Below are 139616 nucleotides of genomic sequence, written 5' to 3'. Positions count from 1 at the left end.
AGATAGAACTGATGAGACTCAAATAAAAGACTTTTGTTGGAACTGTTACGAACAAGAACCTCATTCCTCCCCGCTGGGATGTCCAAGTCTGAGAAAGTGACTTCCAACAGCTGTCTGTCTTACTACCACGAGGGAAAAGGCTACTGAGAAATAACCCAAGACTGAGTTAAAACAGAACTAAAAAATGGAGACAGATGAATTCCTCATGACTTATGCGAGCCCCTAGATATACCCACACCTGAAGCCATCATAAGACTCTTCAGTTACAGAATCAATACATTGCTTTTTCTGCTATGTCTGGTTGAATTAATCTTTCCTGATTATAGTGCCCTTGAGGCAGGAAGTTCCTCATCCCTACACCACCCTACCCAGATGCTAAGGAAGGGGCACAGACAGAGTTAAGGTAAGAGAGAGAAGAGTTTGAACCTGGTTTGGCCAACTCCCTGTTAAGCCTCCTGGAGTTCCCACTTCTCCCCGTAGCATGCTATTGGACATCTGCATTCATAATTTGGAGAGAATAGTATTACTTACTTCATAGGATTCTTGTGAGGATAAAACCAGATCACTGAACTACTGTTCCTGGCATGGGGCCTGGAACACAGCATGGACCCCGCCCACCAGTTGTCTGAGCTCCCAGGGCATTGAATCCGTAGCTTGCCCAGCAACATGCCACTATCCCGTCATCATCCTGGGTGGCCTTCTCCTCATGGGCAGGACTCACACTTGACTTACACTCAATAGATATATGTATCAGGCAGTTATGATATGACAGACACTTTAACAGAATGTTTGTTTCCCAAATCCCCAATTTTAAAACAAATTATCAAAATACATATGCTGTGTGCACACCCATGTTCATAGCAGCACTAGTCACAATAACTAAAACACGGAAACAATCCAAGTGTCCATGGACAGATGGGTTTGTTGTTGTTGTTGCTCAGTCGTGTCCAATCCTTTGTGACTCCATAGACTGCAGCACACCAGGCTTCCCTGTCCTTCACCATCTCCTGGAGGTTGTTCAAACCCAGGTCCATTGAGTCAAGGACGCCATCCAACCATCTCATCCTCTGTTGTTCCCTTTTCCTCCCGCCTTCAATCTTTCCCTGTATCAGGGTCTCTTCCAATGGGTCACCTCTTTGCATCAGGTGGCCAAAGTATAGGATGAGTAAGCAAAATGTGGTCTATACATACAATGGACTATTAGCCTTAAAAAGAGAGAGAATTTCAACACATTGTGATATAAATGTACCTTGTTATGCTAAGTGAAACGAGCCAGTCTCATAAAGACACAAATTGATTCTACTTATTGGAGCTATTTAGAATAGTCAAAATCGCAGACAGAAAGGAGAATGCTACTTACCAGGGGCCAGAGAGGGAGGAATGGGAAGTAATTGTTCAGTGGGTATAGAGTTTCAGTTTTGTAAGGTGGAATGAGTTCTGGAGATGAATAGCAGTGACATACAACAATATGAGTGTCCTTAATACAACTGTATATTTGAAAATGGTTAAGATAGTAAACTTAATATTATTTATTTTACCATAATATTTTAAAATTGGAAAAATATGTGCTACAATAAACTTAAAAAGTGAAGAAACCTGGATGAAGGAAAAAACAATTAAAAAAACGAGAAGTTAGCCCCTATAGAGTCCATAAAACATTTAAATATTTGCCTTGACATTCCAGATAATTGTCAGAGGTGGGCCATGAATTGGGTTCTGAGCCTCCAAGCAGGCAAGGCAAAGAGGGAAACACGATCTGGGATCCATTAAGCCCAACATCCATTCAACACACATACATAGTATATATGTATGTGAGAGAGAGAAAGCTCACTAGGATCTGGGAGTTGTGGTGCAATTCCAAATACCTAATAGGTTTTACCTCTTGTGTGTCTCCAAGAAAAGGATGCTACAGGATGTTGGATGGCACTTGACATGACTATTAAAATGTAGTTGCTAAGAAACCAGGTTCAGGATCAGGGGCTGAGTTCAATTGTAATGAGGCAAATTACAGAATCTCCCGAATCCTGTTTCCTCATCTGTAAATTATGGGTAATATATGAAACCTACCTCAGAAGGTGGTGGTAAGGATGAAAATGAAGTCATGCGCTTAGAGTGACAACGACCAACACAGAGAGAAGGCTCACAGAATGTTAGTTTTGTAATGGTGTGGTGCGATCACTAGGGGCCTAGTTGGTAGGAGGAGAGATGGGCACCTCTGCCCAAGGCTCCAGGCCCATCCCGGACCAAGGGAGCTAGCCTGGTCTCTCTGCCTAGGACCAGGTAGGAAAAACCCCAGCCCCGGCCCCTGCCCTTGCTCCCTGCTCTGACCCCGGGGGCCAACAGCTCTGAGTCACTGCTCTGGCCCTTACAGGGTGTGTCCTGGCCTTCCCAGACCTTTGGCCAGTGTGTGGATGAGCCAGGTGTGGCCAGATGGTGCCTTTTCCATCTCAAGTGCACCTGTCTGCTGGCCATCAGGTGATCTGAGAAGCTCACCGGGCTCTGGGTTGTAATTGACCCAGGTCTGTGTCAGTTTTGGGGAGTGAGTGGCAAGTGGCCAGGCACAAAATAGGCCTAAGAGGTCAGAATATGAACTCAGATGACCTAGGTCCTAATCGTCTCCCCACAGCTTACCAGCTGGGGGCCTTGGACAAGAGAGTTCATCTCCCAAACTCCAATGTCCTCATCTGTAAAATGGGCACAACTGCAGAAGCCAAGCCTTAGGTTTGTTATAAAAAATAAGCAGGAAATGCGCTAAAGCACTGGGGCTTCCCAGGTGGTACTAGTGGTAAAGAAACTGTGTAAGCTGTGCAGGAGACACAAGAGACATGGGTCTGATCCCTGGGTTGGGAAGATCGCCTGGAGGAGGGCATGGCAACCCACTCCAGTATTCTTGACTGGAGAATCCCATGGACTGAGGATCCTGGCCGACTACAGTCCATGGGGTCACAAAGAGTCAGAAGCAACTCAGCACACACACATGCACTGAAGCACTAGCACAGGGCAAGTGACAGAGAGGAGGTAGCAATTTGGACCCACACCAGGGTTTCTTCATAGCCACTGTCTCAGGTGCGTGGTTTTTAAAAGCTTTTTTTCCTTTAAATTATTATTTATTTTTGGCTGCCCTGGGTCTTGGCTGTGGCGCACAAGCTTTCTTTTGTTCGGGCAAGCAGAGGCTACTGTTGGTTGTGGTGCACAGGCTCTAGGGCACAGAGGCTCAGTAGTTGCGGTGCACGGCCTCAGTTGCTCTACAGCATGTGGAATCTTCCCAGACCAGGGATCAAACCCGTGTCCCCTGCATTGCCAGGTGGAGTCTTAACCACTGGACCACCAGGGAAGTCTCTCTAAAAGTTTTGATGAGAAAAATTTCTCGTTGCTTGTCTTTTCTGGCAGTCTACTCTGTGCACTCACTCTGTGCTCAGAAATTGATCAAGTTGAAATCAAGCCCTGACTTGTCCTGTGGTGTCTGGCAAGTCATTCCTCTCTGAGCTACAACTTCATCTGAAACATGAAGTGCCCCGCTCACACCTCAACAGTGTATGGCTTCAGAGGTGACCTGGAGAGCCTGGGCAGGGTGTGTCTCTTTGCTGTGCATGTGTCCAACCCCCTTCTCAACCTTCCAGCTTCACACACTTTTGCAGAATACAAGTTTCCTTCATCACTCTGTCTTACAGCTGAGGAACCAGCCCAAGGTATTAATATATAAACAGCCCCTTGGTGTCAGACTCACGACCTCCCATCCTAGAAATAACTTGAGGACCCATGAGACCAACTCCTCACCCCTCCAAACCTCTGAGCCCCCTTCCCAGAGCACATATTCTCTCCAAAGGACCCCTTCCACAGGGCTGCTCTGCCACAGTTTGCACAGCTCTAGTGATGGGGAGCTCACCTCTTCCCCTGACCTCCACTCCATGGCCCCATCTGTATTTGTTTTTATGGAGTTGAGGGTTGCCTGACCACTTCCACTGGGCTTGAGTTCAGGGAGTAACAGGCCCCACTTCCCCTCTCTGCTCTGCAACAACTTCCCTAGAGCCTTCCCTCAGGTTCTTCTCAACACTCTTCACCACCACCATCCTGGGAAGGTGTCACAGCCAGGAAGACCTGTGCTCCCATTCCAGCTCTTCTCAGCCTCAGTTTCCACATCAGGAAAATAGGGGGAAGTAAAATAACACGTGGCTGTCTCTGAGATGGAACAGGCCTCTGAGCCCCCAGGAATGCAACCTGGTGTCACATGGCCCTCCTGGGGTCCCCTGCCTCTTCTGTGTCCCTTCAATGGACAGGAACTGATTGGTCACCTTGTCCAGGCACTGTGCTTGGTGGAGGACACTGGCCGGGGGGGACAAGCATCCCTGCCCCCACAGAGGGAAACTCTGTGTGACAGCAGAGTGGGTCAGGCTACAAGGAAGGAAAGGGAAGCCCAGGGAGAGGGAACAGTGTGTTCAAAGCCCCACTAAGAAAAGAACCTGGCTCCTGGGAGAACTGAAAGATCAAGATCCCTGGAACTCAGGGATCATTTCTTCAAAGGATTGGGTGTCAAAAACCATTGCACATTCATACAATAAGTTGCTAGCCATCAAGTTAGAAAAGAAAGTAAAACAAAATAAATGAACAACAACAAAAACCTGCCTGTGTTCATTGCAGTATTATTCACAATAGCCAATACTTGAAAACAACCTAGGTGTCCAGGATGGATGAAAGAATAAGCTGTGGTATATACATATATACATAGACACACAATGGAATATTCCTCAGCCATAAAAAATAGAGAAATCTTGCCATCTGCAACTACATGGACAGACCTGAGGGGCACCATGCTAAGTGACACATGCTAAACAGGGACACATGCTAAGTGAAATAAGTCAGTTAGAGAAAGGCAAGTAGTGCATGATCTCATTGATACGTAGAACTTTTTTTAAAGTCAAATACATAGAAACAGATTGTAGAATGGTGGTTGCCAGGAGCTGGGGGGTGGGGGAAACCAGGAAGTGTTGGTCAAAAGATACAAATTTTCAGTTACATAAGATGAGTAAGTTCTGGGGATCTAATGTACAGCAAGGTGACTATAGTCAATAATACTGTATCTACCTTATACTTGAAAGTTACTATTGAGAGTAGCACAAAACAACCACAAAACAAAAAAATGGTAACTATATAGGTGAAGGACCTGTTAACTAACATTATTTAGGGAAACGTTCTGCAGTATATACATGTATTGAATACTGTACACCTTAAACTTACAAAACGTTATATGTCAACATCAATCAGATCTCAATAAAGCTGGGGGCAAAAAAAGAATAGACTATTGATATCACCACAGGTTGGATCTCAAAAAACATGATGAAATGAATGAAAGAAGACAGCATTTACACAGAGAGTTATTCCATTGATACAAAGTTCTAAACACAAGAACAAATCTATAGTGTCAGGAACCAGATTCATAGTTATGATTGCAGGAAACTGACTTGGAGAGGGTAAGAGGGAACTTGCCAGAGTGATGAAAATGTTCTAGATCTTGATCAGATTTTAGTTATACAGAGGTATACATTTATGAAGAATGTACAAGTAAGATTTATTTTACTGTATAGCTACAAAGTATATCCTAAATTAGGCTTTAATGTAGTTCGTATTTAAAAAGAAAAAAACAAAACATATGTTTGCTAAAGGATGAACCAGAGTGAGGTAGAAAGCAGGTTCTGGATGCCAGGCCTGGACAGAAATCCTGAGCCCTGTCACTTCCTAGCAAAAATCCCTCAGCTCGCTATACTTTTGAATTTATAAAACAGGGACACTAATAATATTCCCACACTAGATAGAACTCAACAAAAGTAAGCTTTAAAAAATAAGGTGGCCTCGAGGCTGCGGGCCCTCCCTCGGCAGAGTGTGCCAAGTCCTGGGCTGGGGAAAGAGGGCAGCCTGTGAGAGTAAGGTCTGCAGGGACTACAGCTCCCAGCACGACCCTGATGGAGCGGGGCACGATGGGAGTTGTAGTCCTAGCCGGCTAATTACCCCCTAGGATGCAGTCTGCGGGGATGCCCTCTGCATCCCAGGCCTGAGCAGGTATTCTCACTTTGGTCTAGGCTGGCTGTAGCAATGGACAGAAGCATTCTCTTGTCACTAGTCTCCCTACATCCCGAAGAAGGTTATCATCATTCCCATTTCACAGAAGAGGAAACTGAAGCTCAGAGAATGACCCACAGAGAGGAACCAAGATCTGCTGACCTCAGAGTCTTTGCTCTTTGTATGTAGATCCTTGACACCTTCTTGCCCGCTCTCTCTCTCTCTCTCTAGCGCGCGCGCGCGCGCACACACACACACACACACACACACACACACACACAAATTCCGAAGCTGAGTGAGGGGAACAAACTCTCCGCAAAGCAAAGGGTCTTTGAACGGCCACAGGCTCGTATTATCTTTCCTATTTAGTCACTCATCCAAGGTCACACAGGTAGCAAAGGGGTCGCCTAGGGTGCCAGACCCTGTAAGCCTCGCCCTTGCGCGCCCTTTGCGGCCGGACACTGAGTGGGCGTGGCCGAGACACGCTCCGCCTCCTTCCACCCTCCGCTCCCGCGCGCTTGGTGCAGTCCAGGTAGTTCCATACGTGCGCGGGAGTGAGGGTGAAGCTACGTTGCTGCTGTAGACCCCGCGCGCGCGCGCGCGCGCCCGGGTGAAGAGGTCTGTGGATCGTTCCACTGCGTGGAGCCAAAGGGGGAACCGCGGCAGGCGGCGCTCGGGCCGCAGCGGGACCAGGACCCCGGGCTGCAGCGGGAGCAACGCGCCGGCCGCCCGGTGGGGTTAGAGCCCCGCCGCGGCCCCAGGTAACGCACGGCCTGGACCCTGCTCCGTGCGCCCTAGGCGCAGGGCCAACGAGGATGGAGCGATAGGGGGCGGCAGTGGGCTGGCAGTGTAGCGCAGGGACCTCCAGCGAGGCCAGAGTCCGCTGGGCTGCGTCCGCTGGGCGGGAGCTTGCTGTCCTGGGACTCTGGGCCAGAGCCGCTCCTCCCGCTGTCTAGTGTTCCAGTACGGGGAGCCCCTGGGAACTACAAGTCCCAGAGTGCCCTGCGCTCCACGCATGCTCCAATCGCAACCCCTGGCGAGTCCCGGCTAGAGCTGGAGCCCAGGAGTCCGGGACAGAGCTGCAGTGCTTTGGCCTCCTTAGGGCTGTCCCAAACACTTTACCAGCGCTCCTTGTCCCAGCTGCTGGGGATCCAGGGCGACCCGAACCTTGCCCTGGGGCTGCCTCGGGTCGGAAGAACAGACCACTGTACGCCAGCGGCGTGGGTACTGCTTTGAGGGTAAAGGAAGGCGCGGGGGCACCAGAGGGTCTGTGTCTTGCCCAAGGTCACATATTCTGTTGCCTGAGGGCTATGAAGCCCGAATCGAGATGGGTCCGGGGTGAGAAAGACGATGTGGGTGTAGGAAGCTGGCCTTGTTGGAGGGAAAATGGGGAATTCAGCTGGACTCATCTCCCGTGAGCTGCCAGGCTTCCACATTCTTGCAGCCCCCGATTTTCATCTCTGGATGCTGTGGTGACCCATACTCGCTCCTTCCTTTGCAGACTCTATGGGTTCCACGGTGACAGCTATAGCAGGGAGGGAGTCAGAAAGGGGATCCCCTCCCATTGCCCTACCCACAAAGCTCACACCTTCAAGCGCACGGTATCTTCCAGTACTGTGGAAGATGAGCACACAGTGGAAGCCACTGTTGACTCACAGTCACCCCTATTTTCACTGGACAAACTGTGAGCCTCGTAGAGGTGGCAGCTTTCTCATATCTAGGTGGTTGGCTTCTGAGGCATTGCACTTAACCATCAGTGTCTGCCTGCCCTCTCAGTAGCCTGTAGGAGATGAACAGCAGTGCTGCACACACTAAGTGCTCAGGAAATGTCATTTGTCACTACTGTTATCATCCTGGTTTTACAGAAGTGAGAATGAGGAAGAGAGAGGCCACATCACTGACCAAGACTCAGAGCTGGGGCCAGAGTGCTGCAGCCTTGAACCCAGACCTGGGAACACCTTTGTAGACAGGCCACCCTCCCCCATATGCTTAAATGGCCTCTGCTTTTAAGGGCAACCAAAGTTTGGGGCTCAGGTGTGTTCAAGCCTGCCCTAAGCAGCAAGGACTTGGCAGAGTGGGACCTATCAACCCCTACCCTAGAGTGTGAGGCTCAAGTCTGATGCTCTGGAGTAGCTGGGAGGTCTGTGTCCTGAGCTGGCTTTATCAGGCTGTGCTGTGTGCTCCTGGACCGTCCCTCAATCTCTGTGTTCTGCCAGCTTCACTTGGGAAGGCTGCTGGGCCCTGCATCTGGAGGAGGGCTTGAGGGGTCTTAGAAAAAAGGAGTGGGGTTCTTTCTGACACCTGATGGAGGGAAGGAGGCAGCCAGCTATCCAGGCTTTTAGGTAGGCAGGTGGAATAGGGGAGGCCTCAGCAGAATCCATCTCCTACAGAGTCCTGGGGTGGAAGCTGGAATGTAGGTAGTATCCAGTACTTTGCATTCAAGGGACCAGGCTTCAAATCCCTCTCTGCCATTCTTCTAGTCTGTGATCTGGAGAGGCTTTTTCCCCAAGGACATCTGTGCTTTTGATTATTGGACACTTGGAGACCCTGTGTTGGCATTTGCATTGCGTGAACCAAACTTAATGTTAGCTTAAAATGTGACCCCGTGTTTGCCCCTTGATGGCTATGTGATGGTGGGTGAGTCATGTCCTCTTTTGCCCAAACTTCCTCATCTGTAAAGTGGAGCACACACTGATACCTAGCTCTTAGGTCACCGGGATGACCAGTGAGATGATCAGGGTAGGATTTACCCAGATCATATGCAGGAGACTCCAGAACCCTGATTTCTCCACAGAACTTCATGGGAGGTGCTTGGCCAAGAGTGAGCCACCCCCATCGGTCATTTCTAGAGCTCCTTGGGCCACACTTCTGGGAACTGGGTCAAGGGGAGTCATTTCCTGAGCCATTTTCTTCATCTGTAAGATGAAAGTAACAGAACCTGCCTTCAGAAGGGCGGGGGCAGGGTGGGGTGATGAGGGTGAGGCACACAGTAGGTATATAGGCCACGGTCTCACACTGGGGTTCCAAAGCGAAGACTCATCAATGAGAGGAAAGTCCAGATTCCTATCTTCCCTGGGAAATTGGGTAAAATTGAGCTTCCTTCCCGCTTGCTCCAGAGTAGATTTTGCATGTGCCCAGGAAAGTTTTTCAGGTTAGGGTTAGGGTGGACGTGTTATTGGCCAGAACTCCAGTTTCTCCACAGAACTTCATGGGAGGTGCTTGGCCAAGAGTGAGCCACCCCCATCGGTCATTTCTGGAGCTCCTTGGGCCACACTTCTGGGAACTGGGTCAAGGGGAGTGGGAGACGTGTTATTGGCCTCTGGTCCTGCAGCGGGAAACTTGAGGGCTGTGGGGATTTGCTGAGGGTGTCTCAGGGACATAAACCGGACGGTCACATGTGAGATAAAGCAGGACGAAGATTTCCTGGCCCTGAAGCATCAGGGGCAAAGAAGAGCAACCCTGAGCTCCTTTCTTGGACATCCACCGTCCAGTGTGAGCCAGGCCCTGCTGGGGGTAGAAGGAGCAGCCCCATGAGATGCCTTCTGCTGCCCTGATGCGGTGTGATAATAGGCATGCTGCGTATTGTAGAAACCGGGAGACAGGTCAGGAGAGGCTCCGAGCAGGCAGCCTTTGAGCTGAGCCCCTAAGGTTGAGCAGAGTTTGGCCAGAGGTGAGTAGGGGATGTTGAGGACACTTTAGGCAGAGAGAATGGGACAATCAGAGTGCTGGTTTCTTCAAAGGAGTAAGTGGATTATGGAGTAGTAACTGGAGTCACTTCCTGTGTGGGGTGGTGTCCGACTCTTGCAACCCCATGGACTGGAGCCTGCCAGGCTCCTCTGTCCCTGGGATTCTCCAGGCAAGAATACTGCAGTGGGTTGCCATTTTCTTCTCCAGGGCATCTTCCTGACCCAGGGATCAAACCCAGGTCTCCTGCATTGCAGGCAGATTCTTTACCAACTGAGCTATGAGGGAATCCCAGAGTGTTAGTCACTCAGTTGTGTCCAACTCTTTTCAACCCCATGGACTGTAGTCTGTCTCTGTCCATGGAATTCTACAGACAAGAGTAGTGGAGTGGGTAGCCATTCCCTTCTCCAGGGGATCTTCCCAATCCAGGGATTGAACCTGGTTCTCCATGGCAATCCACTCCAGTATTCTTGCCTGGAAAATCCCATGGACAGAGGAACCTGGTTAGTCTACAGTCCATGGAGTCGCAAAGAGTCGGACATGACTGAGTGACTTCACTCACTCACTCACTCCTGCATTGCAGGCAGATTCTTACCATCTGAGCCTGGTAAGGATTCCCACACTGTGGCCTCATGCAAGTCGCTTCCCTTCCTTGAGCCTCAGATCCTCACCTGTGAAAAGCGATTACCCCTGTGGTGTCTCAGTGAAGGCTGAATGTCAGTGCACTTAAAAATGCTGAATCCTCTCAGGCAAGGAGGAGATTACTGAGTGAGACATGAAGTGATCATGACAGGGCTGTGTGCAAATCAAATGGCGTGAAGTGAAGGGCAGGGTGCATATAGGCCTGAATTCAAAGATAGGGAAGTTCAGCACAAGCTAGAGACTTCACAGCTTCCTGTAAGAGGTGAGATGGGAGCCAAGCTTCAAGCGGCAGAGCAGAGGAATGGATTGGTAGAAAGGAAGAGAGAGGCAGGGAAGGCCAGAGGGAGCACAGTCAGGTAGCTGTGGGAGAGAGGATGGGGAGAAGTGAGCCTGAAAAGTTTGGTGCAGGAAGCTCGTCTTGTTAAGCACAGCCCTCAAAGCTAGGCATTAGGGAGCCATTGCAGGTTCTACCCCTACACAGGCAAGCAGGGGTTGGTCTGTGTACGCACTTCGAGTGTAGGACAGATTTTCTGATTGCTTTTACGGAGTGAGAAAAATAAGAGGTTGGAAGGGATTTAGGGGGAGGGAGAGTGGCAGTAAAGGAGATGGTTAGAGAAAGGCATCCCCATTTATTCTCATGCACGCATAGTTTAATTGTGATGGAGAGAGTTTGGCATTCCAGGTAACATCTGTAGCATGCCTCCTGAATTTGATCTCTGGTCCCTACAGGTCTGCAAATAGCCCCTGGATACCATTTTCAGTTTTTGTGTTATTGGCTGCACATCCACAGTATGGTGTCAGATTGTTGCTGCTCTAAACATTACTTGGATAGGCATGTCTGTTCCCCAAACTTCCTTCAGGGTTGTTTCTATTGGATGCCTCTAAAGGAACACAAGTTTTAATGACTGGAAATCCTTAAGACATACTGTTTTGCAGTAATTTTCTCTAGAATTTTCAGTAGGTTATACGGTATAGGGTTGTTTTTTAACAGCAAATATACAAAAGCATATCGAATTAAAAATTTGTCCTCCTGGCCCAGTGCTGTCCTTCAGTTCTCCATGAGGGCAGTTATTCAGTCTCCTGTATATCCTTCCAAAAATATTCTATTCTGATACTGAATATATCCTATTTTAAAAAACATTGATACTGTTACCCTCAGTTCAGTATCTTTCAGTTTTGAAATTTGGGATTATGAAATATACCAAAGAAGCAGAGAAAATCACACACAGGCACACGCCCAACAGCCCCACTACACAGGCTTAGCAGATGTTTTAACATTCGTGCTGGTATCTCGTGTAGGGCTGATTCGGAGGTAGCCCTGTGTCAGTGCAGCTCCATCTAGAGGAGTCTAGTTATGGATTATTTATATTAGGCCTGTTCTCAGCTCTTGAATATTTTAAATATTATTCTCTTTTTTTTCCCCCATCGATATGGAGGTAATACCCCATTTTGTATAATGTCCCCAGGCAGACATGGAGGCAAAAGGGAAGGAAGCTAGGCTTTGTCTTGGATTCAAGCTTCACCTCAGCAGTGTGACCTGGTGTTAATGACGCCCCTCTTGATGTTCTTTACCTTTGTAAAATGGGTAGGTTGTAGTAATCCGTCTCATAGGAATATTGTAGAAAACTAAAGACTTCATTGGGTTTAGTTAAACTATCCACCTAGGCAAGGAGCTCTCCTACGCCTCGCCTAGAGCAATTAGAGCGCAGGTGGCCTGGAGAATTCCATGGACCGAGGAGACTAATAGGCTACAGTCTAGCGGCTTGCAAAGAATCGGCCAGGACCGAGGGATTAACACTTCCTTTTCACGCCTCCTACTCTAGCTTCAAATTGTTCCCCGCCCCTTTCCCTGGCCACGCTAGGGGCGGGGCGGTTAAATATGTTTGTGACGTCAGCGCGCGCCGGGCCAATCCCCCTTCCCAGTAAGCGTTATTAGCTTATTTGCATGAATTGCCCTTTATTGGTTCGTTGAGCAAGCCAGGCCCGCCCAACTATTTAAAGTCACCGCGCAGTATAAACATGGAGATGCGGAGCGGCTGGGCCATGATGTCATCGCGGCGCAGTAGCTCTCGGGGCTGACGTCATCTCCGGATAGGTTGCCGGCCCAGGGCTGTTAGAGCCTTCCTAACCACTCAGGCTGGCTTAAGGGACGCTCTTGCCCCGTCGAAGGTCTGGTTCATTGCACTTCAGTGTCCCAGGCGCCGCCCGCGCCCGAGGAGGGAACCATGACACAGTAAGTCCGGGCTGCGGCTCTCCCGGCAGGACCCGTTTCTCGGGCAGGGAAACAGAACCTCAGAAGCATGAGTGATTCGCGAGTTTGCATAGCAAGTTAGAGTTGCAGCCAATTTGTCTTACCCACGTAGAGGGTCTTCCATCTTTAGGTCAGGCCATGTGGCCCCGCCCCTTGCTTGTGATGGCTGCGGTCACTTTAAGTGAGGAGGTGGGGACGAGAAGGAGGTTTAAAAAAAAAAAAAATCTGCCCTCAAGATGGCGACCCATAATCACGTGCCGAGCCCCGGCGGGTGATTGGCTCTTGTCACCCCCGAGGGGAGGAGCTCTTGACAAGGGGCGGGGCCCTTGCGGGCAGCTGCCGGCTACTGTTTGCCGGAACCTCCCGGCGCGCCCCCGCGAGTCCCCCTCCCGCCCGGCGCGCGACCCCGCCGCTTCGAATGTTGTGAATCAAATGTGGGGTTTGTTACATTCCGCTGCCGCCGCGGACAGTTCTTAAAGGGCCAGCCGCAGGCAGCTGCGCAAACCCGGCCGCGTCCTGCACTGCCTCCTGCTTCCCAAGGGCCTGAGCTGGCCACGCGTGGGCCTCGCGAGGCAGACGGTCGGCGGACGGACAACAAAGAGAGAGGGCCCCGGAAGGATCTGGACAGCCCCCGGACTAGGGGGTGGGGAAGGGAGCACATTGTTCCGCAGGGCGGGGGCTCTTAAAGGGTCCAGGCAGCATACTCCCACCCCCACCTCCGCCCCCTGCCCAGCTTGGCCGTTCTAGATCGGGAACAAAGGAGTCACGGTGTGGCCGAAGGTGAGTCGGGGTCTGAGCCCCCAACTCCCGATTTCTGCATCCCTAGAACTCCTGCCCTCCTTCCCCTGGGACTGGGTATTGTGATCTAGCTGGCTCTGCAGGAGTTAATCACGGGCAGTCCGGAGTGGGGACGGCGAGGCCTCTAGAATCCGGGACCCCTCCCCACCCCCAGCGCCCACCGAGGCCAGGCCGAGTCTCCTTCAGAGGCTAAGCGCTGCGGTTGGAGAGGAAGGAGCCGCCCCCTCCCCCTGCCGCCGCCACTTCCTTTGTTGTTGCTTTTGTCTCACGCCGAGCACATGGTCCGGGATCCTCGGCTCTTAAAGTCACAGCGCTCTGGCCCCGACGCCGCAATCTGGCCTCTCGTCCCCGATGTTCCTCTGAGCACAGCACAAAGGAGTGAGAAGGGGGTGAGGGAGGCCCCGCTCTGGGCGAGTATCCGTACCATGCCCCCTCCCCCACGCCTGTCCCCTTTCCCGGGGAGGGTTGGTTGAGGAAGCTCCCCGAACCCCTCTACCTCCGCCTAGCCTACATGAGGAGGGGCTTGCCCTTTAGGGACACTGGTTTCCTTCCCCTATAATGTGACCACCTGGTTTCTTGCGTCTTGCTTATTGTGGTTTTATTTGGGAGCTCTGGGAAGGAGAGATTTCCACCCCCATTTTACAGTTGTGGCAACTGAGTCTCAGAAGGGAAGATTTCCTTGACCAAGGTCACCTAGGGAGTCTGGGCTGGCGCACGACTCTTACTTAACTCAGACCCTGGTGGTCCTGCCCTCAGCTGCCACCAGACACCACAGTTGGGTAGCTTTGCTTGTCTTCCAGGCAGTGCTGGGCCCAGCATGCCTCTTTTGGGGGGCTGGTGGGAGGGAGTAGGGAGGGGTGCTTCTCAGCCTACCTCAGTCTGCTCCTGTCCTCAGGGCCTCACTTGGCTTATCATCTGCAAAACAGCCCCTATTCCTGAGCCGCCAGGCCCAAATTATATGTTAGGGTCTCCCTCTACCAGGATGAGGATAGCTGCTTGGGGCACTGAAAGTGCCTGGGGGAGGAGATGGATGCAAGATGCATTCCCTGCTTCTGGGCAAGATTGGATTTAGGGATGGGACCCTCAGGGCTCTTTTTCAGAGACCTTATTAAGAGCCCAGCCCAAAGGATGAGTGGTAAAAGGCAGAGCTAACTAGGTGGTGGTTTTGCTGTTTGACCTTGAGCAAGTTGCTGGCTCCAACTTTGGGCCTCACTTCTTTCCACAATAGGGCTTGTCAGGATGCCTGAAAGAGAAAGCTCTTCTGATCTCCTTTAGGGCCCGCAGTAGAGATTTGGCATTAGGTAATTCTTGAGGGTACTGATGGTAATGCAAGTCAGGGTTGAAGAAGCCTGGGCCTAGGTGACCAGCCAGGACTAAGTCTGACCCGCTTTGGCTTTATAGTCTGGAGTAAGTTACTTCCTTCCTTGGGTCCCAGTTTGCTCAACTGTCAAGTGGGTGAGTTCCCCCTGGGCCATCCCTGTTCCCAGTCAAGAACCAGGGCCCCCTCCTTGATAGCTGGGGTATTCCCTGAGGGAGCCTGTCTGACTCTCTGATAGTGTAAAGCTCAGCTGATACCTGAGCTTTACAAATCACTGCAGTGGAGTTTGGGGAGTCCTTACCAGTCCCCTGGGAGGTGATTATTGGCCTGATCCCATTTTACAGATGAATAAGCTGTGGCTCAGAGAGAGGAAGCAAAGTGCCCAGTCCTCAACCAATACTGGCCCGAGATCAGGGCTGCTGCTGCTGCTAAGTCACTTCAGTCATGTCCAACTCTGTGCGACCCCGTAGATGGCAGCCCATCAGGCTCCCCCGTCCCTGGGATTCTCCAGGCAAGAACACTGGAGTGGGTTGCCATTTCCTTCTCCAATGTGTGAAAGTGAAAAGTGAAAGTGAAGTCGCTCAGTCGTGTCCGACTCTTCGCGACCCCATGGACTGCAGCCCACCAGGCCCCTCCGTCCATGGGATTTCCCAGGCGAGAGCACTGGAGTGGGTGCCGTTGTTAATAAAATGCAAGGGTTGACACTGTCACCTTTGGCACCATTGGCTACAGCTAGAGGGTTGGATTTCCCAGCTCCTTGCCACTTCCCTTTCCTGTGCTGTGGGAGTTTTTGAAGAGGCTGGCCAGAGCAGAATCCCATGGGCCTGGGCCTCTGTGGTTCTTCACCCCTGAGCCTTCACATTGCCCAGCCTTCAACAAGACAGCATAGCATAAGAGGAGCAGTTGAGGCCACTGCTATGTCCCTGGGCACTCAACTCTAGCTGACTGGCCTTGGATCTCATTTCTCTCAGTGAGATCTCCTCCACAGTGTCCCTACTTCTGAGGGTTTCTATGAGGACTTAACTGGGATGGCACATGGAAAGTATTGTAGTTCTTGTTAATAACTCCCCATCAGCAGGACTGAGGTATCTCAGGATCTCCGAGGTCAGTTAGAACAGAGGTTCTTAAGCACTGCCTGTGCTATAGAAACTGCTGGGGAATTTGGTGGAATTCTAGGCACTCTTGTTCCCCAACCTTCTTAAGATTCTGATCCAAAATGTCTAGGGTGGGTCAGGAGTTTGTGTTTCAGTTATTTGGGGGTTTCCTCTGAGTCCCTCTTGGTCTGTGTTTGCTTGGCTGGATCATAAGCAGGAATCGAGGCTGTGTGCGTGTGTGTACACATACGTGTTAGGATGTGCACTTGGCCTACAAGGGGGTTACAACCCCAGTCACCTGTGGTGGGCAGACGGGGAATGGGTCTGGGATGGCCTGGAGAGAAAGCTCATGCTCAGAGTGAGGGAGTCAAGCAGGAATGAGGGACCAGATTTTCTGCTTCACCACACACACACACACAGTCACACTCACTCACTCTGAAAGGCCAGATTTTTATGTAATCTCCCAATTTTTAATCATTGGCACTAACTTCACTGCTGCCAGACTGATTACATAGACCTGTGTTATCAGCTCTCCTGGGTGCATTTACCACATCCGGCCTGCCCTGTGCTGGATCAATCTACTGGGCCTTGTCCACCCCTCTGCCAAGTGCTGGCTGGGAAGAGCGTGAATTCCAGCTCTTCCGTGGCCTTGGGCCCTGTGCTGTCTTAGCAGGTAGAGAAGAGTCCCCCCTTTCAGGCTCATTGTGAAAGTTAGGGCCCACGCACATAAAGCCCAGTGCAGAGGAGAGGAACAAGGAGTCGAGGGGACAGTACACACACTCCTCTGTGAGCACAGAGGCAGCACTTGAGGCTGTGTGTGGAGGAAGCATAGGAGTTGCGTTCTGTGGAGGCGGGGTCCCTGCAGTAGGAACAGCCAAGGGCTGGTCCTGCTAGACGTGCCCTTTAGCTTTGCAGGGCCTGACAGATTCCAGAACTTTCCCTGCCAGGGCCTCATTCCAACCTCTGGAGTTAATGCCCCTCCCGCCCCCGCCCCCCGCAACTTGCCCCACCCGGACCCCAGCTCCTGCACCGCCTCGTTCCCACTCAGCTTCCTCCCTTAGGTTTAGGTTTTTGCTTCCTCTTTTTTCTCAGCAAGCCCTACCTCCCGCTTGCGGGCTGTGTTAGGTCAGGTTTGTACAACCCCCTCCAACCCCTTCCTCCTGCCCCAGAGGCATGCAGCCAGGCCCACCAGTCCATCAGAGGTTGACTTCCTTTATCGCTTCATTGCGTCTTGCCAAAATTCTTGGCCTGGACCCTTTCTTGTTGGCAGCAGGGTACAGCCAGAGGCTTGTAGTCAGCCCACCTCCCCGCTTTGACACTTCCTGTGGCACCTTGAGCAAGTCCTTTCCTGTCTCTGAGCCTCAGTTTTCTGTTCTGCAAAATGGAGCTGACACCTACTCTTAAGAGTAGGTGAAGTCTCACTTGGGTGGGCACTGTGGTAACAGATTATGGAAAGAAACTATACAGTCTACTCTCTTTATCCATGCGTTCACATCCATAGATGTAACCAACATTGGATAGAAAATACTGGGGGGGGGGAATCCATCAAGTTGCAAAAAGCGAAACTTGAATTTGCCCTTTAGGTAGCATTTACATCATATTTACCCAGCATTTACATTGTATTAGGTGTCATAAGTAATCTAGAAATGGTAGGAAGTCTAGGGGAGGATGTGTATAGGTTATATGTGAATATTACAGCATTTTGCATAAGGGATTTAAGCATTCTCAGATTTTGGTATCATGGGAGTCCTAGAACCAGTACCCCATGGATACTGAGGGATGACTCCTGACTTGTCTCGGACTGAGAACCCCCAAGGGCAGGAACCAAGTCAGAACCTCTCACATGTTAGTAGTGGAAGGAGTGTAGTCCTTCTTGAGCCAAGCAGGTGGAAGGGAGGAAGCTGGAGTCCCCTCAGGAACCCCACTACCTGTAGGACATATTTGTAGACCCTTGCACCACGACAGGGTTCCCTGGAGACCCACCCGGAGGGAGCCTTACACCAGAGCCACCTGGCCTGGAAGCATGTTAGCCAGCCCTCTGGACTCCCTGCAGGCCAAGGCTCTCTCTGGTCTGTCGGCCCTGAACCCCAGTGCCAGAGCACGGTGCTGCCAGGAGAGCACAGGGGCATGGTGGGCGGCATCAGTGGGCTTCTGGAACCAGGGTGCAGAAGTTTGATGCTCCTTCCCTGACCGCTTATGGAGCAAGGGACTGAACTTTCTGTGCCTTAGTCCCTTTGTCGGTTTGCCTCCTAGGGTCGTGTGCCCTGGCGCAGCCCCTCCAGCCCTCTGCCACCCCTGATGCAACCATGGGCTCTGGCAGTGACTAGGTGGGCACCCTCTGCTCCTGGGGGTCAGCGGCGATTCCCTGCAGGACCCAGCAGCAGCCTGGGCCAGCTCTGGGGAAGGTAGGACGGAACTTCCCAGTCCCATGGATCCTGGAGCCACTGGCATGGGGGCTGTCAGCCTGGGCTGGCACAGGGGCCGGGGGCGGTGGGCCCAGGGCCCTGAGCTGTCTTCCTTACCCAGTGGGTAGTGGACCTTTGGCTTCTTCCATGCTCTGTGAATGAGCAGCCCCCGTCAGTGCTACTGGGGCCTCCTCTCTGTGGTGCAGCCCCAGCCACGAGGGCCCCCTGGCCAGCCTGCCGGCCCAGGATGAGCGCTTCCCCTCCCAGCAGCTGCCGCCCCGACCAGCACACCTCCCCGTAGAGGAGCGCCGAGCCTCGGCTCCTGCCGGCGGGAGCCCCCGAATGCTGCACCCAGCCTCCCAGCAGAGCCCGTTCATGGTTGATCTCCACGAGCAGGTAGGCAGAACTCCCCACCCCTGCACTCTGCCTTGCCGCCCTGGCCTCTGGCAAGTCGGTCCAAGGAGCAGAGGAGCAATACCCTGACTTCACCTTGCTGAACTCATTGCTCCGTTCAGGGAGGCATCTTTAGCCCTGGTGTACAGGTTGGTGCATTGAAGCCCAGAGAAGGGAAGGACCTTCCCTGGGGCCACACGGTGGATGAGTTGATAGAGCTAGAGAGCCCCTCCTGGGTTCCCAGAGGACTCTCAGGGGCTTGGGGCAGGAGGTAGCAGCCAGGTCTACAGTGGGTAGGCCCCAGCTAGAGAAGGGAAGAGAGCTGGCCTGGCGGGACTTTCTCACCTCAGGGGCTGCCGAGTGGCCTCCCCACAGTTCTGGGTCTCTCTTCTGCAGGTGCACCAGGGACCTGTCCCTCTGTCCTACACAGTCACCACGGTGACCACCCAAGGCTTCCCCTTGCCTGCAGGCCAGCACATCCCTGGCTGCAGCGCTCAGCAGCTCCCAGCATGCTCCGTGATGTTCAGCGGGCAGCACTACCCGCTCTGCTGCCTCCCGCCCCCGGTGAGTGAGCGCCCACCCGGGCTTCCTGGTCTGTCTCTAGCTAAAGGCCTCAGGCTTGGGCCTGTAGCAAAACTGAGCTGCACTTAACGGCCCTTACCCAGGCTGTCAGAGTCCTCTGGGCTCCAGGCCACAGCCTTGTCCAGAAGAGTGTACGTGTATTCATGTCCAGTGGAAGGGCATTGCAGAGCTCAGGGATGGCCCTGCATCGCAGGGCCTGCTGTATGGTTTGGAGTCATCACTGTGGGCCTTCAGAGCAAGATGTCCTGCCTGGGAGGCCTAGGCCAGGGCTAGATGGTCCAGAGGGCTTCTCACTGGGTGGAATGGGCCCTGGCCCTGATCCCACAAACCTAAGACCGGACCCAGAGCCCAGAAGTGTTCTCCAGCCTCTGCCCCCTTTCTCAGCAGCTGATCCAGGCGTGTACCATGCAGCAGCTCCCTGTGCCCTATCAGGCCTACCCTCATCTCATCTCCAGTGACCACTACATCCTACACCCCCCGCCGCCAGCCCCACACCCCCAGCCCGCTCACATGGCGCCTCTTGGGCAGTTTATGTCCCTGCAGACACAGCACCCACGCATGGTGAGTCCCGGCGAGGGGTCTGGTGCTACAGGGGATGGTGGGCGGGGTGGGGGCCAGGGGACTCCCCTCGTCACTGACTGCCAAACCCCACCTCCCCCGCCATCCCCCCGCAGCCCCTGCAGCGCCTCGACAATGATGTGGATCTCCGGGGGGATCAGCACCCCCTGGGGAGCTTCACCTACTCCACCTCGGCCCCAGGCCCGACCCTGTCGGCGTCCGTGCCCATGCACTACCTGCCCCACGACACCCTGCACCACGAGCTGTCCTTCGGTGTGGTGAGTGCCACCCCTGCTCTGGCTCGAGGGTGACCGGGGAGACAGGCCCGTGGCTGACCTGCCCCTGGCCCCCCTCTCGCAGCCATATTCCCACGTGATGCCTCGGAGACTGAGCACCCAGAGATACCGCCTGCAACAGCCGCTGCCCCCGCCGCCCCCGCCGCCTCCCCCACCACCGTATTACCCCAGCTTCCTGCCCTACTTCCTGTAAGTACCTGCACAGCTGCTCCAGAGCTGTGGGGCTGTGTTCTCCTGGGGCCTTTAGTGGTTAGACCCAAACAGGGTCCCACAGAGGTCCCAGGGCTGCTCGAGCCCCCCCACTCCCACCCCCCAGCATCCCCACTAGACCAGACCTGCACACTCACGCTCCCCAGTAGGGTCCCTAGTGTGAACAGTGCAGAGTTCTGGGCTTAGTTTCATGGTGGGAATCAGGGGAGCCCCGCAATGCTCTCTGTGCCTACTGTCCTTGACCCTGGGCCCATGTGCTTGTCTCCCACTAGCTCGATGCTGCCGATGTCACCAACAGCAATGGGGCCCACCATCAGCCTGGATCTTGATGTGGATGACGTGGAGATGGAGAACTATGAGGTCCCATGGAGCCCGGTCCTGGGAAGTGGGGGCCGGGGGGACCTCCAGCCCTGGCCGCCGCTGACTCTCCCCTCCTGCCCGCGTCCAGGCTCTCCTGAATCTGGCCGAGCGGCTGGGAGACGCCAAACCCCGTGGCCTCACCAAAGCGGATATCGAGCAGCTTCCATCGTACCGCTTTCACCCGGACAGTCACCAGTCGGAGCAGACGCTGTGAGTGCCCGGGCCTCCTCTTCAGCCCCCTCCCCCAGCCTCTCTGAGCACAGATAGGTTTCTAATCTCCTGGGTGGGGCTTTGCGCCCTGCCATGAGTCTGCCCTGCCGTCAGTGTGGGGGTGACGCGCTGTGCCTCCTCCCAGGTGTGTTGTCTGCTTCAGTGATTTCGAGGCGCGGCAGCTGCTCCGGGTCCTCCCCTGCAACCACGAGTTCCACACCAAGTGTGTCGACAAGTGGTTGAAGGTAAGGTTCCCATGCTGCTCCCAGGTGTGGGGAGGGAGGAGGGGGACTGGAGGGCTTCCCTCTGCATCCTCTTCGGCATCCAGGAGTTCTGGCTCCATACAGGGAGCCAGGTCCCCACGGCAGCAGAAGAGCCTCAGATGGGATGGGGGTTGGGCGAGAGCGGAGTCTTGACATGTGGCTGCTTCCCCCAGGCCAACCGGACGTGTCCCATTTGCCGGGCCGACGCTTCCGAGGTGCCCAGGGAGGCTGAGTGAGGCCCCACAGCCACCCCGGAGAACCCTGCCCAAAGCTCTGGAAACTCGGGGGGCCCAGGGAGGGCGTGGTCCCGGCCTGCCCTGCCGTTCCTGCCTGCCTCTCCAGAGCTGGTGTCAGGGTCAGCCCGAGAGAAGCCCCTGCAATAAGCCCCTGCATTTGCCAAGCTCCAAAGACTCCTTCCCCGTCTGCCCACCCGTCTGCCCACCAAGGAGCAGCCTGAGCGCCCGTAACTCAGTGTCTCCTGTTTGCCCTCGGGTCTGTCTCCTTTTCCTGCCAGCACTGGGAGCCAGGGTCCATTCCCCTAGTGTGGCCGGTGGAGATCGTTGGCCCCAAGATGGGCAAAGGGGGAGCTGTCCAGGGTCGCCTGGTCTCTTGCACTGAAGTGGCATGCCCTCTGTGCAGGTGGCACTGACAGGCGTGGACAGATGGTGGCAGGAAGCCCAAGTGGGTCCTTCTGCCTTGACCCCAGGCAGACTCAGGCAGCCAGGCCTCTGTGAGGGTGGGGCTGGCTCCCTAGAGGGCCCTCAGCCCAGGCACAACATTCCGGCCCCAAGCCCAGGCTGGGGAGCATCAGAGCCTGCCTCCCAAGCAGGTGGGAGGCAGGCTCTGAGCTGGGGCAGATGGGCCCTCTGAGGGCCTGGGCCAGGCCAGGGAGAGTGACTTCCTGTTTTGCTGGTGGCTGCCCTCCCTGGCGGTGACGGTGCCCAGACCCTTGCCCGATCTCCCCTTTCTGTCGTTTTGCATGAACGTGAGGAGCAGCAGTTTTTGTTGATCATTTGGCCCCACATCGTGTGTAGGATCTGAGGGTGTGGATTTTTAAACAGTCCCTTTTCTTTTGGTGTAATGGGGGTATAGGGACCAACCAGGACCGAGTGCCCCAGGGGCAGGGAATGGTCCGTGCTACACCGCCTGGTCCGCATGCATGTGCACGGCTGGGGCTGGGGTGGCTGGCGGTCGTGGGTGGGGTTGCGGGGCCTGTGCTCAGCTGATAACTGCCATGCACTGTACTGCACACGTCCCCAGAGCCTCCCGGGACCGGATGCTTTTCAGGGCATTTCTCCCTCTAGCCAGGACCTGTCTCCCACCTGCCTGGGTGTGTCTCCTCCAAGGAAGTCCCGGGAGGACTGGGTCCAGGGAGGGTGTGGACCCACTTCCAGGGGCCCCCCTCCCAGCTTGAGCCCTGCCCTCCAAGGTCTGGAGGAGCCCCCATAGGGTCTGGCTGAGTTCCCCACCCTCGCCCTCGTGGTCCCATTCCTTCTCTTCTCACCCCCAGCTGGGGTTGCTGCCCTGAACGAACCGCGTGTGGGGCCGGCACATCCTAGCAGGCAGCCCCTGGCGCCTGCTGCCTCAGGGATGCTCCAACCACCCTCGTTCTCCAGCAGCGGCCCTGGCTTCCCGCCACCCCCCAGCCTGCCATGGGGCCCCATCAGCCTGGCCCCACCCCGTGGAGAACCCAAAGTCTTACTGTATATAACTCCAGGTGACATTTCTATATTTATAGCAGTGTTGAAAACCCCCACGTTTTACACAGAGAACCACGCTCTCCAACCCCCCTCCCTTCCCCACCCCCAAAAAAGGTTTTCAGAACCCTTTCCAGTTCCTGGGGCAGGCGGAAACAGGCTCACGGATTGTGTCGGCTGCAGCAGTGATTCCAGCGAGCAGCTATTGGGGGGGAAACAACATTAAAAAAAAATCACTTAAAAAAAAAAGATTTATAAGACAATTATTTAGGATGTTTGTGATTTGCCGACCTTGCTATAGATGCCATGTTACCAATGATTTCCTGTGGTGGGGGCTTGTCATTGTTTACTGTTTTATTTACCAACTTCTGGCCTAGGCATGACAGTGGGCTCCATCCCCCAGCCCTGGCTGGGCCCAGCACCTGTGTTCTGTGTTAGAAAGGTCTTATATATATATATATATAATTACATATATATATATAAACATGTAATTTGGGGGGGCCCTGTTCCTTGCACATTTTACAGTTACCTCATTTTTCCCATGTATGTATTTGAGAAAATGCTAATATATAGAGAAAAAAAAAATGGTTCTTAAAGCTTAAATGTGTGGTTTTTTCCATTCCATTGGATTCACATTGGTTTGTAGCATTTAACATAACTAGTATGTTGTATTATATATGTGTATACCGATTGAAATTTTTAACAGATTTGTACTTTTTTTAAAATGAAAGTTGCTAGTTCTGCTTGACCAAGTAGTGCAATCATTATTTTTTTTAATATTGTTGCTGATTTCAGAGGGATATTCACTAATAAATGTATGATGTATATCAAGTATTGCCCAAGCTGCTCTTGGCTGCCTGTGTCCTTACTGTTTTAATGGGAAGTAGGGCAGGGGGGCATCAGTCTGAGAGTGGGTAGGGGCCCGAGATAAGAGGGGCAGAAAAGATTGTTGTTTGCTTTGGAACCTTAAGGGAAAAAAAATGATCTCTTGATGGAGAGGGGTCTGCGGGTCCAGTTCAGTGATAACTTACTCTGAGCCAATCTGCTTCACAGGCCAACTAGGTAGGATTCTGTTGGCAACTGACAAGATTCCATCTCACCAGTTTGAGGAAGAGGGCACTTACTAGTCTTGTCATTTACATTCTGGAGGTAGGTTTTGCTTCAGCCTGACTAGATCCGACTCGGTCTTGTTGTAAGGAACCAAGGTCTCACTTTATGTTATAACTGTTCTGCATGGTGCTTCCTGGTAGCTCTAGCTTAGTTTAGTTCAGCCGCTTAGTCGCGTCTGACTCTTTGCGACCCCACAGATTGCAGCACGCTAGACATCCCTGTCCATCACCAACTCCCGGGGCTTGCTCAAACTCAAGTCCTTCGAGTCGGTGATGTCATCCAACCATCTCATCCTCTGTCGTCCCCTTCTCCTCCTGCCTTCAATCTTTCCCAGCATCAATCTTTTCCAAGGAGTCAGTTCTTCACATCAGGTGGCCAAAGTATTGGAGTTTCAGCTTCAGCATCAGTCCTTCCAGTGAATATTGAGGACTGATTTTCTTTAGGATTGACTCAAAAGTTTTCTCCAGACTCTCAAAAGAGTTTGCTCTAGTTCAGTGTCTCCTAATTTAGCATCATCTCCATGCAAAAACTTTTTTTTTTTTTTCTAATTCTCTCTAATTAGAATTATTAGTAATTCTAATAATTTCTGATCTGGAGTCTTGTTCAACCAGCAGGTTGTACACCCACTCCTGAACCCTGTGCTACCATTAGGGAGTTAGAACAGCATGACTGGCCCAGCTGCGTTACATACATCCCCACCCATGGGTCCCACTGAACCTACAAAAATTAAGCTGCTCATCCTCGAGCTCAGTGGGGATGAAGGGCCTGAGAGCCACCAAAGGGACCAGACTGGTGAGGTGGAACGTTCCTCCTCTCCATGATGGTGTGTGGTATTGCAGGGCTGCCTGGTGACTTGTTAGTATTGTCAGAGCAGCATGGTTGGGAGCAGGAGCGTCCAGCTGGGGACAGGAGACCTGCTGTGTCTGTGCCGTCACCATCTGTGACCTTGGTCAGGGCACTTGTCTTTCAGCCTTTGACTAGTTTGCAGATGAGGGGACAGACTCAGTTGAGTGGTTCCCTAAGTGTTTCAGAGAAAGTCATATGAAACATAATAGGGTTTGTATAAAAAATTGCCATAAAATAAGTTCGGGAAATTCCATGTTGAGAATCAGCTTTTATCACAGGGCTACTCTGAGCCTTGGCTATGTATGCTGTTGTAAATCTATAGCAGTGCATATACACTCTGGGCAGCATTTCTTGTGTTGGGCTTCTTTAGCCACATGCAGGTCCAGGTTGCATTCTTGAGCACACTGGGGCATGGTGAACTAGACCAGTGTAGAAGCTGAGTTCCCAGTCTGAGCGAACTGTCAGATGGGGAAGTCTCCAAGCTCCATTTCAGTATTTCAAAAAGCCTGTAGGAGAGAAAAAAACACAGATAATAACAATTCATGCAAAAAAAAATTTTTTTTTGGACAAAATTCAACATTCGTTCTAAATGATAAAATTTTACAAGGTCATCTATACAAAATCTATAGCTAACATCACCCTTTATGATGTGAAAGACTATTTGCTTACCAATCCTGAGATCAGGACAGGCAAGGATATCTGCTTTCATCACTTCTATTCAACATCATACTGGAAGTCTGAGCCAGCACAACAAGGCAAGAAAAAGGAAATAGGAATGCAGAAATGGAAGTAATAAAACTAACACTATTTGCAGATGATATGATGATGATCTATGTATGTAGAAAATTCCAAAGAATCTACAAATACGTAGAACTAAATGAGTTAGTCAGGTTTGGCAGGCTATAACATAAGTAAACAAAAATTAATTGTATTTCCATAGACTAGCAGTGAACATGTGGAACTCAAGAATAAAAATCTGATTATTTACAATCATTTGAGAGAAAAATGAAATGTATAAATCCAACAAAACATAAGACTTGTATCTTGAAAACTACAAAACACTGATGAAACAAGGCAAAGACCTATATAAACAGAGAAACCTGTCGTATTCTTGGATTGGAAGATTCAGCATAGTAAATTGTTACTTCTTCCCAAATTGATCTCTAGGTTTAATGCAATTCCCATTAAAGTCCAGCAAAGCTTTTCTTTTTTTTTTTTTTTTTGACGTACTGACATGCTTATTTTAAAGTACTGACATGCTTATTTTAAAGTACTGACATGCTTATTTTATTGAAAAAGTCAAGAAACCAGAGTAGCTAAGGCAATTTTTAAAAAGAATAAAATGAGAAGAACCACTCTTCCTGATTATAAGACTTCCCTGTAGAGACACATTAATCAAGACATTTTATCAGGAGAGGGATAGCCAAATAGATCCATAGGACAGAATAAAAGAATCCAGAAATAGACCTGCACGCATACAACCGATTTTTGAACATTGAATGAGTAATTTTTTTCAACAAATACTCCTGGAGTAATTTGATACCCATAAGCCAAAATCACTGTAGATGGTACCAACGTCAATTTTCTGGTTTTATACAAGATGTTATTGTTGAGGGAAAGTAAATGTACGTAAGACCTTTTTGTAATGTTTTTGCAACTTCTATAAATGTATATTTATTTCAAAGTTAAAGGGAAATTAGATAAAGATTTGACATTATGAATCAGAGTGAAATTACATTATCCTTGGGCTGCAATTCTGTCACTTGAAGTGGTCATTCTGGTTACCTCCTATTAAAAGCTCTGCCTGCCACCAACTACAACAATGCCTGGCCCATGGTGGCCATTTTGGGGAATGAATTAATTGGCAGTTATTTCACCAACACTTGGTATAATTGGCAGCATCTTTTCAACGGTGACACACTACAAAGTGTCCTTGGAAGGAGGAGGGTGGATCTCCCCAGGACTGGATGTTTTCTCACCATTTTCAGGCTCAAGTGTCCTTTGAGCTCAGCCTGTATGCTGACATGTAGAACCTTCAGGGCTCTTCTCTGGGCACAGAGGGTGTAACAGTCTAGACACTCTTTATAAAGGCAGTTCAGTTGCCCCTGAGTCCTCAAGGCCTGGTAGGGTTCTTGAGTTGTCACTTCAGCAAAACTGGCAGAGTACTTCTGCCTCAAGCCAAACACTGTTCTAGGCCTTGGGAAGACTCCAGTGAATGAAACTAAGTTCCTGTTACCAGGAAACGGGCATTCCAGGAGAAACAAACAATATAAAAAAACCCTGAAAACCACCATTTCAAATATAACAAGGGCCATGAAAAAGAATGGGCACCTCTATACAGGGCTTTCAGAAGAGGCAACCAATATTGACATTAATGAGATCTAAGTGTTGGGAAGGAGCTGCTGCTGCTGCTGCTAAGTCGCTTCAGTCATGTCCGACTCTGTGCGACCCCATAGACGGCAGCCCACCAGGCTTCCCTGTACCTGGGATTCTCCAGGCAAGAACACTGGAGTGGGTTGCCATTTCCTTCTCCAATGCATGAAAGTGAAAAGTGAAAGTGAAGTCGCTCAGTCGTGTCCAACTCTAGCGACCCCATGGACTGCAGCCCACCAGGCTCCTCTGTCCATGGGATTCTCCAGGCAAAAGTACTGGAGTGGGGTGCCATTGCTAGTCAGGAGAAAAGCATTCTGGAGGGAAGGAACAGAATGTACAAAGGCCCAGAGGCAAGAATGAATTTGGGCAGAGAGAAGTTGGAGAGGAGCCAGCTCCCACAGTGTTTGTTTGTTCTTCCACACCCTGAGTTGAGGTTTTTATTATCTTTGGATTTTATTTGGAGGAACTGAAGCTCAGAGAGGACCAGGACTAGGCCCGGGGAGAAAATGGGAGAATCAAGATGGCCTTGTAGTCTCTACTTGTAAATTCTCCGAAGTCAGAGAAAACACTTCTGAAAAGCCCAAATGGTGGCCTCTTTGGTCTCTTCTTCCCCTTCTTCCAGGCTCCAGGCAAGCCCTCTCCCACTGCCACCAGAAACTTCCTGGATGAACCGGGAGTAGAAGATTTTTGTCCCTAGGAGGGGTCCTTTGGGGGCTGGCAGCCACAGGAGTTTTGTTTCTTTCCCAACGTGCCCTGTTTTCACCCCCTCGCTGTGTATGCTGTTCTTTCTGCTTGGAGGACCACTCACATCCAATGAGCACCCACCACACTCGTTTTTCTCTCACGATCCTTCTATGTTCTTGACTGTAAAACTGTTTATACCTTCCTCACTGGGGCAACTGGGGGCTGACTGAGGCTTGGATAGAGGAGCTGCCATGCGCCCCCTGCCCCTTTGGCCCCTGAATCACACTAAGATGCCTCAGGGGCTTTAAATTCTCTCCTGCTGGTACTGCTGGTACGCATGCTCCCTTCCCAAAGCCCAGCTTGAATGTCCCCTCCTCAGACCCCACACCTCAAGCCAGAGCAGGCCACACTCCACTCTGGTTTCCACTGCACACCATGCGAATGTCTCACCTGTTAGAAGTCCTGCTGGTTGCCCGTGACTTTGCTTCACCAGACCAAGGACCGTCATATTCGCCATGTTCCCGGACCCTAACGAAAGGGCAAGGACACAGGAGGCATTGGTGAGGGTTTCTGAGAGGATGACTGAATAAGTGAATAAATGAGTGAGCTGCTGTTAGGAAAAAGACACGGGAGGTTAACCCCAGTCCCAGGGCCCAGATGATTTTCTACAGGCCCTGCCCTCTCCTTTTGTGGTCCCAGCAACAGTGAAATTAACCGTTCTTTCTCACATTAGTTTTTGTATGGTGATGTCCACTCCCTGGCCTCCACTGACGAGCTGGGACACACCATCATCCTCCACCGTTATTCCGAGCACAGATGAAGTTTCTGAGAGAGAAGTGCAGGCTGGAAAAGCCATCTGAACGGCAGAGGCTCACGGCCGGCTGGTCAGACTCATGGCCGCAGCAGGTCGCCGGAGAGGCTGGTGCCAGGGCCCAGATCAGCCAGAAACTAGCCACATCTCTTGAGGATAAAAGGATTTCTTTGCAGTAAATATATAAACATTTTAGGTGATTCTAACCAAAGTATAAACAGGAAAGAAAAAACAAACCTGAAGCAGATATGCCAAAATATCAGTGTTAATTATTTTGAGTGGTAGGAATGTGAACGATGGTTATTTTCTTTACACTTTTCTGCACTATTTTAAAAGAAATGGCTCTGCCTCTGCTGTATGGGGCGCAACTAAAAACAAAAACCCCAATCTGATTGCGTTATGCTCCAGAGGCGGAAGGCCTGACATCTGAATGTGCCTTCTACGTGTGACAACCCCCATCCCACAACTGTGCTCCACCCATTCTGAGACCTGGACCCCACCCTTTCTGAGGTCTGGCTTTCCATTCTGGGACCTACCTTGTAGTCTTTCAACACACCAGTTTTTTCCTTAAATTAGCTACAGTGGGTTTGTTGTTGTTGTTTGCTAACTACAGACCTCTTTAAAGGGCTTCCCTGGTGGCTCAGATGGTAAAGAATCTGCCTGCGATGTGCGAGACCCGGGTTTGATCCCTGGGTTGGGAAGACCCCCTGGAGGAGGGCATGGAAACCCACTCCATTATTCTTGCCTGAAGAATCCCACAGACAGAAGAACCTGGCAGGCTACACCGGTCCATAAGGTTGCAAAGAGTCAGACACAACTGAAGTGACTAAGTTACTTTTCAACTACAGATCTCTTTAGACACCATAAAGTAAGAACTACATGAGCAAACCCAGGTGTGTGCAGTCCTGCGTGTCTAAAAAGGCATACTAGGCCAAATATGACTTTCATCTACTCTCCTGCTAGGACCTGGGTGATAATGAAGCCAGAGTTAAACAAGAGTCCTATGATTCTGGAAGACTAGAATCATGTAGTCTAGGTACTTGCCTTCTTGGCAATCAGAGGAGTTCAAAAAATTGACAGCATGCTGTTGAAAACTTTTCTATCTAATGTGAATTGTCTTGGTCTGACTTTAGGCAGGCAAATGCCTGGTGTGAAAGAGTCAAGAGATCTGTGTGTGTTACTTAAGTGTGATTGTATGTAGGAACAGAGAAAAATGAAATTACGATGTTCCACCAGGGCCCCAGAGTTGAGGCCCCGACTTCCAGGCTGGGGAGCTGAAAGCCTCTGGATGTTCCCACATGACCTCTGTTTTCAGAAACCAATTGGCAGGAGTGAGGGAGGCAGACTAGTACATTTTCATACTACTCCCGCAGTGTGTTCTGGGCTTAATCTCTCCTGGGCCCTCAGTTTGCTGAGACAGGCTTCAAAGTCTACCTACACTCTGTCTTGCTCTCTAAAACAGACATTTCAAATCTCTCAGTCTAATTAGATCTCTGGCCCCATCACTTTCATCACTACCCCCAACCTGACAGAGTGAACAGACATCATAACATGGGGACACCTGTAACTTGTCTTCAAATCTACATTCTAGAAGTCAGAATGCACTGACTTTTGTTCCCATCCTTCCTCTTAAGGCCAATGCCTCCCACCACTCCAGTGGCATCTTTCTCTATTGTCCCTCCTCTGTGCATTTTCAACCTCTTTCTCTAAAATCTCTGCTTTTAGTATTTAAACATAACAAAGTCTCTCCTACTTTAAATAACCCTTCCGCAGTCCTGGTTCCTATTTCCCCCCATACTTTCACTGACAAATTCTGTTAGAGCTGCCTACATTTGATCTTCCCACTTCGCCTCTTACGTATTACTTCTGTCTCTGACACTATCTTTCCCCATTGAAATAGCACCTTTGTTCCTAAATTCAGTTTTTGGAAACCAGTAGCTCAGCTGGTAAAGAATCCGCCTGCAACGCAGGAGATCCTGTTTTTGATTCTTGGGTTGGGAAGATCCCCTGGAGAAGAGAAAGAAAGGCTACCCACTCCAGTATTCATGGGCTTCCCTGGTGGCTCAACTGGTAAAGAATCCGCCTGCAATGTGAGAGACCTGGGTTCAATCCCTGGGTTGGGAAGATCCCCTGGAGGAAGGCATGGCAACCCACTCCAGTATTCTGGACTGGAGAATTCCCATGGACAGAGGAGCCTGTCAGGCTACAGCCCATGGGGTCGCAGAGTTGGACATGACGGAGTGACTAAGCACACATAAGCACATTCTCAATTTCTCACTCTCCTTGATCCTCCACATTTAATCAACCTCCTAGTCTTGGCCACTATTTCTCCTAAATAGTGCTCAGTCCATCATTAGCCTCTCTCTATCCCTTCATTTCAGTTCAGTCGCTCAGTCATGTCTGATTCTTTGCAACCCCATGGGTGCAGCACGCCAGGCCTCCCTGTCCATCACCAACTCCCGGAGCTTGCTCAAACTCATGTCCATCGAGTCAGTGATGCCATCCAACCATCTCATCCTCTGTCGTCCCCTTGTTCTCCTGCCTTCAATCTTTCCCAGCATCAGGGTCTTTTCCAATGAGTCACTTCTTCACATGAGGTGGCCAAAGTATTGGAGTTTCAGCTTCAGCATCAGTCCTTCCAAAGAATATTCAGGACTGATTTCCTGTAGGATTAACTGGTTTATCTCCTTGCAGTCCAAGGGACTCTCAAGAGTCTTCTCCAACACCACAGTTCAAAAGCATCAATTCTTCGGTTCTCACCATCCCTAGGCTGCTCCTGATACACAACTCCATCCTGTCACTTCTTATCTTGCCCTCTCCCATCCAGTCTCCCCACAGTGAGAAAATCAACTTTCTAAAACCCGAATCCAGCGTGCCTCCCTTGTTTAAAGCTCTCAGTGGCTTTCAGGATAAAGTGTGAATTCTTTAACCTCTTCACATATTCTGACACCCAACCTGTGAGAATGGAAAGAAGGCAACAATTACTCTGTGTCAAATATCAACTGGGCGATTTCTACATTCCAAAAGGTCTTGTAACAGGCCAATCAAAGTGGTAATTAAGAGGTCATGGGGGGACTTCCCTGGTGGTCCAGTGGCTCTCAGTGCAGGGGGCCTATGTTTGACTCCTGGTCAGGGACCTAGATCCCACAGGCCACAACTAAGACCTGGCACAGCCAAATTAAATAAAAGAGGTCATGGGTGACCATAAGAGATGGTAAGTGGAGATGAAAGTATAATTAACAGGAGGTTAAGGAAAAAGTGGGGGCTGGTTGTGCAAACTATCTTGGAAGGGAAGGAGACAGGGAGGTGATTTATGGGTAAAGCAAGGTTAAGATTTTGTAAGGGAGGAGATGCCAAATAGTTTGTGGTAGATGATAAAGCAATCCAAGCAACTGAAAAGGGAATAGTTTTTGGTAAAGATCTGGTGATCATAACACAAATGGTGTCTGATAAGAGTATAAAATAACTTTTCTGGACTAAAATTTAGAGATAACACAAACATTTTAAAAAGTAAAAATTTCCATTCCTTTTTGACTCAGTGATTTCACTACTAGAAATTTTTTTCTTGAGAAAATAAACATGGACATGCATATTTAGCTATAGGGATGTTCATCAATTTATTATCTAGAAAAGCAAACAAAAAGTTTAACAATCTAAATGTCGTAAGAGGCTTTTGATCAATATGTGGTACATCTATTCAGGGAAATGCTGCATAGCCATTAAAAAAGATATAGAAGAATGTGTGAAATAAGAGATAATTCAATATTTATAATATTACCCACTTCTGTATTAAAAATGCTTTTATATGCAAAGTCGGGGAAGATACACATCACAATATTAACAATGGACATCTCTGGACAGTGTGGTTATTTTTTTTTGCTTTGAACTTCCTTAAATTCCCATCATGAAAACAACTTATAAAATTATACAATCATACATGCATGCATGCTCAGTCGAGTCCGACTCTTGTGACTCCAAGGACTATAGCTCGCCAGGCTCCTCTGTCCATGGGGTTTTCCCAGAAGGAATACTGGAGTGGATTGCCATTTCCTCTTCCAGGGCATCTTCCCAACCTGGGGATCAAACCCGTGTCTCCTGCATCTCCTGTATTGTCAGGTGGGTTCTTTACCACTGAACCACCTGGGAAGCCCATACACACATACATAAAGTGAATCCATTTATACAAAGTTTAAGAACAGGCAAAACTATGGTGAAAAGTCAGAATAGTTACCTCTGAGAGGCCATTGACTGGGAAGACACACAAGGGAACTTTCTGGGGGCGAGGAGGTATTCTGCACCTTGGTTTTGGTGTACACTTAGGTAAAACTGTATCAAGCTGTGGATTTATGAGCTGGACATTTTACTGTGTTAATTATATCTCTTTTGAGAGAAAATACACCCACAAGACAGAAGAGAAACAGGAAGCAGGTGACAAAACACAGAACATTTTGAGGTGAAAAAGGAAGATGAGGAAGTTCTGTGCAAGACCTCATTTTTCTCAGGAAGTAAGATGTTGCAGTAGGCTTAAGAGTAGGATGCACGTGGGCTTGGATTTGAGAAAGGGGACACAGTGATGCAGTGCCAGTGGGGGTACAAATGTGTGAATTTCCCTGAGCTGGATCAAAGGAGCGGGCACCAACCCCTAGGGCTCCTCAACTCACCGTGATACATGCTAGGATTCTGCAGCTGAAGGAGAAAGAGAAGGGAAATCAAACAGTTGAGTTTACTTTGGGAACTGTGACAGTCAGTACTGGCTTGTAGTGGAGAGAGATGTGAAGCCAACTGTGATGATTCCAGTAGACGCTGAAGTGAGAAGGGACAGAAAGGCTTTGAGGGCAGAGTAAGGACAGTGGAGTTGGAACAGTAACGGCTATGGTGAGGAGGGTTGGTTCTTAAGTCTTGAGGGTGAGGCAGTTCTGAGTGAAGGCCATACTCAAAGCCTAGGACTGCTGGCATAGAAGGGAGAAAGCGACCACTCAACTTTGTGTCCATGTACCCAGTGCCAAGTACTTCACAGATACCAGTTCCTTTAAATGGCATCTGGAGGGACTGTACTGGTAGTACAGTGGTTAGGACTCGGCGTTTTCATTGCCAGGGGCTGGGATGGTTCGGGAACTAAGATCCCGAAAAATGGCACCTGGACTTTGCAAGGATCCTGCTGTGAGGTTTATGTATGAGGAAACTTGCCAGCAGGAAGCAGTTTCAAATCCAGATTTGACTCCAAAGCTGCTTCCCGCAATACTATGCTGCCACAGAAGTTGAATACTATGCTCCACACAAGTGGAGCTGGAATTTTAGGGAATCCACATATGCAGGTGTCCAGTCACCCACGTTGCTGGTGGAAAAAGTATCAGTTGCCGACATCTGGAGAATGGCCAGTAGCAACCAGAACAGGATATAGTCCAAGCACATGGCACGTGCTTTGGGAGCTTGCCTTGGAGGACAGCGCATCAAAGTGGCAGAAGAGGCAAGAGGAAGGAACTCTGGGGGCTTGTGGCTCTGTCAGGGTAAAAGCACACATGGAGTCCCAACAGCAGTGGTGGAGGTGTATCAAGAAAAAGTGTCAGGCACTGTTTGCCCATAAGCAAACTCTCAACCACTCCCTTATTTCTCTCCTTCCTTGATCTGCATGGGGATGAATTGCTAGCAGTGGGCCAGCTACAAACTGGAAAACAGTTAACAGGAGCTTTTACCCAACACTTACTGTGTGCCAGGCACTCTGCAGCAGCAATTTATTGAATCTTCGGGGAAATGCTACATCTGGACCTATCTTACAGATGACACTGAAGCCCAGGAAGTTGTTAGCTGGCCAAAATCACAGCCACAGCCAGGATTTGTGACCAGATGTACCTGGCATCAGAGTTTGCATCTTCCTTGACTACTAATAGATGAAACAAATCTTATATGTCAGCAATCAAGCAAATCTTGTGAACAATCAACTGTAAAGTTTTCATTTTTAGGGGACTCTGACCTAAGGTGAATAAACTATTACTGCAGACTAGACTGAGAAGACATTCTAGTTTGCACTCAAGATGTGGGTTAAAAAATACATACATGTATCTTTGGGTAAGCAACAGGGCACTCTGCAGGTGACAAAAACTTACAGAAATGAGTTCTTTGCCCAGGACAGATAGTAGGAAAAAGGCGAAGAACTGAGGCTTAAATTTCCTCAGAAATAAAAATAAGAGCAAAAATAGACTAGGAGGGTAGTTCTCAAAGTCAAGAATCTGTTAGATCCAAAGTGACTCTTCTCTAGCCACTCATTTGCAAGAACACAGGTCTGTACAGGCAGGAGAAATGACATTCCTTAAGAAACTGATTGTTATTAATGCCAGAAAATATACCTTCAAAATACACTTCCTCAGAGAAAGGGGAACAAACGACGACACCTGTGTCAGGCGCTTCATATATATATATATATATATATATATATATATATATATAGCTTTTCCCCCCTCCATTTATTTGATTTCATCTGCAAGCCCATCCTGAGGCAGATGGTATTAACTTCATTTACATTTGGGTAAAACTAAAGCTCATGGGACCTGAGACACTGAGGTTAACAAGACTGACAAATGACAGACCACAATCTGAACGCAGATCCACCAGCTTTCTATTCACTGCCTGAGCTGCCATTTTCACAGGAACACATCATGGGTCTATTTTAACTCCCTGCTTCTTTTTGACTCTTACTTCTTGGCAAAATTCCCTTCCCTGATGTTTTCCAACCTTGCCTTCAGACAGAACCACATCTCCCCCAGACAGAAAGACCCACAACTTGGTATGAATATTTTGTTATAAAACATTTAATGTTAACCTACAATACAATGTAAACTTTTATGAAAAAAATTTAAAGTACACTAGATTTCCTCAGTAAATTATCACGTAACTTATTCAGGTGCAGTACACGTTGGGGCACTGCATCCTTTGTGGATGGATTTCTTGTTGCTGCGTCTCTCGCAAGTCCTTAAACAAACAAACAAACAAACAAACTGAACCAGTTCTAAAGTGGAGCTCCTTCTTCAAGCACCAGATTAATACTCCCCTGACTCTGCGTTCTGGGGGTTATCACTCCTTCCCATAGTCATTTTCCGTAACTTTTTCCTTGGCCTTGGCACCATTTGCAATTTTCATAATGACTGTTCAGTTGAAGATTCTAGGTTCTTTTTAGCTTGTTTATAGTTTGTTTTTCTTTTTTAAAGAAGTATTCTCCATTGGCCATTTTTTGTCCAAACATTATAGTGAAAGCAAGGAGAAAGAAGTACTTGCTGCAGGAAATTCTGCAGGCGTGGAAGAAAAAACTGAGGCTGCAGAAATTCAACTGACTCCAACTGGGTATCTTTGCTTGGTCACTTCCTATGGAAATTCAGCCGAATCTACAACTTCAGTCTTGGAAGTGCAGAACAAAACTGGAAACAAGTGTTTCTGTTTAGCTGATGACCTGGCATTTGAAAACAGATGAAATAATCAGGCAATTTGGAAACAAGAGCAAATGCTTGTGGATCACCAGCTTCTCTGTTTTCTCGCTTGAAGGTCCCATCAAGTTCCCAGAGGGCCTTGGGAATACATACAGATTGTACTGGCATTGACAAAATGTGCATCTTTCATGGAGGAAAGGAGCGGGATGAGTGGCAGGTCTAGATCAGCAAGAAGACAGGAACTGCTCTGAGTAAAGCAGTGCTAAAAAAAAAAAAAAGACAAAAACAAAACAAAGCAAATTGACAGGCCATCCTGAGAGCTGTACTGACACAAATGGACTTTAATGCTCTGGCACTGGACCTCCTTCACTGGACCGGTGAGCAAAAGGCAAGAGGCATAAAGTGCACACTGTAGAAGAAGATGCAGATTGAATTATTAGGCAAAAAAAGTACAACTTCCCAGAGGTGTGGGCAAGATACTTGGTACATCCAGCCTGGCAAAGGTCCTGCCAGGGAAATGCAAATTCTAGGCAGGCAGGTTGGTTGAGTTAACTGAAAAAATTCCTCTTTGCGTGCTTGTCAGCAGGAAGCAAACTTCTCACATAAGGTGGACTGGAGAACATGGTTTATCCTGGTATTCACTTCAGATAACATTTTATGGCAACAGCCAGCAATTTCCCAATTGTCTGGTCATGGGATGGCAGGAAACCAAGTGGAAGGATGACAGAAGCCAGGAGCGGGATTACATTTTCCTGGAGATGGCGCTGTAGACACTTGTGCCAAGGCCACTGCGAACTTCTCAAGGCCCACAGGTGACACCTGCTGGGCTCCCCACCGGCCCTGGGTGTTTACGCCAACCACTGGGGCAGCAGAAAACAGCAGCCACGTCAGGCAACCTACAAGGGCGGCCCTCAGGTTTTAGCTAAGCAGGAGAAAGCCTCTGGAGACTGCAAATCCAGCAAATTGTGCTTGACCTTGGTATGAGCCCCTGGCCTCACCACATGCTAGCGAACTGTGGTAACTTCAGTAGGCTGCAATGTTGAGTCTACACCAGTCTACCACAGAACACTTTGGACTACTTGTCAGCTCATGCTAAGACACAGTCTGACCCACGCACCCACTACCATAAACTCAACCACAGACAGACATCCAGAGGCTAAAAACCCCTACTACTTCAACAGCAATAGAGAGGATAAAAACTCGTCTCCACAGCAGGTGGCTGCATCAAAACCTGAAATGTGCCTTCCAACAGTTTACAGAGGCTGAGTTCTGTCTTGGCTTCCTTCAGGCCTATGGTTCTTTCTTTTAAACCACCACTACCACACATTCCTAAGGAGACAGGCAGGGTCCTCTCACATGGTTCTGTTGATTGCATCACAGGCCCTGTTAGTCCTTTGGAAAGGCACCAAGCTTGGCAATTCAGGAAGGCTCAGGGCTGGGCAGAAAGGGCATGCACATGTCAGGAATGAAGTGCCATCCTTTGGTTCAGACCCCATAATGACCACCTAACCCAGATTCCAAGGAAAAGCTGCAGTTTTATGTATAGGTAAATCTACATGGAGTTCATACCACATATACGGGTGTATTGGTACATACACAACCTTTGCAGGGCTACAAACCCGGACTTCCTCCCATTGCCCCAAGTGGGGTGCACAGGTGGCAAGAAAGGACAGCAAGAGTTGGACCAAAAAGAATAACCTCTCTGGGAACATGAGAGGGACAATGGCAGAAATAAGCACAAACCAGCCCAGGGCACCTTTATTACACTCTTGTGGGCTGAAGAGCCCAGGGCAAAAATTCATGGGTTTAAAAACTGGCTCTTTATCAAATAATGTTAAGGAAAACAAATATACCTATGTCAGCCTTATTCCTTTGGTCATTACAAAGCAACAGAAAAAAATTTAAAATTATTCATAAATCGTAGGAAGCTGAAGGAACATCTCTCTGCCCTGTGCCTTCTCTTCCCTCTTCTCTAGAGGTGGGAGAAGCGAGTCCTCAGGAGACGCTGCAGTAGCTGTTTGATGAAGGTTTTCACTTTTATTTTCCATAAAAGCAAGAATGCATGAGCTCTAGTGGGAATGTGCCCTTCCCCAGTTGGGACACTGGCTGGGTTGGAGGTGAAGAGTCTCCTTTCACTGGAAGGTGTGTGGTGCAGAGGGAGTAGGGAAGGGTGGGCTTGCCGGCGGGAACGTTCATTGCTAACCTTGCGTGCACACACAGGTGGTGACTCTTGCAGGCAGCATGGTTTCTGATCCTTCCTTAGGATGCAGCAGTCTTTAAAAAAAATATTGTATTATAATAATAATAATATCAATCTCTCTTATTTTTTTGTTTTTGTTTTTTTTCCATTTCTTTTGGGGATTGGGGTGGGAGAGAAGAGGAAGAAAAAGTGTCATTCGTCTGTTAGGTCCTGAACAAAGAGAACTTCTGTGTGGCTGAGTCCGGCCTCCTGCAGCGTTGGGGGATTGGGCCACTCCTCTGAAGGGAGGCAGGGCAGCACCCTTCGGGGAAAATTGGCTTCGATCTGAAACTTTTCAGGGCTTTCTTTCAAGGAGAATAAGAAGTCGTGGATTACCTGCAGAGGTCACAGAGAAAAAGGGCAATGAGAAAACACACACACACAAATACACACACAAAAACTATGAAATCAAATACACCCCAGCTCTCTCCAGGATGACCTGGAGATACAAAATTACTGCATTACACTGAAATTTCATTTCAAAATCCATCCATTTCACAGAGCAATGCAGGGAAGCTCTTTTAAGAGATTTGTTACCCAGTCCTGCTATGAATTCATACATTTCTTTCTTTGAAAACTGGTCTGATATAAACAACAAACCTTGCTGTTGTTGAGTTGGTAAGTCCTAGTCTTTGAGACCCCATGGACTGTCACCCACCAGGCTCCTCTGTGCATGGTATTTCCCAGTCAAGAATACTGGAGTGGGTTGCCATTTCCTTTCTCCAGGGGTCTTTCTGACCCAGGGGTTGAACCCACATCTCTTCAATTGACAGGTGGGTTCTTTATCACTGAGCCACCAGGGAAGCCCTAAACATTTTTTACTTAGGAATAGTCAAGAGTTACAGAAAAGTCAGAAGCATAGGTATAGTATTTTTTCTTTGAATCCAACTGAAAGTGAGCTACCAACTGAATGTCCCATCATCCCAGAATACTTGTGTATATTTTACAAAAAGGGCAATTACCTTCATAATACAAAACCTGCAAAATCAGGAAACTTAACTGACACTATAAAAATGTACATTAAATTTTCATTCAGGCTCCATTCAAGTACTGGCAGTTGCCTTTTAGAGCAAAAGCATCCAGTTTAGAATTGTGTGTTGCATTTAGTAGCTGTCACATCTCCTAAGTCTGTTCCTTTAGCCTGGAACAAATTTTCAGGATTTCCTTAACTTTCATAACCCTGACACTACTAAAGGTTTCCGGTCAGTTTTTTGCCTCTTAATTTGTTTATCTGAAGTTTATTCATGATTAATTCCAGTTATGCATCTTTAGCAGGAGTGTTATAGAAATGATGTGATCTACTCAATGCATACTATTCAGGTGGAGTATAATTTCAATTTGCTCTATTACCTATGATGTCCACTGTGATCACTTGATTAAGGTGGGACCTGCCAGGCCTCTTCACTCTTAGTCTTTTCTCCATTGTAACTAAGGAATATTTCTTGGGCAAGTACTCTGAAACTCCAGGAACATTCTGCTCCTCAAATTTTCTTCAATTTATTAACATAGAGCCATGCTTCCCTATTTTATTCAATAGGTTCTAATGCTCAAACTGTCTCTGATGGAGTCTGAGAAGCCCAATGAAGCTGGCTTCTGTGTATTTCTGACCTGTCTCTGATGTTCTCTGAATAATTTCTTGCTTTGTGGCACAAGGTGTTACAGGCGAATCTTGTATTTTCCATCAAAGCCCTTAACTTTCATAAGCCATTTCTCCAAGGAGCCCTGATTATTCTTTTTAAAAAATTTTTAAATTTTTGGTTGCACTGGTCTTCATTGCTACATGCAGGCTTTCTTTTGTTGTGGCTAATGGAGGCTACTCTCTCACTGCAGTGGCTTCTCTTGTTGTGGAGCACAGGCTCTAGGCCCATGGGCTTCGGTAGCTGCAGCACTCAGGCTCAGTAGTTATGGCACAACACACAGGCTTAGTTGCTCTGCAGCATGTGGGATCTTCCTGGACCAGGGACTGAACCCACGTCCCCTGCATTGGCAGGTGGACTCTTTACCTCTAGACCACCAGGGACATTCCCTGGTTCTTCCTAATGGACAATGGCATTTAAAAACCATGACCTAGGGAATTTCTAGGTGGACCAGTGGTTAGGATTCCATGTTTCCACTGCAAGGAGCACAGGTTCAATCCCTGCTTAGGGAACTAAGACCTTACATGCTGCATGATGTAGCCAAAGAAAGAAAAAAATAAGAAAATAAATAAAAACCATGATCCAGGTACTAAAAGTATGTTCACTGCTACTGGGGTGCTGATGTTCCTAGGCACACTCTGTGGAGAAAGCTAGGCAATGTGTACATACATATACACATCTGTATCTTTATCTCCCTCTATATATGCTGAATGCTCAGAGTTGATTCCTCTTTCCAAATGTATACCCTCCTTACCTGGTTCTGGCTTTAATATCTACTCCATTCCCAGGCCACCTGGGCTCTGACTTCTTTGCACTGGGTGTCCCCACAAGTGGATACCTCCTTAACTTGATGGAGATCAGGACCAGCACCCTCCATGTGGACCTCTCCTCTGAGAAAGCCCTCTTACTCTAGTCTGGCTCTGACAAGATACAGGTAAGTTCTTATTTTCCCCTCTCTCTTAACTCCACCCATTAAGAATACACACCCTGGCTGATCTATGGTCCTATTCATCTCATATGCCATTTCTTTTTAAAAGATATTTATTTGGCTGTGCTGGGTTTTAGTTGTGGCACGTGGAATCCTTAGCTGTGGAACGTGAACTCTTAGTTGAGGCATGCAAACTTTCAGTTGCAGCATCTACTTCCCGGACCAGGGATGGAACCGAGGCCCCCTGTGTTGGGAGCATGAAGTCTTAACCACTGGACCACCAGGTAAGTCCCTTTTGTTTTTTAAACAAGTATTTATTTGGTGGTGTCAAGTCTTAGGTGTGGCATGCAGGATCTTCACTGTAGCACATAGGAACTTTTCATTGCAGTGCGTGTGAGCTCAGCAGTTGTGGTGCGCCGGCTTAGTTGCTCCTTGGCATGTGGGATCTTCTGAGACCAGGGATTGAACATATGTCCCATGCACTGGAAGACCAGGGAAGTCCCACATATTCCATTTCTAACAAGACTCTAAGGGATGTGCTATGAAGGACACTGCGTTCAGGTCCCTCACAAAGATCAGGAACACACTATTCAAGTTACACTTAGTTTTTGGAGGGAATCTATTTCTATTTCCTTTTTATTCCACCTCTCATATAAGTATATTCCCTTTTGGTGAAGCAGTCCTTCCTGCGTTTGTCTTAACTTAAACTTACCTCTTTAGAATTTTTAAGGGGCTATAGCTACAAATCCATTTAAAGAGTAAGTTCATTTTCCTCTTATCTAATCCATTCATGATTTTACAAACTTCTCATATTTTGGTCAACCTTAATAATTTTCAGTTCCCTTCTGTCTTTGCAATTTCCATTAACATTCATTCTCCTTTTCTTTTCTTGAGATGCATCAGTTAGACTTATACCAAGTATTCTTGGTATGAACCCAGTAAGGGTTTTACAAAAGGGCAAAACATCTTGCTCCTTTTTCAATCACTGCTTGATAATACTCAACACTAATACAACACTGGCATTCTTTATCACTGGCAATGCCCTAAAACCATCAAGAAACACATAAAATCACTCTAGAGGTGCCTTTTGGTTCGTAATGGATAGAAAAATGAGTTCTGGGCTGAGTTTAATTTGGATTCTCTCATATGCATTTATTTAGGAGAAAGTCAGGTGCCACTTTTCTGCCCACTCACAGAAGCTGGAGATTTTTGTACATTTTATCCTTTTTTTAATCCTAGCATTTAATCACTGTCAAGAGTTGAGTATCATGTGCAAACACTGCATTTCATGTAACATTCACTCATCCAGAGTATGTATAGAGGGTAGAATTCACAGGAAGATCACAGTCTGTGAGGGCACTAAAAAACTGTAACTCATTCTTCAGCTACTTGCTATTAACACTACGAATGTTAAATGAAAAGCCAACAGGGCCACTATACCTCCTGTCACACTTCTTTCCTATCTTTGAGCCCTGTCCTCATTTCTCCATCTTAGTTTTTATTTTTTAAAATAACTTTTAGTGTGAATCTTTTTAAAGGCTTACAAGGATTAAATATTTATTAACAAAACAAATTGGTTGGTTACCCTTTAACTAAAAGTCTATTCTATTCCACAATTCTAATAGACTTTCCTCTAAAACTCTGAGGAGAGCAAATTTTGGTTAGGCTTTTCATATATGTAATGAGAGTTTGGGGAGTAAAAGCTCCAGAAGAGCTTGGGCATACTACAGGGAAACTGTTAGTCAAGATGGTTGCAAGCTAAAACCCACACACAAAACAGCAGTTAGGAGACACATCAAGGCAAGGGAATGAACATATAGTAACCATCTACAACATGGTAGGTCCTGTTTGAGGCTCATTCATGTTATTCCCAAATAAAATACCCAAAGTTAGGGATGAAGAGTACCTTCCTCCATATAAATCAGTATATAAATGAGAGAGAAATAAAATGGAGAAGCTATTTATTTCACCAGGATGCCTCACAACGTTTTACTGTGAATTAGCTCTTTGAATCATCTTAACATTCTTAGTAGTCAGCAAGCTCTGTGAATTTCAGAACCAAACTTTACTCACCTGCATAACTCACAGGGTACCCAGCACAGGGCCTAAAATACCTTCAGTTTAATGTTATCAGAGGGCAAGTCATATTTCCATTGTACATTTGCAATATATCTGAGGCCCTCTAAGAGATTCTGTAACTTGCTCAATGTTCTCCAATTAAACAGAAATAAGTAATCAATGTGCCACCCAGCCTCACCTACCCACAGAGCAGCCACATTTCTATTATGTGGTTTGTTGTTGTTTAGTCACTAAGTCATGTCTGACTCTTTTTCAACCCCATGGACTTTAGCCCGTCAGGCTCCTCTGTCCATGAGATTCCCCAAGAAGAATACTGAGGTGTTTTGCCATTTCCTGCTCCAAGGGATCTTTCTGACCTAGACATTGAACCCAAGTCTCCTGCATTGGCAGGTGGATTCTTTACCACTGAGCCTCCATGGGAAGTCCAATTACGCAGTTTACTCCTGATTATTTCAAGGGATCAGGGAAATGGCAGAATATAGTATGGTTGTAAATTTGGAAAGGCAACATGCCAACACAATATAAACATAAAGGCAACATACCAACACTAAATATAATATAATTCCTTCTGATAAAAAACATAAAATATAGCATTTGAATGTTTACTATGAACCAGGCACAATGTTAAGTACTTTACATACGAACTTAATTCTAATTATCCTACTACAGAGTGACCATTATACTCATTTTACAGATGAAGAAACTGAGGCGTAGAGATTAAGTAAACTCACCAAGGAGAGACATCTATTAACAACAGAACAATGAGAATTTGCTCCTCATTCTGTAAGACTCTGTCTGTGCTTTTAACTACATCCCTGCTGTCACTTTAGTCGTGTCCAACTCTGTGTGACCTCATAGACGGCAGCCCACCAGGCTCCTCCGTCCCTGGGATTCTCCAGGCAAGAACACTGGAGTGGGTTGCCATTTCCTTCTCCAATGCATGAAAGTGAAAAGTGAAAGGGAAGTCACTCAGTCGTGTCCGACTCTTCGCAACCCCATGGACTACAGCATACCAGGCTCCTCTGTCCATGGGATTTGCCAGGCAAGAGTACTGGAGTGGGGTGCCATCGCCTTCTCCAACTACATCCCTATGGAATGACAAATACTATTTACCTATGGACACCAGCTATACAATGTAGCCCTACTACATGGGGCTTATGGGTTAACCTGAGAAGAAACAAACAGTGACAACTGCATGAAAACTGCACATGCACTTATATCCAGTTGTGTAATTCCAGTCTTTCTAGGGCCATGGGGATAGAGCCTTTTCTACACAGCAAGGGGTGCTGATGGGATTCTGAAGCCAATGAAAGCCGAGCAGCAAAGGAGAGTCTCCCACCTCCAACATCCGAGTCTTCTGTGGAACTTCTTGGTAAGGTATCTTTTCTTCTTGGCAGAGCTCAAACATGACATAATGAATCTTAATAACTGCTCTGTGTTGGCAGCTAGACCTGAAGGAACCTACAATAATTCAGTACCCTCTTCACTCTCTGTTCTACCCCCTTCCTCCTCTGTTCATTAGAGCAGCAGATAAACCAACAACATTCTTGAGAGTCCTTAAAAGCTTTCAGATCTATAGCCCAGACATTAACACTTCACACAATTGAGGCAGTCCTTACTGTTAGAGACTGTGAAAAGTGGAATCGTCTCTCTACTCGAGAATCATTGGGTAATTTGAAAATGATTTTGACACTTTCAGGGTCATCAGGGGAAGGCTCTGGGGGCAGGCACTCCAACTTCCTTTCCTTCTCCTCTTGTAAATTCTGTAGAGACACAAAGCAAAGGTGAGACTATGGTTCCAATTAGGGAACAAGGAAACAAGAAATACAATCATATCATGTAGGTTTACTGGGCAGTATCAGGAAAAAAACTTCTTGGCAAGAGTCAGAAACACCTTACTTCAAATTATATTTATCTGATTGCACACCACTGCATCACATATATTATTTATTGACTATGTTAAGGTATGCAACTGTTAGAAAAAAGGGAAGGACTAAAAGACACTGGCTATAATCAAGCAGCAATATGCAATGATGAAACAAGACCATGAATTAAATGTCAGATGACCTAACACTGGTACTTGAATGTTTAAACACTATTGCTGTGAATTAGCATATTGAACTGTTTACTATCTGTTTATGCTTCCTTTTCATGGAACAGAGCTGTTTTACATAACCTTTATACTTACTCTTATATTTGTTTTAATAAACTTAAAAAAAAAATACTTTTTGTGAAAAATGTAGTAAACACTAAAACGGCATGGAGAATTTAAATCATTCACAATCCTATCAACTAGTGTTTTCCTTTCACACTTAAGAAGAGAGTGAGTCTGGGAGTCACCAGAAGCAGACAGGCTCCTCACCCGCCGCCGCCTCTCCTCTGCCAGCTTCTGCTGCTGCACCTCCTCCTCCTTCCGCCTCTTCCGTTCGCGCTCCTCTCGCTTCTTTCTCTCTTTCTCCTGGTCAGCTCTGAGAGAGGCCAGGTAGGCCTCATCCTGCTGCTGTCTCAGCACCTGGGTCTGGTTTCGTTCTTCCCTGTGGACAGATCAAAAGCACAAAAGGAAAAGATAAATCTCACAAAGCCCTGTGTTTCCTTATACTGAAAATTTTTTAGGGGGTTAAAAAGGTTGACAATCTGGGCAGAAGACTATTTCACACTATCATGAGAGAGTACAAAGAAAGCATGCAGAATCTAAATGCACTGTCTCTTGTCTTAATTTGGCAGAAAAAGAAATGGCGAGTTTTTCCATCTCTTTTCAATTTTTCATGTAAAACTACCCTTTCCCCCCAATCCTAACAGAAGTAACTCAGTATTATTACCATCAAATGATCATCAATATCGTATTTTATAGGTAAATACCTTCTTGGGTAACTGCATTTTTATATATGTTGCTTTTATAAAACCAAAAAACCACACACATATTTTAGCAGATTTGAAAAATACAGAAATTCAGAATTCTATTAATCAAAAAGGAAACACTGACATTTTAGGATATTTCTTTTTCTCTCTGAAAAATTGGGTATGTATGTAGAGTGTTGTGTGTCTGTGTCTGTAAAATTAAAAGAAAATATCCCAGAATGTTAAAGTGGTGGTAGGATTATGAATTATTTAAAATTTTTTCTTTGTGCTTTTCTGTGTTTCCTGAATTTTCTACATTAATTTCTGTATATTATATGATGGCAGGGCGTGGGGAGTTATAACCATTCCTCAGTTTTTATATTTAAGTTCTTTATATCATGCTCAGCTATTTTAAATGACATGATCTGTAATCTTGAGCACAGTCTTATCTTTATTTTGAATGACATCTCCAAGAACAAATGATCTGATGGAGTTATTTAGGTCAAAGTATCAATATATGAATATTTTAACATTAAATGGAGAAGGCTTTTGAAGTTGCCTAACACAGAGAAGAAGTCAGGATTTGTGAAGCCCCAGGTAAGGCACCCACGTCTGCAGCTGGTCTCTCAGTTCCAGAGAGGAACTCCCCTGTACCTCTCTAGGCGTTCAGACACCAGGTAAGTCTGATTTGCATCCATGATAAATGTCAGCTGGTTAATGAGGTCATCAGGCTGAATGAGGCCTTCTAGACGTCCTACCACAGTCATCCTCCGATCCTTCAACATAATCATGGCCAGGAATGGATAGGTGTTTTCTCTTAAAGCCTGAGAGACTGACAGAAAGAAGATCCAAAAAATCAAGGGCAGGACTTAGGGATGAAACAGATTAATTCTTAGAGTTCACACAACAAGCAAGAGATAACTGCTTTAGTCTCAATTGGGAAACAATGGAGGTGTCATTTATTCCCTGCCTACCTTTTTTCCTCTTCTAGTTTCTCAATCTTTTTGTTGTTGTTGTTGTTATATATTCGTGTTCCTATGTCCAATTAGTCTGATTAGAGTAGGACAGGCTTTTCTGGTGGGGTGTGGTTGTCATGATGATGCTAGAGCAGGCTGCAGAGTTCAAGGACGATGTCTATTTGACAGAGCAAAAAGGATATACAAGGACTCTGCTGCTGCTGCTGAGTCTCTTCAGTCGTGTCCAACTCTGTGCGACCCCACAGACGGCAGCTCATCAGGCTCCCCGTCCCTGGGATTCTCCAGGCAAGAACACTGGACTGGGTTGCCATTTCCTTCTCCAATGCATGAAAGTGAAAAGTCAAAGTGAAGTCGCTCAGTCGTGTCCTAGTCTTAGCAACCTCATGGACTGCAGCCTACCAGACTCCTCTGTCCATGGGATTTTCCAGGCAAGAGTATTGGAGTGGGGTGCCACTGCCTTCTCCACAAGGACTCTGGCTACTGCTTATTATAATAATCTTACTTTGTGCTGGTTGGGGTCAAGCCTAAAGAGGCCAAGGCTGCAACTCTCCAGTTTTCTGTTACTGGTGATGATCTAAACCATCATCTTCCCTATCTTTTGTTCCTTTTATCCAATTCCTTCCTTATCCCCTTTTCCTATGTCCCATACATGCTACCCAATAAAAAAAGGGCTAGCTTTTCTATTCTGAACAAGCTTAGAAAGTTGGTCCTCCAAATAACCAAGATTTTACCATAACAGTTTTACCTTATGATTTGAAAAGAAGAGATTTTAAGCTTCTATAAAAAATACCCTTAGTCTCCTTCTATCACTGGTCATCTCCAAAGCCATATTAGAATGTCAAATATGCAAGGACTTATCAGCTGTTTAAAAACCAATTAGGAACAACAATTCGGATTCCAGGATGCAGACAAACCATCTACTGCATCTTTGGTTCTCAGGATTTAGCACAGAACCTGTATGCCAATATATAGTCAAAAGTTGCTGAACAGAAGTTGCTGCAAAGTAAACTATGTTTTCCTTCACTAGATGCCCTTATATCTTATGGTGGTTTAGTTGCTAAGTTGTGTCCAACTCTTGTGACCTCGTGAACTGTAGCCTGCCAAGCTCCTCTGTCCATGGGATTCTCCAGGCAAGAATACTGGAGTGGGTTGCCATTTCCTTATCCAGGGGATCTTCCCGACTCAGGGATCAAATCTGGGTCTCCTGCACTTCAGGCATATTCTTTACGATTGAGCTACCAGGGAAGCTGGTACATCTTACACTGACTTCTAAAGATATTTACCTCCAGTTAAGAGTTTGTTACAGTCAGTAAAGATCTGAGCTTTCTGAATCCCTATGGGCACTCAACATACTAGAACAACTATCTCACTGTTAAGAAGCTCTGGTAAAATTGCTAATGACAAGAATAGACTCTGGTAAAAAGCCCACTAAGATTAAAGACAAGTTGCTGGCCAGGACTGGGTATTTTAAAAAACAAAACAGGTTCTGGCAATGGTTAACTGTAATAAGTGGGCTAGAGTCTGACAGACCTGAGCGTGCTCCAAAACTTGCTAACTGTATGATTGTGGGCCAGCAGCTTCAACACCTAAACTATACAGTGGAGGTAATACAACCCCATCTCTTATGACTGCTGAGAGGTTTGGTTGGCCGCAGAATAGTCATGCGATAAATGGCGTGTCCATCCAGATTATTTGAAAGATATCCTAACAATTTCAATGAGGGAAAAAAAAACCAACTTACCTCTGTATCCCTCAGGTTTGTTTGTGGAGCATGCCCAGAAGAGCATCCTAGTGTTTATTAGTGAAATAACTTCAGGTGCACAGAGTGTGTTGCTGGGGAGAGGGATGAAAATGACGTAAGAGGAACTTGCTTACCACAACTATCAGCAGATAAGATCAGAAAAGAGGGAGAAAAAAAACAATCCACTTACCGACAGAATTCATCAGAGTCCTGGTGATCATCTCCATGAAGATAAACCAAAAGAAAGCGAAGCTCCCGTTTGGCATCATTAAGTGCCTGTGAGAAACAGAAGATCACTAATTATGATGATGACTGTGCCTCAAGCTTTTAATTAGGATAAGGGTCCTAATGGATACAGCTATGTATTTAGGAACAAAAGAAGAAATAAGGAAAGAAGGGAAGCAAGAAAACCAGAAAACTCCTGGGCATTTCTATCTTCACACCCCCGGCATTCCTCTCCCAATAGAAAGTCCATATGCTAATACGCTCCAATGAAAAAGTTTTTAGTGTTGTTAGGATTTAAATTGTATTAGGCAAGTGAGAATAAAGAATAAGCAGGCTGACAGAAAAAAGCCCCATGTAATCACAGAAAAGTCAGCTGTTCCCACAGTCTAAAGGATGATGAAAACAGGAGAATCTGACCTGAAAAAGGAGATGAGAATTTTGCCACTTGATAGCTACAGCATAATAAATACTGTGAAGATAAGCCGGATCCCTGGCCACATGCCAAACAGGGATGAGAAAATGAGGGACCCAAGGGCATTTTAAAGAGCATGAGTTTTAAAAGATCTTCAAAAACAAGGCAAGTATCCCACATTCCTGTGTGTGCTTTTCCATTTGTAGACTCCTAGACACATTACAATTCAGTTAAGGTTTCCTGAATGACCAATAGTGGTCTACCCTCAGGATCACAGCGAAGAGGGTATATGAGAGGACCCATCTCATTCACGACTGTATCTCTAGCATTGAGCACAACGTGTGGCATATAGTAGGTGCTTAAGGCTTACTGAGTGGGGTGGGAGCAGCCAGTGAGAAAAAACAGATGTGGGAGAATCAGACAGGAAGCCAGAGTCAGCATTTTTCTCCTTTTCCAGATAGATTCAGGAATCCTGGAGGCTGCAGAACAGAACCGTCCTTAGGCACATGCCCACTGGTGAAGTGGGGTGTGCCCAATACCCAAAGAACTCCTACTAATCTTCGCCCCTGAGAGATAACAACAGTCAAAGGTGTGTGTTGCTTGGGTTAAATGAGATGTGCTGCCTTGAGTCTATGGTCTATGCCCTTATTCAGTTCTGTGAGGGATGCAAGAAGACTTAGGCTTTGCCTACAAGGAGCTTATGGTCTGTATAGGAGATAAGACATGAACACAAACAACTATAAAATAAGGAAGACTGTGAAATTGCTATAACATTTAAAAAAAAACACTATGAAAATACAAAAGACTATTTTAGTCTATAAGTAGGCAGGGTAGAGTGCAGCAATCAGGAAAGGTACAAGAGGGGCGAGACACGAGCTGGTAAAGGATGGGCAAGATTCCAGTTAACAAAAATGTGAGGAAGGCATTCCAGATAGAGGAAACAGTAAAGTAAAAGCAAAGGCACAGAGGTGGGACGTTACAAAGTGTGTTAAGGGGATTGTTTAGCTGGAACCTAAGGTACAGGAAAACAAGTTATGCAGGAAAGACCTCAAAAGGAGGTTGGGATTAGATCAAAGAGGGCCCAGCTAAAGGGCTTGTGTGTGTGTGTGTGTGTGTGTGTGTGTGTGTGTGTGTATGTATAAGCCATAAAAAGTCATTTAAAGTTTTTGAATAAAAGAATGACATGATCAGTGCTGGCCTATGCTTTGAGGATAGAACCATATCAATAAATTGGCATCTATATGGTTTGTGGCACTGACCTGGCTGTATGTTCCCAGGTAGAAGACAGGGTGTGCCCTCCCATATTTCTCTTCAAAAGAGTGCATAAATGAAACAATGTCCCCAACGGGATCAGTGACCCGGTTGCGAGGGTCAGGCCGTATAAAACGAAGAGCAAACCTGGGGAGGAAGGAATAAATATCACATGAATCGGCTTACTGTAGTGCATACGGAATAGGCCAGTTTGTAAAGATTCCTATACAGAGCCACAGGCATGGCAGCAAGGGGAGGTGAAACACCTCTGAGTGGACCATCAAACCTGAGAAGACAGTCTGGCTCAAAAGCCACAAAGCAGCAAGTTGTGCCACAGCCTGTTTAAGAAGAATGCAAACTACTAGGATTATAAATTTCAACACTGGCGTAAACAAATATTAAATGCTTTTTGCAGAAAAATTTAGGACTAAAAGAACTGGGAAAGGAAGACCCAATATCCACAAAGGTCATGAGTCAGGCTGTGCCCTCAGACTCTTGTAATGGCACTGTCTAAAACAGCCAAGAGCCACCTATGGCTATCAAAATTACCAAGAAAATTAATTCAATACAATAAAAAAATTTAGTTCCATCACTCACAACAGCCATATTTCAAGTGCTCAATAGCCACATGTGGCTAATGGCTTCCACACTAGACAGCGAAGATACACAACATTTCCATCATCACAGAAAGTTCTATTAGACAGTGCTGTTCTAGAACAGAGCTGTCTCTTTCTGATCGTTCTACTTGCCTCTCCCTTTCCTTTCTGTTCTCTTGGAATTTTGAATTATGAATCCACATCCCCAAACTATTCAGATTATGGACAAGAACTTCAAATCCAAACTTGCACTCATGATTTACTTGCTTGTCAATGGGGCAAGTAAATTTTGCTCAGTGATTTATGGTTGACAGCATCCACAGAGAAGTTATAAAATTGATCTAGACAACACTTGGCCAGAGTTGAAAACTTGGCAGTTACTTAAGTTTAAAGATGGTACATCTGTTTCTGAAGAGGCCATCTTATCACATTTGTATAGTACCATTTATTTATCCTTTGGGTTTCCATAAAAGGCAAAGGAGCAGGGGCTTGATAAGTCAAGGTGCTACATAACGTTAAACAAGTTGCTTGGATGATACAGTTGCATTAAAATTAGTAACACATGCCATGCATATTTTTCCCCAAGGAAGTGAACAATATTCATATACTTGAAGAAATTTCAGCATAGAAAAGCTAACTACACTATGATACTCTCCTTACCAAATACTAAGTCAGTTCTTCATCCCCTTAACAAATTCCCCATATATACACAATGTCACTTGGAATTTCTCCTGAATAATCAAATCTAACTCATTGACACAAACATTCCAGAGCAAATTAAAAATGAAAGAAGCTGTGTATGTGGAGGAGTGATTAGAAATCCTTAAGATTAATGTTTTGATAATTTTCTCTGAAATCAAGTATTTTAGGATTATCTTATTACTCTAAGTTTTCAAATTTTATGAATGAATGGATAAAGGTTTTAATTATTTTTTGTTGTTGTTCTTTCTCATCACAATATAGTCCAATGGCCAACACAATTTAGGACAATTAGCTTAAAAAAAACAAAACAACAGAGATATCAACTCCATCTTCATTATGATTTTAAAGATTTTTACATGCCCCTCTGAAGCTGGTCGGTCCATACCTTCAGGCTCTGTTGCCTAGAGTAAGGCAAAGATTAGCCTGTATTCAGAGTCAGGTACAGGTTGCGCTGTACGCATACAAGGCTACATTTGTTGGCCTGGATGCCCATAAACATTCTAGTTCTCCATAAAGATTAGGTGTGGATTCATCTATTACTGAGTTCCAGATCAGACACTCAAGTCTGATGTGCACCTTGGGTCCCCTGACATTTTCCAATCTTTCTGCAGCTTCTTGTGCTGAGCTCTCCAAACGGTGAAAGAAGGAAGTGAGAAGAAAAGTGACGGTGTGAAGCAAGGGTGTACACACGTGTGGAAGGGTTATAGTGCCAGCAACCTATGGATTGCCAAGACAGAGGGAAATGTACAGAAGGGGTGTCTAGAATAGTCAAACTGTTATAGGAGGAATCTGGGGAAAAATGGGTCATTTCAGAGCAAGTCAATCTGTTGGAATTATGAGTTGTAAGATGGTTTAGGGTGAAAGTTAATAAGGAGTATGAAGCTAGTAAAGGTAACAAAGGTTGGAACAGAAAGGGTGTGAAGACTAAGTGAGGAATGTAGGCGGAAAACATGGTGGGATAGGGAGGATACAATAAATATAGGAAGACTCATTTGTGAAAATAACATCTGTTGTTACGTTCGAAAAACTGAAAATATTTTCATGCTATATGAAATACTTTAGGAAAGGTATTCAATAATGATGATAAACTGGCAAGTTGAAATTGATCAGAGCATAAACCTTAGTCTGATCTGTTTCTGCTCCAAAGTCTACCCTGTTGCTACTAAACACATGGATACAAAGGTACGTACCTAAATATATCAAGTATTGTGTAATAGGTAAACCGGAATGGAAGCATTATCAAGTAATAACCCCATCCAAGCAGCCCCTGAAATTCCAAAAACAAAGTTAGATATCATTCTCCCAACCCCTAATACCTTAACTGCTAGATAAGATTTTCATTCTTTTTTGTCCTTTATGTGATTTCTCCTTCTGTCACATATGGTTCTCTTTTCCTGGACCACTTCATCTTTCTTAAAAAACCAACTACTTAGGACCTCATTTCATCTAATACTATCATAATTTTTGTATTAAATCTGCTTGAACACTTTTTGTGCAGCTACCTATATTAGTTGTCAAATTCAATTCCAAGTTTTCCTCCCCAAATCATAAATATTCATTCTTTCATTTTTAGAGTTAACACATTAAAATGTAGTATATAGAAATAACAAGAAAGATAACCAATATTACTACCTTGGACCTCTGTATGTAAGTGATGAATAATTATACTAATCACAATTACAAATCTCCAAATAGCTGCTAATTTCAATAGTAGTGTTAATTATTTTAACAATATTGATTATTGCTGCTCTTATTATTAACTAATGAATACATAGGGCTCTATAGCTTACAAAGCATTTATTATATGTTATATTATGTTAATGTGATATCCTCTTTGTGTCCATGGCCAGGGAACTCTAGAGCTCTGGAACTCCATTAGTCGACATTAGGGTCTCAAACACAGTCAAGCCCAAAACAAACTGCAGTAACACTGGGCACATATAGAAGGACTCTTTTTTTTTTTTTTTTCCCTCTCACTGCACTGCACAGCTTGTGAGATCTTAGTTCCCTGACCAGGGATTGAACCTGGATCCTCAGCAGTCAAGTGCAGAATCCTAAGCACTGGACTGCCAGAAATTCTTTTGAACTACTCCTTAAATCATATAATCCTCTAAGATTCTGTGCTCTTCTACTGTTAAATACTTTAAAACAGCTACTTAGAAACTCTGTTTTTTAAATCTTACCAAGTACTCTGCAAAAGGAATGATGGAATACATTTTAAACTCAAGTGTAAGAAGTGAGTGTTAACTCTTAAGAATAAGAAAGAGAAACTCTAAAAGTTCTCTGGAGTTCACTGTGAGTATACACACCTGACTTCCCTAATCTGACTGCGAATAATCTGAAAAGGGAAGAATGCCTCTTTATTCATCTCTAGATTCCCAACAGCAAAATATCAAGTACCCTGAAACACTCTTAAATGCCAACTGAATATAACTGAATCACCTCCTTGCTACTACTAGCCCTGAGATTAATTTCAAAAATATGGCCAAGGCTCCCACAGAACTTCCAAGTATTTTCCTAGAAGTACCTTAAAATTAAGCAAAATGAAACAGCAAAGAATTCAGTAAACATTAATTTAAAAGTGCAGGATCTACTAAACACAAACATTTTTAGACACGTAAATACATGTAGATAAAGTGTCATAAACACAAAACAAGGCACAGAAAACTCTTCAAGTAACTGGCGTAGAAACAGGGAAAAAAAGGATAGTTACTTTCTTTGGTTCAGTAAGGAATCAAGAAAAAAATGATACACCCAATAAATCTACCAAGGAGCTAGGTCAAGCTAACAGGTTTATATTCTCAATATTCCTTTTGCTCCTATCATACAGAGATCAACATAACCAAGTAAAAGAACTTTTAAAATAAAAAAGGGAGGGATTCCAGCTATGAAATAACTTGCCCTTGGTTGTGGTCTTGAGACAACATAGCTGTAGATCCTGTGGTCAGCTGTATTAACTTGCAAGGGTCGAGATGGTGGTGGGTTGAAAACACTTGGTACACCCTCTTGCTCGTTCAATCTGTCCTGTACAGCAGCCTGAGAAGAAAAAAACAGTAGCTTCAATGATGCTCATATCAACCTACAAGAGACAACTATTACTGGTGTGTCAAAACAGGTCACCAGGGAGTACACACTCATGAACCTTTTTAACTTGCTAAGGTGGGAGGCAATGTGTGGTGATGGCTCCAGAATTCATACACAGAAGAGTCCCAAGGAACTTGTCTGGAAGCTCACTGCTTTTATCCAGGTGGTATATGCTATTTAGGGTGGCTGGGATACAAGGTGTTTCACTGTACAAGCATAAGGAAAACCACCCACAGAGAACACAACTGTAGACGGTGCCCCCAGAACTGTGCAATGGAGCCATCTTGATGGGTTGGTATTGAGGGAAAGCGTGGCTTTGGAGCAGAGAAAGTTAGGTCTGAATCCTAGCTCCAGCAATGAGAGAAGTTGCTTGGCTTATGTGCCTCAGTTTTCTCACATGCAAAATAAATAAACAATACTTTTCAGGGTTTATCTGAAAAGTTAATGAGATGACCATACACAATTCTAATATAATTCCTGGCACAAAGATGATATTCAGTAAAAAAAAAAAAAAAAAAAGTTTCATTCCTTTCCTAACTCTGCCCCTGAAACTGGCTATTTGTCCCAGTGTAGTTAAAAAATTTGGCTTTACCCAAAGGGAAATCTGATCTCTACCTTCAGCTTCTGCAGGTAATCTATGTCACACCTGGTAAGAATATCTTTGCTATGGGATTTTATGGTGGGGCTGAGCACCCTAGAAAGACCAACCATGTAATTTAGGCTGGGGACTTTGAGTAATGCAGTATCAGTCAACCTAGAGACTGAGTTCAATTACATAGGCAACCAGTCAAATCAATCATGCCTATGTAATAAAGCCTCAGTGAAAAACTGTGGACATTGAAGCTGTGGTGAGCCTTCCTGGTGGGTTAACACTTGGTGCCTATTGTTAAACATCTGGGCCAGGAGGGTAACAAGTATTTGGAACTCAAGACTTTGCACAAACAGCTTCTTTCTTTAGCTGATTTACATCTGTATCCTTTCCCTATAATAAACTGCAACCATGAGTTGTAATAGCTTTCAGTAAGCTCTTTTAGTGAATTATTACACCTGCATGTGGTTTTAGGAACCCCTTGAACTTGCAGTTGCTAACAGAAGTAAGGATGGTCTTTTAGAGGACTGTATACTCTCTAACCTTCATAGCTGGCTTTAAACTTTGCCTCTAGGTTTTACATTTTCAAGTGCTGAGACACAATTCAATGGGAAAGAACAGTCTTTCAACAAATAAGGCTGAGACAACTGATACCATATGCAATATAATGAAGCTGACCTACTAAAATCACCCTATATACAAAAACTAACTCAAGACCTAAATGTAAGAGCTGAAACGATTAAACCCTTAGAAGAAAACATAGCTGAAAAAAAAATCTTTGTGATTTTGGATTAGGCAATGGTTTCTCAGATAAGATATTAAAAGGACAGGCAACAAAAGAAAAAAACAGATAAACTGGACTTCATCACAACTTAAAAACTTTCATGCACCAAAGGACACTATCATAGAGTAAAAAGACAACCCCACAGAATGGGAGAAAACATTTACAAATCATGTATCTGATAAGGGTCTAGTATCTACAGTATATAAAGAACTCTTACAACTTATCACTTAAAAGACAAACAACTCAATTTAAAAATGGGCAAAGTACTTGAATAGGTATTTCCCCAAAGGAGATAAACAAATGACCAAAAAGCATATAAAAAAATATACCTCATTAATCATCAGAAATATGCACATGAAAATCACGAGATACTACTTAACATCCATTAGAATGACCATAATAAGAGACAGATTTTTACAAATTGTAGGTGACGGTATGGACTTCCTAGATGACTGAGTGGTAAAGACTCTGCCTGCCAATACAGGAGACATAGCTTGGATCCTTGGGTTCGGAAGATCCCCTGGAGGAGGAAACAGCAACCCACTGCAGTATTCTTGCCAAGAAAATCCCATGGACAGAGGAGCCTAGCGGGCTACAGTCCACGGGGTCACCAAAGAGGACACAACTAAGTGACTGAGCACCCGTGCACGTGAGGATGTAGAAAAACTGGAACCATCAGGCACTATTTTTGGGGGTATAAAATAGTGTAACCTCTCTGGAAGCAGTCTGGCAGTTCTTTGAAAGGTACTCTGAGACCCCACAGACTGTAGCCCAGCAGGCTCCTCTGTTCATGGGATTTTCCAGGCAAGAATACTGGAGTTGGGTGGCCATTTCCTCCTCCAGGGGATCTTCCTGACCCAGGGATTAAACCTGAGTCTGCTCTGTCTCCTGCATTGGCAGGCAGATTTTTTAAATCACTGAGCTACCTGGAAAGTCCTAGAGTTATCACATGATTCAGCAATTCTACTCCTAGATATATACCCAAGAGAAATGAAAACATATGTCCCACACAAAAACTTGTACACTAATATCCACTGCAACATTAATAATAAAAACTGAAAGTGGAAACAATCCAAATATCTATGAACTAATGAATGGATAAAGATACTGTGGCATATTCATACAAAGAATATTATTTGACAATAAAAAACCTGATACATATTGTGACATGGATAACCAAGTGAAATAAGTCAGATACCAAAGGACAAACATTGTTTGACTCCACTTATATGACGTATCTAGAACAGTCTAATTTTATAGTGGCAGAAAGTAGAGTTGTGGTTACCAGAGGCTTGGCGGAGACAGATGGGAAGTAACTGATTTAGTGGGTAGAGAGTTTGTTTGGGAAGATGAAAAAGTTTTAAAGATGGATAGTGGTAATTGTTGTACAACAATGTAAATGTCCTGAAATTAATGTCACTAAATTATACTGCCCCTTAAAAATTACATACCTGGCTGAAGCCAGATGTTCGTCACATACTTCAACTAAAACTATATATCACAAAAGACTAAAACCAGAAGTGAATATGAAAATTCAGCTGTTTTTTACTAAGCCAGACAAAAATATCTGCAAACATTTATGTTAACATACAATGAGTTTATTATTTTAAAAATGAATACTAAACTAAGAAAAAAAATATGACACTGAAAGATGAACTCCCCAGGTCGGTAGGCGCTCAATATGCTACTGGAGAAAAGCAAAGAAATACCTCCAGAAGGAATGCAAAGGCTGACCCAAAGTGGAAACAACGCCAGTTGTGGATGCGTCTGGAGATGAAAGTACAGTCTGATGCTATAAAGAACAATACTGTATATGAACCTGGAATGTTAGGTCTGTGAATCAAGGTAAATTTGAGGTGGCCAAACAGGAGATGGCAAGAGTGAACATGGATATTTTAGGAATCAGTGAACTAAAATGGAGTGGAATGGGCAAATTTAATTCAGATGACCATTATATCTACAGCTGTGGACAAAAATCACTTAGAAGAAATGGAGTAGTCCTCATACGTCAACAGGAGTCCGAAATGCAGTACTTGGGTGCAGTCTCAAAAATGACAGAATGATCTCTGTTTCCAAGGCAAACCATTCAGTATCACAGTAATCCAAGACAATGCCACAACCACTAATGCAGAAGAAGCTGAACGGTTCTATGGAGACCTATAAGACCTTCTAGAACTAACACCAAAAAAGGATGTCCTTTTTATCATAGGGGACTGGAATGCAAAAGCAGGAAGTCAAGAGATACCTGGAGTAACAGGTATATTTGGCCTTAGGGTACAAAATGAAGCAGGGAAAAGGCTAACAGAGTTGGGCCAAAACTTTCTGGTCATAGCAAACAGCCTCTTTCAACAACACAAGAGATGACTCTACACATGGACATCACCAGATGGACATCACCAGATTGATTATATTCTTTGAAGCCCAAGATGGTGAAGCTCATTCCAGTCAGCAAAAAAAAAAAAAACCAAAAAAACAGGAGCTGACTGTGGCTCAGATTGTTAACTGTTAATTTATTGCCAAATTCAGACTTAAATTGTAGAAAGTAGGGAAAACCAGCAGGCCATTCTGATATGACCTAAATCAAATCCCTTATGATTATATGGTGGAAGTGACAGATGGATTCAAGGTATTAGATCTGATAGAGTGCCCCTGAAGAACTATGGATAGAGGTTTGTAACACTGTACAGGAGGCAGTGATCAAAACATTCCCAAGAAAAAGAAATGCAAAAAGGAAAATTGGTTATCTGAGGACACCTTACAAATTATGTGAGAAAGAAGAGAAGTGAAAGGCAAAGGTGAAAATCTGAATGCAGAGTTCCAAAGAATAGCAAGGAGAAATAAGAAAGCCTTTCTAAGTGATCAATACATAGAAGAAAACATAGAGTGGGAAAGACTAGAGAAGTCTTCAAAAAGCTAGAGATATCAAGGGAACATTTCATGCAATCACAAGCACAATAAAGGACAGAAATGGCAAGGACCTAACCGAAGCAGAAGATATTAAGAAGAGCTGGCAAGAATACATGGAAGAACTATACAAAAAAGATCTTCACGACCCAGACAACCACGGTGGTATGATCATTCACCTAGAGCCAGACATTCTGGAGTGTGAAGTCAAGTGGGCCTTATGAAGCATCACTAAGCACAAAGCTAGTGGAGGTGATGGAATTCCAGCTGAGCTATTTCAAATTCTAAAAGATGCTGTTAAGGTGCTACACTTAATATGCCAGCAAATTTAGAAAACTCAGCAGTGGCCACAGGACTGGAAAAGTCAGTTTTCATTTCAATCCCAAAGAAAGGCAATGCCAAAGAATGTTCAAACTACCACACAACTGCACTCATCTCACGCTAGCAAAGTAGTGCTCAAAATTTTCCAAGCCAGGCTTCGACAGTATGTGGACCAAGAATTTCCAGATGCTCAAGATGGAGTTAGAAAAGGCCGAGGAACCAGAGATCAAATTGCCAACATCCTCTGGATCATAGAAAAAGCAATAGTTTCAGAAAAACATCTACTTCTGCTTCACTGACTACACTAAAGCCTTGGACTGTGAATCACAACAAACTGTGGAAAATTTTTAAAGAGATGGGAATACCAGACCAGCTTATCTGCCTCCTGAAAAATCTGTATGCAGATCAAGAAACAACACTTAGAAGCAGACATGGAACAATGGACTGGTTGGAAATTGGGAAAGGGGTATGTCAACGCTGTATATTGTCACCCTGCTTATTTAACTTACATGCAGAATACACCAAGTGAAATGCCAGGCTGGATGAAGCTCAAGCTGAAATTAAGATTGCCAGCAGAAATACCAATAACCTCAGATATGCAGATGACACCACCCTTACGGCAGAAAGCAAAGAGGACCAAAGAGCCTCTTGATGAAGGTGAAAGAGGAGAGGGGAAAAAGTTGGCTTAAAACTCAACATTCAAAAAATGAGGATCATGGCATCTGTTCCCATCACTTCATGGCAAACAGATGGGGAAACAATGGAAACAGAGACAGACTTTACTTTGAGGGGCTCCAAAATCACTCAGATGGTGACTGCAGCCATGAAATTAAAAGACACTTGCTCCTTGGAAGAAAAGCTATGACCAACCTAGACAACTTATTAAAAAGCAGAGACATTCTTTGCTGACAACTATCTGTATAGTCAAAGCTATGGTTTTTTCAGTAGTCATGCATGGATGTGATAGTTTGACCATAAAGAAGGCTGAGTGCCAAAGAATTGATGCTTTTGAACTGTGGTTTTGGAGAAGACTCTTGAGAGTCCCTTGGACTGCAAGGAGATTAAACTAGTCAATCCTAAAGGAAGTGAACTCTGAATATTCATTGGAAGGACTAATGCTGAAGCTCCAAAACTTTGGCCACGTGATGCAAAGAGAAGACTCTTAGAAAAGACCCCAATGCTGGGAAAGATTGAAGGCAGGAGAAGGAACGACAGAGGATAAGAGGATTGGATGGCATTACCAACTCGATGCACATCAGTTTGAGCAAGCTCCAGGAGATCGTCAAGGACAGAGAAGTCTGGCATGCTGCAGTCCATAGGGTCGCAAAGAGTCAGACACAACTGAGTGGCTGAACAGAGCAACAACATGGTAATAAACAAACAGATACAGCCTATATAAATAAAAGCTCTTTGGAGAACAACATATATATTCTGGGGCTTCCCTGATGGCTCAAACAGTAAAGAATCTGCCTGCAATACAGGAGACCCAGGTTTGATCCCTGGGTCAGGAAGATCCCTTGGAGAATGGAATGGCTACCCACTCCAGTATTCTTGCCTGGAGAATTCCACAGACAGAGGAGCCAGGCTGGCTCATCTACGGGGTCACAAAGAGACACAACTGAGCAACAAACACTTTCACTTTTCACTTTTAACACACAAATATTTCTAGAGAGGAACAAAAATATCTGGGAAAAAAGCAAAAGAAATCATTAATACTACTATGTTGGGAATGTAGGACCGTGAGACAGTGGTAGGGAAGTGATCAGACCCAGATTTTTTCATAATCTTAGGCTTTGTTTTAACTTTTTAAGCTAATTTTTTTTTCTTCTATTAATTGATCTTTAAAAATTGAAGTATAATTGATCAATTTCTGCTGTACAACAGTGATTCAGTTATACACATCTATATTATTGTTCTTCAGTACTCAGTCATGACCAACTCTTTGCAACCCCAAGGACGGCAGCACACCACCTTCCCTGTCCTTCACAATCTCCTGGAGTTTGCTCAAACTCATGTCCATTGAGTTGATCATGCCATCTAGCCATCTCATGCTCTGTCATCCCCTTCTCCTCCTGCCCTCAATCTTTCCCAGCATCAGAGTCTTGGTTGACTGGTTTGATCTCCTTGTAGTCCCAGGGACAAGAGTCTTCTCCAACACCACAGTTCAAAAGCATCAATTCTTTGGCGCTCAGCTTTCTTTATAGTCCAACTCTCACATTCATACATGACTACTGGAAAAACCATAGCTTTGACTGGATGGACCTTTGTTGGCAAATTGCTCTACTTTTACTATGTTATCTATGTTGGTCATAGTTTTTCTTCCAAGGAGCAAGTGTCTTTTAATCTCATGGCTGCAATCACCATCTGCAGTGATTTTGGAGCCCCCCAAAATAAAGTCTCTCATTGTTTCTGCTGTTTCTCCATCTTTTTTGCCATGAAGTGATGGGAATAGATGCCATGATCCTTGTTTTCTGAATGTTGAGTTTTAAGCCACTTTTTCACTCTCCTCTTTCACTTTCATCAAGAGACTCTTTTTTAGTTCTTCTTCACTTTCTGCCATAAGGGTGGTGTCATCTGCATATCTGAGGCTATTGATTTTTCTCCCCACAATCTTGATTCCAGCTTGTGCTTCTTCCAGCCTAGCATTTCTCATGATGTACTCTGCATAAAAGTTAAATAAGCAGGGTGGTAATATACAGCCTTGATGTACTCCTTTTCCTATTTGGAATCGGTCCGTTGTTGCATGTCCAGTTCTAACTGTTGCTTCCTGATCTGCATATAGGTTCCTCAAGAGGCAGGTCAGGTGGTCTGGTATTCCCATCTCTTCAAGAATTTTCCACTGTTTGTTGTGATCCACATAGTGAAATGCTTTGATGTAGTCAATAAAGCAGAAGTAGATGTTTTTCTGGAACTCTCTTGCTTTTTCCATGATCCATCGGATGTTGACAATTTGATCTCTCGTTCCTCTGCCTTTTCTAAATCCAGCTTGAACATCCGGAAGTTCATGGTTCACGTACTATTGAAGCCTGGCTTGGAGAATTTTGAACATTACTTTGCTAGCGTGTGAGATGAGCACAATTGTGTGGTAGTTTGAACATTCTTTGGCTCTGGAATGAAAACTAACCTTTTCCAGTCCTGTAGCCACTGCTGAGTTTTCCAAATTTGCTGGCATATTAAGTGCAGCACCTTAACAGCATCATCTTTTAGGATTTGAAACAGCTTAGTTGGAATTCCATCACCTCCAGTAGCTTTGTTCACAGTGATGCTTCCTAAGGCCCACTGACTTCTCATTCCAGGATGTCTGGCTCTAGGTGAGTGATCACACCATTGTGGTTATCTGGGTCATAAAGATCTTTTTTGTATAGTTCTGTGTATTCTTGCCAACTCTTCTTAATATCTTCTGCTTCTGTTAGGTCCATACCATTTCTGTTCTTTACTGTGCCCATCTTTGCATGCAATGTTCCCATGGTAGCTCTGATTTTCTTGAAGAGATCTCTTAAGTCCTTCCCATTCTGTCATTTTCCTCTGTTTCTTTGCATTGATCACTGAGAAGGCTTTCTTATCCTTCCTTGCTATTCTTTGGAACCCTGCATTCAAATGAGTATATCTTTCTTTTTCTCTTTTGCCTTTAGGTTCTCTTCTTTTCTCAACTATTTATAAGGCCTCCTCAGACAACCATTTTGCCTTTTTGCATTTCTTTTTCTTAGGGATGGTATTGATCACTGCCTCCTGTACAATGTCACGAACATCCGTCCATAGTTCTTCAGGCACTCTATCAGATCTAATCCCTTGAATCTATTTGTTATTTCCACTGTGTAATCAGAAGGGATTTGTTTTAGGTCATACCTGAATGGTCTAGTGGTTCTTCTTACTTTCTTCAATTTAAGTCTGAATTTGGCAATAAGGAATTCATGATCCGAGCCACAGTCAGCTCCCATCTTGTTTTTGCTGACTGTATAGAGCTTCTCCATTTTTGACTGCAAAGAATATAATGAATCTGATTTTGGTATTGACCATCTGGTGATGTCCATGTGTAGAGTCTTCTCTTGGGTTGTTTTAAGAGTGTGTTTGCTATGACCAGCATTCTCTTGGCAAAACTCTGCTTGCCTTTGCCATTTCATTTTTTCATTTTATACTCCAAGGCCAAATTTGCCTGTTACTCCAGGTATCTCTTGACTTCCTACTTTTGCATTCCAGTCTCCTATAATGAAAAGAACATCTTTTTTTTGGTGTTAGTTCTAGACGGTCTTTTAGGTCTTCATAGAATTGTTCAACTTCAGCTTCTTCAGCATTAGTGATTGGGGCACAGACTTGGATTACTGTGATATTGAATGGTTTGCCTTGGAAACGAACAGAGATCATTCTGTTGGTTTATTTCACTTAGTATGATATAATCTCTGGCTCTATCCATGTTGCTGCAAATGGCATTATTTCTTTTTTTCTTTTTTTATGGCTGAGCAGCATCCCACTGTATATATACACACATCACATGTTCTTTATGTGTTCCTCTGTTGGTGGACATTAGGCTGGTTCCATGCCTCCTCTGTCGTGAATGGTGCTATACGCCTGGCGGGGGCGCTGTGTCTTTCTGACTCACAGTTCCGCTGGACGACACCCGGGCGGTGGACCTGCTGTGCCGTGTGGCGATTCTGAGCTCAGTGTCCTGAGGAGCCGTCACACTGTTTTCTGCAGTGACTGCACCAACTACTTTCCCACCAACAATGCAGGAGGATTTGTTTTCCCCACACCCTCTCCAGTATCTGTTATTTGTAGAATTTTGAATGATGGCCATTCTGACTTGAATGTGATGGCACCTTACTGTAGCCCTGATTTGCATTTCTGTAATAGTTAAGTGATACTGAGCATCTTTTTGTGTAACTTAGAACGAAAGTTACTTTTATGTATTATTTTTAGGAGTTACTGAAAGTGAAAAAATGTAAATATGGCATAATTCCATTTATGTAACAAGAAAATTATATACAAATCTATACAGCTATATAAACAAACAAAAAAGTGTTTCTCAATAACTCCTGGACCAAAGAAGAAAATAAAACATTTAAAATAATAGTTTCAGAAGAAAATTCACAGGCTTAAATGTAAGAGTACAAATAAATTAACAAAGCTTCAAAAATCATAATGGTTAAAAAAAAAAAAAAAGGAGAACACAAACCTACAAAAGTATGGTAAAATACATTAACATCAGATTTTGTTTTATAAACAGTAAAAAGAACTGATAAATACAAGAGCTTTTTATAAACAAGTAAAATAAGTCTCCAGCAAATCTCATTTTTTTTTTCAAATCTCATTTTTTAAAAAGGAAAGTAAGCATAATAAAAACCATGAGAAGAGGGAATAATAGAACAAACATAGAAGAGAGAAAATGACATAGTGCTTGAGACAGCCTATGCTAATCTCTAAACCTATCCTGAAAATCTCTAAGAAAAAAGGATCCTCAAGAAAGCTTATCAAGAAAAAAGTAGGCAACAAATAGATTATGACCAATGGGAGGGAAATGAAGAAGTTAATACAGAAAAGGCAGAAGCAAGTTTTAAATTGCTTCCTTTTCAATCTATGCTAACTAGGCTTCTCAACCCATTTTATCAAGTCAGTCATTTTAAAAAGCCAGCATATGCTTGACATAAAAGTCTAACAAGGAGACAATACCAAAGTATCATACAGAGCAGCATCATGCTTTCTGCCTAAAATGTATTCCCCTTAAAATTCCACATTCATCATTCCTTTACATCATTCAGGTGTCAGCTCAAATATAACCTCCCTAGAAAGGCCTTACTTGACCACCCTATTAAAATGACTTTCCTTATCCTCTTTATTCTATTTTCTTTACTCATCTTATTCACAGCATTTATTACAAACTGAAGCTCCATGAGAATAGGGACTTAAGTCTTGTTTGCTCTAGTGCCAGAGCCTAGAATTGCTCCAAAATAGCGCTGAATAACTAAATACCACTTGTAATCCAGTACTCTATTCAAATAATATACCATAATTAAATAGTTAAGTTCAACAGACATCAAAAGTGCACTTGATTAAACTCAACATCCACTAATAAAGCAAGAAAAGAAGAACAGTCAACAGATATCTGAGAGCCTATGATATACTAGGATCAATTTTAGATGCTGGAATACAATAGTCAAAAAAACCAAAACCACTCTGCTCTCATGGAGCTTATTACATTCTAGTAGCTCTATCTCAAAATAATAACTAGCATTACACTTGATAATAAAACATTGGAGGCATTATAGTGAGGACAAGGTGTTTACTGCTACTGCTGCTGCTAAGTCGAGTCAGTCGTGTCTGACTCTGTGCGACCCCATAGACGGCAGCCCACCAGGTGTTTGCTATTACCATTATTAATTGAGACTATTCTGAAGTACTAGCCAATTCAACATCAAATAACACAAAAGATCCATATACTGAAAAAAAAAATGACGAGCTGCAGGTAACATAACTAAATAGAAAATTCATAAGAATAAATTTTAAAATATTTAATAAAAAGGTTCACATTATGGTATCTGGCTGTAAATCAAATATAGAAAAACCAGTATTTTCCCCAAAGAGTCATTAAGAAAATATAAAGAGGGAGGGACACTATACTGAGGGATTTGGTCACAATCTTTTCTGTGATTTTATAAACTCTGATTATAATCTTCACCTTTCACACAAATTTAAAGACTGCTGCTGCTGCTGCTGCTAAGTCACTTCAGTCGTGTCCCACTCTGTGCGACCCCATAGACGGCAGCCCACCAGGCTCCTCCGTCCCTGGGATTCTCCAGGCAAGAACACTGGAGTGGGTAATTTAAAGACTAAAGAGCTGTAAATTAAAAAAACAAAAAACAAACTATTGAGAGAAGATTTTTGCTGTGAAAAGGAAAAAAAGAAACGTACACGTCTTTGAGATCTGTTATCAGAGCAGGGAGTAAGAAATAAGTACACTCATAATGAATCCTATAATACCTCTATGTTCCAGTTATGCTGTTCCAAGGTATGGCGACATTGATCCATAGATTCTATGCCAGTCAGATCCTGAAAGATAAAAACAAAAAGTTACTTAGCAAAAACCAACAGTACATGGTGGATATTTTTACCCTCAATAGAATACTTACAAATACTGCAGGGGAAATACTCTACCAAGTGCTGAAGGCAAACAGATATACAAGTATGGTAAAACATCACTATTCAGAATTCATTCAAATGGTTATCATATATGTTAAAACAAACAAAAAATTTCTTGTCTTAACTTCAAGGCTTTTAATTAAAAAGACTACTTGACTATATTCTCTCAAATTCAAGTTTAAAAAATGAAAGACTTCTTCAACTTCTACATTCAGCAAAATAGTCTTATTTAATGTTAAACATCTATTCTGTTTATAATACATACTCATATAACGCAGGTTTTCTGCAAAACATGCCTTTCATTAACTTACATATTTTAGCTATTAGCATAAGACTTAGCTTATAATACAAACTGTGTAAAACTTTTTATTAAAAAGAATCTGTAATTCAGATGTTTCCCTCCTGTAAGTACTCTCCCTACTCCCTTCTCCTTACACGACTTTTAGGTTTCACTTTGTCTATGATCAAATAAATCTGCTCTGACTCTTCTCTCATCCCCCTCTAAATGTAGAAAATTTCCTAAAGATGTGTCTTTGGCTTTTGCCTCTTCCTGGCAATCTCATTTAATCCTCAGCCTTCAATGATCCTTTCTACTCAAATGACTCCTAAATGTATTTCTTCTCTTCTGAAGTTTGGCAGCACATTTCCAATAGCCTATTCAACATTTCCATCTAGATGTGGCACAAGTACCTCAAATATATCATTTAAAACTACTGTATGTGTTAATGACACCACCATCTTCCAAACTATACAGGCAAAGATGACATCTGGAACCTCAGTCGCATCTCTGAGTACTCTATACTTTGAACTACACACTTCATCGGTAACCAAGTTCTGATGGTTTTCTGTATCTATAACCATATTTCCATTCCCACATCTAGCATCTTCAATCAAGCTTTTATGATACCTCAAGTGAATGGTCACAATAATTTCTCTTCCTAACTCTTCCCCACCTCCCCTGGTCTCCCTACTCCTGTGTGTGTGTGTGCTACTTCTCTGCTCAAAACTTTTCAGCTAACTGGATAACAAATTCCAAAATTCTTAGCTTGGCATTCAAGTGTTCCTACAATGAAGCACCAACGTAGATTTCGGCATTATTTTCTATTTTCCTTTAGGTATTCAAAACTCAACAAATCTAACAGCTTCTGTGTATACCAAATGACCAGAACTTCCACAAAGCTAAATCCTAGCCTTCCTTCAAGGTCTAAGAGAGAAGCCAAACCTACCCAACTATCCTTTTCATGCAACATATGTCTACTGTTATTGTCTATTCTGTGTTATTACTATGTCCAGGGATACAGGGATAAATACACAGTCTCTATCCTCAACAAATCCCTCTTAATAACCAGCAAGCAACCGGAAAAAAGAGATTGATCTCAACCTGACAAGAATGTGGTAACATGCACTGGTGAGTCAGGAGGCTGAGATTCTTGCTTTGGTTCTGTAACCTATGATTCAAAGACCAGACATAATTGAATTCCAGATTCCTTTATGTACAACGAGGGATTTAATTTGGACTGAATATCCTTTCCAGAGCTTAAAAGAACAAAACAAAAATTAAAGTTTGCATTCTTTAGGTATGCACTTGTTTATTTTTTTAAACTACACAGAAATTTAAAAAAATTTAAATTACACAGTACAGAAACTTTGTTAATATATTTTTATGCTTAAAATACTGCAAAATTTTCAATACTGAAATTAGAAAGCTCTGTTAAGAACTCTAGAGATCTATTAAGAACTGATGGCTATGACAGCTCTGACCATCTTTAATTCTGGTTCCTGACCATTCTGGGCCTCTTACTACTTTGGCTATTCCCTTCTGGCTTGTACTATGTTGGTGCAACAGTAACTGCAGTTTTTCTTTGTTGACCTTTGCTGTTTGATATCGGAATACATTCTTAAATAAATGTGGTGATGTTATACATCATTTTAATGTGCATTTCATACTTTTTTTTGCTAATGACTTATTACTTGCTGTTTATTTTATATTTATTTTAAACTAGGGATATGATGTTAAACAAAAAGCAAATTCAAGTGATTTTTAAATTTGAGCTCACTGGGTCATAAAGCAGGCAGACAACTTGCAACATTCACAATGCATTTGGCCCAGGAACTGCTAATGAACATAAAATGCAGTGGTGGTTCAAGAAATTTTGCAAAGGAGACAAGCGCCTTGAAGATGAATATAGTGGCCGGCCATCCTAAGTTGACAATGACCAACTGAAAGCAATCATAGAAGCTGATTCTCTTACAACTACACAAAAAGTTGCCAAAGAACTCAAAGTCAACCATGCTGTGATCATTTGGCATTTGAAGAAAGTTGTAAAAGTGAAAAAGCTCGTTAAGTGGGTGCCTTATGAGCTGACGGCAAATCAAAAAAAATCAATTTGAAGTGTTGTCTCCTCTTGTTTTATGAAACAGTGAACAATTTCTCTACTGGATTGTGACATGGGACAAAAAGTGCATTTTATACAGCCAGTAACGACCAGCTCAGTGGTTGGACTGAGAAGAAGCTCCAGAGCACTTCTCAAAGCCAAACTTGCACCAAAAAAGGTCATGGTCACTGTCTGGTGGTCTGCTGCTGGTGTGATCCACTACAGCTTTCTGAATCCTGGCAAAACCATTCCATATGAAGCACGCGCAAATCAAAGAGATGCACAGAAAACTGCAACACCTGCAGCTGGCATTGGTCAACATAAAGGGCCTAATTCTTCTCCATGATAACGCACGGTGCAGGTCACACAACCAACACTTCAAAAGTTGAACGAACGGGGCTATGGAATTGTGCCTCATCCACCACATTCACCTGATCTCTTGCCAACCAACTACCACTTCTTCAAGCATCTCGACACCTTTTTGCAGGGCAAACGCTTCCACAACTGGCAGGATGCAGAAAATGCTTTCCAAGAGTTCGTAGAATCCCAAAGCATGGATTTTTATGCTACAGGAATAAACAAACTTATTTCTTGTTGGCAAAAAAGCGTTGATTGTAATGGTTCCTATTCTGATTAATGAAGATGTGTTTGAACTTACAGTTAGAACTGGACATGGAACAACAGACTGGTTCCAAATAGGAAAAGGAGTATGTCAAGGCTGTATATTGTCACCCTGCTTATTTAACTTATATGCAGAGTACATCATGAAAAACGCCAGGCTGGATGAAGCACAAGCTGGAATCAAGATTGCTGGGAGAAATATCAATAACCTCAGATATGCAGATGACACCACCCTTATGGCAGAAAGTGAAGAGGAACTAAAAAGCCTCTTGATGAAAGTGAAAGAGGAGAGTGAAAAGTTGGCTTAAAGCTCAACATTCAGAAAACGAAGATCATAGCATCCGGTCCCATCACTTCATGGGAAATAGATGGGGAAACAGTGTCGACTTTATTTTTTGGGGCTCCAAAATCACTGCAGATGGTGACTGCAGCCATGAAATTAAAAGACGCTTACTCCTTGGAAGGAAAGTTATGACTAACCTAGATAGCATATTGAAAAGCAGAGACATTACTTTGCCAACAAAGGTCTGCCTAGTCAAGGCTATGGTTTTTCCTGTGGTCATGTATGGATGTGAGAGTTGGACTGTGAAGAAAACTGAGTGCCAAAGAATTGATGCTTTTGAACTGTGGTGTTGGAGAAGACTCTTGAGAGTCCCTTGGACTGCAAGGAGATCCAACCAGTCCATTCTGAAGGAGATCAGCCCTGGGATTTCTTTGGAAGGAATGATGCTAAAGCTGAAACTCCAGTACTTTGGCCACCTCATGCGAAGAGTTGACTCATTGGAAAAGACTCTGATGCTGGGAGGGGGACAACAGAGGATGAGATGGCTGGATGGCATCACTGACTCGATGGACGTGAGTCTGAGTGAACTCCGGGAGTTGGTGATGGACAGGGAGGCCTGGCATGCTTTGATTCGTGGGGTCACAAAGAGTTGGACACGACTGAGCGACTGAACTGAACTGATAATGATTTAAATTTCACAGTCCGGGGACTTCCCTGGTGGTCCAGTAGCTAAGATTCCCTGCTCCCAATGCAGGAGGCCTGGGTTCAATCCCTGGTCAAGGAATTAGATCCCACATGTCACAACTAAAGATCAAAGATCCTGAAAGCCACAACTAAGACCTGGTGCAGCCAGATAAAAAAATTTTTTAAATTCACAGTTTGAAACTACAACTACTTTTGTACCAAGCTAGTAATAGAATCTCCTTTAACTTTTGATTACTTTGCTGTCCACTGCAGAGAACTGGTATGTCAGGGTTCCACTTCTCTATATATTCTCTTTAAGAACTGGACTTTACTTTTACCTTCTTCTCAGGGTATGAATGACCACTGGGTCTTTACCAAAAATATTTTCTACCTCGCTTATTCACCTGTCATTTTCTATCATCTATTATGGCTGTTTACGTAAACTCATTCTACTGCCTTATTACAGGACGCAGGCTCCTTAAGAAAAAGGAATGTGATTCATCTCTATATAATGCTCCCCAGTACCTTGTACACAAGAGATGCAGTTTAGATCTCTCGGTCAGAAAGATCCTCTGGAGAAGGAAATGGCAACCCACTCCAGTATTTTTGCCTGGAAAATTCCATGGACAGATGAGCCTGGTGGGCTACAGTCCATGGTGTCTCAAAGTCAGACACAATGAGCAAGCGCATGTGCACTCACGCACACGCGCACACATGCCCACCCCTGGCACACAGTAAGGGCTTAAAAGGTTACAGAAAAAGGCTGTCCAAGTTAAAAAGACCTTTTAGGATAAGCTTCAATAATCATCACTATTAAGTGAAACCCTCTAGACATTTTCACTGTACATTAATACCCTGAGTTTTTTTTGAAAAATTAAACTCCAAATATTCTAACTAGAGGCTAAGCTAGTAGTTAAAAATACCTATTTGCAGAATATTCCCTTATGAATTAAAGTTCATAATCATTTTAATTGTCACATAATATGTCAATTGGCAAAAACAATTGACATACAGATGCTATAACTGCTTCTGGTTTTTTGCTATTAAAATAGCATTCTCATGAACACTTCTGTTTATAAAGTTTCTCTGTATTGAGGATTTCCCCCCGAGGATCCAGCTAAAAATTACAGGCCAAGGAATGTACATATTTTTATGTTCTTGACACATACTGCTAAAACGCACTAAAATGCACTTTAAAAGGACCATTCCAATTTATATTGATTAGGGTTGGTTTCAATGTGAGTCAAAAGCTAAGTATGTCTCAAGCCAATAATCATTTCATGCCAATTAAGTTTTGCAATGCCAGCTTTCTTCAAAAAGAAAGACTATAACAGGTATAGCTTGAGACACTACATAAGCTTTGCTACCAATTTTCTCCTCACCTCCAACACATTTAGCTCTAAGCACATACAGAAGAGAAGTAAAACAGAGAAGCTGAGGGAACATTATATTTAATAACTTCAGTTATTGGTTTCAAGCTCCTCCCAAACTAATTTCTTTAGAACCCAACAGGCTGTAATTGTTTAAATTTTATTTATTTATTTATTATTTTTGGCCCCGCTGGGTCTCCGTTGCTCTGTGGGTTTCTCTTCAGTTGCCACCAGCCAAGGATACTCCCTAGTTGCAGTTCGTGGGCTTCTCATCACAGTGGCTTCTTTTATTGTGAAGCCCGGTCCCCAGGCACACAGGCTTCGGCAGGTACAGCATGTGGGCTCAGTAGCTGCGGCTCCCAGGTTCTCAAGTGCAGGCTCAATAGCTGTGGCACACTGGCTTAGTTGCTCAGAATCATGTGTCATCTTCCTGGACCAGAGATCAAACCCATTGTCTCCTGCATTGGCAGGCAGATTCTTTACCACTGAGCCACCAGGGAGGCTCCTGTAATTCTCTTAAAAGGAACTGGCACAAAGCATAAGAATCTGTCTGCCAATGCAGGGGACACGGGTTCGATCCCTCGTCCGGGAAGATCTTTCACATTGAAGAACAACTCAGCAGGTGCGCCACAACTATTAAGCCTGTGCTCTAGAGCCCACAAGCCACAACTACTGAAGCCTGCGCACCCGAGAGCCTCTGCTCTGCAATAAAAGAAGCCACCGCAATGAGAAGCTGGCACACCACAAGAGGAATAGCCCTGTTTGCCATAACTAGAGAAAGCCTGAGCAAAGCAATGAAGACCCAGTGCAGTCAAATAAGTAAATAATTTTTAAAAACTTTCGAGAAGAGAACCCACTTCTCTCTATATCCCCTAGATCCAATGCAGTACCTTAGCATACAGTAGAAAATATTTAAATGAACACTCTGTTCTCATGTCAATGATCAACTTTTACTTCATCACTCTGTAGTTTTTAAGTACTGTTCATTATTACTTTGTGTAAGGAATTATATATTTTCCTCAACAATCCTATGGGTATCATCATACCCAGTATCAGTTGAGAATATCAAGACTCTTTAAAAAAGAATTATGTGGAAGACCCTCCACACTAATTCAGGTACACAGTTAAGTGCTCACTGAAGGTCAACTAAATCTGTAATCTCATCTAACTGGCTTGCTCTTTAGAATTTTGCTTTTACACTAAGATCTACTGACATCTGAGGTGACATGAGATGGCATTGGAAAAATAGCTTCAATATGTAGAAAATTTTAACTTCGGCACCCTCTAATCTTTCAGGACCAGTGTCTACCACAAATCCCCTACTCGGGCCGGTTTACCCAAGTCTGTCTTACTGAGAATCATCCCTGGTTCCAAGATGGTCTCTCCCTTCCTTCTCCCCCCAGAGCTAATTCCTCTTCCAGGAACTGCCCATGGCAAGGATGTAGCACAAATGCTACACTTAGTTTCATTAATTTATACAAGTGTAACAGAAGGTGGCTCAGTGGTTAAAAAAAAAAAAAAAAATCAACCTGCAGTGCAGGAGACCAGGGTTGGATATCTGGTTCAAGAAGATCCCCTGGAGAAGGAAATGGCAACCCAGTCCAGTATTCTTGCCTGAAAAACCCAATGGACAGAGGAGCCTGGTATACCGGCTATAGTCCATGGGGTTGCAAAGAGTTGGAGAGGACTTAGCAACTCAACAGTAACAACAGCCTGACAGCATTAGTACCCTGAACTCCAATCAATCTCTAAACAGCGAAATGCATAAGGGAGATTAGAGGGAAGTGTGTGAACTATTTGATATCCTCCTACTCCAGCCTTGGTCTAATTTCCTCCTTTCCCAAGTCAGTTGATAACAGGATGTCAACATTACTTGGTAACCTACTTCTGAAATATTCTGATCCTTGATCTCTTGCTTAAGCGTAACTCAAGGAAGGTATCACAACCAGATATATATCATTCAACTACTTGGAAAGGGACTGCGCAACTAGACTTAATTACTCCAATGTAATCACTAGAGCGCTTTCCTAAGAAGTGTTTCTTTCCACATCTCATCTGTTTATATATAACAAACACTGTAGGAGGTTGGGGCAAAATCTCAGTTGAAATCTAAGCACTCTCTAAATTTCACTGGGCTCGGCTCTAGCTTGTTGAGGATACATTTTTTTTTTAATATTTAATTGGAGGATAATTACAATATTTTAATGGTTTTTGCTATACATCAACTCAAACTGGCCACAGGCATACATGTGTCCCTTCCCTTCTGAATCCCCCTCACTCCCCACCAGACCCCGGTTGTCCAGGGCTCTTGCTTTGGGTTCCCTGCATCATACATCAAACTCCAACTGCCTATCTATTTTACATATGGTAATGTATGTTTCAATGCTATACTCTCAAATCACTCCACCCTCTCCTTCTCCCACTGAGTCTAAAAGCCTGTTCTTTATGTCTGTCTCCTTTGCTGCTCTGCACATAGGATAGTTGGTACCATCTTTCTAGATTCCATATATATGTGTTAATATATGGTATTTGTCTTTTTCTGACTACTTCACTCTGTGTAATAGGCTCTGCTGCTGCTACTGCTGCTAAGTCGCTTCAGTCATGTCCGACTCTGTGCGACCCCAGAGACGGCAGCCCACCAGGCTCCCCGTCCCTGGGATTCTCCAGGCAAGAACAGTGGAGTGGGTTGCCATTTCCTTCTCCAATGCATGAAAGTGAAGTCGCTCAGTCATGTCCGACTGGCAGCGACCCCATGCACTGCAGCCTACCAGGCTCCTCCGTCCATGGGATTTTCCAGGCAAGAGTACTGGAGTGGGGTGCCATTGCCTTCTCCGGTAATAGGCTCTAGCTTCATCCACCTCATTGAAACGGACTCAAATGCATTCCCTTTTTTAATAGCTGAGTAATATTCCACTGTGTATATGTACCACAACTTCCTTATCCATTCATCTGCCAACAAACATCTAGGTTGCTTCCATGTTCTAGATATTGTAAATAGTGCTGCAATGAACACCGAGGTACATGCGTCTTTCTCAATTCTGGTTTCCTCAGGGTATATGCCCAGTAGTGCAATGCCAAAGAATGCTCAAACTACCGCACAACTGCACTCATCTCACATGCTAGTAAAGTAATGCTCAAAATTCTCCAAGCCAGGCTTCAGCAATGCATGAACTGTGAACTTCCAGATGTTCAAGCTGGTTTTAGAAAAGGCAGAGGAACCAGAGATCAAAGTGCCAACATTCGCTGGATCATGGAAACAGGAATAGAGTTCTAGAAAAACATCTATTTCTGCTTTATTAACTATGCCAAAGCCTTTGACTGTGTGGATCACAATAAATTGTGGAAAATTCTGAAAGAGATGGGAATACCAAACCACCTGACCTGCCTCCTGAGAAACCTATATGCAGGTCAGGAAGCAACAGTTAGAACTGGACAGGGAACAACAGACTGGTTCCAAATAGGAAAAGGAGTACGTCAAGGCTGTATATTGTCACCCTGCTTATTTAACTTCTATGCAGAGTACATAATGAGAAACGCTGGGCTGGAGGAAGCACAAGCTGGAACCAAGATTGCTGGGAGAAATACCAATAACCTCAGATATGCAGATGACACCACCCTTATGGCAGAAAGTGAAGAGGAACTAAAAAGCCTCTTGACGAAAGTGAAAGTGGAGAGTCAAAAAGTTGGCTTAAAGCTCAACATTCAGAAAACGAAGATCATGGCATCTGGTCCCATCACTTCATGGGAAATAGATGGGGAAACAGTGGAAACAATGTCAGACTTTATTTCTGGGGCTCCAAAATCACTGCAGATGATGATTACAGCCTTGAAATTAAATGATGCTTACTCCTTGGAAGAAAATCTATGACCAGCCTAGATAGCATACTAAAAAGCAGAGACATTACTTTGCCAACCAAGGTCCGTCTAGTCACGGCTATGGTTTTTCCTGTGGTCATGTATGGATGTGAGAGTTGGACTGTGAAGAAAGCTGAGCGCCCAAGAATTATGCTTTTCAACTGTGGTGTTGGAGAAGACTCTTGAGAGTCCCTTGGACTGCAAGGAGATCCAACCAGTCCATTCTGAAGGAGATCAGTCCTGGGTGTTCATTGGAAGGACTGATGCTAAAGCTGAAACTCCAGTTCTTTGGCCACCTCATGTGAAGAGTTGACTCATTGGAAAAGACTCTGATGCTGGGAGGGATTGGGGACAGGAGAAGGGGACGACAGAGGATGAGATGGCTGGACGGCATCACTGACTCGATGCACATGAGTTTGAGTAAACTCCGGGAGTTGGTGATGGACAAGGGAGGCCTGGCGTGCTGCAAATCATGGGGTCACCAAGAGTCGGACCCGACTGAGCAACTGAACTGAACTGATGGTAGTTTTATTCCTAGTGAGGATGCATATTTTAACATTTGTTTTCAGTTATTCCCAGAGAGAAACTTAGCAAAAAGCAGAGATCTCTGTTCTCTCCTTCCTCCAACACAGAGAGCTTTGCTTTATACAATAAGCAATATGCCCTCTTTGGTAGCAGCAGGAGAAATGGAAAGTGAAGTCCTTTCAGGAAGTGAAAGGCCAGGCTTTCAACCTAGGCTCTAATGTGTAACTAAAGCTTTTATACTCAATCTTTATTATTTACATTTAATTACTGATTTACCAAATTAAATACCTGCAGATTCCACTTACTAAGCACTTATTCCTATGTAATAAGCACTGTAAGTAATAAAGTCCTCATTTTCACCACTGAGAAACCCAAGTATTCAAGAGGGCATGTACTTTGTGTAAGAATATCCTTATTTAAGAATAATAAGTGGTACAGCCAAGATTGAAACCTTGAGTAACAATCTCTGAAGTCCAGGTTGTCTCCTATGCTATTATTTAATTAATTCATTATTAATTATTTAATTAATTCATGTTAGAAAACAAGAAGTTTTCAATAAATTCTCAATTTGGAAATTTTCAACAAAATTTTTGTTCAACTGAGAATAAAACATCTGGAATTTTTTTCTGTTTTCACATTAAAGCAATGATAAAGTGAACACAATATTTCAACCCCCTCGTTTTGCATAAAAGGAAACTAAGGCTTAGCAAAGTGAACAAGCTTTCCCAAGTCACAGAGCAAGAGAATAGCAGAACTATCCCATCTTATTCCCAGTCTCTTCTTTCTTCATTGTATCTGCTGCTAAGTCGCTTCAGTCGTGTCCGACTCTGTGTGACCCCATAGATGGCAGCCCACCAGGCTCCCCTGTCCCTGGGATTCTCCAGGCAAGAACACTGGAGTGGGTTGCCATTTCCTCCTCCAATGCATGAAAGTGAAAAGTGAAAGTGAAGTCGCTCAGTCGTGTCCAACTCTTAGCAACCCCATGGACTGCAGCCTTCCAGGCTCCTCCGCCCATGGGATGTTCCAGGCAAGAGTACTGGCGTGGGTTGCCATTGTCTTCTCTGTCATTGTATCTACAGGCAGCTAAGTAACAGCTCATAAATGTACATAAAATTATTTTCCTATATGCCTAGAGTCAACAAATAATCAGTATAGATATGTTCTTTGAATATAGTTTGGTGTCAAGTAAAACTGGAAAACGCTGCTTATCAAATCTCCTTTCTGGAAATTCCCAATACATTTTTTTTTTAAAAGGCTTTGAAAACTCTTGCCTTCAGTTAAAAGGAAAAAAAAAACCCTTTAACCTCACATAAAGGAGGTTTTTTGTTTTTTTTTTTTAAAGAACTCAAACTAATATCCATTTGAAGAATTTTCCTACAGAACTGTTTGTGAACCACAGGTATAGACCATCAAGAGATGTCAAACTAATGTTCCATGTGAATCAAAAGCTAACCATACCCACACAGTAGGTTCTTAAACAAACCCACAATATTTATCCAAGCAATTAAGAGTAGGTGGAATAAGGGATGGAACTTTGTCGGAAATTTAGAAGACACTCGAGTCTTCAACAATCCTTCTCTACCATTCACTAGCTTGATGCCCTTTAACATCTTTCTGAGTTTCAGTTTCTTTACTGGTAAAATGTAAATAAAAATACTCATTAACTCACTAGGTTGTAAAAAGTTAAGTGTACAATGCTCAATTTAGCTATTATTTTTAAGAAACATGAAGGAAACATTAAAAGTGAGAATGTTATAATGAACCTTAGTTTATGAGGACAAGAAAGACATTTGTACATCAATTAAGATGACCATGTGGATTTTTCCCCTTCATTTTTTAATGTGAAGTATTAAGTGGATTGTTTCATATATTGAACCACTCATGCATTCCAGAGATATATCCCATTGGTCATGGTGTATACTCCCTTTAATATGCTGTTGAATTCAGTTTAGTAGTATTTGCTTGAGGATTTTTGCATTAATGTTCATAAGGGATACTGGTCTGCAGTCTTCTAGTAGTATTTGAGAATCAGGCTAATGCTGGCTTCAAAGAATGACTTAGAATGTGTTCCCTCCTTTTCAGTTCTTCAAATGTTTGGTACAATTCACCAGTGAAGCTACTGGTCCAAGGTTTTTTTTGGGAGAGTTTTAACTATGGATTCAATCTCCTTACTAGTTATAGGTCTATTCAGATTTTCTATTTCTTTGTGACTTAGCCTTGGTAGGTTTTGTATTTCTTGGAATTTGTCTATCTCATCTAGGTTATCTAATTTGTTGGCATTCAATTGTTCACAGTACTCACTTCAGAACTTTTTTTTTAAACAGAATTGGTAACGTCCCCATTTTCATTTCTTTTGGCCGTGGGACATGCCAGACCCTAGTTTCCCAACCAGGGACTGAACGCATGACCCCTTCAGTGGAAGAGCAGAGCCCTAACCTCTGAACCACTGGGGAAGTTCCCCCATTTTCCTTTCTGGTTTTAGTAATTTGAATCTTGTTTTTTCCTCATTCCACCTAGCTAAAAAGTTTGTCAATTTTGTTGATTTCAAAAGACCAATTTTTGATTTCACTGATTTTCAGTCTTATTTTTCTATTCTCTCTACTGTTTACCTAGGCTCTCTCCTTTACATTTCCTTCCTTCCACTAGCTCTGAGTTTAGTCTGTTCTTTCTCTTCTAATTTCTTAAATTATAAAGTTAGGTTGTTGATTTGAAATCTTCTGGTATTGTACTGTACTGTACTACATTGTATTTTGAATTTTGGCAGCATGCAGGATCTTAGTTCCCTGATCAGGGATCAAACCTGTGCCCCATGCACTGGAGCATGGAATCTTAACCACTGAAATGCCAGAAAGACCTTTTATTATTACTTTTTAAAATTGAAGATCTTTTGTGTTTTTTAACTTTCATGTTTAAAAGCTACAAATGCCCCCTACCACTCCCCAAGCATCGTGTGCTGCATCCTGTAAGTTCTGGCACACTGTATTTTCATTCTCATTCATTTCTACATATTTTCTAATTTCCCTTGTGATTATTTCTTTCATCCATTGGTTAAGTGCACTATTTACATAAATTCATGAAATTTTCAATTTTATTTCTGTTCATCCATTGGTTAAGTGTGCTATTTACGTAAATTCATGAAATTTTCAGTTTTATTTCTGTTATCAATTTCTAGAAACTACTTTGTATGATAGCTATCTACTAAAATCAATTGAGACATGTATTCTTGTATCCTTTATTATATCTTTTTTAATAAATCAATCAACAAAAGTGAATCCCTGAGGTCTGTGAACCATTCTAGCAAATTATCAAACCCCAAATGGGGGTCATGTGAACCGCAATTTATACCTGGTTAGTAAAAAGTTCAGGTGGCACTGGAAGTGAGGGCAGTCTTGTGGGGCTGAGCGCTTAACTTGTGGGATCTGATGCTAACTTCAGGTAGACAGAGTCCAAATAGAACTAAATTGAATCTGGGAGAACTGCTTGATGTGTGGAAAACCCCACACATCTGTTTCGAGTAAAAGAGAAACACAGAGGAGTTGCTTTTCCTTCTCATTTACCTAACACCATGTGCTTAGTCATGTCTTACTCTTTGTGACCCCATGGGCTGTAACCCACCAGGCTCCTCTGTCCATGGAGACTCTCCAGGCAAGAATACTGGAGCGGGTTGCCATGCCCTCCTCCAGGGGATCTTCCCCTGGGATCGAATCCAGGTATCCCACACTACAGGCGGATTCTCTGCCATCTGAGCCACCAGGGAAGCCCACCTAATACCATATATAAAAATTAACTCAAAATGGATCCAAGACCCAAAAGTAAAACCTAAAGCTATAAAACACTTAGGAAAAAACATAAGCTAAAAACTTCCTGACACTGGATTTGGGAATGATTTTTCTTTCGTTTCTTTAAATTGGCTGCATGGCATGAAGGATCTTAGTTTCCCTGTGGACCCTGATTTGGAAGTTCAGAGCCTTAACCACTGGACCACCAGGGAAGTCCTAGGAATGATTTCTTCAAAGTGACACCAAAGGCAAAGGCAATAAAAGAAAAGAGACAAACTGGACTTTGTGACAATATTTAAAATTAGTACAACAAAAGACACTATCCAGAGTAAAAAGACAACCCCAGAATGGGAGAATATATTTTTAAATTATGTATTTGATAAGGAATTAACATTCAGAATATAGAGAACTCTTAAAACAACAACAAAAACACAACTTGATTAGGCAAAGGACTTGACCAGACATTTTGGCAAAGAAGATACACAAATAACCAACAAACACATGAAAAGATGTTCAACATCACCAATCATTAGGGAAATGCAAATCAAAACTATAAGGTACCACTTAACACCTGTTAATATGGCTACTATTGAAAAAACAGGAAATGAAAAGTGCTGGCCAGGATGTGGTGAAACTAGAACCCTGTGCACCACTGGTGGGAATGTAAAATGTTACAGCAACTGTGTAAAACAATGTGCAGCTCATCAATAAATCAAAAACAGAACTACTACATGACACAGCAATTCCACTCCCGCGTGTATACCTAAAATAAACGCAGGCTTGAAGAGATACCTGTACACCCATGTTCACAGCAGCACCGTCCACAGAAGCTAAGATGGGAAATAACCCAGTGTCCATTAGCAGATAAGGCAAATAAGCACAATGTATGTATACGTAAAATGGAGTATTATTCAGCCTTTAAAAAGAAGAAACTTTTGCAATATCCTACAAGAATGATGAACTTTCAGAATATTATGCTGAAAAAAACAAGCCAGTCATAAAAAGACAAATACTACATGATTCCACTTCTATGAAGTATTTGGAGTACTCTAAATCATAGAGAAAGACAGTAAACTGGTGGCTGCCCTGGGCTAGAGGGGGAAATGGGAGTTATTGTCTAATGGGTGTAATTTCAATTTCACAAGATAAAAAGAGTTTTGAAGATGAATGATAATGGTCGCACAACATTACAGATGTGTTTGTTATTACTAAATTGTATACTTAAAAATTGCTAAGATGGTAAATTTTCTATGTATTTTACCATGTTTGAAAAACTGGGGGAAAAACACATTTTTAATATATTGTGAGATGAATTTGAACTTGCTTAAAAGGTTCTGAAGTACTACAATCAGTTTGTTTTCTAGGAATCAAATAAATTGATTTTTTTTGTTTTTCCCTTCCTCCTTAAAAAGGGATACTTAAAGCCACAGGAATTGCTTTAACAAAGATAAACATCAGGAACAACTGCACTGGGACTTCCCTGATTAAGTCTTTGGTTAATTCAGTGGTTAAGAATCCACCTTCAAATGCAGAAGACATAGGCTCGATTCCTAGTCAAGGAACTAAGATTCCACACGCCTTGGGAGATAAGACTGAGCACAGCTAGAGAGGCCCATCACTACAACAAAACCCCTCTGGGAAGTGAAATTTCTGGTGAATTATTAAATTCACTCAACAAATAATTGACATCATGTGGCAAGCACCACAAAGAAATCACAGTTCTGATTCCCAATAACTTTGTGGAGTAAAAAGACTTGTAAATAATTAAATTATTATGACAATGACCATATACCAGTAGTAAACAAATCCAAGTGTTTCAGGGGACTCAGGATGATATCAAAGTTCTGAGCTGAAAACTAGTGGAAGGAGGTGTTTCAGGACAATAGAGGAATATGCATGGAGGCACAGAGGAATGAGAAAGAATGTCATGTTAAGGAAACTAAAAAATATCACTGGAATAGAAATATAAAGGGTAGAATGAATATTATAGAGTTAAACAGTGAAATAGGAGTCAGATCATGAAAAGTAAAGAAAGATTTCATGCTGCTTTAATCAATACAAAGCAAATTAAAAATCTTAATGAGTGACATGATCAAATCTTTGCTAGAAAGATTCTGGAAAAACTAAGAATTAGGCTAAATTGAAGAGGAGAGAAACTTGAAACTAGGAGCATTGGTACAGTCACTGAAATAGTTCAAAGTATATTGAAATGTAAGTATAAACTAGGGTAGAGGCAATGCAGATAGAGTGGACGGTTAATTGAGTGTGGTGGATTTTTTGGTTTGATTTAACTCCACTGCAGACAGTAATTATAGCCATGAAATTAAAATACCTTTGCTCCATGGAAGGAAACCTATTACAAACCTAGACAGTGTATTAAAAAGCAGAGACATCACTTTACCAACAAAGGTCCGTCTAGGCAAAAATATGGTTTTTCCAGTAGTCATGTACAGATATGAGAGTTGGACCATAAAGAAAGCTGAGCACTGAAGAATTGATGGTTTCGAACTGTGGTGCTGGAGAAGACCCTTCAGAGTCCCTTGGACAGCAAGGAGATCAAACCAGTCAATCCTAAAGGAAATCAACCCTGAATAGTCACTGGAAGGACTGATGCTGAAGCTGAAGCTCCAATACTGACACCTGATGCAAACTGCTGATTCACTGGAAAAGACTCTGATGCTGGGAAAGAATGAAGGCAAAAGGAGAAAGGGGCAGCAGAGGATGAGATGGATGGATAGCATCAGTGACTCAATGCACATGAGTTTAAGTAAACTCCGGGAGATGGTGAAGGACAGGGGAGCCTGTTGTGCTATAACCTGTGGGGCTGCAAAGAGCTGGACATGACATATGGACTGAACAACAACATTCAACTCCAACAGGAATTTATAAACATTAATACATATACACATGCATACATACTGAAAAAAAAATTCCCCAGATATTTAGCATGAAAACATTTTCTCTGCTAAATTTATTCCAAGAAACTGACACTTTCATGAAATAAGAGTTTAAAGATACACATATACAACTGGAAGCATTAACATCAAACCTTCAGTTTTATTACTTATTTTTTGCTATTCATTTTAAGAAAAAATATAATATAGATAAATGGCCACTAAGATTTCCTAAATATATTAAAAGACTGTTAACTGGCCCAAAAGAAAATTGACAAAATTAATCTTTACCAATATTCACCTCAAAGACAGGCAGGGTTTCCCCAGTGGCACAGCAGTAAGAATTCGCCTACAATGCTGGAGGCAAGTTTGATCCCTTGGTGGGGAAGGTCCCCTGGAGAAGGAAATGGCAATCTACTTCAGTATTCTTGCCTGAAAAATTCCACGGACAGAGGAGCCTGCAGGGCTATAGTCCATGGGATTGCAAAGAGTCGGACACGACCCAGCACGCATGCGCACACACACACTCACAGATTTGCTTCTAAAAGAATATCTGCAGTACAGATAATCCTCCACTCAAGAGTAATCTGAATTTATACTGCTCTGCCAATTACACAAATGTTATTACTGAAAACACTTAGAGGAATGTATAAACAAACACTGCTGGCCAGCTCAATCTGAAGAAACCACCCCAAACCTGAATAAACTTGGATCACAAATGCCTGTGATTGTTACATAAAGATGTAACAAACAAACAAAAGCCCAGCAAGAACTACTGAATCAGTTTGTCCAAAAGCTTACAAGACAGTAACTGTGTTCTTGAATAACAACACTCAACAACACAAAGATGTTAATCACATCCCCTCAAATTCATTTATAAATTTGATAAAATTTCAATTTTATGAAGCTGATTATAAAGTTCTTTTGGAAAAACAGGTAAACAAGAAAATCTGTGAAAATCCTGAAAAAGAGCAACAAAGAGACCACCTCTTCAGATTAAAATATACTATCTCTTGTTGTTCAGTCGCTCAGTCATGTCTAACTGTTTGTGCCCCTATGAACTGTAGCACACCAGGCATCCCTGTCCTTCACTATCTCCCTGAGTTTGCATGATACAATTTTGAGTAGTATGTTTAAGATGAATGGAACAGAAAAGAGAGTTGAGGAACTGACTTAACTGCATACAGAATTTTGTACTGAGAAAGGAATTTCAAAACAAAGAGCAAAAGAAAGTTAAAAAATAAATAAAAACAAAGAAAAACCCTCGTAGACCCTATTTCTTAGCTTTAGGTTTACAGGAAAACTGTATAGAAAGTATGTATGGACAGTTCCTATACTCCCTTCACAACACCCACTTCCCTGTTACTAACATCTTGCAGTGTTGTGCACATGTTATAACTGCATTATTATTAACTAAAGCCCCCAGCTTACATTAGGGTTCACTCTTTGTCATACACTCTATGGGTCTTGTCAAATACATAATGTTATGTATCTATCATCATAGTGCCATAAAGAAGAGTTCCACTGCCCTAAAAGTTCCATGCTCCATTTGTTCTCTCCCCTCTAACCCCATCCTTGGCAACCACTGATCTTTATACTATCTCCTATAGTTTTGCCTTTTTCAGAAAGGCATATAGTTGGAGTCAGGTATAGAAGCTTTTCAGACTGGTTTCTTTCACTTAATATTAATCTAAGGTTCCTCTGTGTCTTTTCTTCTTTTTGTTTCCTCTGTGTCTTTTCATGACTTGAGAACTCATTTCCCCTCAGCCCCCACGGAATAATATTTTATTGTATGGAAGTACCAGTTTGTTTATCCATTTATATACTGAAGGACACCTTTGTTTCTTCCACCTTTTTGGCAATTGTGAATAAGGCTGCTATAAACATCTGCATGCGGGTGTCTGTGTGGACATAAAGTATTTTTATTTTACTTTAGGTAAATACTGCTGGATCATATGGTTAAGACTATGTTTACTTCTTTTTTTTTTTTGGCTGCACAGCTTGTGGGATCCTCATTCCCTGACCAGGCATTGAAGCCAGGCTGTAGGCAGTGAGAGCTCTGAGTCCTAACCACTAGACCACCAGGGAATTCCTTAAGACTATGTTTACTTTTTTAGGAAACTGCATAACTGTTCCAAAGTAGCTGTACTATTTTGTATTCTCACTAGTAACAGATGAGTTTCTGTTGTTCCATATCCTTGCATTTGGTGTTTTAGATTTTAGCCATTCTAACAGTTTACGGTGGTTCTCTCATTGTTATAGTTTGCAATTCCTTAAATGATACTTGATGTTCAGCATCTTTTCATGTTTATCATCTCCTTTATATTTCTTCATTGGTGAGGTATCAGTTCAGATCTTTTTCCCGCTTTTTAACTGAGTTGCTTCTTTACTGCTCAATTTTAAGAGCCCAACCATACAAGTGTTTAGAAGAAAACACAAGTGAATTCTTCTACTGCCTAAGTGTGGGGAAGTCTTTAACCATGACTCAAAATTCATAAGCGATAAAGGAAAAGATTTTGTATTACACAAATAAAATTCTGAGTGTGTAACCAAAAAAACCACCACAACATGAGTGTGGCCAAAACACAGCATCATACAAAAAGAAAAGAGCTGAGAACGACGTCTGCAACTTATTTAATAGACGAAGAGTTAATATCCCTAACGTATATATTAAAAAAAAAAAAAAAAACAGAAGAAAAAGGATGGGACTTCTCTGGTGATCCAGTGATTGGGGCTCTGTGCTTCCACTACAGGGGGTATGGGTTCAATCCCTGGTCAGGCAACTGGGATCCCACATGCTTCAAAGTGAGGCCAAAAAAAAAAAAAAAAACCCCACCAGAAAAGGATAACTTGCTACAAAAGTGGATAAGTGGACTATTCATTGAAAAATAAACTCAAATGGTCCTTAAAAATACAAACGTTGATCAATCTCACTCATAAGGGAAAAGTAGATTAAAAACTACACTAAATTTGACAACATATTCTGTTAGCGAGGTTGCTGGCGCCCTCAAACATTGCTAGTGGGAACATAAAATGGTACAATCTTCAGAAGGAAAATTTGGCAATATCTAGCAACGTTACAGGAGAAGGAAATGGCAACCCACTACAGTGTTCTTGCCTGGAGAATCCCAGGGACAGGGGAGCCTGGTGGGCTGCCGTCTATGGGGTTGCACAGAGTCGGACATGACTGAAGCGACTTAGCAGTAGCAGCAATGTTACATATTTATATGTATATACATGCATTTAACCCTTTGATCCAGAAACACTAGCAAAAAATAAAATGTTAGTGCACAAGGCTACTTACCATTATGTTATTTATTATAGCAAATAATGAGAAATAACCCAAATATCCATCAGGAGGGGGCTAAATTATGGTATGCATACAATAGAGTATTACACAGCTGTAAATATCAAAGAGAGAGAATTTCCTACAATGCCATGCAGTGATCACAAGAAAATAAGTATAAAAGGCAGGTGGAGAAAAGTGTGTAATAAATATCACCATATATCTTTTTTAAAAGGGGGAGTCACAAATTTACTTACTACTTACATTTTTAAATGAAAGGGTTTGTTATTTTTTTAATTCTAAGCTTATATACGAGGAGAAGGCAGGGAAAAGAACAGAGTATAAGGGATAATAAGGAGTTAGATTTCTTTAAATATATTGCTACATGTAGATTTGACTTTGGAATCATATAGCTGTTTTATAAAACAAAATTTAAAAAGCAGCAGCACCAACAATCCCTAAACATCACAAGTAAAAATCAATGTAGAGATAGTAGCATAACAACTCAAAACTATCCCACATGACTTGAAAACACAGTAAAATTGGCTTCCCTGTCGGCACAGTGGTAAACAATCTGCCTACGCATTCTGGAGACTCTGGTTCAATCCCTGGGTCAGGAAGATTCCTTAGAGGAGGAAACTGCAACCTACTTCAGTATTCTTGCCTAGAAAATTCCATGGACAGAGGAGCCTGGTGAGTGGGCTACACTGACAGAGGAGTCACGTGCGTGTGCATGCTCAGTTATGTCTGTCTCACTGCGGACATAATGAGATGGACATAACTGAGCATGCACACGCACCTGATTATACATTCTACAATAAAAAGGCTTAAATTGTTTTAAATAATCATATTGTTGTTACTGCTGCTGCTGCTGCTGCTAAGTCGTTTCAGTCGTGTCCGACTCTGTGCGACCCCATAGACCGGCAGCCCACCAGGCTCCGCCGTCCCTGGGATTCTCCAGGCAAGAACACTGGAGTGGGTTGCCATTTCCTTCTCCAATGCATTAAAGTGAAAAGTGAAAGTGAACCCGCTTAGTCATGTCCAACTCTTAGCAACCTCATGGACTGCAGCCTACCAGGCTCCTCCATCCATGGGATTTTCCAGGCAAGAGTACTGGAGTGGGGTGCCATTGCCTTCTCCGATTGTTGTTACTAGTAAGGGTATTACTTTGAGACACTTAAAGTGATGATTATGTGATAAAGCAAATGAATCATCATGTTAACCTCATTAAGAACCACATTTTTTGGTATAGAGAAAGGAGAGGTGAAACAGTGCAGAATTTTAACTAGCAGTCCTGAATCTGAATTGGAAATATAAAACTGTTTCATCATGAATTAAATAAATACAAATATATGTGTGTGTCTGTGTTATATATGTACTTCCTAGTTCTAGTAACTAAAAAGTTCTAGCCCAACCCAAACGCAATGAGCCAAGGCACAGACACATTTCCTGGAGAAATGGCTAATTCAAGATTTAGGTAGAAAATGCCCAAGATGAGTCAAACATCTTATAACTTCAGAAAGTTAAAAAGCTATCAAAGGCTACTGGGGCCATGTCAATATAATAAAGTCTTTAGGAACAGAAACACAAGGCTCTTACAAACTCAAAAGGGAATTATTTTCTGTGATTCTGGAAAAATAAAATTGTGTATCTATTAGGTTTTCCTTAAATAAATAAAAAAAAGGCCATCAGGAACCAACCTAAACAGATTCACAGCTGTCAAAGATGGCCCAATCTAAGCCTCAATAAGCACAATGGCATGAAATGTACAACATTAAATATGTTTACATCTGTGACTTCATTGCAAATTAAAAAAATTTACAATTAAAATTTTAAAAATCTGGCTGGTTACTTTCTAGGATGCTGGGAATCAACCCATTATTTAAAAACTAATAACTGAAAGGATTAAATGTTTATCTTGCCTTTATTATACATACTGTGTGCTATGTTTAGTCATGTCTGACTCTGCAATCCCATGGACTGTAGTCCACTAGGCTCCTCTGTCTCTTGGATTCTCCAGGCAAGAAGACTGGAGTGCGTTGCCATTTCCTCCTTCAAGGGATCTTCCCAAACTAGGGTTTGAACCCAGGTTTCCCACAATGCAGGGAGATTCTTTACCAGCTGAGCTACCAGGGAAGCCCTATACATACTATAACTTAGTGTAACTAAACAGGTAAGGGAACGTATATCTTTATAGAAGACTCCCTATTAATAAATAAAGAAAGGAAGACAGAATCAAACTGTCATCACATTGCATGTGAAAAGACTCAGTTCAGTTCAGTTCAGTCGCTCAGTCGTGTCCGACTCTTTGCGACCTCATGCATCGCAGCACGCCAGGCCTCCCTGTCCATCACCAACTCCTGGAGTTCACCCAGACTCAACATCCATCGAGTCAGTGATGCCATCCAGCCATCTCATCCTCTGTCGTCCCCTTCTCCTCCTGCCCCCAATCCCTTCCAGCCTCAAAGTCTTTTCCAATGAGTCAGCTCTTCGCATGAGGTGGCCAAAGTACTGGAGTTTCAGCTTCAGCATCATTTTCTCCAAAGAAATCCCAAGGTTGATCTCCTTCAGAATGGACTGGTTGGATCTCCTTGCAGTCCAAGGGACTCTCAAGAGTCTTGTCCAACACCACAGTTCAAAAGCATCAATTCTTCGGCGCTCAGCCTTCTTCACAGTCCAACTCTCACATCCATACATGACCACTGGAAAAACCATAGCCTTGACTAGACGGACCTTTGTTGGCAAAGTAATGTCTCTGCTTTTGAATATGCTATCTAGGTTGGTAATAACTTTCCTTCCAAGGAGTAAGCGTCTTGAAAAGACTATGTAAAAGCTAATGAAATATAATGTATTAATATTAAGCTTATAAAAAATGTATCCAAGGATACCAAAACTAATAAGCTAAATTAGAATTTTCAAGTGAAAAAACTTTACAAAGTTTAATTAACACTTTTAATTCCCAAATCAGAGTTAATTCTGTATATGTGAAAAATACCAGACAAGTCTTCTGTTTAAAATACTTTCTGTATGTATTCTTTTTGAAGAGGACTTGCACTCCTTCAAGTATATGTTGCTGCTGCTGCTAAGTCGCTTCAGTCGTGTCCAACTCTGTGTGACCCCATAGACGGCAGCATACCAGGCTCTGCCGTCCCTGGGATTCTCCAGGCAAGAACACTGGAGTGGGGTGCCATTTCCTTCTCCAATGCATGAAAGTGAAAGTGAAAGTGAAGTAGCTCAGTCGTGTCCGACTCTTCACGACCTCATGGACTGAAGCCTACCAGGCTCCTCCGTCCACGGGATTTTCCAGGCAAGAGTACTGGAGTGGGGTGCCATCGCCTTCTCCGAAAGTATATGTCAGGCTACTTGATAAGTGTTTGTCTTCTAATTCCAATTTTAAAAAAGGACAACATTCTTACAAATTCTCAATTCTACTCTTTTATCAAATATTCCCTGGAAGAATACAGAAATGTAAAAAAAGTGTGCACAACTGAACAATCTCCCAAACAGCCTCTTTTTAGATAGAGCCCTAGTATTTATCAGGTACTTTACATGCACTATCTCATACCCTTTAAGAACCCAAGACACCCTTTCATGATGAAAATTTAACTGGGAATAGAAGGGAACTTTCTCACCCTGATCCAAGAAACATTCATAGCTGACAGAGACACAGAGAACAGACTTATGGACAAGGCAGGTGAGAGGGGAGGAGGAAAGAGAAGGTGGACTGTATGGAGACAGTAACATGTAAACACGTATTACCGTATGTAAAACAGACAGCCAGTGGGAATTTGCTGCACGACTCAAGGAACTCAAACCAGGTCTCTGCAACAACGTAGAAGGGCGGGATGGGGAGGGAGATTCCAAATGGAGGGGACAGAAGTATACCTACGGCTGACTCATGTTGATGCTCAGCAGAAACCAAAATAATACTATAGAGCAACTACCTTCAGTTAAAAATAAATAAATTAAAAAAAATACAGCTAGTATAATAACAGTCAAAGACTAAATGATTTCATCCTAAGATTAGGACAAGACAAAGATGTTTATTCTGGCCATTTTTATTCCACACTATATTAAAACTTTTAAGCACGAAGGAGGGGAAAGGCACCCAGATTGGAAAATAAGAAGCAAAACTATTCACAGATAACATAATCTTATATATAGAAAAAACCTAAAGTTTAAAAAAAATGAATAGAGAACTAAAAATGAGTTCAACCAAGCTGAACAATGCAAAATCAGTACACAAGAATCAGTTATATTTCTGTATTTCTATACACTAGTAATGAACCTGAAAATAAAATTAAGAAAACATTTCCTTTCCCAGTATAATCAAAAAGAATAAAATATGTAGGAATAAATTTAATAAAAACAAGTGCAGAAAACTACAAAACATCGAGAGGAACTAAAGATGACTTAAATAAATGGAAAAATTCTCATATTCCTGGACGGAAAGATTTAGTATTAAGATAGCAAGGCTCCCCATATTGATCTAGAGTAAACAGCAATTCCTATCAAAGTCCCAGCTGGTAATTCCTATCAAAGTCCCAGCTACCTTTTTTGTAGAAATTGACACAGGTGATGCTACAATTTATTTGGAAATGAAAAGGATCCAGAATAGCTAAAACACTTCTGAAAAACAATGTTGGAGGAGGACTACTTTCTGACTTCCACTTATTACACAACTGCAATAGTCAAAGACAGTGTAGTAACAGCATGAGGATAGATACAGACCAATGAAACAGAAACCAGAGTCCAGAAATAAATCCTTAGTTATGGTCAACTGATTTTAAACAAGGGTTTCAAGGTTATTCAATAGAGAAAGAATAATCTTTTCAAGAAATGGTGTTGGGAAAACTGGATATCCACATCCAAAAGAATGAAGTTAGACCCCTATCTAAAATCCATTAACTAAAAATGAATCAGACCTTATACATAACAGCTAAAACAAAAGTCTTAGAAGAAAACAGGTGTAAATTTTTCTGGATTACACCATGGTTGCTTAGATATGACTGCTAAAGGACAAGCAACAAAAGATAAAGCAAGTAAATTGGACTTCATCAAATTAAAAAACTTCCGAGACACCACCAAGTGAAAAGACAACTCAGAGAATGAGAGAAAACATTTTGCCAATGATATATCTGACAAAAGACTTGTGCTCAGGATACATAAAGAATACTTACTACTCAATAACAAGAGAAATAGCCCAATTAAAAAATGGGCAAAGGACAGAAATAAACCTACTCATCTATAGTCAATTAATGACAAAGGAGGCGAGAATATGAAACGGAGAAAAGACACCCTTCAACAGTGGTACTGGAAAAGCTGGACAGCTACAATGAAATGAGAAACACTCCCTCACACCATACACAAAATAAAAATGGTTTAAAGACCTAAATATAACACATCAAGCCATAAAACTCATAGAAGAGAACACAGACAAAAATACTTGGACATATATCAGAGCAATGTTTTCTTAGATCAGTCTTCCAAGGCAAAAGAAATAAAAGCAAAAATAAACAAATGGGACTTAATCAAAGGTGAAGGCTTTTGCACAGCAAAAGAAAGCATCAAAAAAGGAAAAAAAAAGCAACCTAAAGGAATGGCAGAAAATATTTGCAAATGATGCAACCAACAAAGGTTTAATAATCCAAAATATTACAAACATCTCATATAACTCACCATCAAAAAACCCCCAAATAATGGAATCAAAAAATGGGCAGAAGACTGAAATAAACATTTCTCCAAAGACACACAGATGGCCAACAGGCACATGAAAAAATGATCAACATCACTAGCTATTAGAGAAATGCAAAGTCTAAACCACAAGGAGTTATCATGTCACACCTCTCAGAATGGCTATCATAAAAAGAACACAAATAAACGCTGGCAAGGGTGTAAAGAAAAGGGGAACCTTGCACACCACTGGTGGGAATGTAAATTGGTGTAGCCACAAAACTAAAAAACAAAACTAAAAACAAAACTACCGTATGACCCAGCAATTCCACTCCTGGGTATATACCTGAAAAACACAAAACAAAATGGTCAAAATTTGGACTCCCCTGGTGGTCCAGTGGTAAAGAATCCACCTACCAATGCAGAGGACACGGGTTTGATCCTTGATCCTCGAAGATTTCCACATGCTGTGGGGCAACTAAGCTCATTTATCACAACTACTGAGCCCAAACACCCTAAAGTCTGTGCTCTGCAACAAGATAAGCCATGGCAATGAGAAGCCACATGCTGCAACCAGACAGCAGACCCTTAGTTGCTTGGCAACTAGGGGAAGCCCAGTTTAGCAACTAAGACCCAACACAATCAAAATAATTAATTAACTGCTATTAAATGGAGTAAACTTTTAAAACTTGCAAATAACTATATTGTATACCTGTAGCTTATATAATATTGTACACCAACTATACTTCAGTTAAAAGATACAGTGTGTACACATACATACACATATATGTACAATGAAATATTACTCAGCCATAAAAAAAGAATGAACTATTGCTATCTGCAGCAACATGGATGGGCCTGGAGAATATCATACTAAGTAAGACAGAAAATCAGTCTGATTTTGGTGTTGACCATCTGGTGATGTCCATGTGTAGTCTTCTCTTGTGTTGTTGGAAGAGGGTGTTTGTTATGACCAGTGTGTTCTCTTGGCAAAACTCTCCCCTATAATGAAAAGGACATCTTTTTTTGGGTGTTAGTTCTAGAAGGTCTCATAGGTCTTCAGAGAACTGTTCAACTTCAGCTTCTTCAGCATTACTGGTCGGGGCATAGACTTGGATTACCATGATATTGAATGGTTTTCCTTGGAAATGAACGAACATCATTCTGTCATTTTTGAGACTGCATCCAAGTACTGCATTTCACACTATGTTGACTATGAGGGCTACTCCATTTCTTCTAAGGGATTCTTGCCCACAGTAGTAGATATAATGGTTGGTCATCTGAGTTAAATTCACCCATTCCAGTCCATTTGAATTCGCTGATTCCTAAAATGTTGAGTTCTCTCTTGCCATCTCCTGTTTGACCACTTCCAATTTGCCTTGATTCACAGACCTAACATTCCAGGTTCCTATGCAACATTGCTCTTTACAGCATTGGACCTTGCTTCCATCACCAGTCACATCCACAACTGGGTGTTGTTTTTGCTTTGGCTCCGTCTCTTCATTCTTTCTGGAGTTATTTCTCCACTGATCTTCAGTAGCATATTGGGTACTTACCAACCAGGGGAGTTCATCTTTCAGTGTCTTATCTTTTGCCTTTTCATACTGTTCATGGGGTTCTCAAGGCAAGAATTCTCCGGTGGACCACATTTTGTCAGAACTCTCCACCAAGACCTTAGACAAGGCTGTGGTCCATGTGATTAGATTAGTTTTCTGTGATTGTGGTTTCTAGTCTGTCTGCCCTCTGATGGAGAAGGATAAGAGGCTTATGGAAGCTTCATGACGGGAGAGACTGACTGAGGGGGAACTGGGTCTTGTTCTGACAGGTGGTGTCACGCTCAGTAAATCTTTAATCTAATTTTCTGTTGATGGGTGGACCTGTGTTTCCTCCCTGCTATTTACCTGGGGCCAAACTATAGTGGCTACTCCACTGGAGGAGCTACTCCATGTTCAAGGTCAGGAGGGGCGGCAGTGAGGAGATACCCCTCGTCCAAGGTAAGGAGCAGCGGCTGTGCTTTGTTGGAGCAGCCGTGAGAGATACCCCACGTCCAAGGTAAGACAAACCCAAGTAAGACGGTAGATGCCGTGAGAGGGCATCAGAGGGCAGACACACAAACCATAAACACAGAAAACTAGTCAATCTAATTACACGGACCACAGCCTTGTCTAACTCAATGAAACTAAGCCATGCCGTGTGGGGCCACCCAAGACGGACGGGTCATGGTGGAGAGGTCTGACAGAATGTGGTCCACTGGAGAAGGGAATGGCAAACCACTTCAGTATTCTTGCCTTGAGAACCCCATGAACAGTATGAAGAGGCAAAATGATAGGATACTGAAAGAGGAACTTGCCAGGTCAGTAGGTGCCCAATATGCTACTGGAGATCAGTGGAGAAATAACTCCAGAAAGAATGAAGGGATGGAGCCAAAGCAAAAACAACACCCAGTTGTGGATGTGACTGGTGATAGAAGCAAGGTCTGATGCTGTAAAGAGCAATATTGCATAGGAACCTGGAATGTTAAGTCCATGAATCAAGGCAAATTGGAAGTGGTCAAACCGGAGATGGCAAGAGTGAACGTCGACATTCTAGGAATCAGCAAACTAAAATGGACTGGAATGGGTGAATTTAACTCAGATGACCACCATACCTACTATTGTGGGCAGGAATCCCTTAGAAGAAATGGAGTAGCCATCATGGTCAACAAAAGAGTCCGAAATGCAGTATTTTGGATGCAATCTCAAAAATGACAGAATGATCTCTGTTCATTTCCAAGGAAAACCATTCAATATCATGGTAATCCAAGTCTATGCCCCGACCAGTAATGCTGAAGAAGCTGAAGTTGAACAGTTCTATGAAGACCTAGAAGACCTTTTAGAACTAACACCCAAAAAAGATGTCCTTTTCATTATAGGGGACTGGAATGCAAAAGTAGGAAGTCAAGAAACACCTGGAGTAACAGGCAAATTTGGCCTTGGAATACAGAATGAAGCAGGGCAAAGGCTAATAGAGTTTTGCCAAGAGAACGCACTGGTCATAGCAAACACCTGCTTCCAACAACACAAGAGAAGACTCTACACATGGACATCACCAGATGGTCAACACCGAAATCAGACTGATTATATTCTATGCAGCCAAAGATGGAAAAGCTCTATACAGTTAGCAAAAACAAGACCAGGAGCTGACTGTGGCTCACATCATGAACTCCTTATTGCCAAATTTAGACTTAAATTGAAGAGAGTAGGGAAAACCACTAGACCATTCAGATATGACCTAAATCAAACCCCTTATGATTCTACAGTGGAAGTGAGAAATAGATTTAAGGGACTAGATCTGATAGACAAAGTGCCTGATGAACTATGGATGGAGGTTCGTGACATTGTATAGGAGACAGGGAACAAGACCATCCCAATGGAAAAGAAATGCAAAAAAGCAAAATGGCTGTCTGGGGAGGCCTTACAAATAGCTGTGAAAAGAAGAGAAGGGAAAAGCAAAGGAGAAAAGGAAAGATATAAGCATCTGAATGCAGAGTTCCAAAGAATATCAAGGAGAGATAAGAAAGCCTTTTTCAGCTATCAATGCAAAGAAATAGAGGAAAACAACAGAATGGGAAAGACTAGAGATCTCTTCAAGAAAATTAGAGACACCAAGGGAACATTTCATACAAAGATGGGCTTGATAAAGGACAGAAATGGTATGGACCTAACAGAAGCAGAAGATATCAAGAAGAGGTGGCAAGAATACACAGAAGAACTGTACAAAAAAGATCTTCAAGACCAAGATAATCACGATGGTGTGATCACTCACCTAGAGCCAAGCCAGACATCCTGGAATGAGAAGTCAAGTGGGCCTCAGGAAGCATCACTACGAAAAAGCTAGTGGAGGTGATGGAATTGCAGTTGAGCTACTTGAAATTCTGAAAGATGATGCTATGAAAGTGCTGCACTCAATATGCCAGCAAATTTGGAAAACTCAGCAGTGGACACAGGTCTGGAAAAGGTCAGTTTTCATTCCAATTCCAAAGAAATGCAATGTCAAAGAATGCTCAAACTACCGCGCAATTGCCTCATCTCACACGCTAGTAAAGTAATGCTCAAAATTCTCCAAGCCAGGCTTCAGCAATACGTGAACCGTGAACTTCCAGATGTTCAAGCTGGTTTTAGAGAAGGCAGAGGAGCCAAAGGTCAAATTGCCAACATCCGCTGGATCATGGAAAAAGGAAGAGAGTTCCAGAAAAACATCTATTTCTGCTTTATTAACTATGGCAAAGCCTTCGACTGTGTGGATCACAATAAACTGTGGAAAATTCTGAAAGAGATGGGAATACCAGACCACCTGACCTGCCTCTTGAGAAACCTATATGCAGGAAGCAACAGTTAGAACTGGACAGGGAACAACAGACTGGTTCCAAATAGGAAAAGGAGTACGTCAAGGCTGTATATTGTCACCCTGCTTATTTAACTTCTATGCAGAGTACATCATGAGAAACACTGGGCTGGAGGAAGCACAAGCTGGAATCAAGACTGCCCGGAGAAATACCAATAACCTCAGATATGCAGATGACACCACCCTTATGGCAGAAAGTGAAGAGGAACTCAAAAGCCTCTGGATGAAAGTGAAAGTGGGGAGTCAAAAAGTTGGCTTAAAGCTCAACATTCAGAAAACGAAGATCATGGCATCTAGTCCCATCACTTCATGGGAAATAGATGGGGAAACAGTGGAAACAATGTCAGACTTTATTTTTTGGGGCTCCAAAATCACTGCAGATGGTCACTGCAGCCATGAAATTAAAAGACGCTTAGTCCTTGGAAGGAAAGTTATGACCAACCTAGATAGCATATTCAAAAGCAGAGACATTACTTTGCCAACAAAGGTCCGTCTAGTCAAGGCTATGGTTTTTCCTGTGGTCACGTATGGATGTGAGAGTTGGACTGTGAAGAAAGCTGAGCGCCAAAGAATTGATGCTTTTGAACTGTGGTGTTGGAGAAGACTCTTGAGAGTCCCTTAGACTGCAAGGAGATCCAACTAGTCCATTCTGAAGGAGATCAGTCCTGGATGTTCTTTTGAAGGACTGATGCTAAAGCTGAAACTCCAGTACTTTGGCCACCTCATGGAAAGAGTTGACTCATTGGAAAAGACTGACGCTGGGAGGGATTGGGGGCAGGAGGAGAAGGGGACAACAGAGGATGAGATGGTTGGATGACATCCCTGACTCGATGGTTGTGAGTCTGAGTGAACTCCGGGAGTTGCTGATGGACAAGGAGGCCTGGCGTGCTGCAATTCATGGGGTCGCAAAGAGTCGGACACGACTGATCGACTGAATTGAACTGAAGCTATAGTGGAGGTAATGAAGATAATGGGGATCTCCCTCAAAAGATCCCATGCATGTACTGCTACACTCAGTGCCCCCAACCCTGCAGCAGACCACCATCAACGCACGCCTCTGGCGGAGACTCCCAGATACCCACAGGCAAGTCCGAGACAGTCTCCTGTGGGATCACTGCTCCTTTCTCCTGGGTCCTGGTGCACAAGGTTCTGTTGTACCCTCCAACAATCTATTTCCCAGTCCTGTGTACGTTCTGGCAGGTCTATGGTGGGGTTAACGCCAACCTCCTCCAAGAGGACTTATGCCATACCCACACCCAGAGCCCCTGTCCCTGCTGTAGTCCACTGCTGACCCATACCTCCACAGGAGATGCTCAAACACAGTTCTCAGTCTCTGTGGGGTCCTTGGGACCTGGTGTGCACCAAGATTTTTTGAGCCTTCTAGGAGTTTCTGGCGGGAATGGGGTTTGATTCTAAACGCGAATTCGCCCCTCCTACTGCCTTGCTGGGGCTTCTCCTTTGCCCTTGGGTGTGGGGTATCTCCTCACAGCCATTCCAGCGCCTACCGTCTTACTGAGGTTTCTCTGACCTTCGACGTGCGGTATCTCCACGTGGCCGGAAGGACTGATCATTGAAAGGACTGATCACTGATCACTGTTCATGGGAAGGACTGATGTTGAAGCTGAAACTCCAATACTTTGGCCACCTGATGCAAAGAAGTGACTTATTTGAAAAGACCCTGATGCTGGGAAAGATTTAAGGCCGGAGGAGAAGGCGACGACAGAGAATGAGATGGTTGGATGGTATCACCGACTCAATGGACAGGAATGTGAGTAAACTCCAGGAGATGGTGATAGACAGGGAGGCCTGGCGTGCTGCAGTCCATGGGGTCACAAAGTGGCAGACACGACTGAGAGACTGAACTGAAGACAGAACAAGATGCATATCATATCCCATATCTATGGCATCTAAAAATAGTACAAATGAATCTATATACAAAAACAGAAACAGACTCATGATTACTAAAAGGGAAAGGAATAAGAGGAGATGAGAGATAAATTAGTAAGAGAATGGGATTAAAAGCTACAAACTACCATACATAAAATAGACAAGCAACAAGGATTTACTGCGTAACACATGGAACTAAATTCAGTATCTTTTTTGTTTAGTTGCTAAGTCCTGTCCAAATCTTTTGAAGACCGCACGAACTGCAGCCCGCCAGGCTCCTCTGTCCATGGAATTCTCCAGTCAAGAATAATGGAGTGGGTAGATATTTCCTTCTCCAGGGATCTTCCTGACCCAAGGGTCGAACCTGGGTCTCCTGCATTGCAGGCAGATTCCTTACCATCTGAGCCACCAGGGAAGCTCTAAATGGCCAATAAACACAAGAAAAAATGCCCATCATTATTTAGGTCATTAGGGAAATGCAAATCAAAACAACGAGATAATATCTCACACTTTTAGGAAGGTTTCAAAGATGAATGATTAACAAATGTTAGTAAGGATGTGGAAAAACAGGAACCTTCACATACAACTGCTAGGGAAAATGGTATAACTGCTTTGAAAAAAGTTTGGCAATTTCTCAAAAAGTTAAAGTTACCATGTGACCCAGCAATTCTACTCCTAGTTGAAACGAAAACATGTCCCAATAAAAACTGGTATGCAAATTCACAGCAGTATTAATAAGCTGAAAAGTGAAAACAACACAAATGGCCATGGATTGAAGAATGGATAAACAAAATGTGTTTTATCCACACAATGAAATATTACTGGCCATAAAAAAAAATACCGATACAGGCTACAATATGGATGAATTTTGACAACATTATGCTAAATGAAAGAAGTGAGGCACAAAAGGCTGTGTAGTATATGATTCCATTAATACCAAATGCCCAGAACTGGCAAAATCCTTAGAGACAGATTAGTGGTTACCAGGGGTGAGAAGGAAAGAATGGGGAGTGACTGCTAATGGGTTTCTTCCTGAGGTGACAGAAATACTCTAGAAGTACACAGCAGTAATGACCCCCCAACTTTGTAAATATACTACAACCATTGAACTACATACTTTAAAAGGATTAATTTACAATTTTAAAAGGGTTAATTTATATGTGAATTATATCTCAATAAAACTGCTATTAAAAGAGCCCAAGACATAAAACTAGAAAATTAGCAGTTAGAAAATTAGTAATGATCAGAAAACATGATAAGAAACTGGATAGAAAATAAAGTTAAAAAAAAAAAACTAGATAAATATGCAAAATACCACAGTGTTTCTATTGGTAACCACTTAGAAACAAACAGGTATCCCATTCACAGGGTGACGAAAACTACAAAATACCTAGGAATAAGTTCAATAAGGAACGTACAAAAATCTAAAAGAAAGTAACCAAAAATATTTTAAGGGACATGTGACATCTGAATAAAGAAATGTACATGTTCCTGAACTTCAACCAGTCCCAAATTAATATATTATTTTAAGCAATTTCTATAATTCCATGGCTGCACAAAATGATTTTTAAATGTACATGAAAGAACTTGTAAGAATTACCAATAATCTAAAAAAAGAATAGGGAAAGAGTCCTGTCCTCTCAGATATTAAAATTTGATATAAAGCTGGTATTATTAATTCAGTAATGCTACTAGCAAATAGGTTATAGAGAAGTATGATAAAGAGGACTACTCAAATCAGTTGGGGGAGGAACTGACTATTTAGCTAACCTACAGTCTTTACTGGAAAAATGTGAAGTTGGTTTCTCATCTCATATATACAGAAATTAATTCCATATGGATTAAAGACCTGATTTTAAAAATACATCTGTAAAATATTTTTAAAACAATAGAGAACATTTGTATAACCTCATTAAGTGGAAGGCATTCTTACACAAAATACACAATCAAAAGGCCAGAAAGAACAAAAAGGCAATCAGTCGACAATTTTAAACAAGTCTAAGGGAAGAGATAATGATACTAAAGCTGAAACTCCAGTACTTTGGCCACCTCATGCGAAGAGTTGACTCATTGGAAAAGACTCTGATGCTGGGAGGGATTGGGGACAGGAGAAGGGGACGACAGAGGATGAGATGGCTGGATGGCATCACTGACTCAATGGATGTTGAGTCTGAATGAACTCTGGGAGTTGGTGATGGACAGGGAGGCCTGGCGTGCTGCGATGCATGGGGTTGCAAAGAGTCGGACACAACTGAGTGACTGAACTGAACTGAAGGGAAGAGATAACAAGCAAAGATAAATGATGTCATGAAAGAAAATATTTGCTATACACGTCCAGTATAGAGAACTTGTACAAACTGCTAAGAAAATGTCAAATAATCCAAAAGAAAGTGAACAAAGGATAAACAGGGAATTTATATAATAACTAACCATAAATAGCCAAAAGAACTTCAATCTCATCCACAATCAGGAGTTTATAGAACAATGAAATTGAAAATCAGCACATTTTATTTGGCAACCAGAAAACATAACTTCCATTTAATGTGGGACACATGCATTATCTCTATTTTTTTAAAACAGAGACTGATAAGCCAATCTGTCACTCTTATATTCCTACTCTTTTCCATTTGAAATAGCTTAAAACAAGTGTTTGCATTAGCTGTTCAAACTCAAGTGACTGCAAAACAAAAATCAAGAATTATAACTACCACTATCACTAGAAATGCAAATTGAGGTAAGGACTCTGAAAATTTAATCAGATTGACAAAAACTGAAAAGATACCATCCAATGCTGGCAAGGATGTGGAGAAGCAGGTCGTCTCACATCCTCTCAGTGAGACCATGGGCTGCCAAAACTTCCTGGAAAGTAGTCTAGCACATTTTTAGGATTCTGTTTAGAATTAAAAGCCCTGCTATATTAGCTATATCCCCTAGAAAGTGAAAGTGAAGTCGCTCAGTCGTGTCCAACTCCGTGCAACCCATGGACTGCAGCTTACCAGGCTCCTCCATCCATGGGATTTTCCAGGCAAGAATACTGGAGTGGGGTGCCACTGCCTTCTCCAGGGGATCTTCCTGACCCAGGGACTGAACCCAGGTCTCCCACATTGCAGGCAGACGCTTTAACCTCTGACCCACCAGGGAAGCCCATCCATCCTTAAATTCCCTGAACACTTCCTTCACTTTCATGTTCTAACTGAAGCTTGGCTTTTCCCTAAAAATACTCCCTCATGGAAAAAGCAAGAGAGTTCCAGAAAAACATCTATTTCTGCTTTATTGACTATGCCAAAGCCTTTGACTGTGTGAATCACAATAAACTGTGGAAAATTCTGAAAGAGATGGGAATACCAGACCACCTGACCTGCCTCTTGAGAAATCTGTATGCAGGTCAGGAAGCAACAGTTAGAACTGGACAGGGAACAACAGACTGGTTCCAAATAGGAAAAGGAGTATGTCAAGGTTGTATATTGTCACCCTGCTTATTTAACTTATATGCAGAGTACATCATGAGAAACACTGGGCTGGAAGAAACACAAGCTGGAATCAAGATTGCCGGGAGAAATATCAATAATCTCAGATATGCAGATGACACCACCCTTATGGCAGAAAGTGAAGAGGAACTAAAAAAAAAGCCTCTTGATGAAAGTGAAAATGGAAAAGTTGGCTTAAAGCTCAACATTCAGAAAACAAAGATCATGGCATCCGGTCCCATCACTTCATGGGAAATAGATGGGGAAACAGTGTCAGACTTTATTTTTGGGCTCCAAAATCAGTGCAGATGGTGACTGCAGCCATGAAATTAAAAGACGCTTAGTCCTTGGAAGGAAAGTTATGACCAACCTAGATAGCATATTCAAAAGCAGAGACATTACTTTGCCAACAAAGGTCCGTCTAGACAAGGCTATGGTTTTTCCTGTGGTCACGTATGGATGTGAGAGTTGGACTGTGAAGAAGGCTGAGCACCGAAGAATTGATGCTTTTGAACTGTGGTGTTGGAGAAGACGCTTGAGAGTCCCTTGGACTGCAAGGAGATCCAACCAATCCATTCTGAAAGAGATCAGCCCTGGGATTTCTTTGGAGAAAATGATGCTGAAGCTGAAACTCCAGTACTTTGGCCACCTCATGTGAAGAGCTGACTCACTGGAAAAGACTTTGAGGCTGGGTGGGATTGGGGGCAGGAGGAGAAGGGGACGACAGAGGATGAGATGGCTGGATGGCATCACTGACTCGATGGACGTGAGTCTGAGTGAACTCCAGGAGTTGGTGATGGACCAGGAGGCCTGGCGTGCTGCGATTCATGGGGTCACAAAGAGTCAGACACGACTGAGCGACTGAACTGAACTGAACTGAAGCCCTCTCCCGTTTTCTCTCTCCTACCTGTGGGTATGGAAGTGAGAGAATGGTGCTCCTTGTTCATTCCCACTTTGGGGGATTCTTCTTCCCTTCTCCTTAAAAAGTCCATCTTCATGTAGAGGAGATTAAGAGAATTCACGTTAGCGATGATTTCCAGGATTAGAATCACACTCTTGGACTTTCTTTATTGTGTTTTCTGTCTTAAAAGTGTCCCATACTATTTCCACTGGCCCTACTCACTCACCTGTAGGTGAAAACAAAATCAAAACCTAAAGCCAGAGAGGCAGTGTTAGGTGACAGGAAAGAGAACCAGACTTCTGGATTCTAAGCTCATCACTAACCTTAGGTAAACTATATCCTCATCCTAGTTTACTCACCAACACCAGAACCTACACCATGCTTACTGGGAGGACTTAATGATACAATGCATCTAGAGCACTTTGGATAAGTAAATGTTCGATAACTGTGTGTGTGTTAGTCACTCAAGTCTGCCATGTCTGACTCTGACCCTACGGACTACTGCCTGCCAGGCTGCTCTGTCCATGGTATTTTCCAGGGAAGGATAATGGAGTGGGTTGCCATTTCCTTCGCCAGGGGATCTTTCCAACTCAGGGATTGAACCTGGGTCTCCTGCATTGCAGACAGATTCTTTACCATGTGAGCCACCAGGGGAGCCCAATAAGTGTTCAAACAACATAAAAATAAATACACCTTCAAACCTCAAATTTCATACTCCTGTACAAGAAGAAAAGAACTCTTCCTCTACTGGCCACGCATAGCTCCTTCAGTCCCTTCTCTTTGCCCATGTCATTCTTCTCCAGGTGTTCAAACAAAACCTAGAGGCAGTACACCACGCAAGTCTGCTACACTTGGTAACTTGGAAAAATGGACTTCAATACAAATGACCTTCCCCGTATTTGCATTAGCTCCTCTAAAAACCCATTATTTCCCATTTGAAGCACCTAAAACAAATATGGCATCGTTTACTCATATTCAACTAGATCCAAAATAAAGAGGAGAAAATAACTAGAAAAATCTTAAAAGACATAATACGGACTCAGAACCTGCTAAATATACCCTAAGGAGTTCCAATCAAATCACATGTCACAAAAACGGTAAAACAGAAGAAACCTGAGATTTCCAAAATATTTTACTTTTTGCTAATTTCAATATATAAAATGAAGCAACATTATTAAAAACTGACTCCTAGCAGTATCATCTGCTCTGATCCCTGTGGAGAGTCCAAGCACACGCTCCATACTTTTAGTGAAGCAAACTTGAAACCCAGTGTTATTTCACTCGAGAGTTAGAAAAAACCTTTGGTGGCTCCTCATGCCTACAGATTAAACTTTAAACCATTGAACATTGCTCTGAAAGGCCTCCAAAATCTGGCTCTAATTTACCTTTCCAGTCTTATTTTAAACTTCCAATTCTTGAAATCCATCACAACAAACACATTCCACATTATTTCACAGTCATCTCTCAGCTATGAACATATTCCTGCCCACCTCCAGTTATTTCATTCCTCCTTCAAAGTAGCAAAGAACAGTGGAAGGAGTCCAGCCTTTAAGTTCAGATCTAGACCCACTAGATTTCTAATTCTAATTCCATCCCCACTGCTTAATACCTTAATTATCTGGAGAAAATACTTCAACAGACCCATTTCCCTACCTAGGAGGCATACGACCTGTGGCACCTTCACAAGGCTATTTTGAGAATTACGCATAATGGTTATAAACTGTCTAGCACCATGCCTGAGGCACAGTAGAAACTTAATGGTAACTACTAAGCCAACTTCTTTACCCCTCCCACCTTCATCAATACTATTATTCCCTAAATTTCCTTGGTTTATACCCCTATGTTTATTATACTTATGAGCACTAATACACTGAAAAATATCGATTATTTATGTATATGTCTGGCTTCTCCATTAGCTTATAGGCAAGATGGCTATGGGTATGGATTTCTAAATCTCTGTCACTTACTACTTCAGCAAGTTACCTGGCCTCACAGAACCTGTTTCTTCGTTAATACACTGAATTGGGGTTAACACCTTACAGTGTTATGAAAAGGTTTAAAAGAGTTAATGTACATCAAATACCTGGTATAATGCTTGACACCTAGTAAATTTCGGAGTGTTAATGGTAATCTGGATGGTGAACCTGATCCAAGCAATTGCTTAGAGAACACACAAATGTAAAATGTACTTGCCTTATTAAATAAAGCAATCTTAATACAATTCTAACCTGCTACTCACCTCTCTTATTGATAGAAATACCCAGTGAAGACAAAAACAGAGGTTCCCATGCACTTTATCTCAGAAATGCTACCACATATTCATGTTCTTCCAGGACCAGATTTAGTACTTCATGACTCGTTTACGGTTCACATCACCTCATTACACTTTAAAACCATACAGGGGCTTATCTCTCAAGAGTTGTAAGGAATAAAATGATCTGCCAAAGTTAAACAAAACTCTGAAATTAGTGGTCTACCAGGAAGTGGAAGCTAGTTGTTCGCTCTTTATTCATTCTAATTCTAATCTGCTGTATCATCAATTTCTCTACTCAGAACTCCAATCAAATGTCAACTACTCCTATGACAGTATTTTCCAATCTATACGCTTCCAACCCACTGCTTGATTTAAGAGAAAACACTTCAAAATTAACTGCAGCGAAATCAAGGAAACCACAGAAAAGCTAGAACTTACAAAAAGGAAAAAAAAAAGACAGTATTAGAGCACTGGCATTCCACTTTCAGCTGTACACTGCTACTCCCACGTGTTGCACAGCATCACCTCAAGAACTCAGGAAATGCTGAGGAAATGCAAGGGACCTGGCTTTAAATCTGACACCATAACCTACTAGCTGTGTAAACCAGGCATGTTACTTCTTAAGCCTCATATCCCTCATCTTTAAAACAGAGATTGTGACTATATGAATCTCATAGGGCCACTGTATTAAATACAATTGTTGTATTAAACAATTAAACTCTTGTATAAAATGCATTAGTGTGCTAAGTGTTTCAGCAAAGTACTTAGACCACCACACTCAATAAATGGTATTCTAACCATTTGGTGTTATGGCCTGAGCACTACAGTTCTTGGTAAATATCGCGGAATTAATGAACACTTAGCACAGTTTATATTAGGAAACAGGTGCACCACTAATTTTAATTCTACCCTAAGTTAAATAAGGATTAACAGTTGCAATACTGTTTGAGAGAAGTTTACTGTTTATGAAGCCCTTTAAACATCCATAAACTCACTGTGATCTCCACAACGTCCTTAGGGGGTAAACACTCAAGACATGTACCGCAGAAATAAACTGGTACCCATTAGGGTAACACAGAGCCAAGGTAACCTAAGTTTCCTCCAACCGGATTCTCCAGCTCAGGGATAAGGTGTTTAGTGTCAAAAGTGTTTAACCTACACATCCACTAAAACGAGGCAGACTGCAGCAAGTGTACCGTCCATCCTCCTCAGAGTCAAGCGCGTGAGTCCAGGAATCAGCTCCAGGAAATAACCCCCTTCAGAAGGCACAGATGACATTTACAACGCTGCATTGTTTCAATACGAGGTGTCCTCCCACACCTTTAGGGTGGGGGCCATTTCTGCCCCCGCCCTACCAAAGCGCCCAACACAGGACCTGGCACCTAAAAAGCCCTCAATGTTTGTAGAAATGGCATGGGGAAGTTGGTGAAAAGCTCTAACAGAGACCCGAAACGAGGCCAACTCCACGGTGGGGATTAAGCATCTCAGCGGATCCAGAGTCGTGGGCGGAGAGGGTCCAACCGGTAACCTGGTTGGAAAGGATGGCTAAGGACGGGCACTGCTAAAGGGGAACCTGGAGAGCTGACCCTCTGATGAGAGAGAGCGAGAGCAGGTCTGGCCGCAGCCATTCCTGGAAGGCCGGGGACAGACAGAGGTTCGCAGGCCGGGGGCACCTAGCAGGGCAGTTGGCGGCTGGGGGGGAGGGGGCCGTCTGCTGGTCTGAGAAGAATCTCGGGCCCAATCTGAGCAGGGTTCTGGGCTCCTCTAGGGACCCACTCCCTAGCCCGCGGCAACATTCGCTGCACCGAGTGCTCGCTGCTACCTGAAACTGCAGCAGCTTCTCTGTCTGCTCCTGGGTTAGATCCCGCTCCTCAGGCGCCGCCATTTTGCCGCCGCCTCTACGCTTCTGACCCGTCCGCACCGTCACCCGCCGGAAGTGACCTCAGCAGCACCCACATCCGGTCTGAACGGCCGCCGGCGCGCAACTGCGTCTGCGCATGCCGGCCCAACCCAGGTGCTGGGGTGGGATGGAAATAGTGATAAGTTCCGCCGCCAGAGGGCGCCTTCTCTCGTGCTGACCCCGAACACTTCCGAAAATAGTCCAGGAACTGTGTGGACAAGACGCCTTTTGGAGTTAGGCGAAGGCAGGATAGATCTTTGAAAGAAAAGTTATGACCAACCTAGACAGCATATTAAAAAGCAGAGACATTACTTTGCTAAATGTCCGTCTAGTCAAAGCTATGGTTTTTCCAGTAGTCGTGTAGGGATAGGAGAGTCGTGAGAGTAAAGAAAGTTGAGCGCCGAAGAATTGATGCCTTTGAACTGTGGTGTTGGAGAAGACTCTTGAGAGTCCTTTGGACTGCAAGGAGCTCCAACTAGTCCATACTAAAGGAAATCAGTCCTGAATATTCACTGGAAGGACTGATGCTGAAGCTGAAACTCCAATACTTTGGCCATCTGATGCAAAGAACTGACTCATTTGAAAAGACCCGGATGCTGGGAAAGATTGAAGGCAGGAGGAGAAGGGGAAGACAGAGGATGAGATGGTTGGATGGCATCAGCGACTCAATGGACATGAGTTTGAGTAAACTCTTGAGAGTTGGTGATGTATAGGAAGGCCTGGCATGCAGCAGTCAATGGGGTTGCAAAGAGTCAGACATGACTGAGTGACTGAACTGAACTAAAGTCAGGATCTTCCAGACTTATGACCCTTGAATAGACCTCAGAGCCAAGAGGTTCCGAATGCTTCGGTAACTCCCTAATGCCACTCGACAGATTTTGCCTGCTCTTTAACCATTTTCATCTCTAGTGTTTCAGAATGTTTCTTAAGAAATTGTGAGAAAAAAAAAAAAAAGAAATTGTGGCCGTTCAGAAATATCAGTCGTTTGATGTTTGATTGCTCCCATGATGTTTCCAAAAGCCCTTGACCATCTCTCACTCTGAAAGTCCCTGAATACTGGGCCAGGGGTGGGAGGCATTTCCCCTCACCGCCTTCGAACCAGAAGCTGGAAGATTAGGGGCTCATGAAAATTGTTGGGACTCGGCCACCTGGGCTCTGCCAGACTTAGGCAGAGCTCTCTGTCCACTCCTTTTGGGACTCTGCCCTGCCTGCCTCAGGCCTTCTCGGGTTTCTGCCCTCTGGCCCATCTTCTCTGTGATCAACCAAAGGAAGATCCCATGAGTGGGATCAGAGGACTTGGATTCAGGTTCCAGTGTCCACGTGGAAAAGTACTGGACATCCTTGAGCAAACCTCCTCCTCTCTGGTCTAGTTTTGCCACTGAGGGAATGAGGTTCACCGGAAGCCCCAGATATGCTGCCTTATCTCACTCTCCTTGGAAGCAGCCCCTCACCCTTTCTACTACCTTATCTCTACCTCTCAATGTCTGCCTTCTTATGCACTTTCCTTTCCCCTCCAAACCCTCCACCTCTCCTCAGATCTATTTTCATTTCCATTTCTTTTCTCCGGCCACCTGTTTTTCTGTCCAATCTCCAGAAGGCTTTGGGAGGCAGAGGGGTCAGGGTCTGGTGCCTGCTTTTCCATCAAGTGTCTGTCTAACTCCTAGCGAGGCACTCAGCCTTCTGGGCCCCATTGTCCTCCCTATCTGTGCTATCTGACCCCACCAATTTCACAGCATTTAAATTGCTGAGACAGAACCCGAAGGGCTTTTGAAAACTAAAGTTCAGTGAAGAGTACAATAAGAGATGGAAGGACTTAAGTTTGGGCTATTTCTTTCAGGCCTGAATCCAGTCTTATAATAGGTCTTGAGAAATGGAGTATTTCCTGCCATATCAATAAACAAGGATGCCACAGTCATCACAGATTCTAGGCCTCCAGGGCAACCAAGAAGAACAACCTGTGATCCAGCAGCCACTTGCTAAGGTTAGCACTGAGGGAAAGAGGCAGGATACTGGCCCTAGATAGCTGAGATGCATACAAAAGAAATGATTTCCATAAACCCAGACTCTTTCATTTTCTCATGTATAGAAAATCACCAAATTCCTTGACTCAAGATATCTGGTTTTCTTTAATTCACAAAAATACCTTTGATGTTCAGACTTCCTGCCCTTTGTTGCAAACCTCCATATGACCTGACTCCTCCCCACACTCCTCGGAGCAGTTCTCTCAGGGTTACTTGAGATGCTGCCTCCTGGGCTTAAGCCCTGAAAATTTCTGCCGAATAAAGCCTAACTCTCAACATTTAAGTTGTGACTTTTTTTAAAACCGACAGTCTGCACAAACTTTATGACAATGTCCTGGAATTTTTCTTAGACCTTTAAAGAAAAATTGGAAGCAAGTAGCAGCCTGTGTGGATCACAATAAACTGTGGAAAATTCTGAAAGAGATGGGAATACCAGACCACCTGACCTGCCTCTTGAGAAACCTGTATGCAGGTCAGGAAGCAACAGTTAGAACCGGACATGGAACAACAGACTGGTTCCAAATAGGAAAAGGAGTACATCAAGGCTGTATATTATCACCCTGCTTATTTAACTTATATGCAGAGTACATCATAAGAAACACTGAACTGGAAGAAACACAAGCTGGAATCAAGATTGCCAGGAGAAATATCAATAACCTCAGATATGCAGATGACACCACCCTTATGGCAGAAAGTGAAGAGGAACTCAAAAGCCTCTGGATGAAAGTGAAAGTGGAGAGTGAAAAAGTTGGCTTAAAGCTCAACATTCAGAAAACAAAGATCATGGCATCCGGTCCCATCACTTCATGGGAAATAGATGGGGAAACAGTGGAAACAGTGTCAGACTTTATTTTTGGGGGCTCCAAAATCACTACAGATGGTGACTGCAGCCATGAAATTAAAAGATGCTTACTCCTTGAAAGGAAAGTTATGACCAACCTAGATAGCATATTCAGAAGCAGAGACATTACTTTGCCAACAAAGGTCTGTCTAGTCAAGGCTATGGTTTTTCCTGTGGTCATGTATGGATGTGAGATTTGGACTGTGAAGAAGGCTGAGCGCCAAAGAATTGATGCTTCTGAACTGTGGTGTTGGAGAAGACTCTTGAGAGTCCCTTGGACTGCAAGGAGATCCAACCAGTCCATTCTGAAGGAGATCAGCCCTGGGATTTCTTTGGAGGGAATGATGCTGAAGCTGAAACTCCAGTACTTTGGCCACCTCATGCGAAGAGTTGACTCATTGGAAAAGACTCTGATGCTGGGAGGGATTGGGGGCAGGAGGAGAAGGGGACAACAGAGGATGAGATGGCTGGATGGCATCACTGACTCGATGGACGTGAGTCTGAGTGAACTCCCAGAGTTGGTGATGGACCAGGAGGCCTGGCGTGCTGTGATTCATGGGGTCTCGAAGAGTCGAACACGACTGAGCGGCTGAACTGAACTGAACTGAGCAGCCACTTGAGAGACTTTTTTTTTTTTTTTAACATCAATTCAAAGCTTAAAGGAGATGCAGTACTATTCAACATCTCCAATAATGATGGATCCAGAAGAACTAGATGAGGGACTGCAAAGTCAGTTGCCTTCTAGAGTTGTTGCATAATTCTGATTTAAGATGTATTCTTTCCATGCACAAATTTTGCAGTTGTATTAAACACCATTCAATGTTCTGCTTTTCATACACCCTCTTAATCTACATTTCCCTTTTCTTTGAATGAAGATGTGGTTATAAGAATATTTTACTTAAAAAAAAAAAAAACCCTATCGTAGGAATATGATATGACAAATTGGAGAGTTCATTCCATGAGTAAAGGTAGTTTCTGCTTCTTAGCTGTAGTTTTTGGCTTCCATGTAAGGCCAATGGAGGGATAAATTAGGAATTTGGAGTTAACAGGTACATACTAGGACTTCCCTGGTGGTCCAGTGGTTGAAAATCTGCCTTGAAGTTCAGGGTTCAACACAGGTTCAATCCCTGCTCTGGGAAGAGTCCATACGCCTCAACTAGGGGGCAGCAACAAAGACCCAGTGCAGCCAAAACCAACTAAGTTTTAAAAAAAGAAAAGTTTTAAAAACAGGCAAATATGGGGAAATAGATAAGCAACAAGGTCCTACTGTATAGCACAGAGAACTATATTCAATATCTTATGATAATAATGGAAAATAATCTGAAAAAGAATATGTATGTGTATATATACAAATAAGGGACTTCCCTGGTGGCTCAGATGGTAAAGTGTCTGCCTGCAATGTGGGAGACCTGAGTTCGATCCCTGGGTCGGGAAGATCCCCTGGAGAAGGAAATGGCAACCCACTCCAGTACTCTTGCCTCGAAAATTCCATGGACAGAGGAGTCTTGTGGGCTACAGTCCATGGGGTCACAAAGAGTCAGACACGACTCAGCGACTTCACTTGCTCATATATGAATAACTGAATCACTTTACCATGTACCTAATGAATGTATCTACTAAAGAGAAACAGACTCACAGACATAAAGAACAGACTTGTGGTTGCCAAGGGGAAGGTAGGTGAGGGAGGGAAAGATTGGTAACTTGGGATTAAAAGATGCAAAGTGTTATATATAGTGTGGCTAAACAGCAAGGTCCTACTGTATAGCACAGGGAACTATATTCAGTATCCTGTGATAAAGCGTAATGGAAAAGAAGATGAAAAGAAAAAGAATTTGAAAGAATATATATGTATGTGTGTGTGTAACTGAATCTCTTTGTGGTGCAGCAGAAATTGACATAACATCGTAAATCAACTAATATTTCAATAAAATTTGAAAAATTATATGCATCTACAGATTTTGCTAATTTATTCAACAAGTATTTATTGAATGCTTGTTCTGAGCCAGGCTGTGGACCAGATGCTAGAATGGTAAACAAGACACAGCCACAGTTCTTGAAAGAATACATAGTTAAATGAAAATTTAATTGGATTTTCATCAGTCTCTGGACTGGTGTGTGTGTGTGTGAGAGAGAGATTTTTGAGTCCCAGTTTTATGCCTATAACACAATGGGATTTGTCACTGAGAGCTAAGAGAATCTAATGAATAATTGTTCCTCTAATTCTACTAATAAGGATTTGTTAACTCCATACCATTTTATTCCTGATAAGGATGAAATCTGTCCTATTGAGTAATGAAAATCCTAGAACAAGCCCTCAATTTCTGAGTACCTGGAACATAAGGTATTTTCTATCAGTTGGGGACACGGCATTTTGATAGCTGAGTAAAGCAGACCATTGAGATGGCAGCAGCAGTTTTTTGTTTGTTGGCTTTCTGTCCATCAAATTATTCATTATAGGTTAAGTGACACCAGCAGGAATTAAGAGGACTCAACTAGATTCATTCAAAAAGTAGGAGAATTGAGAGAAGTAATACCTTTACCCAATAGTGTATTTTAGATTCTCAGGCTTATGCTAAGGGTGTTTGGAGTGATTAAAATAAACTAAGCTTGGAAACAAAGTTTTGCCTTATGTAAGTCACGAAGTACATCTCCTGTTCTGCAGGGAAACAAGTTGTTACTGTTCAGTAGCTAAAGTGAAAGTGAAAGTGAAGTTGCTCAGTCGTGTCCAACTCTTTGTGACCCCATGCCCACTAGGCTCCTCCGTCCATTGGATTCTCCAGGCAAGAATACTAGAGTGGGTTGCCATTTCCTTCTCCAGGGTATCTTCCTGACCCAGGGATCTAACCCAGGTATCCCGCATTGCAGGCAGACACTTTAACCTCTGAGCCACCAGGGAAGCCCCTGTTCAGTAGCTAAATCATGTCCAGCTTTTTGCGACCCCATGGACTGTAGCATGCCAGACTCCTCTGTCCTGTACTCTCTCCCAGAGTTTCTCAAATTCATGTCCATTGAGTAGATGATGTTATCTAATCATCTCATCCTCTGCCATCCCCTTCTCCTTTTTGCTTTCTATCTTTTCTAGCATCAGAGTCTTTTCCAATGAATTGGCTGTTTGCATCAGGTGGCCAAATGTTTTGGAGCTTTAGCTTCAGCATCAGTCCTTCCAGTGAATGTTCAGGGTTGATTTCCTTTAGGATTGACTGGTTTGATCTCCTTGCTGTCCAGGAGACTCTCAAGAGTCCTCTCTAGCACCATAATTCACAAGCTTCAATTCTTTGGTGCTCAGCTTTCTTTATGGTCCAACTCTCACATCCCATCCATGACTACTGGCAAAATCATAGCTTTGACTACACAGACCTTTGTTGGTAAAGTAATGTCTCTGCTTTTTAACACACTGTCCAGGTTTCCCTTATAGCTCAGCTGGTAAAGAATCCACCTACAATGGGGGAGACCTGGGTTCAATCCCTGGGTTTGGAAGATCCCTTGGATAAGAGAAAGGCTACCCACTCCAGTGTTCTTGCCTGGAGAATGCCAGGGACTGTATAGTCCATGGGGTTGCAAAGAGTCAGACACAACTGAGCAACTTTCACTTTCACTTTCTTTGGTGGCTCAGTAGTAAAGAATCCACTTGAGATGCAGAAGATGTGGGTTCAATCCCTGGGTCTGTAAGATCCCCTGGAGGAGAGCATGGTAACCCATCCAGTATTCTTGACTGGAGAATCCCATGACAGTGGAGCCTGGCCAGCTACAGTCCGTAAGGTCAAAGATTTGGACACAACTGAAGTGACTTAGCATGCACACACTAGGTTTGTCATAGCTTTCCTTCCAAGGAGCAAATGTCTTTTAATTTCATGACTGCAGTCACTATTCACATGGATTTTGTAGCCCAAGAAAGTAAAATTTGCACTGATTCCACTTTTCCCCCTTCTATTTGCCATGAAGTTATAGGACCATATGCCATGATCTTAGTTTTTTAATGTTGCGTTTGAAGCCAGCCTTTTCACTCTTCTCTTTCACCCTTATCAAGAGGCTCTTTAGTTACTCTTCACTTTCTGCCATTAGAGTGGTGTCATCTGCATATCTGAAGTTGTTGATATTTCTCCTGGAAATCTTGATTCCAGTTTATAATTCATCCAGTCCAGTATTTTGCATAATGTACTCTGGATAGAAGTGAAATAAGCAGGGTGACAATATATAGCCTTGACATACTCTTTTCCCAATTTTGAGCTAGTTATTTGTTCTATATCCAGTTCTAACTGTTGCTTCTTGACTCACATAAAGGTTTCTCAAGAGATAGATAAGGTGGTCTGGTACACCTGTGTCTTTTAAAGATTATCCACAGTTAATTGTGATCCACACAATCAAAGGCTTCAGCATAGTCAATGAAGCAGAAGTAGATGTTTTTCTGGAATTACCTTGCTTTCTCCACAATCCAAAGAATGTTGACAATTTGATCTCTGGTTCCTCTGCCTTTTCTTACCTGAGTATTGCACTATTAATTTTGTGGCTTTGGTAAGTGAATATCTCTGTCTCAGTTTGCTCATCTCTTAGCTGTAAATGAATAATTCCTACCTCACAGTTTGTGGCAATGATTAAATCATAGAGAACATATAAAATTTATGGCCTTATTATAGCCACCTTGCAGACTTGGGAGAGGATAGAGTGAAACAGTGTATTTTCTGTCACTATTCAGAATAACCAAGATATGGGAAAAATTAAATGCCCATCTGCAGACAAATGGATAAGGAAGATGTGAATATATACTCAGTGGAATATGACTCAGCTATAGAAAAATATGAAATAAATGCCATTTGCAGCAACATGGATGGACCTAGTGATTCTCAAACTAAGTGAAGTAAGTCAGAAAAAGAAAATATCGCCTGATATCACTTCATGTGAAATGTAAGATACGACAAAATAAACTTATCTATGAGACAGAAACAGACTCACAGACACAGAGAACAGATTTGTGGTTTTCAAGGGGCAGGAGGGTTGGGGAGCAGTGGATTGGAGTTGTTGGGGATTAGCAGCTGTGAAGTATTACATAGAGAATGGATAAACAAGGTCCTACTGTATAGCACAGGGAACTATTCAATGTCCTGTGATAAATCATAATAGAAAAGAATATGAAAAAGACTATATCTATATATATACACACACACACACACATATGGGCTTCCCAGGTGGTGTTAGTGGTAAAGAACCTGCCTGCCAATGCAAGGGATGTAAGAGACATGGATTTGATCCGTGGGTCAGGAAGATCTCCTGGAGGAGAGTATGGCAACCCTCTCCACTATTCTTTAAAAAAAGTTATTTATTTATTTGTTACTTTTTATCTTTTTTGGCCACACCATGCTGCATGTGGGATCTTAGTTCCCAGACCAGGGATTGAACCCAGTGGAAGCATGCAGTCTTAACCACTGGACCACCTGGGAAACCCCACTGGACCACCTGGGAAACCCCAAACTCCAGTATTCTTTCTTGGAGTTCTCCCATGAACAAAGGAGTCTGGCGGGCTACAGTACATAGGGTCGAGACATGACTAAAGTGACTTAGCACGCATGCATGCACACACACACATACATATCTGAATCACTTGCTATATACCAGAAACTAATACAACAACTGTACTTCAACTAATACAACTGTAAATCAACTGTACTTCAATAAAATATGTAAAAAAAAAAAAAAGAGAAAAGGCTTTATTATTGCTAAAGCCATTTTCAGAAGTTAGACTTTGCTATAGATTGACTCAACACATGTTACTGTCTTACATTTACTTAGCTTTGGGGGTGGCCTAGCCTCAGGAATCTCCTAGAATAACAGGAAGTCAATTGCAGTATCAGGTGGGAAACGACAGAGCCCCAAAGATATACAGTCAGTAATAGACTGTATCTTTCATGTGTGTGTGTGTGTGAATCACTAAATCGGGTCTGACTCTTTGTGACTCCATGGACTGTAGCCTGCCAGGCTCCTCTGTCCATGAAGTTCTTCAGACAAGAATACAGGACAGGGCAGCCATTCCCTTCTCCAGGGGATCTTCATGATCCAGTGATCAAACCTGGGTCTTCTGCATTGCAGGTGGATTCCTTACTGTCTGAGTCGCCAGGGAAGCCCCGTCTGTTACAAAGGAACTCTTAGCTTCCAATCTCATCTCTTCCCTGGAACACTGCAGTTTTCTCCTAACTGGTCTCCTGGATTTTACTCTTGCCCCTCTCATCACAGCTGCCAGAGAAGCTTTTCAAAAAGTAAGTCAAATCCTATCACTACCCAACTCCAAACCTATTTGCTTCCCATTGTCTTGGAATAGAATCCAAGCTCCTTTCTGTGACCAACAAGGAAGCCTACCCTACACTTTTCGGGCCTCATTATTGTGAACTCATTACTCTCAAACCTCCACCTCATTATTCTTAGTCATACGTCAAGGACTTTGCATTTTTAGTACCCTCTGCCTGGAACACTTGAGTCCTCACGACAGGTCCCTTTTGATGTTCAGATCTCAGTACATGAGTATAACAACCTCAGATAAAACCTAAAATGTATGTTTTCTTCAAATCACTAGCAACTAGATGCTATTGGGTTGCTTATCCATTTATCTCAAAGCTCTGTGTTCCAGAAGGAAAAGAGAGGCCAAGTTGGCTTGGGCCATTACTGAGTGCCCAGTACTGAGAGCTGCACTAGGCATAGAGTCAAAGGTCTATAAATATTGAGCCCAGGCTAGATCCTTAGAGCAAAGACCTCACGAATGTAGATGGACTTATGGGAATACAGCCTTGGGAACTAAATCAGGAAATAAAGCTACTGCCTGTTGGATGTAGACAGAAAGTCTTTACTCACAGCATCTCAAATAGAGAAGAAAAGGAGAACCACCTAAGTTTTGCCCGATGGAGGAAAGGATGCTAATAACAGTGACTTTTAAGGTAGATATTTTTTTAAGGCAGAAATAGTTTATTGCTCTTTTAAAACCCCATGTTGATAAAAAAAATTACATGATTTGTGAACTGTCAATAAGTTCAAACAACACATCATTTGGCAGAGTGGGAAAGCGAGGGAAAGAAGGAGACCTACTTACAGTTGGTTTCAGTAACTCAGATGCATTGAAATTATCCCTACAGTCTTAGACTCTGGCTTGGGGGAGAAGAGGGGAGGATGTTTCCCAAAAATATAGTGTAGGTTCCACTGAACCAGATGCTCAGATTACCATCTGGATACTTTGGGCTCAATATGCCAATGAACATGGAGATGGAAGCATTACCATACTGCCAGGGCAACCCTCCCCCGTTACAATGAGGGACCAGGGTTGCTGTTACACACAACAGAGTCCGGAAAAGTGGGACTGGAGCCCAGGGGATTCACTGGGACATCTCTGCACACTTCTGTACACAATGGTAACAGAAAAGAAGCAATTGCAACAACTGTAACCTGACACGGTTGAGGCAACGCAGACCCTGCGGAAATCAAAGTCTGGATATCTCCTCAGGAAAGCAATCAGGCCAATGAGTTGGGAAGTATTAGAGAAGGCAATGGTGCCCCACTCCAGTTCTCTTGCCTGGAAAATCCCATGGACGGAGGAGCCTGGTAGGCTGCAATCCATGGGGCTGCTAAGAGTCGGACACAACTGAGCGACATCACTTTCAGTTTTCACTTTCATGCATTGGAGAAGGAAATGGCAACCCACTCCAGTGTTCTTGCCTGGAGAATCCCAGGGACAGCGGAGCCTGATGAGCTGCCATCTATGGGGTCGCACAGAGTCGGACATGACTGAAGTGACTTAGCAGCAGCAGCAGCAGCAGCAAAGTATTAGCCAAGAGTGACAAAATCTAGACTGAATGGTAGGAGGGAGATAATGGAATGTTCACTTAGAGCTTCAGAACCAGCCTCAGCTGCAGAGAACCGTAGCTTGTCTTGCTAACTCATTTTTCCTAAGTCTTAAGAGAGATTGTGGCTTGTTGTTCACTTGCTCAGTTGTGTCTGACACTTTGCGATCCCATGGACTGCAGCATGCCAGACTTCCCTGACCTTTCACCATCTTTCGGAGCTTGCTCAAACATGTCCATTGAGTCAGAGAAGCTATCCAACTATCTCCGGGATTTTTATGAATGGCTGGACTTGTACCCCGCCTTTCAGAAGGAGTGAGGTCCTTTTGCCCACAGTAGAGGAGACCCATATTGTCAGATGAGACCAGGTATGATGAGAGGGAATGAACAACACTGAGGGCCCGAGGGTGTACTGTGTCAGACGACTCTTACGTTCTCACTTCAGACCTTTGCAGTTTCACCTGTCTTCAAGGCCCTTGGTCACTTGTTTCAGCTCAGCCACTTCCGTGGTGACCAGCTCTACGTGGATCCTATCTAGTCACCACCATGGTGACACGTTTACACAGACACGGCCTGACAGTGCTTCACCTCATGGGTGCGCCTCCCACCCCACAGCTTGCCTGTTGCTACTGGAGTACGAGACACTGTGCACCAGCACAATGTCCACACGTGTACTACACAGAAGTGCGGGAGAATTCATGTCTCACGGGGCAAAACCCTGACCTCTGAAAGCTGATATCTGCCAAATGAAAACTTTTCATTTCCTGCTCCGTGTTGAGCTATCTTAAGATGCAAGCATTCAGATGGTCTCTCGGAGGCAGACCCATGGGATGGAGCGATGTAGTTCCTACCAAACAGTAGCCTTCCTCCTGTATTTCTCCCTGTTCCTTGCCTCCCTGCCTTGTTCTGTCATGCCTGATACCTTGGAATTGCACTCCCCAGTAAACTGTAAACATGTAAGCTTTTGATTCAGGCTGTTTTCTATGGGACATAGCCTATGACATTGTGTATCAAATTAGTGGCTCAACCACAGAGAAAATAACAATTTCAAGTGAATTTAAAACACACTATCTGCAGGGCCGTAATCCTACATTTTCCCAATAGGCCATATCCTAAAAACAGAAAAATCTTAAATGATATTTAGTAATCACAGGTCAATAATAATATTGATGTTGTTATTTAAAAACTATACAGATATAGAAAACAAATATATGGTTACCAAAAGAGAAAAGACTCTGATGTTGCAGAAGATTGAGGGCAGGAAGAGAAGGGGGTGACAGAAAACAAGATGGATGGATGGCATCACTGACTCAATGGACATGAATCTGAGCAAACTCCAGGAGATAAGGGACAGGGAAACCTGGCATGGGGTCACACAGAGTCAGACATGACTGAGCGACTGAATAACAATAACAAAAGGGAAAGGAAGAGGAGGGATTAGGGGATTGGGATTAACAGATACACAGTACTATATATAAAACAGATAAAACAACAAGGACCTACTGTATAGCACAGGGAACTATATTCAATATCTTGTAATAATCTGAATCTGAAAAAGAATATATATTTGTGTGCATGCATATGTATAACTGAATTACTTTGTTGTGCATCAGAAACTAATATAGCATTGTAAACCAACTATACTTAAATAAAAAATAAATTTAAAAAACTATATATGGGGGCTTCCTTGGTGGCTCAATGGCAAAGAATCCACCTGCCAATTCAGGAGACCCAGGTTTGATCCCTGGATACCCTAGATCCCTGTCAACCTACTCCAGTATTCTTGCCTGGGAAATCCCATGAACAGAGGCACCTGGTGGGCTACAGTCCATGGGGTCACAAAAGAGTTGTACATGACTTAGCGACTGAACAACAATAGCATATCTTCCTGTAGATAGAGCAAGAAAGAGTGGTCATATTATGCATTAGAACCAAGATTTATGGCTTCCCAGATGGTGCAATAGTAAAGAATCTGTCTGCCACTGCAGGAGAACCAAAATTTTTGGTGAAAGAGATATATATAGATCTAAAATCAAAAGGATTAAGTAAAACATTGTAATCTTAAATTTGAATTAGAAATATTAATAAGAACACAATTTATTTTTCTTTTTCAAACAGAAAATGTGTTGCCCAATTCTGTTGACTAAAGAGGTCTATTAAACGTAATTACTGAGGAGACCCAACAACGGTTTCTAAATATCATTTTCTGCTAAGAGATCACAGAACTCTTTGAAGAAATGACTAATCCCAGTCTGAGGGCAGGTAATGTACAGGATGAGCCAGGAATGTGTGTCAAAGAGCAAACACGCTGTTGAACTGTTACAAGGGGCCAAAGATGGGGAAATTTAAGCATCAGAAATTATAATGATGGGCTTTTCTGGTGGCTCAGTGGTGAAGAATCCACCTGCCAGTGCAGAAGACATGGGTTCGATCCCTGAACCAGGAAGATCGCACGTGCTGCAGAGCACCTAAGCTTCTGCACCACAGCTTTTGAGCCTGTGCTCTAGACCTTGGGAGCCGCAACTACTGAGCCCACGAGCTGCAGCTACTAAAGCCTGTGTGCTCTAGAACCCAAGCTTGGCGACAAGAAAGCCACCACAATGAGAAGCCCATGCACCGCAGCTAGAGAGTAGCCCCTGCTTACCCAACTAGAGAAAAGCCTGAGCAACAATAAAGATCCAGCACAGCCAAAAAAAATTTTACATAAATAAATACAATTATTTTTAAAAATGTAATGACTATCTCTTCTGTACTGAATTGCCTTTGCAACTTTGTCAGAAATCAGTTGTTTATATATGTGTATGTCTTTTTTCTAGACTATTTTCTTTCATTGACCTATTTGTTTATTTGATGCCAAAACCACACTGTTTTAATAACTGTACCTGTATAATAAGTCTTGAAATCTGGTAGTGTTAGTCCTCCAATTTTGTTCTTTGCCAAAGTTTTTTTTTTCTACTTTAGGTACTGCCGGAGTTCTGTGATTGCATTGACTCTATTTTTTTTTCTAATTTATTTATTTTAATTGGAGGCTAATTACTTTACAATATTGTATTGGTTTTGCCATACATTGACATGAATCTGCCATGGGTGTACATGTATTCCCCATCTTGAACCCCCCCCCCACCTCCCTCCCCATATCATTCCTCTGGGTCATCCCAGTTCACCAGCCCCGAGCATACTGTATCATGCATCGAACCTGGACTGGTAATTCATTTCTCATGTGATAATATACATGTTTCAATGCTATTCTACCAAATCATCCCAGCCTTGCCCTCTCCCACAGAATCCTATAGTCCTATAGTCCTACTGTTCTATACATCTGTATCTCTTTTGCTGTCTCTCATACAGGGTTATCGTTACTGTCTTTGTAAATTTCATATATATGCATTAGTATATGTGAACTGTGAACTTCCTGATGTTCAAGCTGGTGTTAGAAAAGGAAGAAGAACCAGAGATCAAATTGCCAACATCCGCTGGATCATGGAAAAAGCAAGAGAATTTCAGAAAAACATCTATTTCTGCTTTATTGACTATGCCAAAGCCTTTGACTGTGTGGATCACAATAAACTGTGGAAAATTCTGAAAGAGATGGGAATACCAGACCACCTGATCTGCCTCTTGAGAAATTTGTATGCAGGTCAGGAAGCAACAGTCAGAACTGGACATGGGACAACAGACTGGTTCCAAACAGGAAAAGGAGTACGTCAAGGCTGTATATTGTCACCCTGTTTATTTAACTTCTATGCAGAGTACATCATGAGAAACGCTGGGGTGGAAGAAACACAAGCTGGAATCAAGATTGCCAGGAGAAATCTCAATAATCTCAGATATGCAGATGACACCACCCTTATGGCAGAAAGTGAAGAGGAACTAAAAAGCCTCTTGATGAAAGTGAAAGAGGAGAGTGAAAAAGTTGGCTTAAAGCTCAACATTCAGAAAACGAAGATTATGGCATCCGGTCCCATCACTTCATGGGAAATAGATGGGGAAACAGTGTCAGACTTTATTTTTTTGGCTCCAAAATCACTGCAGATGGTGACTGCAGCCATGAAATTAAAAGACGCTTAGTCCTTGGAAGGAAAGTTATGACCAACCTAGATAGCATTATTCAAAAGCAGACATTACTTTGCCAACAAAGGTTCGTCTAGTCAAGGCTATGGTTTTTCCTGTGGTCATGTATGGATGTGAGAGTTGGACTGTGAAGAAGGCTGAGCGCCGAAGAATTGATGCTTTTGAACTGTGGTGTTGGAGAAGACTCTTGAGAGTCCCTTGGACTGCAAGGAGATCCAACCAGTCCATTCTGAAGGAGATCAGCCCTGGGATTTCTTTGGAAGGAATGATGCTAAAGCTGAAACTCCAGTACTTTTGCCACTTCGTGTGAAGAGTTGACTCATTGGAAAAGACTCTGATGCTGGGAGGGATTGGGGGCAAGAGGAGAAGGGGATGACAGAGGATGAGATGGCTGGATGGCATCATTGACTCAATGGACGTGAGTCTCAGTGAACTCTGGGAGTTGGTGATGGACCAGGAGGCCTGGCGTGCTGTGATTCATAGGGTCGAAAAGAGTTGGACACAACTGAGCAACTGATCTGATCTGATTATTGTTTTTCTTTCTGGCTTACTTCACTCTGTATAATAGGCTCCAGTTTCATCCACCTCATTAGAACTGATTCAAATGTATTCTTTTTAATGGTGGCGTAATACTCCATTGTGTATATGTACCACAGCTTTCTTTATCCATTCATCTGCTGATGGACATCTAGGTTGCTTCCATGTCCTGGCCATTATAAACAGTGCTGCGATCAACATTGGGATACATGTGTCTCTTTCAATTCTGGTCTTCTCAGTGTGAATGCCCAGCAGTGGGACTGCTGGGTCGTATGGCAGTTCTATTTCCAGTTTTTTAAGGAATCTCCACACTGTTCTCCATAGTGGCTGTACTAGTTTGCATTCCTACCAACAGTGTAAGAGGGTTCCCTTTTCTCCATACCCTCTCCAGCATTTATTGTTTGTAGACTTTTGGATCGCAGCCATTCTGACTGGCATGAGATGGTACCTCATTGTGGTTTTGATTTGCATTTCTCTGATAATGAGTGATATTGAGCATCTTTTCATGTGTTTTTCAGCCATCTGTATGTCTTCTTTGGAGAAATGTCTATTTAGTTCTTTGGCCCATTTTTTGATTGGGTCATTTATTTTTCTGGAATTGAGCTGCAGGAGTTGCTTGTATATTTTTGAGATTAGTTGTTCGTCAGTTGCTTCATTTGCTATTATTTTCTCCCATTCTGAAGGCTGTCTTTTCACTTTGCTTATAGTTTCTTTTGTTGTGCATAAGCTTGTAATTTTAATTAGGTCCCATTTGTTTATTTTTGCTTTTATTTCCAATATTGAGGGAGGTGGCTCATGGAGGATCCTGCTGTGATATATGTCGGAGAGTGTTTTTCCTATGTTCTCCTCTAGGAGTTTTATAGTTTCTAGTCTTATGTTTAGATCTTTAATCCATTTTGAGTTTATTTTTGTGTATGGTGTTAGAAAGTGTTCTAGTTTCATTCTTTTACAAGTGGTTGACCAGTTTTCCCAGCACCACTAGTTAAAGACATTGTCTTTTCTCCATTGTATATTCTTGCCTCCTTTGTCAAAGATAAGGTGTCCATAGGTGCATGGATTTATCTCTGGGCTTTCTATTTTGTTCCATTGATCTATATTTCTGTCTTTGTGCCAGTACCATACTGTCTTGATGACTGTGGCTTTGTAGTACAGCCTGAAGTCTGGCAGGTTGATTCCTCCAGTTCCATTCTTCTTTCTCAAGATTGCTTTGGCTATTCGAGGTTTTTTGTATTTCCATACAAATTGTGAAGTTATTTGTTCGAGCTCTGTGAAGAATACTGTTGGTAGCTTGATAGGGATTGCATTGAATCTATAAATATGGTTTTTATTTTTCAATTTGTTAATGTGGTGATTGATTTGTGGATATTGAAGAATCCTTGCATCTGTGGGATAAAGCCCACTTGGTCATGATGTACGATCTTTTTAATGTGTTGTTGATTGCTAGAATTTTGTTAAGGATTTTTGCATCTATGTTCATCAGTGATATTGGCCTGTAGTGTTCTTTTTTTGTGGCATCTTTGTCAGGTTTTGGTATTAGGATGATGGTGGCCTCATAGAATGAGTTTGGAAATTGCTTCCTCTGCAGTTTTCTGGAAGAGTTTGAGTAGGATAGGTGTTAGCTCATCTCTAAATTTCTGGTAGAATTCAGCTGTGAAGCCCTCTGGACCGGGGCTTTTGTTTGCTAGAAGCTTTCGATTACAGTTTCAATTTCTGTGCTTGTGATGGGTCTGTTAAGATTTTCTATTTCTTCCTGGTTCAGTTTTGGAAAGTTGTACTTTTATAAGAATTTGTCCATTTCTTCCAAGTTGTCCATTTTATTGGTATATAATTGCTGGTAGTAGTCTCTTGTGATTCTTTGTATTTCTGTGTTGTCTGTTGTGATCTCTCCATTTTCCTTCCTAATTTTATTGATTTGATTTTTCTACCTTTGTTCATTGATGAGTCTGGCTAGTGGTTTGTCAATTTCATTTATCCTCTCAAAGAACCAGCTTTTGGCTTTGTTGATTTTTGCTATGGTCTCTTTTGTTTCTTTTGCATTTATTTCTGCCCTAATTTTTAAGATTTCTTTCCTTCTACTAACCCTGAGGTTCTTCATTTCTTCCTTTTCTAGTTGTTTTAGGTGTAGAGTTGGGTTATTTATTTGACTTTTTTCTTGTTTCTTGAGGTATGCCTGTATTGCTATGAACTTTCCCCTTAGCAATGCTTTTACAGTGTCCCACAGGTTTTGGATTGTTGTGTTTTCATTTTCATTTGTTTCTATGCATATTTTGATTTCTTTTTGATTTCTTCTGTGATTTGTTGGTTATTCAGCAGTGTGTTGTTCAGCCTCCATATGTTGGAATTTTAAATAGTTTTTCTCCTGTAATTGAGATCTAATCTTACTGCATTGTGGTCAGAAAAGATGCTTGAAATGATTTCAATTTTTTTGAATTTACCAAGGCTAGATTTATGGCCCAGGATGTGATCTATCCTGGAGAAGGTTCCGTGTGCGCTTGAGGAAAAGGTGAAATTCATTGTTTTGGGGTGAAATGTCCTATAGATATCAATTAGGTCTAACTGGTCTATTGTATCATTTAAACTTTGTGTTTCCTTGTTAATTTTCTGTTTAGTTAATCTATCCATAGGTGTGAGTGGGGTATTAAAGTCTCCCACTATTATTGTGTTATTGTTAATTTCCCCTTTCATACTTGTTAGCATTTGTCTTACATATTGTGGTGCTCCTATCTTGGGTGCATATATATTTATAATTGTTATATCTTCCTCTTGGATTGATCCTTTGATCACTATGTAGTGTCCTTCTTTGTCTCTTTTTACAGCCTTTGTTTTAAAGTCTATTTTATCTGATATGAGTATTGCTACTCCTGCTTTCTTTTGGTCTCTATTTGCATGGTATATCTTTTTCCAGCCCTTCACTTTTGGTCTGTATGTGTCCCTTGTTTCGAGGTGGGTCTCTTGTAGACAGCATATATAGGGGTCTTGTTTTTGTATCCATTCAGCCGGTCTTTGTCTTTTGGTTGGAGTATTCAACCCATTTATGTTTAAAGTAATTGTTGATAAGTATGATCCCATTGCCATTTACTTTATCGTTTTGGGTTCGAATTTATACACCCTTTCTGTGTTTCCTGTCTAGAGAAGATCAAGCTTTGGCTTGTCTGTAAAGCTTTTGACTTCTCCTTCATATTTGAATGAGATCCTTGCTGGGCCCAGTAATCTGTGCTGTATATTACTTTCATCACTTTCAGTATGTCCTGCCCTTCCCTCCTGGCCTGAAGAGTTTCTATTGAAAGATCAGCTGTTATCCTTATGGGAATCCCCTTGTGTGTTATTTATTGTTTTTCCCCTCCTGCTTTTAATATTTGTTCTTTGAGTTTGATCTTTGTTAATTTGATTAATATGTGTCTTGGGGTGTTTCGCCTTGGGTTTATCCTGTTTGGGACTCTTTGGGTTTCTTGGACTTGGGTGGTTATTTCCTTCCCCACTTTAGGGAAGTTTTCAACAATTATCTCCTCAAGTATTTTCTCATGGTCTTTCTTTCTGTCTTCTTCTTCTTCTGGGACTCCTATGATTCGAATGTTGGGGCGTTTAACATTGTCCCAGAGGTCTATGAGATTGTCCTCATTTCTTTTAATTTGTTTTTCTTTTTCCCTCTCTGTTTCACTTATTTCTACCATTCTATCTTCTACCTCACTTATTCTATCTTCTGCCTCCCTTATTCTACTGTTGGTTTCCTCCATTTATTGCATTATTCATTATATATTGACTCTTTTTTATTTCTTTTAGGTCCTTGTTAAACCTTTCTTGCATCTTCTCAATCCTTGTCTCCAGGCTATTTGTCTATAATTCCATTTTGTTTTCAAGATTTTGGATCATTTTCACTATCATTATTTGGAATTCTTTATCAGGTAGATTCCCTATCTCTTCCTCTTTTGTTTGGGTTGGTGAGCATTTATCCCATTCTTTACCTGGGTATTTCTCTGCCTCTTCATCTTGCTTGTATTGCTGTGTTTGGGGTAGCCTTTCTGTATTCTGGCAGTTTGTGGAGTTCTTTTTATTGTGGAGTTTCCTTGCTGTGGGTGGGGTTGTACAGATGGCTTGTCAAGGTTTCCTGATTAGGGAAGCTTGTGTCGGTGTTCTGGTGGGTGGAGCTGGATTTTTTCTCTCTGGGGTGCAATAAAGTGTCCAGTAATGAGTTATGAGATGTCAATGGGTTTGGAGTGACTTTGGGCAGCCTGTATATTGAAGCTCAGGGCTATGTTCCTGTGTTGCTGGAGAATTTGCGTGGTATGTCTTGCTCTGGAACTTGTTGGCCCTTGGGTGGTGCTTGGTTTCAGTGTACGTATGGAGGCGTTTGATGAGCTCCTATTGATTAATGATCCCTGGAGTCAGGAGTTCTCTAGTGTTCTCAGGATTCGGACTTAAGCCTCCTGTCTCTGATTTTCAGTCTTATTCTTACAGTAGCCTCAAGACTTCTCCATCTGTCACTTCCAAGGCGGTTCCCTCTGTTTTAGCTTCTTCTGTTTGCTGGTCTCTTCAGTGTCTAGTTTCTGCCCTGACACAAGGGGGTGGTGGTGGACACTTTTTTAGGCTCACTTGTTCAGTCATGCTGTGGGGAGGGAGAAACACTGCAAACAAATAACTGGCGTGTGTTCACAGTGTCTCGGCCACACTGGGCTTGCCCCCGCTCACAGTGCGTGTGTATTTTCCCTGTCTACACTGCTTAGGCTCTAGGTTGCTCTGTTGGGAACTGTCTGAGGCCAGCCCTGGGTTGTATGTGCTTCCCAAGTCTAAGCCGCTCAGGTTCAGGTACTCGGGTACTCCACAAAGGAGCAGACTTGGTTGTGCCTGCGTTTTGTGCCCTTCCCAGGTCCGAGCAGCTCAGGTGACCAGGTGTTTGGTGAACACGGTTGCTGCGACTTATCGCCTCCCCCGTCCCTGCCACTCGGTTTTCTGGATGTACAACTGGGGCACCTTCTCAGGCGGATGTCGACAGTCCAGAATCCCAAGAAGTCTTGGTTAGCAACGAAGCCTGCTTGCAGTTTGGTAGATGATGCCTCTCTGGAGCCGCGATTGTCCCCTTCTGGCTCTGGCTGCCCTCACCTGCCTGGGTCTGGCGGGGGATGGGCCGGTCCACAGGCGGCTAGCTCTTGTCAGTCCTTTGTTCCTTTGTTCTGTGAGCGTGCCTGGCCTGGCCGTGTCTTAGGTTAGGGCTTTTCGCCTGGTAGCTATCTCACAGTCTGGTTTGCTATCTCAAGTCAGTTCCCTCAGATTGCCCTCGGGGCATTCAGGCCCGGTCCTTACTCTAAGCAATGCAGCCCGCACCTCCCTGCCCAGCCCCCGCTTGCTAGTGGCAGATGCGGGCGTCTGCGCTGCTTCTCCACTGGGAGTTACCGTTGGGCACGTAATCTGTGGGTTTTAATTATTTATTTATTTTTCCTCCCAGTTATGCTGTCCTCTGAGGTTCCAAGGCTCACCATAGACTCGCCAGTGAGAGTGTTTCCTGGTGTTTGGAAACTTCTCTCACTTTTAAGACTCCCTTCCCAGGACGGATCTCCGTCCATGCCTTTTTTGTCTCTCTTTTTATCTTTTATATTTTTTCCTACCTCCTTTCGAAGACAATGGGCTGCTTTTCTGGGTGCCTAATGTCCTCTGCCAGCATTCAGAAGTTGTTTTGTGGAATTTACTCAGCGTTCAAATGTTCTTTTGATGAATTTGTGGGGGAGAAAGTGGTCTCCCCGTCCTATTCCTCTGCCATCTTAGGACCACCTCTACATTGACTCTATAGATTAATATGAGGAGAATTTACATCTTACTATTGAGTCTTCTAATCAATGAACAAAGAATTGTCTCTCCATTTATTTAAATCTTAACTTCTCTCATTCTCTCAGCAATATTTAGTAGTTTTTAGTGTGCAAGTCTTTCATTTTATTTGTTAGAGTTATCTCTAAATATTTAATATTTTTGATGCTATTGTAAATGACATTTTTTTTAAATTTTATTTTATTTTTAAACTTTACAATATTGTATTAGTTTTGCCAAATACCGAAATGAATCCTGTAAATGACATTTTAACATGTCAATTTCCTCTTGGCCATTGCTTGTATGTAAAAATAAAATTCATTTTGTATGTTGATCTTGTATCCTGTATACTAGTTGAACACACATATTAGCTCTAGTAGCTTTTTTTGTAGAATCTATTTTTCTACATAAAATAATCATGCTGTCTATATATGTGTATAAAGATAATTTTACTTCTTGGTTTGAAATATAGAACCTCTGGTACAATGTTGAATGGAAGTGCTGAACGAGGACATCCTTATGTGATCCCTGACCGTAGAAGAAAAGTGATGTCTTTCACCACTGTATTTAATGCTAACTGAAGGTTTTTCATAGCTGTCCTTTATCAGGTTGAGGGAGTTCCCTTCAATTCTTAGTTTGCTAAGAGCTCCATTAGGAAGATGCTGAATTTAATCAAAGGCTTTTTCTGCACTGAGGTGATCATATGGTTTTTCCTCTCTTGATTTTGTTAATGTGATCAATTATCTGAATTGATTCTTTAAAAGTGTGGTAAAAAATGACATAAAATTGACCATTTTAATCATTTTATAGTGTGCAATTCAGTCTTTGTATTGATGAGTAGTATCCCACTGTATGGATATACCACATTTTGTTTATACATTTGTCAGTTAACAAAAGTTCGAGTTGTTCCCACATTTTTGCTATTGTTAATAGTGCTATTATGAATATTTGTAAACAACTTTTGGCTTGAGCACCTATTTTCGATTCTTTTGGATATATACTTAGGAGTAGAATTTCTATGTCATATGGCAATTTTATGTTTAACCTTTTGAAGAACAACCAAACTGTTTTCCACAAAGACTGTCTTATTTTACATTCCACCTGCAATGTGTCAGGGTTCCAATGATGCAACATCCTGGCCAACACATTTTTCTTTTTAAAAAAATTATTGCCATTCTAGTGGCATCTCATGTGGCTTCAGCTTGCATTTCCTTAGTGACTAATGATGTTGAGCATCTTTCCATGTGACTGTTGGTTATGTCTTCTTTGGAGAAATGTCCATTCATGTCCTTTGCATATTTTTTAATTGGGTTGTTTGTCTTTTGGTTGTTGAATTATATGAGTTTATTATACATTCTGGATATTAGATCCTTATCAGATGTGTGATTTGCAGGTATTTCCTCCCTTTCTGTTGGTGGTATGTTCCCTTTCTTGATAGTATCTTTTGATGCACAAAAGATTTTAATTTTAATGAAGTCAAGTTCATCTATTTTTTTCTTTTGCTGTTTGTGTTTTTGGGGGTGATCTCTAAGAATTTATTGCCAAACACATGGTCATGAAGATTTATATTTAGATTTAAGAGTTTCATAGTTTTAGTTCTTACATTTAAGTTTTTGATCCATTTTCAGTTACTTTTTCATATCTTATGAAGCAAATGTCCAACTTCATGCTTTTGCATGTGGATATTGAGTTGTCCCAGCACCATTTGTTGAAGTTAGTCTTCTCTTATTGAATAGTCTTGGCACCCTTTTCAAAAACAATTGATGATAGATATATGGGTTGATTCGTGAACTCTCAATACTCTTCTGTTAATTTATCTTTATGCCAATACCTCATTCTTTTACTGTAGCTTTGTAGTAAGTTATAAAATTGGGAAGTATGAGCCCTTCAACTTTGTTTTTCTTTTTCAAGATTGTTTTGGCTATTCATGGTTCTTTGAGAGTCCATCTGGATTTTAGGATCAACCTTTCCATTTCTGCAAAATAATCACTGGGATTTTGATAGTAGTAACATTGAATCTGTAGACCACTTTGGGCTGTACTGCCATATAACAATATTAGGCCTTTCAATCCATGAACACTGCATGTCTTTCCAGTTATGTAGGACTTCTTTAGTTTAAAAAATATTTTGTAGTCCTCAGGGTACAAGTCTTGTACTTCTTTTGTTAAGTTTATCCTAAGCATTTTATTTTTTTTTATTCTCTTGTAAATGAAATTGTTTTCTCAATTCCATGTTTGGATTGTTCATTGCTATGGCACCCCACTCCATTACTCTTGCCTGGAAAACCCCATGGATGGAGGAGCCTGGTAGGCTGCAGTCCATGGGGTTGCGAAGAGTCAGACATGATTGAGCAACTTCACTTTCACTTTTCACTTTCATGCATTGGAGAAGGAAATGGCAACCCACTCCAGTGTTCTTGCCTGGAGAGTCCCAGGGACGGGGGAGCCTGGTGGGCTGCCATCTATGGGGTCGCACAGAGTGGGACACAACTGAAGCGACTTAGGAGCAGCAGCAGCGGCAGCAGTGTATGGCGATACAACTTTTTTAAAAATTTATTTTAATTGAAGTATAGTTGATATACAACTATTTCTTGCTTGTTGACCTTGAACCCTAAAACTTTGATAAATTCATTTATTAGCTCTAAAAGTTTTGATGTGTAAACTTAAGGATTTTTGATATATAAAATCATTTCAGCTGTGAATAGAGGTCATTTCACATCTTCTGTTCTAATTTGAATGTCTTTTATTTATTTTTCTTGCCCAACTGTTCTGATCAGAACGTTTAGTTCGATGTTGACTAGAAGTGGCAAAAGCGTGCATTCTTATATAGGAAGATTTTTAACTACAAGTTTTATTTCTTTAATAGATATACGGGTATTCAGAAAGTGTGTCATTCAGGGAAATTTGTTTATAGACTTAGATATAAAACATAAAACTAGAGAAGGAAAACATCAGACAAAAATCTTTGTGGAGCTTCCCTAGTGACTCAGTGGATAAGAATCCACCTGCCAATGCAGGGCACATGGGTTCAATTCCTGGTCCAAGAAGATTCCACAAGCTGAGGAGCAGCTAAGCCTGTGCACCACAACTAGTGAGCACAACCTGTGCACCTACACTCTAGAGCCCATGAGCCATAACTACTGCAGTGTGAGCCCACACTGCAGCCCTCACTTCTCATGTACCAGTGAGCACACATGCTGCAACGCACATGCCCCAGAAGCTGTGCTCCACAACAAGAGAAGCCACTGCAACGGAAAGCCCATGAACTGCAACAAAGAGTAGCTCCTGCTTGGTGCAACCAGACAAAGTCCAAGCAAAGCAATGAAGACCCAGCACAGTCATAAATAAATAAGATTCAAAGTGAAGGAAAAAACGTTGTGGTCTTGGGCTAGGCAAATATTTCTATATATATATAAAATACAAAAGTATGATCCATAAATAAACTGATAAATTATAATTCACCTTAATGTAAAATTTCCGCTCTTCAAAGTACTGTTAAGAAAATAAGAAGATATAGGACTTACCTGATGGTCCAGAAGTTAAGACTCCATGCTTCCAAGACCGGGGGTGGGGGACCCAGGTTTGATCCCTGGCTGGGCAACTAAGATCTCACAGCCAGAAAAAAAACCAGACTGGGAGGACATATTTGCATACTACATATCTGATGAGAGGCTTTAGTTAGAAACTATAAAGTATTAGGTTGATACAAAAGTAATTGTGGTTTCGGACCGTGAATTATAAATCATTATAACTAGGCTTGAACACATCTTTATTAGTTAAAATAGGAACCATTACAATCAACACATTTTTGCCAATGAGAAATAAGTTTGTTTATTTCTGTAGTGTAACAAATCCATGCTTCAGGATTTGACAAACTCTTGGAAAGCATTTTCTGCCTCCTGCTGGTTGTGGAAGCATTTTCTCTGCAAAAAGTTGTCAAAATGTTTGAAGAAGCAGTAGTCAGTTGGCAAGAGATCAGGTGAATATGGTGGATGAGGCAAAACTTCGTAGGCCGATTCGTTTAACTTGCGAAGTGTTGGTTGTGTGACATGTGGTTGGGCACATGCGCTGTGCCTTATCATGGAGAAGAAATGGGCCCATTCTGTTGACTGCAGGTGTTGCAGTTTTCAGTGTATTTCTTTCATTTGCAGAGCATAATTCTCTGATGTAATGGTTTTGCCGGGATTCAGAAAGCTGTAGTGGATCAGACCAGTAGCAGACCACCAGACAATGACCATGACCATTTTTTGATGCAAGTTTGGCTTTGGGAAGTGCTTTGGAACTTCTTGGTCCAGCCACTGAGCTGGTCATCGCCGTTTGTCACATACAATCCACTTTTCATTGCACATCTCAATCCGATCAAGAAATTGTTGTTTCATAGAATAAGAGAAGATGACACTTCAAAGCGACATTTTTTTTTTTTTTTTCGGTCAGCTTATGAGACACCCACTTAACGAGCTTTTCACCTTTCCAATTTCCTTCAGATGCTGAATGACTGTAGAATGGTTGACATTGAGTTCTTTGGCAACTTCTCTTGTAGTTATAAGAGGATCAACTTCGATGATGGTGCTCAATTGGTCATTGTAAACTTCTGCTGGCTGGCCACTGCATTCTTCATCTTCAAGGCTCTCATCTCCTTTGCAAAAGTTCTTGAACCACCACTGTATTGTATGTTCATTAGCAGTTCCTGGGAAAATGTATTGCTTTGTTGAGAATCGTCTCTGCTGTTTTACAACCCATTATGAATTCAAATATAAAAATCGCTGGAATCTGCTTTTTGTCTAACATCATTTTTATAGTCTAATATAAACAGCAAGTAATGTCATGAGCAAAAAAACATGAAGTGAGAAATATGCATTAAAATGATGTATAACATCATCACATTTATTTATGAACATATTCCAACATCAGGCTTCCCTGGTGGCTCAGATGTAAAAATCTACCTGCAATGCAGGAGCAGCAGGAGATTCAGGTTCAATACCTGGGTCGAGAAGATCCCCTGGCGAAGGGCATTGCAACCCACTCCAGTATTCTTGCCTGGAGATTCCCATGGACAGCTGAGCCTTGCAGGCCAGTCCATAGGGTCCCAGAGTCGGACATGACTGAAGCGATTTAGCATATGCACACAAAAAAATAAGCAATCCATTTTCAAAAAATATTTATTTATTTACTCACTTGACTGCACCAGGTCTTAGTCGCAGCATGCAGGATCTTTAGTTTCTGCATGTGAACTCTTAGTTGCTGCATGTGGAATCTAGTTCCCTTACCAGGGATTGAATGCCTCCTGCATTGGGAGTTTGGAGTCTTAGCCATTGGGCCACCAGGGAAGTCCCTCAAACAGTCCAACATAAATACTAGGTAAAAGCTTTAAATAAAATATAATAATATTATACTAATTTTATTTAATAGTATATCAATATTATTTTATTAACTGTGACAAATATACAGTATTAATGTAAAACCTTAATGGGGGTAACTGGGTATGGCATATATGGGAACTCTCTGTATTACTTTCACAATTTTTCTGTAATCTAAAACTCTTATAAAAAATAAAAATTTTAAATGATAAAAATAAAAATTGAGCCTCCTCTTATCCTATGATCCAATCATTTCACCTCAGGTATTTACCCAAGAAAAAAGAAAACATGTATTCACACAAAGCCTTGTGCACAAATCTCATAGCAACTTTATTGGTAACATCCAGAAACTAGAAACAACCCAAATATCTATCAACAGGTGAAGGGATGAATACATTTTAGTACTCAACACAATAAAAAGGAAGGAACCATTGATACATGGAACAACATGGATGAATCTTTAAAGAATTATGCTGAGTAAAAAAAGAATGAATATTGCATGATTGCATTTATATAAAACTCAAGACAATACATAAAACACATCAGTGGTTGCCTGGAGATTGGAGGCAGGCTGGGAGTTAAGGCAGAGAGGAATTACAAAGGGCACAAATAAATCTTTCACGTTACTGGAGATGTTCATTATCTTGATTGCAACGAGGATTTCCTAGCTGTACACATATGTTAAAATTTCTCAGACTGTAAACTTTAAATATGTGCAGCTTATTACATGCCAATTATACCTAAATAGAGGTACTTAAAAAGTATAATGCCTACAATGAACTGAAACACATCAAAAATATATAAATCCAAGAGTTTATTATGCTATCAAAAAGAGAATAAATACAAACCCATAGCTCATTAACTGCTTTTGGAGATTGCCAGCACAGCACTTCATTTTTCTGAAAGCTGGTATATTAAGAGAAGCAATCAAACTTTGGTCTTACCTGTCCTCCATGAATTCTACCTATGGGCAACCAAATTGATAACAAGTGAAAGTTCTTTAAGAACTTCCAGCTAATGCAGAAATATTGAGAGGAATAGAATCACCACAACTTCAATTCCAAATAAAATAATTGATTTAGATAAAGATCACAATGGATGCTAAAACCTGAGATGAAAAGCTGATTTGAAACTTTGTTATTAAAGAGTTGAGCTGACCAACACCTAAACCTGCTGATCAACATTAATGTCATTAAGAGGCAACTAGATGTGATGTGATATCTAATGTGATACACTGGGAATTTCCCAACATCATGTATGAAATATTCTTGCAAAAAAGTCATGTGGAATCTACTTAAGTCTCTAGATTGTGGTTTCTCGACTTGGGCTTTACTAAACTTTTTTGGGTGGATGATTCCTTTTGTGAGGGAGTGTTTGGTAACTTTTAAGATATTTAGCAGCATCCTTGGCTAAGTTGCATCAATCATGTCCAACTCTTTGTGACCATATCGACTGTAGACTGCCAGGCTCCTCTGTCCATAGTGTTCTGCAGCAAGAATACTGGAGTGGCTTGCCCTGCCCTTCTCCAGGGGATCTTCTTCAGCCAGGGATTGAACCCGTATCTCCTATATCTCATGCATGGGCAGGTAGGTTCTTTACCCCTAGCACTACCTACCTACTAGTTATTATTAGCACCCTGGCAAGTTGAGACAATACTTTGACCACCTGATGGGAAGAGCTGACTCGCTGGAAAAGATTGAAGGCAAAAGAAGGTAGCAACAGAGGATCAGATGGTTAGATAGCATCACTGACTCAATGGACATGAATTTGAGCAAACTCCAGGATATCATGGAGGACAGAGGAGCCTGGCGTGCTACAGTCCCTGGGGTTGCAAAGAGTGGGACACAACTTTAGCGACTGAAAAACAGCAAGTTATGACAGTTAAAAAAGGTCTCTAAACATTGCCAAATGGTCCCTGAGGAGTAAAATCAAGCCTGGTTGAGAACCACTACTGTAGATCTGACTACTAATCTGAGTAATAAAAGTCCCCAAGAGCAAGTTAAAAACCACAGGAATGCAAATGGGTAAACCTACACCGAGATAAACTCTACAAAACAATACAATTCCTTCAATGACAACAAATTGCAAGGCAACAAATGGAGGGGAATGTGTCAGTTAAAAAAGATTTAAGAAACATCCTTATAGCCAGTGAACTAGTAAGCTCCCCAAAGTTAAACTTCACAACATATGGATGGAGTGAGACCCTAAGACACCCCAAACCAAGAGAACTTCAAGTGTAAGTAAGATATGGACCTCTCATACCATAGAGACCAGCTACTTTCCCAGGATGGGATTAACTGAGGATCCTGTGAAGGAAATACTCTAGTTTGCATTAGAGAAAGGAAAGAAAGGCTCCTCCAAAATGCTAACTTGGAACGGACTCAGGTACAGGACAGACTGGTGGTTGCCAGGGGTGATGAGAGGAGGATAAAATGGGTGAAGACAGGCAAAAAGAAAAACTTGCAACTATAAATTAAGTCAAGGGGACGTAATGAATAGCAAAGTGACTATAGTTAATAATACTGTATTGAGGTTTGAAAGTTGCCAAAAGAGTAGATCTTAAAAGTTCTCATCATAGGAAAAAATTTTGTAACTAAGTGCTGAGCCACTTCCCTGATGGCTCAGCAGTTAAAAGAATTCATATGCAATTCAGGAGATGCAGGAGACACCAGTTCCATCCCTGGGTTGGGAAGATCCCTTTTAGGAGGGCATGGGAACCCACTCCAGTAATCTTGCCTGGAGAATCCTCATGGACAGAGGAGCCTGGTGGGCTCCAGTCCATAGTGTTGCACAGAATCGGACATGACAGAAGTGACTGAGCATGCGTGCACAGTATACAAATGTTAATAGATTTATTGTGGTGATCATTTCATAATACATACAAATAGTGAATCATTATGCTATGCACTTGCAACTAAGATAATGTTATATGTTTTACTTCAATTAAAAAAATAAAAGGAACTAGGACTCAAGATTTGTTTCACTGGTTTTTAACCCAGAGGAAAGGCAAAGGGTAGACCATCTCTTGTACAAGCCCTGTCAGCCCAGGCCCAGGAAAAAGGAGGGCTACGTTATGGGTAGTCAAGATGCTGAAAGTCAGGAGAACAAGAAAGGCATTGGGTGGATCTTAGAGAAGGAAATGCTAATTTCACATTTGAGCATAAGGAAAGGATCATTGGCACAGGTAGCTCCTTTAGCTGGATGATCCTCAGCCTTCAGTGGCCTTTGAGGGGCTGAAATTTTTAAGCAGAGACAAGTAATTCAGAGACAGAAACAGACATCCCAGGAAAATGGTGCATTCCCAAGATCAACAATAGTGAAGGTCTCCTTCCTTCCATGGCCTCCAGGGACCCTGTGTCCCATCCAGCACCAGACAGGATGCACCAAGAATGCCAGGAACTTCAGGATGCCATCTCCATCTTTAGGACTGTCAACCAGAAAGCCCTACTCCAGTCCCTACAGAGTAGACAATTTTGTTCTAAGAAATGTCTCTGTTCAGTTTCAGTGACTCCATTAAATCTCAGAGAAGCACATCCTCTATTGAAGATTAACTGCTTTTCATTGTTGTTGTTCAGTTGCTCAATCATGTCTGACTCTTTGCGACCCCATAGACTGCAGCACGCCATGCCTCCCTGTCCATCACCAACTCTCAGAGTTTACTCAGACTCATGTCCATTGAGTCGCTGATGCCATCCAACCATCTTATCCTCTGTCTTCCCCTTCTCCTCCTGCCTTCAATCTTTCCCAACATCAGGGTCTTTTCTCATGAGTTGGCTCTTCGCATCAAGTGACCAAAGTGTTGGAGCTTTAGTTTCAGCATCAGTCCTGTAAGGTATAGTTCGGGCCGAGGCAGAAAGAGGAAAGACGACCTCAACAGAAGTAGGTTACCTTTATTCAGGCAAGGAGGGGCGACAGTCGGCCTAACGACCAGGCTGAGCGTGGGGAGGGATCAGGGAGGCTCTATATTTATAGGGAGGTTTGTGGAAGTGATAAGGGAAACACTAATCAGGCGGGATGTTTTGGGTATTCTTTAGTTGAGATGGTGTTTGTAGTTGGGCAGGGGGTGATAAGTCTTCTGGGCAGGTGTAGGGGGTGGACGATTTCCAGACAGGGGATGATAAGTCTTCTGGGCAGGTGTAGGGGGTGGAAGGTTTCTGGACAGGGGATGATAAAGTCCCAGATAGATGCAACGAGCCTGGAGCATCAGGGCGGGACCTAAAGTTCTGTTTTGTTTTCTCCGAAGTTAGATGATTCAGCAAGGGCCTTTGAGACTGTTGTTTTCTTTTCTAGGCCCAAAAGACTCCCTCACAGTGGATGTTGGCACTTTGATCTCTGGTTCCTCTGCCTTTTCTAAAACCAGCTTGAACATCTGGGAGTTCATGGTTCATGTATTGCTGAAAGATTGTAGCTTTTGCATTATAGCAAAAACTTGGAAAACAACTCTAATGACCATCGACAGATGAAAAAATACATGTGTGTGCATGCTCAGTCATGTCTGACTCTTTGTGACCTCATGGACTGTAGCTCACCAGGGTCCTCTACCCATGGAATTTTTCAGGCAAGAATACTGTAGTGGGTAGCCATTTCCTCCTCTGGAGGATCTTCCCAACCGGGGATCAAACCTGCATCTCCTGCATTGGCAGGTGCATTCTTTACCACTAAGCCACCTGGGAGAGATCTGGAAAGATACACAATTTATGTTATATATGTATTACAGAGTATATAACAGAAAGCAATCTGTAGTAACAGAAAGCAGTGCTTGCTTAGGGCTGAGGGTTGTAGGCAGTCACAGGAGTTGACTGAGAAGCAGCATAAGAGAAGTTTTCAGGGTAATGGATTTGCTTCATATTTTGGTGCTGACAGTCACACAAGTATACACATTTGTTAGAACTCATCGGATTGTACACTGAAAATGGACATACTTTATTGATTATAAAATTTACCATATAAAGCTGATTTTTCAAAGACTTAAGAGACATGAATGTAATACAGAGAATTGTTTAGATCCTTATTCTAACAAACCAACTGAAAAAAATAGGACAATTATAAAATTTTGAATACTTACTGAATATTTGCTGATATTATTAATAATAGTTTTAATTTTTATCTGTGATAATTATATTGATTATATTAAGATGGTATAAGAAATTCCTCTATTTTAGATGAATTTATATGGTATGTAGAATCTACTTTAAAAGAATTAAAGCACAGGGCAATGATGGGGATGTAGATGAAACAAGTTTGGCCAAATATTGATAATTATTGAAGCTGGCTGATGGGGACATTGAGATTTATTATAAGTTTATTATTGTATTATACATTATTATATTAATTTTGTTATCTCTACATTTGTATATAATTGAAATTGTCCATCATAAAAACATTTTTTTAAGGAACTTAGGAGTTATATCAATCAAATGCAATGTTTTGACCTCGTTTGGATCCTAAGTAAGCAAACAGACAATAGAGAGATATTTATGGCAACTAGCTGGGCAAATCTGAATACTATGATGGATGACATTATGGAATTTGGAGGAGAAATTTTTGATGTTTTAATAATTTTGTGGTTGCATAAAGGAGAAAACGAAACTCACTCAGTCGTGTCTGACTCTTTGCGACCCCATGGACTATAGCCTGCCAGGCTCCTCTGTCCATGGAATTCTCCAGGCAAATACTGGAGTGGGTAGCTGTTCCCTGCTCCAGAGGATCTTCCCAACCCAGGAGTCAAACCCGTCTCCCTCATTGCAGGCATATTGTTTATTGTCTGAGCCACCAGGAAAGCCCAAAGGAGAAGATGAGAATTAAGGAGGAAAGGAGAAGTTGCAGTCATAGCAAGGATAGCACCTGGCATGTGAATCTTGGTTTCTTCATTTTCCTCTCAAAAGTACCAGAAGTTTTTGTAGAAATGGCTTATTCTTTCCACTGTCAGCTTTACTGAGAAATGAAGGACATATAGCATTGAGTAAGTTTAATGTATAGAACCAGTTGATTTGATACTTTCAAATATTACAAAATAATTGTCACCAAAGCTTTAGTTCACACATGTATGACATTAATCACCATCATTTCTTTCTTTTTTCAGTTGAAGTATCATTGACTTACAATATTCTGTTAGTTTCAGATATACAGCAAGGTGATTAAGTCACATATATTTTTCAGGTTATTTTCCATTATAGATGATCGCAGTTTAGTTCAGTTCAGTTGCTCAGTCATGTCCAACTCTTTGCGACCCCATGAACGGCAGCACACCAGGCCTCCCTGTCCATCACCAACTCCCAGAGTCCACCCAAACCCATGTCCATTGTGTTGGTGATGCCATCCAACCATCTCATCCTCTGTCCAAGATACTAAATATTATTCCCTGTGTTACACAGTAAATCCTTGTTGATTATCTATTTTATGCATAGTGTATTTCTGTTAATTCTATGCTTCTAATTTATTCTTCCACCCATTTATCCCTCCTCTCCCCCTATCCCCTTCAGTAACCACAAGATTGTTTTCTATGCCTGTCTGTTTCTGTTTTGTATATAGATTCATTTGTATTG

The 139616-nt window shown here is 42.8% G+C and overlaps 2 protein-coding genes and 1 long non-coding RNA gene across 11 annotated transcripts; 1 reads left to right on the top strand and 2 right to left on the bottom strand.

Annotated features, from left to right (window-relative positions):
* The first annotated feature begins 6576 nt into the window (after positions 1 to 6576).
* RNF44 (ring finger protein 44) lies at positions 6577 to 23657 on the top strand. 6 transcript variants are annotated; one of them, XM_061423017.1, is made up of 11 exons: positions 6577 to 6815; positions 18095 to 18246; positions 18453 to 18642; positions 19036 to 19203; positions 19606 to 19782; positions 19896 to 20057; positions 20140 to 20264; positions 20558 to 20645; positions 20734 to 20855; positions 21001 to 21100; positions 21292 to 23657. In XM_061423017.1, exons 2-11 carry the CDS (start codon positions 18140 to 18142, stop codon positions 21352 to 21354), a joined length of 1302 nt encoding a protein of 433 aa, XP_061279001.1. In that variant the 5' UTR covers positions 6577 to 6815; positions 18095 to 18139; the 3' UTR covers positions 21355 to 23657. The 6 variants fall into 6 exon arrangements, with proteins under 6 accessions (XP_061279001.1, XP_061278999.1, XP_061279000.1 ...); XM_061423015.1 differs by lacking the exon at positions 6577 to 6815 and adding an exon at positions 12393 to 12613; XM_061423016.1 differs by lacking the exon at positions 6577 to 6815 and adding an exon at positions 13131 to 13411.
* On the bottom strand, positions 11009 to 12040 carry LOC133251052 (uncharacterized). The gene is made up of 2 exons (XR_009737503.1): positions 11953 to 12040; positions 11009 to 11261 (listed from the first exon to the last, which is right to left on the bottom strand). It is a non-coding gene; the product is annotated as an uncharacterized LOC133251052 (long non-coding RNA).
* An 11770-nt stretch (positions 23658 to 35427) lies between the features above and the next one.
* FAF2 (Fas associated factor family member 2) lies at positions 35428 to 106670 on the bottom strand. 4 transcript variants are annotated; one of them, XM_061423022.1, is made up of 12 exons: positions 106555 to 106643; positions 105892 to 105988; positions 66337 to 66405; positions 54584 to 54718; positions 52873 to 52949; positions 50393 to 50531; positions 48687 to 48772; positions 48497 to 48588; positions 46433 to 46610; positions 45303 to 45474; positions 44560 to 44703; positions 35428 to 38632 (listed from the first exon to the last, which is right to left on the bottom strand). In XM_061423022.1, the coding sequence occupies exons 3-12, from the start codon at positions 66382 to 66384 to the stop codon at positions 38450 to 38452; spliced, it is 1254 nt and encodes a 417-aa protein (XP_061279006.1). In that variant the 5' UTR covers positions 66385 to 66405; positions 105892 to 105988; positions 106555 to 106643; the 3' UTR covers positions 35428 to 38449. The 4 variants fall into 4 exon arrangements, with proteins under 4 accessions (XP_061279006.1, XP_061279005.1, XP_061279004.1 ...); XM_061423021.1 differs by lacking the exon at positions 105892 to 105988 and adding an exon at positions 83183 to 83275; XM_061423020.1 differs by lacking the exon at positions 105892 to 105988 and having other exon boundaries at positions 106555 to 106670.
* Between the last annotated feature and the right edge of the window lie 32946 nt (positions 106671 to 139616).

This window comes from Bos javanicus, chromosome 7, assembly GCF_032452875.1.
Source record: "Bos javanicus breed banteng chromosome 7, ARS-OSU_banteng_1.0, whole genome shotgun sequence".
In the NCBI taxonomy this organism is placed as follows: Eukaryota; Metazoa; Chordata; class Mammalia; order Artiodactyla; family Bovidae; genus Bos; species Bos javanicus.
Note: the sequence above shows the minus strand (reverse complement) of the source record. Positions and strands in the feature narration are given on the sequence as shown.

Bases quoted from the DNA above. Each gene is read 5' to 3' on its own strand.
- FAF2 (XM_061423020.1), bottom strand. From the start codon at position 106,617: ATGGCGGCGCCTGAGGAGCGGGATCTAACCCAGGAGCAGACAGAGAAG. The intron at 54,719-66,336 runs GTATTATAGGAT...TTTTCTTCTCAG, and splicing joins AGCATAACTGGAACATAGAG to GCTGCTGTACAGGACAGATT. The intron at 38,633-44,559 runs GTAAGGACTGCC...TGACCTCTGCAG, and splicing joins ACTTTTCACAGTCTCTAACA to GTAATCCACGACTTCTTATT.
- RNF44 (XM_061423017.1), top strand. From the start codon at position 18,140: ATGCAACCATGGGCTCTGGCAGTGACTAGGTGGGCACCCTCTGCTCCT. The intron at 19,783-19,895 runs GTGAGTCCCGGC...ATCCCCCCGCAG, and splicing joins AGACACAGCACCCACGCATG to CCCCTGCAGCGCCTCGACAA. The intron at 20,856-21,000 runs GTGAGTGCCCGG...GCCTCCTCCCAG, and splicing joins CACCAGTCGGAGCAGACGCT to GTGTGTTGTCTGCTTCAGTG.